General features: G+C 52.4%; 1 protein-coding gene and 1 pseudogene across 1 annotated transcript; both read right to left on the bottom strand.

The window, feature by feature from the left end:
* Positions 1 to 25,085: 25,085 nt before the first annotated feature.
* On the bottom strand, positions 25,086 to 99,034 carry SHISAL1 (shisa like 1). The gene is made up of 5 exons (XM_063076396.1): positions 98,963 to 99,034; positions 72,046 to 72,144; positions 68,719 to 68,932; positions 58,483 to 58,800; positions 25,086 to 25,140 (listed from the first exon to the last, which is right to left on the bottom strand). Coding segments are annotated over exons 2-5 (600 nt in total). The 5' UTR covers positions 72,113 to 72,144; positions 98,963 to 99,034; the 3' UTR covers positions 25,086 to 25,139.
* LOC134360910 (serine/threonine/tyrosine-interacting protein-like) lies at positions 33,801 to 35,865 on the bottom strand (annotated as a pseudogene).
* Positions 99,035 to 142,713: the final 43,679 nt, after the last annotated feature.

The following is a 142,713-nucleotide window of genomic DNA, read 5'->3' as shown; positions in this document are numbered from 1 at the left end:
TGTTGACAACGCTGAAGTTGGGTGAAAACTCTAAAAATAAAATAGTTAACTCAGATTGAGAGCAGAACTGTTCAGCAGTTTGTGGTGCCTTTCTCTCCCGGGACAGAGCTGTTCTGCTCCTGTCTATCAAGTGTGGCATAGAAAAGGCATCCCTTTAAGGCTGCAGCGTAATGTCACCTACAGACAGCTCAGTCAGCCTGGGGAAAGGCCATCATCTGACCCTCCTGGGGGTTGTAGTCAGGGTCTGGCTTGTTCCCCACCCCAGGGAAGTGAGGGCTGTGGGGAAGGGGCTGGTGGGAATTATACGTCAGTCATGAGATGATGGGAAACCAGTAGTCTAGTAGCCTCTGATGTCTAGCACAGTGCCTAGAATGTGGATGGAGGGCTGGACAAATGGGTGGGTGGGTGGATGGATGGTTGGAGGGGTGGATGCATAGGTGAATGAATGGGTAGGTGAATGGATGTAGGGTAGATGGATGGAGGGATGGTTGGAGGGATGGAGGGGTGGGTGGGTGGATGGGTGGATAAATGGTTGGAAAATGAATGGGTGGAAGCAGGTGGAGTCTAGGCTAGGAAAGGCAGACTGGTTTGACCAAACAATCAAGAGTAAGTTACTGGAGAAATTGACAGGGCTGACTTTTTATCCGAAGACCTGGTGGGTGTTTGGGCTCTGTTTCTGATCAACTGTATGATGTTGGATGTCGCCCTCCCCTCTGGTCCTCAGTTTCCCCATTACTGAAATGAAATGTTTGGACTAGATGCTCACTAATGTCCCTTCCAGCTCTGACTGTCAATGAGCCAATGATTTCATGTGGGTTGGGTCCACATGAGCAAGAGCCTGGATCACTGTGGTCCACTGTGTTTCTAAAGACGATCATCACAGCATCTCCCATTTCACATGCACTGTTGCAATGTGTCTTGCCACTTCCCCATCAAAAGGCAAATTCTGTTTCCCTTCCCCTTTAATCCAAGCTGGACCTGTGATCATTTTGGCCAGTAAAATATGGCAGAAATGACTCAGCTCCAGGCTTTGCCTCTTGGAATGCTCCTTCTTAGAACCCAGTCACCATGGTGTAAGGAAGCCCAAGCAGCCATGTGGAGAGGTGCCTGTGGAGGAGGGCTGAGGTCCCCACCTGATAGCCCCAGCTGAGCTCCCAGCTTGTAGCCAGCATCCAGCAGCAGCCATGTCAGGGAGGTTGTGTTGAGCCCTGCAGACTTCCCAATGCCTCAGCCAACACCAAGTGAAGCAGAGAACCCACAGAATTGTCATAATAAATGGTTGTTGGGAATTTAAGCTACTAAACTTTGGGGTGGTTTATTAAACAGCAATAAATAACCTAAACGATTGTCCATCTGAGGACTTGGTTTAAAAATGTATGTTGGGGCTGGCCAGTTAGCTTAGTGGGTTAGAGTGCAGTGCCAAGAACACCAAGGTCCAGGGTTTGATCCCTGTACTGGCCAGCCACCAAAAAAAAAGAAAGCTGTACTTTAGTGGCATGAACAAACACCTACATGCAGTATACGTAAATGCCAAAACCCAGTACCGTCTGTGCAGTTAGTTTTCTTGGCAGTCTTTTTGTTCTGTTTTCCTATTTTGCTTGGCTCCCTTTTCTCCTTCCCACACATCACACTTTATGCCCCCAAATCAAGTTGATTTTTTCTTCGGAATACTCATGCAATCATTTATTAATGTACACAGACACATATAGTGAGAGAATTGATGGGAGGGGTCATTGTGTTACAAAAATATGATCGATATTATACTCTCTTGTTTATATTTTACTTTTCTTATTCGATAATTATTTGTGAAAATCCCTCCCAATCCCCTATAGAGCTCCAATTCATTTTAAAAATAGTTGTATAAAATTCCACAGTGTGGCTATTCCATAATAATCAGCCATTCCTGGGGGTGTACTGGAGCCAGCACAGACTGGCTGCTGAGAGTCTATTATTAATTTTTCAGGATTTTTGTGAGTCAGGTGTTCCATGCAGCCAGCAAAAAATATTAAATTATATAAAATTCCAATTAAATACATCATATTAAAAACAAATGTAATATATACTCAGAATAATCACCTCCTAACTATTTTACATCATTTTACTATTATTGGTGCTCTTGAGGTTATTTACATTTATTGTAAAATACTATAAAATAGTGAGTTTCTGTGCATCTCTTCCCAAGACTGTGTTCAGGGACGTCGTGTAGGTAGTTTAAAGCTGGCCATGGTGGAAGTGTACACATCACAGAAATTGGGAAACGTTACAAATCAAGGCTTGATTTACTGTTTTGTTGATCGTCTAGACTTTAGAAAATGATGGAGAAGATGTTAATCATGCAACTTAAAAGTGCATCATGTCTGTGGCTATTGCATTGTGAATAGTGCCAAAAAATTGAGGACAAATTTTTCCAGGGTTGGAGAATTGCTATTCCATCCAGCAAAGAGGTCACTCACGCCATGGACGAATGAGTGACATTCCAACATCGTCTTTGTTTCACTTTCATATTACCCATTAACAACAGGGAAAATGTCATTGAACTTTCCTGTTGGACCTACCTTCATTCACTGATTGCAACTCTGGGTTGGCTGTGGATACATGACTTTGGCAATAACCAACAAAAGCATTCTGGGAGAATCGGTTGACTATATTAATTTTATAATAATGTGTGCTATATATTTTATTATTATTTGTAAACTTTGTTTCATAAATCCTTTTTTTTTTTTTTTTTTTTTTGCTGGCTGACTGGTACAGGGACGTGAATCTTTGACCTTGGTGTTGTTAGCACTGTGATCTAACCAAGTGAGCTAACTGGCTGGGCCAGCCCTGCAAATCTTTTTCATTAATAAATTTTTCAGTAGAAGTGTGTTTGTGTGTGTGTGTATTTTTTTTTTTTTCTGTAGCACACACTGAGTCTGTCCCCTGTTGATAAGCATCACTTTCCTTTCCAACATGGGATTCCGTTCCATCCATGCTGGGTCATAGTGTATATGCATTTTTAATTCTAGTAGATATTATCAGATGCTTTCACCAAAGTTTATAATTCTCATTTCTAGCAGCAGCACACTGAAGACCCTTTTCTCACACAGCTGCTAACAATAATTTGTAGATTTATTTTTTGCCAGCCGGATAGGCGTAAAGTGGTATCTCATTATTTAAATTTGTTCCCCTCCTGCAACGCAGTGAATCCGAGGTCTTTTCCTGTGTTTGCTGCTTTTGGATCTCTTCTGCAAATTATTTCTTGGTGTCCCTTTTCTGTTTCTATTGGGCTGTTTATCCCCTTTCTTTTAATTTGTGCATGCTTTCTGTGTATTAAATGTAAACCTTTATGTGGCTTCTGTGTTCCAAATCCCTTGTTTACATATAGACTTTGTGTCATCTTTTGTCATACAAAAATTAATTTTTGTATTACCACATATTTATCATTTCTTTTATTGCTTCTGGGTGTCTGGTCTTGGTTGGGAATATTTATCTATGTTGAGAGTGTTCATATAACCCTTTAGAATTTCTGGCTGAATTTTTATTGTTTTATTTAAGTCTTTAATGTGAAGTTTATTTTTACATATGGCTCAAGTAGGGGTCTAATTTTATTTTTTCCTGGATGGGTAGCCAGTTATGCCAGTATCATTTGTTGAGTATTTGTGGTTTAGTGACAAAATAATAATAATTACACTTGTTAATAATACCCCACTGTATTGAAATACTACTTTTGTTATATTAAATTATCATATGTACTCACATAAATTTCTGTATTCTAATCAGTCTGTTTCTATGCCAATGGCATGTTTATTTGATTGTAGTGTTTTTGTAGTACGTTTTACTTTTGGGGGGTTCTAGGAAGAAAATACATAACAGTGTTTCTGAGATGAGGTAATTAAGAGTGCCTCCTTTATCTCTGTTTCCTTTTCAATGGCAATCACCCCAGAGAGGCCCTGTGCTTATACTCTGGAGACACAAGTTGGATCCCTGAGTCACTTTATGGAGGATAGCTTCCCTGGGGCATGGCCTGACTACATCATCTTTGCAAGAGCAATAAACAACTCATTGTTTTTACCTCTGCACAACGTATCCTCTATCCTCTCCTGACTAATTATTGGTGCTGCTGTATAAAAAAGCTAAAATTTATGGCATTAGTGAAGCGGCTGGTGGTGTGTGCCAAGGAAACTGATACTGGACGCTGGGGGATGGCAATCAGTATTATGAATGATAACCCATTTGGTTAAATGGGGTACTCACAATAATTTATAGCCTATTGCATTTGCAACACTAAATAAGAGGTAAGAAAGCAGGACATTATAAGTGAATCTTGGCTGTTGACTGTATTTAACAAGGTATTGCAAGAAAAACACAAACTCAGGAAAAAAGTGGCTTGCTGGTGATCAGAGATAAAGGGAATAGAGAAATTCCAGAAATTTGGGTCTTAGCAAAATTGGAAAGTCGAATGTTTCCAGATGCTGAATGACTTGATACGAGGTTGAGAAAGCCTTTGAGCAACAAAGGCCCAAACTACCACAGAGCAAAATGCAGATTAAAAAGATGCAGATAGACTCAAGGTACCTGCTGTTATATTGAGCTTAGGTGTGACTTGGGGGGCTAAAAGGCAAATAAGTTGAAATCTCTATCCCAGAAAGAACTTTTGGGTGGAGTTATGGCACAAGAAACTCCCTGGAAACAAATAAGTGAAAAGCTTACTAAGTTTTAAAGGAAACTGTATTGCAAAAGAAATCCAGGACTTGGACTGAAAAAAGTCTTTGACTGTTACGACTTACAACAAGACTTGGGGCTCCAGTTCTCCATGGGCCAACAGCAGCTGAGTTTCACAGTGTAAGGACAGCGTATTTCCCCACATCCATCTGAGCTGTGGCCAAGGAGGGTGATGGAAGACATAGGGACCAGGGAGAGCCATGAACAAGGGACTTCCATCCAGAGGAGCCTAATCAAGAGCCCTCCCCCACCCCAGGGTAGGGGCTGTCACCACGTCTGCCCAGCAGGATTTCAGAACTGCTTCCCCTAACTGTCTTTGTTTTTCTCATTTCCAAATGAACGTGTGTTGCAGTTGTCCCGACCCTACTCCATCACTGAAAACTGGGTCTGGATGCGGGAGGCAGGTAGCATGTCTCTTTTAGTTTAGAAATCTTCAGACCAAGAGGAAGCAGGTATAGACCTGATGGAGAGCACTGAGCAGATGGCTTGACGACCCTAGATTTCAAGCTGGATTCAGTGACTCATGGGCGTGGGATTGTCTCTCTTGAGGTGAGGGTGTGTTCTACCTACGGGACAAAGAGTGACCAGAGATGCACACAGGAAGACCACACTTCTTACTTCCTGACAGTTAGGTGGGGCCATGTGACTAATCCTAAATCCTAACCAATGAAATGTGAGTGGAGAAGACACGGATCACTTCCAGGCTGAAGTGTGTAAGGGCTGATGTGTTTTCCTTACACTCTGTCTTTTCCTGTTGTGGTGACCTTCGTGGTCACCAGTGAGATGACAGTGGACAGGAGGGCAGGTGCCTAGATTCCTGAGTGGTGTGTGGAAGAGGGTTCTCACCAACCCACTTTCATTTGCATGAATGAGATACATTTTTTGTGTGTGCTTAGCCACTGAGCCTAATTTATATTAGATGATATAATCCTATCATCTGTGTAGGTGATATTTGAATTTCTTCCTTTTCAATCCTTACACGTTTTGTTTCTTGTCCTGGACTTACTGTGCTGCCTGGGATTTCATATTCAGTATTGGACAGCAAGGGCGATAGCTGGTAGCATGGGCTTCTGATACTAAAGGAAAGCTTTCGATATTTCAAGCATTGGGACATGTAAGATGCTTTCTGCTATTTTTTGTGTGGGGGAGTATCTGTTTTAAGAAAATTAACTTGTACTCCTAGTTCACCTAGCATTTTTTTTAACTTGAATGAGTGTTGAACATTACAATTTTTCTTCTGTATCTATTGAAATGATCATATATTTTCTATTAAAGAGAAAATGCTACTGCTATGACTTATACTTATTGTTTTCTGACATTAAACCCACCTGACATTTCTGAGATACACGTGTTGGGGTTTTTGCATCCGTGCTGATGACGGAGGCTTTTGTCAGGTTTTTGTATCAGGATTATTCTAGCCTCACAATATGTCTCTTCATTTATTTAGATCTTCTTTGATTTCTTTACTAATGCTTCTTTACCAATATATGCTCTTGAGCTTGAATTTCTCCTTTAGCACCAGTTTACCTGCAACACACATTTTATTTATTTATTTGTTTGTTTGTTTATTTATTTATTTATTTATTTATTTCGCTAAGATAGCCTTCCCACCTTTAGATTTTCCCAAATCAAGCCATCTATTCTTCTTTGTAGCACTTAACCACATTTATATTTAATTTAATGTACACAATGTGTCTCCCTCCTTAGATTATAATTTTTTTTATTGAATCCTAATTGATTATACATATTTCTGGGGTTCAATGTTTACATATGTTGATCAAATTAATACTATTAGCATATACATTATTACCAATTGTACTTATCCAATCTCTCCCCATCCCCCTCTCCACCTTTGATAACCCTAGATTTCTTCTCTCCTCTGAAAGACAAATGGTTACTCTGTTGATTTGTTGCCTAGATGATCTGACCAGTGCTGAGAAAGGTGTGTTCAGGTCTCCCAATATTATTGTAGAGCAGATGCTTCTTCTTTCACTCTGGGCTTTGTGGAGAGAGACAGCCTCTTCTTTTCTTTGGTCTCTGCTGGTGACTCTCCTTGTGTCAATGCACTGAAGTGGTTGGCGGGTCATCCGCACAATAGTTGTGGCATCTAGTTGCTTTTGCAGCAGCCATGGCTATTGCGGTGGCTGTGATGGGCCACCCACATGGAAGTGGTGCAACACATTTTAGTATGTGGCATTTCTCTTATGCTCAAATGTTTTTAAATTTTTATTATGATTTCCTTGACCTTAGGCTATTTATATTTCTAATTTTTCAAACAAGTGGGAATTTTCTAGTTACATGTATATTTTCTCCATAGGCTTTATGTTAAAGGCATTGTGGTGAAATAATGTCCTCTGAAGTTTGTTGAGTCTTGTTTAGTTATCCAATACAGGGTAACTTTTTGTAAAGGTTCTGTATCTGCATGGAAAAACATGGGTATTTTGTATTTGTTGGGTGCATTGTTCTAAATACGTCCATTAAGTAGTTTCCTTAATCATGTTCAGTTCTTCCATGTTCTTTCTGATTTTTCATCTGATGGTTCTACCGGTTGTAGAGAGAGGTATGTTAAAATCTCCCACTATGGTTGTGGTTTTGTTGACTTCTTATAGTTCTATCAGTTTTTGCTTTATATATTTTAAGGTTATGTGTCATTAGGTACATACAGATTTAAGATTGTTATGTTTTCTGGTTGAATTGGCTCTTATCATTATGAAATGTTATTATGTCTTTGCTAATACTTCTTGTCTCTAAGTCTACTTTATATGATATTACTCTAGAGACACCAGTTTTGTTTTGTTTTGTTGGTTAGCGCTTGCAGAGTATGTCTTATCCTATCCTTTTACTCTCATTTTTTCTGTGTCCTAATGTGTAAATGTCTTTTATAAATAACACAGAGTTGGTGTTTTTATTTTTTTGTTTTTTAAAAAAATTTGATATGCCAATCTTTATCTTTTAATTACAAAATTTGATTCACCTGTACCTAACGTGATTACTAAAATGTTTGGTTTTAAATATTTTAATTGTGTGCTTTTTTGTGCTATCTGTTCTCTATTCTTTTTCTCTCTCTTTTCTTCTCATTTTTTTGTTTTCTCCTTCATTCCTTCCTTTGGACAGCTACAGTTTGTCATTCCATCTTTCCCTTTATATTAGCTTGAAACTTTTACCTTTTTTTTTTTTTTTTTACTACTGTTTCAATGGTTACCCTAGAGATTATGAAATGCATCCTTAACATAATCTAATATTATTTGTACTTTATTTCTTCCTGGACAATCCAACAACCTAACAACACTTTAACATCATTTATACCCTTCCATGTTCTCTGCAATTGTTGACATTTATTTTAATTTGATATATTTAAAAACCCATAAGGCATTATTACAACCATCAAATTCAGTTGCCCTCCATCTAGATTTACCCACATACTTACCCTTCCTTTATTCCTTTCTGTATTAACAGCCTTTTGCCTGGGATCATTTTCTCTCTGCCCAAAGAGGACATTTTTTGTTTGTTTGTTTGTTTACTGTTTAAATTGGTAGTCTATGAGTGATGAATTCTTTTAATTTCATTTTTCTAAAATTATTTTATGTTACATTAATTCTTGAAAGATATTTTTGCTGGGTTTAGAATTCCAGGTTGGCAGGTACTTTCTTTTAGCACATCAGTAATACTATTAAATTGTCTCTGGTTTCCACCACTTCTAGTGTCATCTGTAGTCTGGCTAATCATGCTCCTTGGAAGGTAATCCCTACTCCTGTCCCCATCCCCTTTTCTGGCTGCTTTTAAGTTTTTGTCTTCTGTTCCAGTTCAGCCGAGCTTCTTAAATATGTGGCTTGATGTCTTTCATTAGTTGTGAAGGATTCTTAGCCTTTCATCTCTTCAGGTTTTGCTTCTTTCCGCTCTCTTTCACCTCTACTTCTGGAGCAACAATTGCAATTCAGCTACATGTCTCCTATGACTAAGTGCTTTTCTGTGTTTCCTGTCATTTTATCTCTCTTCCCTTTGTTAGGTTGGTGAGACAAACAGAATAAAAGACTTGGAGCCAAACATTATCAAGCAAGGGAGTTTACTCCAGCAAACCTGGAGGGGAAACTGAAAGATCAGTATTCCACCCCCATACAGACTAGCAGAGGCTTTATAGGGTTTGTCTGGGAGGGGGTTGGGCAACTATTCTGAGCACTCAGCATTCTGTAAGGGTTTTGTATTTTGTTTGTTTGTTTGTTTTGTACAAAATGTTTTTATTGGAACACACTAGCCTGAGAGAAAGAGAGGGGGTGGGGGGACAGGTGAGGGAGTGGCAGATGTTCTTATGTTAAGCTGACTGAGGCCTAATATTCTTCATTCTGGGTGTTTTCTTCTGACATATCTTCAGGTTTTTGAATTCTCTTTTCAGTTGTGTCTAATGTGCTTTTTAAAATTAAACCTTTTCATTTTGAGGTGATTGTATATTTGCAAGCAGTTGTAAGAAGTAGTGCAGAGACATCCCTTTACTCAGTTTACCCAGTGGTAACATCTTGCAAAACTACATTATAATATCACAACTGAGATATCAATATCGATACACTCAAAATACAGAACATTTCTATCACACAAGAATCCCTCCTGTTGCCCTTTTATGGCCACCCTCTCCTCCTGCCCCATCCCCTCCTTAATCCCCAACAATCATTAATATGTTATTGATTTCTATAATTGTATCATTTCAAGAGTGTTATATAAATAGAATCATACAGTATATAACCTTTGGGGGTTGGCTTTTCTCACTCAGCATAATTCTCTGGCACTTCATCCAGATTGTGGCATGTACCAACAGTTCATTCCTCTTTCTTGCTGCATAGTATTCCACAGTGTGGCTATACCACAGTTTGTTTAACCATTCACCAGTCGAAGAACATCTGGGTTGTTTCCATTTGGGGCTCTTATGAATAAAGCTGCTGTAAACAGGCACGTACAGGTTTTTGTATGAATATTAGTCAGTTTATCTGGAACAAGTGTCTAGGAGTGGTGTTGCTGGCTTATATGGCAGTTGCATGTTCAGTTTTTAAGAAACTGCAAAGCTTCTTTCCAGAGTGGCTGTACCATTTTACACCAGCAATGCGTGTGTCATCCACTTTCTCCATGTCCTCACTGGCATTTGTCACTATGTTTGTTTTTTGCTCTTCTGATAGGTATGTGGTGATATCACATTGTGACTTTAATTTGCATTTCCCTAAGGGTCAGTGGTGTTAAATATTGTGGCATGTACTTATTTGCTGTCTGTATTTAAAAATAGAAGTGTAAGACTTATACTCTTAAAAACTGCAAAACATTGTTGAAAGAAATTAAAGAAGAGAGAGTTTAAGTGGTAGGAACAGCAAATAATCCAACACATAAATGGAAGAAAAAGCAAAATACCTATAGACCAGAGAAAAAATTTGATATTAACTAGTAAAGGTCTCACATCATCAAAGAACACCTATAAAACCTAGAAAGACTGGAATTCCCCTGGGATACCAAGCCAGGGAGGAGGCGGGGCTGGGGCCTCAGCCATGACCCCCAACACCCACAGCCAGCCCAGCAACGACCACTAAGCTGCTGCAGGAAGCACCCCAGGCTCTCCTGAGCCAGGGCAGTGGGGGGCTGAGGGCCTTGGCTACTCCCCTCGACACCATCAAACAGCCCAGTGACAACCACCGAGCTGCTGCAGGAAGAGACCTGGGCTCCCAAGCTGGGGCTGTGGGTGGTGGGTGAGAGCTTCAGTCTCACTCCCCTGACATCTGCACCCAGCCCAGCAATGACCAAGACACCGCTCAAAGCCCCCTGGTCTCCCCTGCAGAAATGAGGGGGGTGACACAGGCTTCAACTCTGTCCCTCCTCTTTCCTCCTCCTCCCACCCTATTTCCTTTCCCCTTCCCCTACCCCCTCCCCCCAACTGCTCTGCAACAACATCATAGAATGTGAAAGAATAATAATTTTAAAAAGAAATTAAAGAAGATCTAAATAAATGGAAAGGCATCCCATGTTCATGGATTGGAACACAATATTCATATGACAATATTCTCCAAATTGATCTGAGATTCAACAAAATCTCTATCAAAATTCTAGCTGGCTTCTTTTCGGAAATTGACAAGCTGAGCCTAAAATTCATATGGAAATGCAAAGGAACCAGAATAGCCAAAACAATCTTTAAAAAGAAAAGTAGAAGGACTCATACTTCCTGATTTCAAAACTTACTAGAAACCTATGTTAATCAAGATAGCATGGTACTGGCATAAGGACAGAGGTATGATGAATGGAACGGAATTTAGAGTACAGAAGTAAACCCTCACATTTATGGTCAGTTGGTTTTTGACAAGGGTGCCAACACAATTACAGATGGTACTGCGACAACAAGATATCTACATACAAAAGAATGAAGTTGGACCTCTATCTCACCATATACAAAATTAATTCAGAATGGTTCAAAGACCCACATGAAAGAGCCAAAACTATAAAGCTCTTAGAGTAAAACATGTGGGAAATCTTCATGGTCTCAGATTAGGCAATGGCCTCTAAGATATGAAGCCAAAAAGACAAGCAATAAAATATAAAATAGATAAATAGGATTTCATCACATGATTTGCCCTCTGTATGCCTTCTTTAGTAAAATGTCTATTCACATCACATTTGATTGGGTTTTTTACTGTTTAGTTTTGAGTGTTTTTTTGTGTTCTAGCTACCAGTCCTTTGTCGTGGTTTGCAAATACAGTCATTGCTCTGTGTCTGTGGGAAATTGGTCCCAGGATCCCCCTGGATACCAAAATCCGTGGATGCTCAAGCCTCTCATAAAAAATGGTGTAGTATTTGCATATAACCTATGCACATTTTCCTGTGTACTTTAACTCATCTGTAGATTACTCAAAATTCCTAATACAAATCCCTATACATCATTTGCATAGATTCAATGCAGTATTCAGTGCCTAGCAAATTCAAGGTTTGCTTTTCGGAACTTTATGAACATTTTTTTCCCAAATATTTTTGATTGGCACTTGGTTGAATCCATGGATGCAGAACCAATGGATACAGAGGGCCAATTGTATTTTCTTCCAGTCTGCAACTTGTCTTTTCCTGCTAATAATAGGGGTCTTTCACAGAGCAAACTTTTTAACTGTGATAAGGCTCAATTAATAGATTTTCCTTTTAAGGACTTTTCCCCAGAGTTTTATAGTTTTGCGTCTAACATTTAAATCCATGATCCACTTAGAGATGATTTTCCCTTAAGTTCTGAGACTTAGGTACTTAGGTTACGGCTCCATTTTTTTTTCTTCTTGTGAATGTCCAGTTGCTCCAGTACCATTTGTTGAAAAAGCTATCTTTCCCTCATCAAATTGCTTTTGCCCCTTTGTCAAAACCAGTTGGGCATATTTGTGTGGGTCTATTTCTTGGTTCTCTGTTTTGTTCCATTGATCTGTGTGTCTGTCCATCCACCAATACTGCATAGTCTTGATTACTAGAGCTTGACAATAAGTCTTGAAATTGGGTAGCGTGGTTACTCCCACTTTATTCTCCTTTTCCAAAATTATTGTAGCTATTCTAATCCTTTACCTTTCTGTATAAACCTTAGAATAATCTTGCCTATGTCTTCAAAAAAAATCTTCCTGGGATTTTTATAGGAATTGTGTTAAATACATATCAATTGGGGGAAAATTGTCATGTTTACTATGTTGAATCTTTCAATCCATGGGCAAGGTATGTCCCTTCATTTATCTAGATTTTCTTTGACTTCTTTCACCTGTGTTTTGCAGTTTTCAGCACACAAAGCCTGTACGTGTTTTTTTGGATTTTCATCTAAGTATCTCATTGTGGGGGAGCGTTTGTAAGTGGTATTATATTTTTAATTTTGGTGTTCACATGTTCATTGCTAGTATATAGAAATATGATTGATTTTTGTGTGTTCATCTAGTGTCCTGTTACCTTGTGAACTCACTTATTGGTTCTAGGAGGGTTTTTTTTTTTCAAATAAATTCCTTGGGATTTTCTATGTAGATAATCATGTTATATGCAAATAGGGACAGTTTCATTTCTTCCTTTCCCTCCTGTACACCTTCTATTTCCTTCCCTTGCTTATCTGCACTGGCTAGGACTTCCAGCACTAACTCGAATAAGGGCGGCGAGAGCAGACATCCTTGCCTTGTTTCTGATATAATCTGCTTTTTTAAAAAAGACTTTATTTCTTAGAGTAGTTTTGAGTTCACAGCAAAATTGAGAGGAAGGTGCAGAGATTTCTCATGTACTTCCTCCCCTCCAATAAGCACATGCTCCCCCACCATCAAATGCCCCAGAGTGGTACATTTGTTTCAAATTGATGGACCTACATTGACACATCTTTGTTACTGAGAATCCATAGCTAATATCAGGTTCACTCTCAGTGTTGTACATTCTGTGGGTTTGGACAAATGTATAATGACAAGCGTCCACCATTACAGTATCACAGAGTAGTTTTCCCGCCCTAAAAATCCTCTGTGCTCTGCCTGTTCATCCTCTCTCCTCCCAGCTCCTGGGAACCATGATTTTTTTACCATCTCCAGAGTTCTGCCTTTTCCAGAATGTCATATAATTGGAATTATACAGTATGTAGCCTTTTCAGTCAGGTACTTTCACTTAGTAATATGCATTTAAGATTCCTCCATGTCTTTTCATGGCTTGATAGCTCATTTCTTTTTAGCACAGAATAATCTTGCATTGTCTCGATGTACCAGTTTATTCATTCACCTACTACAGGCCGTCTTGGTTGCTTCCAAGTTTTGGCAATTATGAGGAATGCTGCTATAAACATCCATGTGCAGATGTTTGGGTGGACATAAGTTTTCCACTCCTTTGGGTTAATACCAAGGACCACAACTGCTGGGCATGATGATGAAAATGTTTGGTTCTGTAAGAGGCCTTCAAACCATCTTCCAAAGGAGCCATACCACGTTGCATCCCCACCAGCACTGAACGGGAGTTCCTGTTGCTTTGCATCCTCGCCAGCATTTGGTGTCAGTGTTCTGGGTTTTGGCCGTGCTCACAGGAGTGCGGTAGGATTTCCTGTCAGTTTGCATTTCCCTGTTGACATGTGTTATGGAGCATCCTTCTATGTGCTTATTTGCCATCTGCATATCTTCTCTGATGAGGAGTCTGTTATGGGCTTTGACTCATTTTTCAGTTGGTTGTTTTCTTATTGTCGAGTTTTTCTCTGTGTATTTTGGATAAGAGTCCTTCATCACATGTGTCTTATGCAAATATTTTCTCCCAGTCCGTGGTTTGTCTTTTCATTCTCTTGACGATGTCTTTTGAAGAGTGGAAAATTTTGATTTTAATGAAGCCCAGCTTATTCATCAGTTCCTTCCTTCATGGATCGTCACTCTGATGTTGTATCTAAAAAGTCATTGCCAAACTGAGGTCATCTAGATCTTCTCCCATGTTATCTTCTAGTTTTATACTTTTGGGTTCTGTGTTTAGGTCTATGATCTATTCTGAGTTAATTTTTTTTGTGAAGGGTGTAAGGTCTGTGTCTAGATTTTTTTTTTTTTTTGGCACGTGGATGTCCAGTTGTTCCAGCACCGTTTGTTGAAAAGACTATTTTTTCCTCCATTGTATTGCCTTTGCTCCTCTGTCAAGGAACAGTTGTTGGCTGCGTTTATGTGGGTCTATTTCTGAACTCTCTATTCTGTCCCATTGATCTGCCTGTTCTTTTACCAATACCACACTGTCTTATGTAATCTGCTTTTAAACCCATTTACCGAGACCTTGATTTTGGTTATTTTATGTATATATATAAAATAAACATGTTTCTTGGTTGCCGGCTGGGAAGGGGATCCAAACCCTTGACCTCGGTGTTATCAGCCCTGTGCTCTAACCAACTGGAGCCAACCGGCCAGCTGTTTATTGTATTTTTTATTTCTACAGTTTCTAATTGATTCTTTAAAAATTTACTGTATCTTTTTTTAATGGTTTTCAGTTTTCAGACATAATTTTATTTTTATTTTTCTTATTTTTGGGGTGGCTGGCTTGTACAGGGATCAAACCCGGGACCTTGGGGTTATCAGCATCACGCTCTAACCAATTGAGCTAACCGGCCAGACTATAATTTTATGTATTTTGAGCATATTAAGTATAGTTGTTTTAAGAGATGTGTCTGATTGTCCCTGTACTGGGGCTCTGTGGCTCTCTTCTGTCACCTGTGTTTCTTCGGTTCCTTATTGTAACGGCTGCTTCGTGTCCCTGGTCGTCTCTGATCACGTGCCAGACGGAATGCATTTGACAAATTGTTTGTAGACATATTTTGAAACCTAGGATGATGAGAGCTCTCTGGAGGAAGAGAGCCTTTGCTGCTCTCAGCTGCCTGGGGAGGCCAGCAGTTTGGATCCCCTTAATCCGATTTTAGGAGTGAGGGACCTCTGGGCCCCCAGATGAAGTGGAACTGGGCTGCGAGGGCTGGTGCACCTTGACTTCGATGGTTCAGTCTTTGGGGTCCCGATCTCTCCAGCAGTCCTGACTCCTCCCGGCCAAGGCTGCTGAGCAGGAAAACCACGACTCTTCCTCCCACCCTCCTCTTTCAGAATCAACACGTCCCCCAGGGAAAAAGCTGCCCCAAGTGCCACCTTGTCTTTCTTGCTGTCTTCTTCCATATCTTGAACCCATGTTTCTTCACTACCTTGTTAGCTCTTTAATGCCTTCAGGTACATCTTTAAAAATACTTAGTCCTGTGTATCTGGCTGTTCTGATGGAGGGACAAGTCCGAGCTGTCTGGGCCACCATCACCAGGGCGACCGACGGGCGCGCCTCTCCGATGGGTGTATGCGGCCCGTGTGGGTGCTGATGCTAGTGGTGGCAAGCAGAGCGGAAATCAGGTGTGGGGGAGAGGGCCAGAAGGTCGTCGGTGAGAGGACAGAGTCCCAGGTGCTGGGAGCCCGGATGCTTCATTGTAGGGTGGCTCCATGGCTGGCAGAGTGAGGACAATAACCCCAGCACATGGGAGCCCCTGCTTCCTGCAGAAACAGAGCAGGACATTCCCGTTTGAGGGGAGCTGGTGTGGTCCAGGCTTCCTCATCGGGGCAGCACCATGGGCGGGCGCAATGGCTCGGGGGCTTGAGCAGGACGGAACGGTACGAGCGAGGACTGGCCTCAGGCCCTCGGGCAATGAGGGAGGCCAGTGCGTCTTGGTGCAGCCACCACTGCCACAAGGCCGCTGGCAACTACATCCCGGCCACCCTTGCATGCCCAGAGCCCAGCGTTCCCGAGGACAGATCCGCTGCTGGATCTGCCTCGCCCCACGACTCCCCCTGGCTCCCCACTGCCCATGCGGTCAAGTTCCCACAGCTGGAGGCACCTGAGCCTGTGCCTTCTCCTCTGTCCTCACTCCTCCTGCCAGCAGGCGGGGCCAGAATCGACCCTGTCCCCAACGTGAGGGACGGTGGCTTTTCAGGGCACGGTACTCACTAAGGAAAGCCACCCCATGCCCTTGCCAGAGCCATGGGGGAGGAGTGTGTGTGTGTGATGTGAGTGTGATATGTGTGTGTGTGAGAGCATGTGGGGTGTGTGTACATGTGGTGAGTGTGAGCATGTGGTGTGTGTGAGCATGTGGTGAGTGTGTGTGGTGAGTATGAGTGTGTGATGTGTGTGTGTGTGTGAACGTGTGGGGTGTGTGTACATGTGGTGTGTGTGAGCATGTGGGGTGTGTGTACATGTGATGTGTGTGAGCATGTGGTGTGTGTGTACATGTGGTGTGTGTGAGCATGTGGGGTGTGTGTACATGTGGTGTGTGTGAGCATGTGGTGTGTGTACAAGTGGTGTGTGTGCGAGCATGTGGTGTGTGTGTACATGTGGTGTGTGTGTACATGTGGTGTGTGAGCATGTGGTGTGTGTGTACATGTGGTGTGTGTGAGCATGTGGGGTGTGTGTACATGTGGTGTGTGTGAGCATGTGGTGTGTGTGTACATGTGGTGTGTGTGAGCATGTGGTGTGTGTGTACATGTGGCGTGTGTGAGCATGTGGTGTGTGTGTACATGTGGTGTGTGTGAGCATGTGGTGTGTGTGTACATGTGGTGTGTGTGAGCATGTGGGGTGTGTGTACATGTGGCGTGTGTGAGCATGTGGTGTGTGTGTACATGTGGTGTGTGTGTACATGTGGTGTGTGTGAGCATGTGGTGTGTGTACATGTGGTGTGTGTGAGCATGTGGGGTGTGTGTACATGTGGTGTGTGTGAGCATGTGGGGTGTGTGTACATGTGGTGTGTGTGAGCATGTGGTGTGTGTGTACATGTGGCGTGTGTGAGCATGTGGTGTGTGTGTACATGTGGCGTGTGTGAGCATGTGGTGTGTGTGTACATGTGGTGTGTGTGAGCATGTGGGGTGTGTGTACATGTGGCGTGTGTGAGCATGTGGTGTGTGTGTACATGTGGTGTGTGTGTACATGTGGTGTGTGTGAGCATGTGGTGTGTGTGTACATGTGGTGTGTGTGAGCATGTGGGGTGTGTGTACATGTGGTGTGTGTGAGCATGTGGGGTGTGTGTACATGTGATGTGTGTGAGCGTGTGGGGTGTGTGTACATGTGGTGCGTGTGAGCATGTGGGGTGTGTGTACATATGATGTGTGTGAGCATGTGGTGTGTGTGAGCATGTGGTGAGTGTGAGCATGTGGTGTGTGTGAGCATGTGGTGAGTGTGTGTGGTATGAGTGTGTGATGTGTGTGTGTGTGTGAGTGTGTGGGGTGTGTGTACATGTGGTGAGTGTGAGTGTGTGGTGTGTGTGAGCCTGTGGTGAGTGTGAGTGTGAGCGTGTGATGTGTGTGTGTGTGTGAGCGTGTGGGGTGTGTGTACATGTGGTGAGTGTGAGCATGTGGTGTGTGTGAGCATGTGAGTGTGTGTGGTATGAGTGTGTGATGTGTGTGTGTGTGTGAGTGTCTAGGGTGTGTGTACATGTGGTGTGTGTGAGCATGTGGGGTGTGTGTACATGTGGCATGTGTGAACGTGTGGTGTGTGTGTGTGTGTGTGTGTGGCACGAGTGTGAAAGTGTGGTGTGTGAGCATGTGGTGTGTGTGATCGTGTGTGTGTGGTGTATAGTGTGTGGATTTTGTGACAACCACTCACGAAGACCCGAGGTGTGCTCAGGCCCAGAGCTGGGGCCTTTCCTTCCTGCCCGTGGGGTCTGCTCAGCATCTGAATCGCAGCCCTGCCCCTGCCCCTCAGCAGGGGACATGAGGAGGGAGGACAGGGTCAGGGCTGAGGGCGGGGAGGTGGGAGACAGTCTGGCCCTGCCCCTCTGGGTGGAGGGGGACAAGGGGGATGTCTGGCTGCAGAAGTGACCAGGCCTGCTGGTGGCAACTCAAGAGAGCTGTCCGGGAGTGAGTTGCCTCAGCAGAAGGGGTGCGGTGTGGCCTGTGTTGGTGAGACCACTGCCCGGTGCACGTGAGTGTGCATGCATGTGTGCACACATGCGTCTCTGTGTAATCAGCTGCGTGCTGGCCCGTCCTCCTTGCCTGGGAATCGGGACACGAAAAGACCCCCCAGGGCTCTCCAAACACGCTGAAAGTGCCCGCGGCAGCAAAGCAGCGACTCCAATCCTGCTGCCCTTTTCCTGGTCCTTTTCCTCTGCCCTGGCCTGACCCTGGCTGGGTCGGGGAGGAGGAGGGCTGCTGGGAGCCAGACCCCCACTAGGCCCCCAGAGGTGGGGGAAGAGCTTTGCATGGAACTTGAGATTGAAAGTTGGAGCTGAACAGGACCTGGGCCCTGAGCTTCTGGAGAGGCCCTGCTCCGGCCAGTCTGTTCATGGGGCTGAGACCTGGGCGGAGAGGGGTTCCAGTGTGGCATCCTTGGGCTCAGTCATTGGGGGCACACGACCCCTTCCGTGTGCACGCACCTGAGGTGGGACTGCCACTCAGGCATCTGGACCTCCTCCACGTGCCCGCTGGCTGGAGTCAGTGTTCGGTCATTTAGCAACTGTCTTCAAGTGAAGCATGAAAGGTATTCACCCAAGAAGAGCTACTCCCACGCCGCACCAGCCAGCGTCATGCGGACTAAAGGACACCACAATCAAGAGGTGCCCGGCAGGTGTCAGGGCCACTGACCGCGTGGCCATCTGTAGCCACCGTCCCTGACCTTCTTGCATGCTGCTGGCTCGGTCCTGTCTGATCCATCTCTCCTTCCTGACCTCACCGCTGTCCCTTGGAGGTGGTGCCCCATCTAGCCTCTCTATCTGCCCTTGGCTTTGGGCCTCTAGGAAGGAGCCGTGTGACCAGCTCCCCCCATGACACCCTCCACTTCTTGGTTGAGACCCCAGACCCTGAGAGAGTTGGGGCGCAGGTTCCCACAAGCACATTTTGAAACATTAAAACCAATTCCAATACAGGGAACAGTTGACATAACACTCCTTTATTAAAACCTAAGGACATCTTTATAAAAACTACTGTATATAAAGACAGAAGCAGAACAACAGCGGTCAGTGTAAAACACATTATTATTATCACATTATAGTAGGAGTAGTATCAGTATTAGGAATATTATTGGTTTTTGGTTTTCCCGGCTCCCAGCTCTCAGAGAGACGCCACGCCTGCTCGCGTGAAGTCGGAGTTGACAGGGGAGAAAACGTTTCCATCCCACCGCAGCTGCGCACCCCTGTCCTGGCCCCGGGGGGCCACATGGACTCTTGGGGGAGGTCCCTGCCTGGTAAAGATGACCACGCCCTCCTCTCGCAGTCCCCATTCAGTTATTGCACGTCACCCAGATGCGGACTGGGTTGCTCATCTGACCATGACGTAGCCCAAGAGTTTTAAAAACACAAAATGGGGAGAAATGGGAAGAAACTGGGCACGAAAAACTGTGGGACAGTTCCAAGAAGAGGTTCTCTCAGGCCGCCAGCTTGGTTCCATTGTGGCCACACTGGACGCCCACGGTGGCCACGTAATCTGTAGCTTTTGATCCCGTGCTTGGGGCTGGCACAGACTCCAAAGGCATCTCCCATGTTTTGAAGGGCGGTTTAGGGCAATTCAACAGGATACCTCATTGCACAAACCCAGGGGCCACCGTCCTCAGTGTAGTCTATGTAAACAGTGTCCCCGGAAGCCAATTACCATTTATGTGACAGCATTATGAGTGGTGCCTCCTGGAGGTGGGCACTGCGGCAACCCTGAATTTCAGTCTGTTAAGGGCAAATGAGTCAGGGCTTTGACGTGAAGATAGGAGTTTTAGGTACAGAGTGACTAATGGTCATATCTGCTCACTCACCAAGCATCTATCTAGCACCAACTGTTTGGCGGGGTCTTGAACTGGAAACTTGGGTGGGGGTGGCAATCCCACCTCCAAGGTCACTTTCGTGGGTGGGATAGGGAAATTTTTTTTACTCGTTTTGTGAATCTGAGCATTTCTGTTAGGCACAACCAGTCATTTCACAGGTGATCCCAGCCTCTCACACAGACACAGCATGGTCCCTGATATGTCTGTCTACAGCAGCGACGCCTCCCAGATGGACACTGGTTATGTAGCCGGCACACAGCAGGTGCTGGGCCAATATGTGTTGAATGGACGAATGAATGCACGCGTGAGTGAAGGGATTTTCTAGGATGCTTGTGACCTCTTCTATCTCACCTGACTGCCTAAGGTCAACATTTGAGCTTTTCAGGCCACGGACCCCAAAGTTGTACAGATTCACTAAGTTACCATCATGTGATGAGTTTGTTCTACTAGGAGGAGCTGGGATCCTTGTGGGGCGTCTGACATGCAGTAGGTGTGCAGGTTTATTTTCTGGAGGGCACAGGCGATGTATTCCTGGAGTGCAGAAGGCAATGACCAGGATGTCGCCCACCCCCAGCCCCTCCCACCTTTCAGGTGGTCTGTCTGACACTCTCCAGGTAAGCGGTATGATGAAGAACCCCTGAAGTTTGTCTCTGCTATTCCAACCCCAGATCTTTGTAGAAGACAAGAGGGGCCCACATGGATGTCTCCCTGTGGTGACGTGGCTGTCCTTCAACATGTACAAGAAATGCCCCAAATAACTCTGATCACGGCTGCTATGTCCATGTGGATTGTTGGGGAATCTGTAAATTCGCTTCTGAAGGCTCTTCCTGTTGGTGGGGACCAGTCAGCCAGGTTGAAAATTAAAATAAGCCAATAAAAATTTTTTAAAAGTCTGCGACCCTGGGAACCTTGTCATCTTGTACCGCACAACCTCTAGGAGTACATGAGGGTGGAGTCAGCTGGGGCGGGGGGTGGAGCCTAGGCAGGACAGTGGGCTGGAGGGTCATGGAGGACCGGGCCCCATGGTGCATGGATGGGGCTGTGCAGGGGTCTGCACCGGGTGCAGCCACACCCACAACCTTGTTTTCTTTGAAACAACCTGATCTTATAGTGAGCTGGACACTGCCTCTTGGCTGAAGAAGCCTGTTAGCCCTGTTCCTGGCCATGTTTTCCCTAATACTCCAAAGTCCTTCTTTTTGGCCCTGGGCCAAACTTGCCTGGAGGGGTTTCTGGTGATCATGAGGAACTAGCTGCCTACCTGCTGTTTTCTAAAGCATCCAAGACAGCAAGGGGGACCAGATCCACCTGCGCAGTCGTGTGTGTGCATGTATGTATATGGGTGAGAGCATGCACATGCATGCACATCTGTATGTCCATGCATGTGTGCACACATATGAATGTATCTATGCATGTGTGCATGCACATGTGGGTGTGTGCACCTGTGCATGTGCATATATGTGCGTATGTGCATGTGTGTGGGTGGGTGTGCATGTGTGTGCACGTGTTGTCAATTAAGGCCTGTAGCACACTGTTATGGTCATTGTCAGGTGCTGGCCTGGCAGCTGGGCGAGCAGGCTGCTTCTTTAGGAGCAGGGCATTTCAGAGGCTAACGGGCGGCCAGTAAGCCAGCAGGCACTCCCAGCTGTTGGTTCTGAATAGTGATCCCGAAACACAACAATCACACCACACACAGAGGAGAAGGAAAGCATAAAACTGCTCCTTAATAACACACAGTTCCCAGTGGGAAAAAGTCCTGATAAATATGGTAGTGACACAAACCAGCATTGAGTACAAACTCCTCCCTGGACTTTTGGGTTTTTTTTTTAGTAGCTGACTGGTACAGGGACCTGAACCCTTGACCTTGGTGTTGTAACACCTCGCTCTAGCCAGCTGAGCCACCCGGCCCACCCTCAGTGGACATGATGTTGTTGTCATCTTCCTCCTCTTTTTTCACTTTTCTTTTTGTGTTATTACTTTTGTTACAAATTAAGCAGGGATAGCCAGAAGCTCACCGTAAAAAGTAAAAGTAGGCAGCTTAGAAAATCAGGTTTGGGAGTCACTGAAAAATGATAACTCTGTAAATCTATTCTGGAACGTCACTATCCTGCATCTTACTCTCAGGGACACTCCACTAGTTGGCACACCCACCAGCCACAGGTTTTCGCCTCCATGACCTGGGGTCCCACAGGGTTTTGAGGAGCCCTTGACACTGCAGAGGGATCGGCCCACCCACGCCCGCTTTCCACACAGGGTGTCCCCAGCCCATGCACACTGTTCTTGCCCTCGACAGCTCCGTGAGACAGCGAGCGTTGTGGCCCCTGCCCTGCCGTGTACCACAGGACATTCCAGTCCCCAGCCTGGCTACCCAAGAGGGATTTGGCAAAGCAGTGGGATGATAACCCCATGGGGATGTTCAGTAAGTCCTGAAAAGACCTCTGGTGGGGCCAGGAGGAACGTCCTCCTACAGGTTGTAAATCTCAGCAGATGCAAACCAGGCGAGTCCTAACTGTTGTCTATGTGACAGTGGGCGTTCAGGGTGGGGGCGAGTTACCAGCCCCTTCTTGGTAGAGAAAGTGCCTCTGTGAGAGCAGCTCCATGAGCCGGAGCCGCAGGAAGCCAGAGACGCAAACCCCCTAAGTACCTGGTCTGCCTCCTTGTCCTCACCCACGGGGAAACTGAGGGCAGCGAGGGCACAGGCCTTGCCTGAGGTCACGCTGCCTTAGTGGCAAAGCCGATGTCAGAATCTGGGTCTTGTCCCCGCCCCCTGACTTTCAAGGGGCCAACAGAGGGTGTGGGTGTGTGCTGACCCTGCTGGGATGACCGGTCTGCCGAGCACCCGCCAGGGCAGTTGCACTCCGTGTGGACAAGGCCCCAGAGCATAGCCTGGGATGACTCGGCACCCGGGGAAAGGAAGCCAAATCCCTAATCAAGACCCCAAGCAAGGTTCTCCCACTTCACCTCTGCAAAGCTATAAGCCTGGACACTGGTGGCACTATCTGGAGGAGATGGCTGGGCCCAAAGACTGAGGTCATGTGCCTGGGTCTACCACAGCCTGCCTGTGTGACCGTGGGAAAGCACTTGGCCCAGCTAAGTCTCAGTCTCTTGGCCCATAAAATGGGGAGAGCCCCTTCTCTATGGGGCTGTTGAGAGGTTGAAGAGCCAGGCCGCATGGAAAATGCTTTATGCTCTAGAAAGTTCTTGCTGTGTTGTCAAAGGTGGGCACTGTGCTTGTGCAGCGTTATGGTGACACACAGTGAACCCCAGAGCCTGAGCACACTCACCCTCACCTTCCATCTGCTCTCTGGGTCCCAGCCACCCTGGCTTTCTTTTGGTTCCTTGAGACCACCAAGCCCATTGCTGCCGCAGGGCCTTTGCACTGGCCATTCCTTCTGCCTGCAATTCTCTTCTGTATGTCTGTGGCCGGCTCCTACTTGTTCAGATCTGGGCTTAGATATCACCAGTTCAGAAAAGCCTTCCCAGACCACCCCGGATCTACAAGGCCTTCACTAACGCGTGCCTCGGACTGAGTTCTCAGCAGGGCACACACCTCTGCTGCCATCTTCCTTCCTTACTGTTCTCTCCGGCCGGCTAGGAGGCCAGCAGCACCGTGAGCAGGGACCTGCCTTGCTCACTGCTGTGTCTGGTGAACAGATAGATCGTCTGCAAGAATGCCGGGTCTCGTTAGCAAGGATACAGGGGTAGAGGGGACATGCTTATTGAGTGGGGCCCACTGAGCAAAGAGCTGGGGGAGATTTTGGCATAACTAACACCAGTGGAATGAGTGTGTCTGCACTGGCAGTGTGGCCTTTGAGGCTTTATGTGATCATTTCCTGGGCAACGTCCTTCCATGTCCCACGTCCTGGGGCAGTGGGGCTGTGGTGGTGGCGGTGAGCTCCGTGGGCGGATGCTATGAACATACAGTTGTATGTGGAGGCCCCATCTTAAAGTGGATGAACTTCTAGAATTTTCCCCTCTGGATTTCCATAGGCCTCATCACCCTTTCTGGCAAAGATCCATGTGTCTGTCTCTCCCACCAGATGGGGAGCTCCCCAGGGGCAGAGATGAGGCCTGACTCCCCTCTGTCCCCTTCACTGCCCTGCATGGGCCTGGCACACCGAGTAGGTACTTGACCAGAATGTGCTGAATGGATAAGGGGTCTGGGCAGTGATGGAGAAGAATCCGGGGTGGCCTGCCTGCTGAGAAGGCATTGGGAGATGCAGGAAGGATCGTGCTGGGGGTACCCTGGATTGGGAAGCACATCCTGTCCAGGGAATTGGAGCCTGGACTCTGCATTCCTGCACCCCTGAGGTCAAACCAAGGGACTGGTCTCCTAGCCATGTGGCCCTGGGCACTCCTTTCCCACTCTGAGCTGTTTCTGCAGGGGGTCCTCCACAGCCACCTCCCAGGTGGTGAGAGAGCATGTGCATGAAAACACCTAACCTGCTGGCTGCCCTGAAACATGTCCCTTGTGACTACTGTTGTTACAGGAACAAATTCCCTAAGAACCAACCCTGACTGGCATCTTCAAATCCCCAGGGCCCCCGAGACACATGGGTCTGTCCCTGTGCCCAGCCAACTCCATCTGGTTCGCAGTTGCTGGCTGCAGCAAGCAGCTTTAGCCCCAGACCCCGACATGGGCAAGAACCTCCAGCTACGTGGTGACCCATGCCAGTCAGAGAACTTGAGAGAAGGAACCACAATGAAAACCAACCAACCAAACAAAAAGAACACCCTGAATCACACACGCACGCACACACACGCACACACATCACATTCAATATTCTGACACAGAGAGGCCCGGGGACCACAGCCGGAGGGAGCAGAGGCGAGGGAAGCCTCAGTTCTGGAACCACCGGTATGACTCACAGGCCTGCATCCTTCTGGCTCAAGGTGGCCAGAGCAGCTTCGTGTTGGTCATCCTGAGTCCACAATGAGTCACCTCGCAGAAGCCACCCGCCCAAAATAGAACTATTGCTTGTGGACAGGTGGCTCAGAATTCCCTCCCCTGCACCCCCGGCCCCCACCCCTGAGTTTGCTCCTAATCTCTGAAGTCCATGGAAGGGGGTTTTGGGCATAGGCAGCATTTCCTCCTCCATCACCACCGCCGCCAGTGCCTCGGCTCTTGCAGGCGTCTCTGTAGAAGTTGTTCTTCTCGGAGGCTGCGCCGGGTGCTTTGGATCTTACCTCCCCCATCCTGAGGCACGGCAAAAGGGTTTTCTGGGGGAAGCAGAAGGAAACAAAATATCACATGATGTCTCCTCCATGGGGACTTCCTGGGGGCATTTGTCTAGGGCTTCAGTGCCTGGAGAAGCTGGATCTTCTCTGAGCACATAGACTTTGTTTTCTGGGCAGGGTGAACCATGGGACTGTAAGACTGGAAGCAGTACAGGAAAATTTGCTATCATGATGGTTCCATATAGCACTAGAGCCCCTGGCCCATGCAATAAGACAAGAAAACAGCATCGAGTGTCAGGACTAGACTCGAACCAAAATTGCAATTAATTGCAGATAATTTATATAGACAATCTAACAGAATCAACAGACTAATTATTCAGAGTACAGGTACAAAGATATAATTTTCAATCGGTAAGATATCAAATTAACTTACTCAACAGTGTTCCTCCCTCAGCAGTTACCAGTGGATGGTATGTCTTGGTTTGGTACAGTCCCAGTTAATAACTGTTGTTCTGACATAATTTTTAACATTATTCCCCTTCTACCCTCAAAGGTATCCTGATTTGGGTAATAAATCATATGGTCACTCTTGCTATAAGAAACTAAACAATTAAAAACAGATACAGCTACTGTAATTATAACAACAAAAACCATGATGTATCTTGGAATCACTTCACTAGATGTGACCATATCCTACAAAGCAATGGAGAAGAAATGAAGGCATTCCTGGAAACGGGATAGGCCAGCACACCAGAGGGGCAGGATCAGGGGTGTAGAAACAGGTTTGTGTGTCACTTATAGCTTTATTGGCAAAGTCAAGTTTCACATACGACAATGAGAAACAGAAATACACACTTCATGTGTGGCAGGCACCATGAGTCCCCAGTCCTATATTCATTATAGGAGCAATTGCTCATTCAAAAATACTCACCTTCCCAGGCTCCCTTTCAGACAGAAGTGGCCACATGACCCACTCTGGCCAATGCCATGTAAGTGGGAGTCTCTTGGGAAGAGGATATGAATCTGGGGGAAGATGAGCCCTTGTGCAAGCCAAAGAATGAAGGACCCTTCCTGACACAAGTGTAATGGAAAGCAGGGAGAAGCTTGGTTCCGGTGGCAGTCCTGGACTTCCCAATTGTACACAACTGCAGCTGGGTTTCTGCTATTTGCACTACATGACAGTTCTTCACTGATAAATCATCTTCAACCAAACTTCAGTGCATGATAGCAGGGCAAGTGGAGCAGCCGAGGGAGGGGCTCTGACAGAGCCAGTAAAGCCCATCCCTCCAAAGTAAGCAAGACACCAAAGGGCAGAGCCAGCCCTCCACCATTTGCATCAATGGGAATGTGGGCATGGGCTCAGGATGAGAGACTTAATGGGGCCATCTCCTCTGCTTCACAGAGCAAAGCCAGGTCCAGGGAATCTCCTATCACCTGCATTATTTTTCTCCATAGCACATATCCCTATCCAGTGTACCACATACATACAGTATATATATATATATATATATATATATTATTTGTATAGTTACTATCTGTTTCCCCTGACTAGAAAGTGAACTGCAAGAGGGCCAAGGTGACTGTGTGTTTGCTCACTGCAGTATTGCCAGGGTCTAGAACAGTAACTGCACACAGTAGGGGACTAATAAATATTTGTTGAATGAATGAACCAAGAACTTAAACACCAGATGAACCATCTTTCAAGCATAAAATCAACAGAAAAACTTGTTGAAAATATTTCTGAAGCATAAGTTCCCATGAACCCTTCTTAAATAAATTACTGGAGGACATACTTAGGAGAACTAAGGGTAAATGTAGAAACTGTGGCAAAAGGACTGGCAATGAGTATAGAATCTGTTTAAACTGTAGGACTACATCTGAAACAAATCTAAGGATTATGACTATTACAGAAAAGAATGAAACAGAAAACAGAAAAATAATAAGTAGGAGAGGTGGAGATAAGAAGGAGGGAGGTAACAGAAGAAAAGTATGTCTTGTTCATTTACAGTTTGGGGGTATAAAGAATTGTTTAGAAGTTTAAGTAAAACTAGAGGTACACAAGTAAATATAAAAAATAATATAATCAACTAAAATAATTAGGTGGAAGGGAGAGAAGGGGAGGAAATGTAGAAAGATTCTAATTTTGACATTGTTCATAGTAGGAAGAAAATAAACATTGTCTAAAGAAATAAATGATTAAGGGTACATTATAATCATGGGATCAAAATCACAGGTTTTCAAATTATCAGAAGACATATGCAAAAAACAAAACAAAGAAAACAAATGGTAAAAATTGACAACCTCTACAAAAGCTATAAAAGCAGAAAGTATATCTTAAACTATGAAGACAGAACTAAGACCAAATGTATCTGCCATATCAGTAAATGTTAATGAGCCATACATACTTGCTAAATGGAAAAAAAACCCTCTCAGACTGGATCACAAACAAAATGCACTGAAAGTAGAGTGATTCAGAAAGGTTTATTATAAAAGGAGAGGCAAATGATGAAAAAGTTCTGGAGATGGATGGTAGTGAAGGTTGCACAACAATGTGAATGTACTTAATGCCACTGAACTGTACACTTAAAAATGGTTAGAATGGCAAATTTTATGTTATATGCATTTTACCACAATTAAAAAAATAGGCAGAAGCATAACAAATAAATGCAAATCGAGGGAAACCACGGGAACATAATCTGAATATCAGACAAAGTTGATGTCATGGCAAAAAATATTGAATGGGAAAAAGAAGGGCACCTGTGTGAGGGTCAAGGATGAAAGTCATCATGAAGATCTTACAATAATGAAGACTTATGCACCAAATAACATTGCCTCAATATTCATAGAGAAACAATTGCTGGAAATTTATGAAGAAAAAGTCAGAATATGCTTGCATTAGTGCACTTTAGTTCATATCTCTCAGTCTGTTATGGATAAAGTTGGCAAAAACATAGAGAGGATGTAGGGAGCCAACTAATCTAATTAATGACTGTGTGTGTGTGTGTGTGTGTATGCGTGTGTGTGTGTTACACAGAATCTACTTTCTATACAAATGCTCTTGAAAATGCACACACACCAAAAATGACTATCAGGCCTCAAAAAAGTACATTCCAAAAAGTAGAAATAACTCAACATTCTCTAATAACAATATCCTAGATTTTGAAAGTATTAACAACAAAACCACAAAACAAAACAAATTCTACCACCAAGAAGTTTATTAACTCTTTAAAATAACTCATGAGTCAAAGAGAGAGCAAAAAATAAAAATTGCAGTACACTAGATAATAACAAAAATAAAAATGTTATTACATTTCAGAGCCTGTAGGATGCAGCCAAGAAATTGCTCAGAGGAAAATTCATAGCCTTAAATACTGATCTTATTAGTAAACAAGAAAACATGAATTAATCATCCAACTCAAAAAGTTAGAAAAGAAAACCAAGGAAGGCATAGGATATCAATAGATAAAGTAGAACTGAAATTGAGTTAAAAGAAGCAAAAGGAAGAAAATAATAAATTAATCCAATAACTGGTTCTTTGAAAAATAATGAGACATGTTTAACTGTTGTTGAATATAATTAAGTGTAATAAACAAGACATAGAAAGGGAGGTGACTGCTTGGAAGGATTATCTGTACTTTTGCTCTTCAACTCTACTTCTCCACTATGCCTTAACCTCTCCCAACAAAGTTAGAGCTTTTGCTCTAACTGTGGAACTTTCTCTTGCCAAGGTTACCAAAGACTTCCATGCAGCTAAATCCAGTGGTCAAATCTCAGTTCTGCTTTCACTTGTCCTCTCAGCAGCATTGACTCAAGTGATGACACTTCCTGTTTCCAGGACACTCCAGCCCCCTCTCCTGCTTCTTTGACTGTGCATGCCCTGCTTGTTCCTCCTCATCCTCCCACCCTCCTCTCCCCTCTCCATCTCTAATCAGTCCTGAGGAGCTCATCTCCTCCAAGGACTTAATCACCACCTATGTGTTGATGCCTCTTCTGCCTCAAACTCTCACCTAAACTCCACGCTTATAGTTAATTTGTGCACTTGCCATCACCAACAGCATATTTAATAGACATCTGAACTTAATATGCCCCAGAGTAAAATCCCAATCTTCCTCCCCAAACCAGCTTTTCCCATAATTTTCCTGACGTCAACAAATACAGCTCTTCTGCCAGTTGCTCATGTGGGATCCTGTAGCCTTCTTTGGCTTGTCTCTTTCTCTCACACTTCACATCCAATCCATTAGAAAATCCTGTTGGCTGTTCTTCAAAATATGTCCATGAACCTTGCCCTTCCTGCTGCCTCCACTGCTCCTACGGTGGTCCAAGACAGAGGGATTCCTGCAGTGGCCTCTTCACCAATCAACCCTTTCCATCTATTCTCAACACAGCAGCCAGAGGGTTCCTGTGAAAACCTAAGTCAGATAAGGTCACCCTTCTGCTCAAGACCCTCAGTGGCTCCCATTTCACTCAGAGTAGAAGCTAAAGACCACCCCCCTCCACCAACACTCTGCTCCATCCCTTACTCGTCTCCCTTTAGCGTACTCGCTCCAACTGTGATGGTTCACTTGTGTCAACGTGACTGGGCCATGGGGTGCCCAGATGTTTGGTCAAACATTATTCTGGGTGTGACCATGAGGGTTTTTTCTGTACGAGATTAACATTTGAATCAGCAGGCTGAGTAAAGAAGGCTGCCCTCCCAGTGTGGATGCGCCTGGTCCAATCCACTGGAGGCCTGAATAGAACAAATAAGCTGAGTAGGAAGAGAATCCATCATCTCTCTGCCTGACTGTCTTTGAGCCAGGACATCGGTCCTCTCCTGCCTTCTGTCTCAGATTTGGACTGGAACTTACACCACTGGCTCTCCTGGGTCTCAGGTCCTTGGTTCTAACTGGATCTGTACCATTGGCTCTCCCAGGTCTCCAGCTTGCTGACTGCAGATCTTGGTGCTTCTCAGCCTCCATAATTGCATGAGCAATTCCTTATAGTATATCTGTTTATATATGTATATATCCTATTGGTTCTGTTTCTCTGGAGAACATTTTTCTAAAAAAAAAACAATTTTATTTTTTTCTTTGTACACGTTAATGGGCTACAGTTTGTTGTTTCAATACGTGCGTTTATTGTATAATGATTCATTCAGAACAGTCAGCCTATCCATCACCTAATCTCTGGAGAGCTTTGACTAACCCACCATCGTAGCAAATGATCCTGTCTCTTCTCCCAGAAAAACCATGGCTCATTCCCTCTCTTCTTCAAGTCACCTTTCCAGTGAGACCCTCCCTGATCACTCTGTTTAAACTTGTGCTCGATCTCAAACTCCTTCCCTGCTTGCCTATTGTGTATCTCCATAGCACTTATCACCACCCAACAGTCCACATATTTCACATATGTATTTTAAAAACTGCCTGCAGTCTCCATAAGGGGAGGGCTTTTCACTGGTCTTGGCCCACTACTGCACCCCCACGGCCGATAACGATGCCTGGCACGGAACAGACACTCATTAAGATGAGTCGATCCAACAATGAGAGCAGAGCAGAGGAGACGACCTGCTCAGCTCCATCCAACTCCATCAGGAAGCACCAAGGAAATGGACAAATTTCCAGGGAAATAGAAATCACCCAAAGGATCCAGGAAGGGAGACTCTAAACAGACCACCTGCCAAGAGGAAAAACAGAAACTGTCAAACAGCTAATCCAAAGTCTACAATAAGAGAGATGTAAATTAAAGCCATAATGAGAAACTATTCCAGAGCACGGACCAAGGAAGCCTCCACGTCCCTTCACTCATCGCACTGACAAAGATCAAAAAGGCCGGCGCACCACGTGCGAGGGTCGGAGGGACTCTGGGTGACCTCTGTGGAAGGCAATTGCGGCTCACCAGCGTCAGGACGCACACGCTGCTGGCCCTGCCGTCGCTCTTACTTACCCTGCAGATCTGCTCGCAAGGGCGACACAGACACGGCAATGAGGGTCAGAGCAGGGGAGTGGGATCGATGAGATGCGCATCGGGAGGACACGAGTTCAAAAGCAGTGGCTCCCATACGGTGCAGAGCGATGCGGGCACCAGAGAGGCCCAGGCAGCTGCGTGAACCCAGTGCTCGGACACCTCCCGTTCACTGCGCTCCTTCCCAGGTGCCGCCATCGAGACTTGTGGCATTAGTGCCATTTACATGCTGAGGTCTCTCCCCTGAACTTTAGCCTTGACTTTCCAGCCACCTCCTGGGTGTCCATCCCCTTGGACGCCTTACAGGCATCTGGGGCTTAGCATGTCCAGCACCAAAGTCCTGCGCTGCCCTCTCAACTCTTCTGGCTGCCAGCAGCTCCCTCCTTCCAGCAGCTCGGGTCTGGAAGGCTTGCAGCCATCCCTGACTCCTTCCTTCTTTCACACCCTGGCCCATGTCTCAGCCAGTCTGTGTGGTCTGAATAGGGAACAAATCTCTGAAGAAATGCTTCTGCACGGTAATCAGGGAGATAAAATTCATGACACAAAACCCTGCGGTAAACTGTGGACTCTGATTAATAACATTGCATTAGTTCATCAGTTGTAACAAATGGGCCAGTGATACAAGATGCTAGTTAATAACGGGAAATGGGGGGGAGGGGGGGCAGGGGACCTGAGGGGGGACACGGTAACTTTCCGTTTTTCAATTTTTCTGTAAACCTAAAACTGCTCTAAAAAATAAAGTTTACTTATTACATAAAAAAGCAAGAAATGTATAAGACAGCAATATGTTACTTTATACCCATCAGATCAGCCAAAATTAGAACATCAGATAATTCAAAGGTGGGGAAACATGTGGCAAAGGGGACCCGCTGCCCTGCTCTGCTGGTGACCCAGCGACCCCCCACTGCATGCGCTCCCCACAGAAGCCCTGGAGCTGGTGGACGGGGTAACCGGCCACCCTTCTCGGCAGGTACCGTGTAAGTGCGGGCTTCTATACGGTTCTCAGAGGGGAGGAAGCAGGCGCTCAAAAGGCAGGATGGATAGATCTTTGGCAGCCCAGTACCGTTATGAAAGGAGGAAACACCCGCACGCTCCCAGGATTGCTATACAATTTGCAAGAGCTGGACACAGAGCCATGGGTTAGAGTGGGGTGGGCAGGGGTGGGTGTGGACAGTCGTGGGCATTGGGGGTGCGGGGGCGGGATACAGTAAGGGACCCATCCCGGCCACTGCTGCAGGAGCCATGGACCACGAAGTGTGACCGGCTCAACATTCTGGACCTGAGGTTTGAAAAACAGAACCAAGCCTGGCTGACTTGACCACGGGGCTGAGACACTAACGGGACACAAGGCAAGTGGGTCCTGCAAGACGGAGGAAGAGGAAGGGAAGAGCTCCAGCCCTGTGTTCTCACCCCGCACACTGTGTTCACAGTGGGAAACTTGAAGTTGGGTGGGCATAAGGTAGAAACATCCAGAGAGGCCTGGGGAAGCCTGAAACCAGTAGGAGGGGGGAGACCACTAGCCCCTGGCTGGATGCACATGGGGAGGCGCAGACATTCTCATATCAAGGGAGGTGAGTGGGGAACAGAAGACGGGAAAGGACGTGGTTTGCATTAATACAAGTATGTGTGCCAAAATAGAGAAGACGACTCAAGGTTCTGCTGTCTTTGGGGTGGCTGGATCACAATGTCAGAACTTCAGCTTAAGGTGGCCTGACCTGAGAACCCATCTCCAACTCCTGTGCCACACAGCCACATTAGTGGGGAAAGAGAAAGGGGAGAAAGTGACATGGATTAATTCTCTGCTCAGGACCAGCTAATGATTCAGACTCTGGCCTTGGAGACCCTGTCTGGAGGGGCAGACAGTGACGTCATGCTGGCAAGTGCTGGGACAGCAGGAGCACAAGGGTCTGAGGGAAAAGGGACAGAGAACCAGATGAGGCTTGTGGAGGAAGTCTGGTGTGTTGTCCAGTCTTTGCTTAGTATTGCCCAGGAACATTGAGATCACTACGTCATGACCCGTCCCCCCTGCCTTTTTTGTTTGTTTAAAGTAATAACTTTATATCATGCAAATAAATTTCAGGTATGAAAAGTACATTACTGCGATAATTCCCCTTAGCAAGTCCAAAATTCTTGACTTATAATAAAACTGTGAAGTGTTAAAAATAATAATAAAAGGAATAAAACCATCAGATGCAGAGTTCCAGTATCTTCTCAAAACGATGCTGAACGAGTTGCACAGAAACACATCTGGAAGCGACACAAAATGAAAAGAAACCACTTGTGTTTTTACCATTTGACATTATTATTGTCACTAGGACTTCCTCCTTCTCAAATAGAAATTCACACCCTCTATAATGTTTGCATTGGGTTAAATGTCCCCCCAAAACTTACTTCCCACTGTGACTGTTTTAAGAGGGTGGGAGATCCTATTGTGGTAGTTGAAAGGTGGAGCCTTGAAGAGGTGATTGGATGGTAGGACCGTGCAGCAGTGAATGGATTAATAGTGGTGGTCAGGGGCGTGGTTCTGAGGGCTTTAAAAGAAGAGCTGGAAGAATCTTTCCCTCTCTCTGCTCCACTATTTTCTGCCGTGTGACACCCTGCATTGCTGGAAAGCCACCACCAAGGAAGACTCACCAGATGTGTGCACTGGACTTTGAACTTTCCAGCCTCTGAAACTCTAAGCAAAAAATTTGTTTTCTTAAAAATTACCCAGTTCCGGGTATTTTGGTATAAGCAATGGACACGGAAATGTCGCTGTTTGGTCAGTCATCCTGTGCAGTCACCACTCGCACGTTTCCAAGTCATCTTCATCTTCGTTTGTTCTCTTCCAACTGTCTGTGACACCAGAATGCACAGATAACGACCTTTCTATCCAGAGTGGCGACATCATCTGTACTGTGAATTTTGCTAGAGGGCTTCACATCTTGACGCTGTGCACAAATCCAGCATGAGGATGAACACAAACCTTCTTTCCTGAGCACGAGCAAATGTGCCTGTACTTCATTGCACGTGTTTCCACCACGTGTGAGAGATAACAAAGCAGCACTTCTGGAGATGCCTGTGTTTCCACGGACATGAACGTTTCCTGCAGATTGTAAGCTCCATCAATAAATTCTTTAGTCATAGGGAAAAACATATTATATTTTCAACTGGATTATCTGCAATATCCAAGACTAGACATGTAGGTCATTGTGGAAAGTTTGCTTTCATAAGGTTTGCTTCAAGATTTTGTTATGTGCCTATTACATGGGTCATTCCACGTTTCTGTAGCATAGGTAGCAGAGAAGAGTTGCTTAATAAAGCCTCTTGGTGAACCTAACCTACAGTTCATATCTTGCTTTTCAGAGCAGAAGAAGATGGGCCTAAGAACAATCCAGGCAAAATTCCCTGCATCTCCTGTGTCACGGTCCACTCCTCGGTGTCTTCTCTGCGCCGTGGGAGGGAGGGCAGCCCCAGCTACACACCCTCCACGGTTCTGGCCTGTGGGCTGGTGCGTGGGGGAGATGAATTAGCCGCCGGCCCCGACCCTAGTGGTGGCGGGTGGCAGCGAAAGGACAGAGGGCCGGTGGAGCAGAGGGCCGGGCTGCAGGCTTACAACTAACAGCTGCTGGGGCTCCTTGGCCCTCCCCCCGTCTCCGCGCCCCTCCTGTTCCCTATCAAGCTGCTTGGTTAGCGGGAAAATTTTTATAATGGGGCCAAATCCCCTCGTGGTTCACAGCCCAGCTCTCCCCTCCTCGGCCCGGGTGGCCCTTCCGAGCTGAGGGTGACAGCAGCAGTCTCCCTCTGGCTCACCTCTGCTGCTGTGGGTGGGGAGGGCTCCGCATTCTGGGTGGAGGCGGCATCACCCTGACCTTGGCCGGAGCCTCCACATGGCTGGCCCTGCTTCTGGTCCAGGCCAGACTTTGCATTTCCCAGAGCAGTTTCCCTGGAGGACAAAAGCTGCCCTAGTCACTCCCTAGAGACACACTTTTGTTTGGGGATGACAAGCACAAAATCCAGGAGGGTGGACCCTCGAGGTATTGATGGGGCTCTTTTTCTCATGCTGGGCAGTGGGACACGGTGTTTGCTTCATTATTTCTTATACTATATAGATAATGTATATTGTTTTGCACAGTATGAAATATTTCAAAATCAATAACAGCAAAGAAATCCCATTCTACTCTGGTTTCATAGAGGGCAAAGTGTGGATGCCTGAGCTGGGACGTCAGGGCCCCTCACTGCCGGAATGCTGCTGCTGTTTCTGGTTTCAAGGCCTCCGCTCCGCAGGACTCTGCAGGAAGCCTCCGTGTGCTCTCCGCACTGCTGTGAACACCCTCCCCTTTCTCCACCTGCCGACCTCCTGTGCATCCTCCAAACCCTCACTCCCTGGGCACCCTTCTGCGCAGCTGGTCTGACCCCCACGGGCCTTGGTAACATTCTGTTCCACACAGCACTGCAGAGCAGCCGGGCAGTGATGACCACTAGCCTCCGAGTCAGGAAGGTCTAGGCTCAGATCCCGCCTCTGCTCCTCAAAGGCTGTGTGACCCTGGGCAAGTCACTTAACCTCTCAGGGCCTCGGGCATCCACCTGCTGTCACTCCAGGCCTGCAGGAACATCCTCACTGCTGACCAGCAGGACTTTCACCGCTGTGGACACCTCCTGGCCAGGAAACAGCTCTGGCTTGGCGCCTCTGGACATAGCCCAGCCCATTAGCCCCACTGCAGGCCCGCTGATGGCCTTCTGGAAGGAATCTTTGGCAGATGTCAACTTTTGTTCTGCTTGCATGGCAACCACACCTGGGCCATGCAGGGAGCTGTAGCCCCCAAGTGTAGGAAGCTGTCCCTGCATGGCCACCTCCTGTCACTGAGCCAGCCTGCCCCTGACGCCAGGGACACCTTCTCCTGGGCACTGTGCTGGTCACCCAGCCCCTCACTGCCACCCATCCTGTGGAAGCGAGGCCCAGGGCCACCAATGCTCCCTTCTCTCAGTGTCTACTCAGTGACCTCTCCCACTAGGCCTTCCAGAAGCTATCCAGGTGGCATCTTCTCCAGCCAGATTCTGAGCTGGTGGGGCAGCTGCACCAGGACCCAAAAGCAAGAGCAGCAGGTCTGTGCTGTGTCAGTGGCAGTGTCTGGGGGTCCTGAGGTTCTGGCCTGAGCATAGTTAGTGAGCACGATGCGGAGAGCACAGGGGAGGAACCACCTAGGCCAGAGCCATCCAGAGGATCACAGCGGGTGTGGCCACCGCTGCACAAGATGCTCCTGGCAGGGTCGAGTCTGGAGAGGCAGCAGCCACCCAGGCCTTCAACTGCCAGGCAGAGGCATTTGGATGTGATCCCAGGGCTCTGGGGAGCTGACATGGAAGATCATTCCTAATTCTAATAAAGGCAAGAATTAGGGCCGATATGTGCCAGGCATTGTTCCAAGCATGTTCCCTGCATGCATAGTCTCAGTTCTCTCCACGACTCTATGAAGTGGGGGCCATTATTCTCTGCAATTTACCACTGAGGAAACTAAGGCTTGGAGAGGTCATATAACTTGCCTGGGGTCACGTACCTAGTTAGAGGAGAGCCTGGATCCCAGCCTGTGCTGCTAACCCCTGGGCAACACAGCCATCCCTCTTGTACAGGGCAGTAGCCTGGGCAGGCTGGGGACCAGGAGGCAAGCTGGGTGGAGGCCATGGCCCACCAGGATGAGGAGGGTCTGCAGCTGGCAGGACCGGTGGGTGGGCTGGCGGCTGCAACCTAATTGAGAAGACAGGACAGAGCACCTGGCAATTTGAATAACAATGAAAGCTTCCAGAACGCTGAGAGAGTCTGTAACAATAACCATTCCTGCCGACAAAAGCAGAGGAGTCACGAGGCACAACATGACTAATCTCCAGGTGAACCGTAGACAAACTGTTCTTCAGCAGTGAGAAGAGCTCACATTTATCTAGTGCTGAATATAGGCTGGGTGTGGGGCTAGGAGCTTTCAGCACGTTTTTCTACTGAATTCTCACAGCAACCTGAGAAGTGGAGACTCTATTAGCCATATTTCACAAAGGTGTCCCTGCAGATGATGCTGGGGGTAAGATGCAATCCCATGGAGGCCAGTTCGAAATCCCTGAGGACAGAGCTCTTTGCAGCTACTGCATAAGCTGTGGTCATGGAGGGCTGCCTGGAGGAGGTGCTGTTTGCGTGACGAAGCACACAGTGGAGAATGAAACGCAAGCACTGGGAAAATGCCACATAGAACTACAATGAGCCGCCCTACACACCCACCCAGATGGCCCAGATGATACAGACTGATGACACCATGCACTGGTGAGGAGGCAGAGCTACAGGGACTCTCATGCATTGCTAGTGGGAGTGCAGAATAGCTCAGCCACTTAGGACCACTGGCTGGCAGGGTATCCTAAAGCTGAGCATGTGTCTGTCCTGTCACCCTATGTATACACCTGTGCAGCTACACTAACGGCCCCCAAAGATGTCCCTGTCCTAATCCCCAGAAGCTGTGACTGTTCCCTTACACCACGAAAGGGGCTCTGCTGATGTGATTAGGTTAAGGATCTTTGGGGGGTGGGAATTATCCTGGATTATAATAAGGGTCCTTAAAAGAGGAAGGTGAGAGGGTCAGAGTCAGAGAGGGAGATGTGAGGATGGAAGCAGAGGTCAGAGAGATGCCGCTTCTGGAGGGGGCCGTGAACCAAGTGATGGGGGCGGCTTCTAGAAGCTGGACTCACCCCTACAGCCTCCAGAAGGAACAGTTCTGCCGACACCTCGATATTAGGTGTTCGTAAGCCTCATCTCAGACTGCTGCCCTGCAGAACTGTAGGGGATAACTTCACGATGTTTTAAGCCACTGAGTTTGGTAATTTGTTACAGCAGCTACAGGACACTAATACAACCACCAAGAGAGCTGTGTACATAAGTTCACCAGAAGACTTGGACATGAATGTTCACAGCAGCTTTATCTATAATGGCCAAAAAGTGGAACCCCTCTAATGTCCTCAGCAGGTGACTGGATAAACACACATGGTACCCCCATGCAATGGGATTCTACACAGCAATTAGAAGGAACACATACCAGGAAGGGTGAACTTTTTAGCTAAAATGTTGTGTAAAAGAAGCTTATACCAACCAAGTCCACTCTACAAAGCTCAAAAACAGGCAATGCCAATTAGGGGCTAGAGGTCAGAAGCGCAGTGTTACGGGGGCATGAGGAAGCCTTCTGGGGTGCTGGGAAGGTGGTGACCTTTGCCTGAGACTCAGCAAGCTTTACAAGTACGATGAATGTTCTTATGTACTTCAGTGCAGAAAGCATAACATGAGCCACCTGCCCTCCCCGCACAGGCCACCCAGTGCCGTGTCTGGTGTGCACCGCTGCTCCGTAGATATTTTCTGAAGGAACCAATAGAAGCCACTGCCATGTGACATCCCACCCCTTATGAAGTACACGGCATCACAGGTGCATTGCACCCATCTGGGTAAAAATGCCCCCCCTTTGTTTGCACAGCTTTGCCAGTTTACAAATATCTGCATGTACACCCTCTCCTTTGATTTCCACTCTGAGGCTGGGATTGGGTGTGACACCCCATTTCACAGATGAAGAACCTGAGGTTCGAGGGTGGGAGGAGACAAACATTGGTGAACAGACCTCCGCACCACAACCAGCCCCCTCTCCCCACTGAGCTCCCTCTCTGCTCTCTGACTCCAACCCTAGCGTCCTGGGTGGGCCCGATCGCATAAGTCCCTGATACAGCAGCTGGCCAGGGATGGTCCGTGATCCACACAGAACCAGGCAGGAAAAGCAAGGCGTGGTTCTGGCGCCTGCGTTTGAGCCAATGGGATGCTGATTTCACCTTTTCTGTGGAATTTGGATCTGGAAGCCTGTTCCTCCACCAGCTATTGGCATCTGATTTGTGATCCAGAGGGAGAGCAGGGCCCCAATCTCAGGAAAGTGGAGGTGAGAAATGCCAGGTCCTCTTCAGATGGACAGAGCTGCTGGATCAAACCTTTCTGGAAGTCTGATTCCTACTGGAGTGTTCAGTTACATGAATCAAATGTTCTCTTTATTCAGTAAGTCAGTCTGACTTAGGTTTGCTGTTGCCTGCAAAGCAGTGTCCTAACTGATAATTGTTTCTCAGCACACATCCAGTCTGGGGCCGGGATGGGGACCTGCTTCCTGGCCAGGGTGCCCTGTGTCAGCACCTGCCTTGTCAAAGCCCTGGCAGGCCTGTGGGGTCACCCGGTTCTTGTAACTTTGCTGGGAGGAAGGTAGGGATGATAACTCCATTTTATAGATGGGTAAATCGAGGCTTGGGGCAAGGCAGCCTGGGAAGAAGTTCTTCCTCTCTGGACCTGGCCTCAGCTTGCTGCATCCTTCTCCCGTGGTATCAGCTCGGCTCTGCAGGTCCCTTGGCCTCCCCCAAGTCCTGCAGAGACGCACAAGTTCCACGTCCCCAGAGCAAGCTTGTCCCTGGCCTGGGCTTCTCCGCATCACACACAGCTTCATTACATTCTTAGCTGCTGCAGGTGAGGGTGCTGGGACATGAGCAGGGTTCAGGTCCCTGCCTTGCCACTCCCAGTGTGATCCAGCACGTGGCCGATCCTCAGTATGAGTCACTCTTATCCTCAGCTGTAAGTCACCTTTCTCCACAAGCCTCAGTTTACTCATCTGCTAAGTGGAGATTTTTGCGAGGGTTACATGAGACGGTGCATATGAAGTGCCTCGCACGCAGGAAGCACCGACAGATGTACGTCTCATTAAGTGGGGGAAACAGCATTTCAAAAGGGGGTGGTAAGAGCCCCTGGGAATTTTTCTTTCATTTTTAGCAAGATGTTTGATGGGTCACCTAGATGAATGGAGATGGGCTGTGGCCGAGGTGCAGGGGAGGGAAGGAGAGGGAAGGGATGCACACGTGTGTGCGTGTGTGCATGTGCATGCATGCGTGTGAATGTGCATGTGTGCATGTGCCTGCACGCGCACTGCAGATGAGGATGCTTCTTGGGACCTGGGCATGATGTAGGTTCTCCCAGTGAAAGCCTCTCACTGGCTGTTTGTCTTGGACATGTCACATGGCCTCTCAGAACCTTAGTTTCCACATCCACAAAATGGCAAGATGCCACCTGCCCTGAGGGGCCATGGTGCGGGTGAAATGTCCGGTGCTCTCCAAACTGCCCCTTGTCCCCCAGTTATTGTTCACCGGGTCTCCAGGAAATATGACAAGCCATCAAAGCAAAGATCCCATGTGTGGACAAATTAGGGTTATTTGTGTTTTATAGGGCACCACATCATTCTGAAGAATTTAACATGAAACCTCACTTTCTATCATTAGGAAGGAAGCTGGCTGACATCCCGGCACATGCAGAAGACCAGGCAGTGGGGTGGGACGGGGGGAGGGGGTGGTGATGTCATTTGGTGCCAGCTACCCCCAGCGGCTTCTGACAGGCAGGAAGGTGCCTTGGTGTTTTCTTGGAGCCCACAGATTGCACTGTGGGACGGGGACACAGGGACGGCCTGCAGGGGCACTGTGGGAACAGCAGCAGAGGACGGGGCACCCTGCCTCTTGGCTGAGCCTGCTTCTCCTGTAGACACTCTCTTCTGGGGCTTCCAGACCCCACATCTTCCTGTGCTTCCTCCTGCCTCGGTGGGGGCTGCTCCTCCCCAGACTGCTTTGCCGATAGCCTCAGGTGCCTCAGACTCAAGACAAACCAAAGCCACACCTGCCCCAGGGTCCCCTCTTCCCAGCCGCTTGGTCTAGGGTCCCGGACATCCTCCTTGCCCCCCCCCACTTCCTTCCCATATTTCAACAAGTCCACCAGCCAGGCCTGTGACTCTGCCCCTGCGACTCGCCACCTCTGCTACCACCCCTCGCCCAAGCTGCAGGCAGCCCTGCCTGCGAGACAGTGGCAGCCTCCTTGGTGGACTAGCTTCCCCACTGACTGCCAGAGAAATTTGCTAAAATGGCAACGTGGGTCATGTTCCTCTCCTCAGGGGCTCCCCTGTCCCCAGAATAAGAAGCCCACTCCTCACCATGGCCCTGCACAATCAGACCCCGCCTGTGTCTCCCACCCTCCCCTCTGTCCCCACTTGTACCACCCTGACTTTCCTCCTGATGCCCCAGTGCCTTTGCACATGCTGCTCCCAGCGCCTGGACTGCTCCCCACTCCCACCGTGGTCTCCTCCTCCAAGCTGGGCAACTTCGCTCCTTCCCATCCTACAGACCTCAGCTGCCCAGAGAGGCAGGGGCTGGGTCATGGAGGGCTGTGAATGTCAACTGAGGGTCTGTCCCTGTCCTGCAGGCTGCTGGGAGCCTCAGAAGGGCTTACGGTGAGTATGGGGACTGGGGGCAGCTCTGGCTGTGGCAGCAGGTCCTCAGGGAACTGTGCCCGGCTCTGGGGGCTTCTGTTGCTCATGCCCTGCTCGTAGCTTCCTTCTCGACGCTCCACTCTCCTGACTTTCGGTAAGACTTGGGGCTTTTAAACATCCACATCCTAAAGGTTAATTTTTAATGCCACTTTGGTAAATATTTGATGCCGGTGCTTTAATGGGAGCCTGTGTTCTACATTAAATGCCACAAAGTGTTCCTTTTCATCTGCAGCCTCTGTCCGTAATCCCCCCGCCTCTGCTCTACAAAAATAAAGGCTCGCTCCTCTGCCTCCTGCTATGAATTTTTCAAAGCCTTTTTCACTTCCATTCTTGTCCCTGATGGGCACCTCCATTAGGCAGATAGCAGGTCAGAGAGGTTCTAAGTTGAAGGACACTGTAGACACCTTCAGTCCCTTCCCCCATCTTACACGAGGGGAAGGTGAGGCCGAGGAGGGACGTAGCCTGTGAGTCTGAGGTGCAGGGAGCCTAACAAGGTACCGGGGCTCCCAGCTCAGGCTCTGCTCCAGCCCTGGGACCCCGGGCAGGACTCACACTGGTCCCTGCCCTCACCCAGTCCCGTGGAAACAGACTATGCAGCTGTGGCTGTGACGGAGGCAGGCAGGAGGGAGAGGCGTCCTCCAGAGGAGGGAGGGAGGGCTCAGGAGGGACAGTGACTTCAGCAAGGTTGTGAGGGATGCGTAGGAGCTCCCCGAGGGGCAGGGCTGGGAACCCGGTAGGATGACTGGGCTTGGGTGAGCACCTCCCCGGCAGGGACGGGGTCTGATCCATTTTGTGTCCCCATCCCTGGCCGGGGGCCCAGTCTTCAGTCCATGTTTTATAAATCTTTGTGAAATGGATGTGCCTTCTGTCTATGGGGGAGTCTGCTCCTTGTCCTTGACCACCCATGGCTCCTGGTCCCACTGGCCCAGCACTGGCATGTCTCTGTGCTCCTCCGTCTGGGTGCTGACCTGGCCCCATTTCCGTTTGAGGCCCATCCCCCGCACCTACCTCCTGCCCTTGCGCCATGGCCGGGGGTGGGGTGGGCCGAGGCTTGATCCAGCGTCACCCCCAAGCATGCGAGCATGCGCACGCGTGCACACACACTTCATGCCGCACAGACCCTGTGCAATGCATAGACACACTCACCACACACCCCTAGTCTGTGCCTGTCCCACCCAGCACCCATGGGCAGAGGGCCTTTGTCTGCCATCCTTCTTGGGGCCTCCCTCTGCCCACAACAGGGCACACACTGGTCCCTCCTGGCGCCTCTTCATCTTCTGCTCACCCGTGACCTATCCTAGCTACTCAGGAGCCACGTCTGCCCTCGAGCCCCTCCCCTCGTGCCCACAGTCCTACTGCAGTCAGTGACAACACACCCACCACGTCCCCTCCAGCACTGTCCTCCCCGGCCAATGGCAACACCACGCGTCAGTCAGGCCAGACCCTCCAGTCGTCCTGGGCGCCCTCTCCCCTGTCCCCCATATCCAATAGGTCTATCTACTCTACATCCAAGATACTTCCTTGTGGCCACCTCTACCCTTGCCTGGGCACACGATGGCCTCCCTGGGGCCTCCCCGCCTCCACTCCTGCTTCCCTGCATCACTCTGCTGCAGTGGCCCCCGGGCTGTCACCAAAACTCCCACCGGACCAGTCACTGGCTGCTGAAAGCACTTGGATGGCTTCACGTTTTCCATAAACTAACGGACACGCTCTCCCCCACGTCGAGAGCTCTGTGTAACGGGGTCCCGTACTTCCTCCCTTCGCAAAGGCCCTTGGCTGTGAGATGCCCCATGGATAGCATAATGGCTTTGGGGAAGGAGGGAAGCAGCACTCTATTCAATGTGCACATCAGTTGGGGACACATCTGGATTGGAGACCCTGCAAGGTGACAAAGATGGGTGCCTTAGAGACACGTTGGTCCTGGCTGGGGTTCAGGCAGGGACATGGCAATTATGGGATGAAAGAAGGCATTGGTTCTAGGAACTCGAGTTTCCACGCTTGTGGGAGGAGCTGGGCAGTGAAGGTCCAGGAAGGAGAGTCAAAGGATCAGAGAAGCGTCACTCAGCAGCGCCAGGCAGGCGGGGGCGGCCTGCAGGAGAGGCTCCTGCCTCTGTGAGACACAGGAAAGTGTCCGCCAGGGTCTGCAGGCCTGAGTGAGCAGTCAGAAAGGACAGCTGGATGCAGATGAAAAACCTAAAGACACTCTCCAAGGCCCGAGGGCACCTGTGCCCCACCCCCGGTTCTGCCCTAGGAGACCACCAGCACCCAGAAACAGCTGCTCCCAGCCTCCTGAACCTCAGATAACTCCAGCCAGCCTCATAGGGAAGTGGATCCTGGAACACAGAGACCCTGGAGTAACCAAACTGACAAATGGAACAATCCAGCACAATATCCCCCTTTCAAATTCTGGTTGGATGACCTATGACATAAATCCTCAGCATCCTCAAACTGGGGGGCCACTCATGGAGCGGACAGAAAAAGGGAAAGAGGAGACATCAGGGGTCCTGCCAATGAGCGGAGCACCGGGCCAGGTGCTCCCCACAGCCCCAAGATCCCCTTGCTGTGTGGGGATTATTCACTCCACAGCTCAGAGAGGTGAAGCAGTTTGCCCAAGGACACACAGCTGGGCAGCGTGGAGCCTGGTGTGAGCTCAGCTCAGGGGAGGCCCTTGTTTTTGCCTGCCACCAGCAGCAGCACCCAGTGGTTCCTGAAGCCACCAGTCCCAGTACGTGGGGCATGCCAGAATCATTCCCAGAGTCACAGCCAAATCCATGTGGCAACAAGCTACCCCCAGCACCCTCAGGGGCGCCTTGGAAATAACAGGACAACTGTGCTGGAGCCAATTTACGAGGGGCAGGTGCCCTCCTGGCCCCCGGGCAGGCCTTGGTTTCCATCATTCTGACAGGAGCCGAAATGCGCATGTTGGGAGACGTTTCCTGCGCCAACAAGCATCTATTCTTGGAAGCAAATATTTTAGCAGTTAAGGCCAGAGTTTTAATGGTGGGGAGAATACAGAGGGAAAGATTCCACGGTGCACGCCGATGGAGATAAACTCCCTCCCTTGCCCTGCGCTGCCTGATCGGGGAGCTGGGCCTATTAAGAAGCCCTGAACTAAATTGCTTTTTGGAACATAGAAGCCCTCAGCCCAACTGCGCTTCTCTCTTTATGGTGATTGTGCTTTCTCCACATTACCCTTGCTGCAGCCCAGAGGGCAGTTATATGGAATTCCTGTCAAATCGACATAAAGGGATATCCTCCTTTCCTGGGCAGAGTTAATGATCCCCCAGATTCGCCTGGACCTTTGCAGAAATGCTTGTTAATTACTCACACGAGCTGGCATCTTTGTTTACACAGTATTACTGTGTTAGGGCATTTTAGTTAAGATTCCAAATCGCGGCCCGGTGGGGCAGTGTGGGTCTCCTCTGGGTGCAGGATTACAGGACCAGGATTGTCTGATGCTGGGCACCTAGCAGCTCGTCCCCGGGAACTAGGGCGCCAGGTTGCCGAGCTCCTTATGGGCACTGTCTCCTAACTCATGTTCACAGACAGGCTAACGGGCTTGTCCAAGCTGACAGGGCCTGTGGATCTGGCTAGCCAAACCCAAAGCCCTCACGCATCCTCTCACTGAGCTGCATCCTTGACTCAAGACATAAAACCTCACCCGAAACTCGGGCTGGAAGAGTGGCTGCAGACAGCCAGGCTCGGTTTGGCTCACTCTGGAAGTACGTTTTCAAGGTGATTTTCCCAAAACCTTCTCTAAGGTATATTCACCGTTTGGCTGAATACACTGATTTTTTTCCAAAGTTAGGTGGAGGGTCAGGATCTATTTTCTACACATCATGGACAGAGTTCCTCCAGGGCAGGGACATGCCTTTTTCATCTTTCTATTCTCAGCTCTTAACACAGGGCATGGCCCATGGCCAGCCCTCAATAAATGCCCATTGAATAAATGAGTGACTTAATGATGCACCCACACGACAAATACAGACTTTCAGAGGAGCAGCAGCAGGATGGAGATGGAGAGTTTGCAAAGGGGATGCCTGAGACATTTCCTCCGGGGACTGAAGACCCAGATGTGTGCTGAGAAGGTCCAGCCCATCTTTCTGCCTTCTTGTTGCCCTGCTTTGCCCTGGGAAGGACAAGGAGCTGGAAAGGCCGATGAGCTGACCTTCCAGAACCAACTTGCATCTTGTCCTGGCTCCCACTGCCCCGGATGCCTGTCTATGGGTGTCCCTGGAAACACTAGGATTCTGTTTTCATATGTGCGTAACAAACTCACAGCTGCTGGGTGGGGCAGGTGAGATAATCTGAGGTGGGACATACGCTAAGCGCTAAGCATTTGAACTACTACGTACACTGGCGTGCTGGTAACATTTAACGACCAACCAGTTCTCCAGTGTAAAAAGACCCTGATTTGTAGCATTTGCTGCCAATTTCCGTGGTATAAATACTGCCAACCCGCTATCCCTCAATGCAGAGGTGGGAAGAGGTTCACAGTAGCCACCATTACGTAGAGTTCCACTATACAGATACAGCAGATGCAGATAACCTCAAGAGCGCACACAACAGGAGATGTAGCAAAATAATTACGAAGGGGTGAGTTTTGAATATATATTACCTTTGTGGGAAATTTATTTAATTGTAAGTTGATACAATTTAATTTTTGATAGTGGCTGTGTTTAAAAACAGGCCCCCCAAATTCCTGAAATTTAAGATTTTGTGAGCCAGTGGGAGGAGGCCCCACCACTTACTGGATATGCTTATGGATTTGTTGTAATGTGTGTTAGGAAAAATACACCTCGTAAACCAAAGAGGATATTGCTTAGATCAAGTCTGAGCTTTCTGAAAAAGTGACTTGACTTAGTCAATTAAAAATGTATTAAGGAAACATTATGAGGGAGGTACTCAGACACAACGAACACCAAGGAAATGAAATTTCGAGAATAAACATTGCTTTATGGAAATGGTTTCAATTATCAACCGTCTTGGGGACACAGTAAAATAAATGGGCAACTCACAAGAGAAGAAATACAATTAATTAACAAATGAAAGGAAAGGTGTTCAACCTCACTAACGAAGACATAAAAATAAGGGCACCCCTTGCTGGAGAGGGTACCGAGCAGTGAATCAGGCATTCTCAGAAGCCACCGCCTGCGCGAATGAGGCCGGTGCTGGGGTGAGGAGCCATAAAACCGTCACACCCCTTGACTCAGGAATCTGCCTGCCTGGAATCTACCCAGAGGAAATAATTCAAAAGAAGGAAAGGCCATAAACACACAAAGGTGTTTGTGGCAGGCCCTTAATTTCTGGAGTGAGTTTCCCTCCCTTCCCCAACCCCCCAATGTTATTTGTTGTAATAAAAAAAAATTGTGCCCTGTATAAATGCCCTGCTGTAGGGAAATGGCTGAATTCACGCTGGCACATGGGATCTGTGCTATTGGGTAGGCGCTGAAATGATATTTAGAAAGATTAAGTAAAATCACAGGATAATGGCTAATGCAACGCTAAGCAAATAAATCAGAATGCAAACTTGTGCACATGTCACTGTCAGGAAAGTGTTAGAGCACATGCATCAGGAGGCAGAAAATACACAAAACAGGCATAGTGCATGTAGGAGTCTGTGTGGCTTTTCTTTTCCTTTCTATTTTTTACTCTTAAAACAATAGCCACAACAGTTATAACAATTAGCATTTATTGAGGCACGTGCCACATACCAGGCCCTGTTCTAATCCTCACAATTATCCTGGAAGGAGAGTCTACTTGTGTGCACTTTACTGATGGGGACATTGAGACTCAGGGAAATTAAATGCATTGCCCATGTTCCCCCACTGGCCCATGGAGTTCAGTTCTAAACCCAGCTCTGATCCTGCTCTGCAGCTCACCACTCTGCCAGCTTGCTAGAGTATGGCTGTGAGATTTCTGAAGTAAAACTGTAATAAAAATAAGCATGGGTGTTGTATTTTACCTGTTGTGCTGCCAGGTCCTCTGGGGGGGAGCGGTTTGCAGAGGAAGGAAACAGATGGTGAGCTGCCAGGTGGATGGGGGGGCACACCTGGCTGCCCCTCCTTGGGGCTCCAGGAGGATTGTGAAGGCTGGGAAAGACCTTCACAGCTGGTGCAAGAGAAAGGATGGAGACGCCGAGACCAAACAAAACTCAGCCTGCAACCCAACCAGGCACACACCAAAACAGTACTGTCATCTTGCTTAAACACCTGCGCAGTGGCCCACGAAGGAGCTGGCCAGGTCGGAACCCACGCTTGCCCAGTTGCTACTGGACCCAGGCCAGAGAGGGCTTGTTGTACTGATACCTGGAGCCCCAGACCTCACGTGCTTTGGGGCACACTTGGGATCCTGCCCCAGGGATGGGTGACTTGAACAGGGAACCCATGGTCATTGGGCAGCTATGCATCCAGCATGGGGCAGCGTGCTCTGCAGGCATCAACCCAGGGTTTAGCTCTCACAACGGGAGACATAAAGGCAGAGACGCTCCTCTTCCCAGTCCAAGAATGTGGGCTTTAGCGTTGGCCAGACCTGAGCATGAATTCCAGCTCAGCTGCTGCACAGCTCCAGGAGAGTCACTAAATCTCTCTCTGGGCCTCAGTTTCTCCACCGTAAAATGAGGCTCAGGAGGCCCAAGCTGCAGTGTTCTTGGGGAGATTAAATAGCACGATTTATTGCAGCTGGTGAGCTAAGTCCTCAATAAATAGGAGCTGCTATTATCAACAATAATGATGCAATTCATCCACCTGAGACTTACTGGGTGCCTTCTATGCAACAGGTGCAGGGCAGGAGCACTCATTCACACAACACATATTTATTGAGCACCTACTGTGCGCCAGGCACTGTTCAAAGTGTCAGGACATACCAATCCCAACTCTTTTGGGATTTCCTTCCAGCAGAAGACACAGACACCACACAAGAAAACAAACACGATTTCAGGTGGCGGCAAACACGATGAAGAAACTAAAGGAGGATAAGGGAAATAGAGAGAGTCGGGGAGGGGGGCGGCTGCTGCTGTTTTATAAACCTTGGCCAGGGAAGGCCTCTCTGATCAGGTGGCTCTGAGCAGAGTCCTGGGGGGAGGCAGAGACTGAGCTGTGCAAGTATGTGGGAGGGGAGTGGTCCAGGTAGGGGGAGCGGCAGGTGCAAAGGCCCTGGGGCAGAACAGCAGGGCAGCGGATGTGGCTGGAACAAGGCGGGGAGAGGACAGAGGGCCGGGTGGGCAGGTCATGTCAACCAGTGAAAGGGTTTCGTTCCTCTGTAAGTGAGAAGGGAGCCACCTGTGAGTTTGATTTATGTTCTACAAGACTCACTCTGCTGCTGTGGGGACAAAGGATAGCGGCAGGAGGACAAGTAGGAGGCTGTCGCCTCGGTCTGGGTGAGAGAAGATGCCTAAGGATGGCTGGTCTCGGTGGAGGGGCCAGTGCTGGCTTCTGGATTCATTTTCAAGGTGTTGCTGATAGGACTTGTGAAGTGGGAAGACAAGGAGGAGCCCTGGGTGGCTCCAAGATTCTGTCCTGAGGAGAGGGGAGGAGGAGGGGACGTGCAGAGGAGGGCACTGCCTGTGAGGACTCAGGCTTTGCACAGATGAGTGAGCCGGGAGTCAGGGGAGCGATACCAGCAGAGAAAGACTGGGAGGTAGATGAGACTGGACGAGATATGGGGCTGGCCGGGGTCCCCAGGGCAGGGTGGAAATGGAGAGAGAAGTTCAAAGAGGAAGTCCTGGGCTCACCAGTGTCCAAGGTCAGGGAGAGGCAGATGGAGAAGCAAGGGGGAGGGGGAGGGCGGCCAAGGAGGGGCTGGGAGCCACGACAGGGCAGTGCCCAGGACCGAGGGCTCCCAGGGACACCCCCCCATCTTCCTCAGTCCTTTCCCTCCTCTGGGACTTCACCCAAGCTGCTCTCTCTGCCTGGATGCCCACTTCTAGCAAACTCCTACTCATCCACTGAAACCCTTTCTGGGTGTCAGCTGCTCCTCCACTGGTACTTAGTGCAGAGGGTCATGGACCCTGGGGACAGCTGGCCACTGTCTTCAACACAGCCACGGATGGCAGGGGAGGCTGTGCATGCGATGCCAGGAAGAGACGAGACATGTGCAGGGTGGTTTCTGTGCACCAGGACCTCCCCACGCCTCCTCTCGTTAACCACATCATGCCTCGTGGAGCCAATCCCATCACACCTCTGTCCAGGTGAGAAGAGTTTGGTTAGGCCACCTGCTGGAGGCTCTCCAGCTATCACAAAACAGGGGAGGCAGGATCTGAACTCTGGTCCACCTGCCTCCATGAGCCTTTGCACCCAAGCACTGCTCTTCTGCCTGTAAAGAAACCAGAGCTTCACAGCAGGTGGAGTTGCTCAGACACACGAGCCAGCTTCCCGAGGGGTGGGTGCCCAACCTGTGGGCGGCACCTGGCCTGGGCAGGGGTGGGGGGGATTCAAATGGCAGGTGCTGTGTATCTGAAAAGCCTCTCATCCTGGAAGCCAGGGGACCCCGGGGCATGAGACAGAGGGACCCTCGGAGAGGTGGACAGAGAACCACTGTGGTGGAAAATTGGGAATCCCCAGTGGCCTGAGGCAGAAGGGGGTCAGGGAGTTTCAGACCGTCATCTGCTGGATGGACAATGAACGTGGCCCTTAAGAAAACTTCCCAGTGATGTGGGCAGTTGAACGTGACACAATGTTGAACTAAAAACCCAAGCCACATGATTTCACGTGCAGGGTGACATTGAAAACACGAAGCAACACAGTGACTAAAAGGAAAAGCTGGAGCAGAGAAGGCCTGCATCCGGGGCTAGGCCACTGGGTTTTCAGAATTCTCCAGCAAGTGGGGACTTCTGTGATGGAAAATTAAGCAGAAAAAGAAAGGAAACTGGGGCTATTCCTTGGGGGAATGCCGAAGAGAAGTGGGTACTACAACGGGGAGATAACACACAACAGCAGGAGGCACTGCGGCGCCACGGGCAGCCGGGGGCTGGCTCTGGGCAGCCAGCCTCTCCACGCACCTCCCACCCCCTCCCGGAGACCCCTGACTCTTTGGAGTTGGGGGAGGAGTCGAGATGTTGAGGGACCTGCCCAGGTCCCTGACTCCTGACAGGCAGACAGGGGGTTTGAGCTCTGGACTGCCCAGGGCTTTCCCTTGACTGCTGTGACCCGCCTCCTTCCACCTCGGTCCAACACCACAGCTGACCCCTCAGCACGAGTGGACGTCCCACCCACACAGACCCAGGTCACTTAGACATTCCTGCTCCTTCCTTCTGGATCCTGGAGGCTGGTGTGTCCTAATCACCCAGCCTGTTGCCTTGTGCTGGCCGAGGCATGAGGTCTCGGTTGTGGTCTCTCTCTGGGTTTTTGGTGGCCCTTGGGGCAGAGAAAAGGCAGAGAGAGAAAGAAAAGCCCCTGAGACCTTGGAGATGCTTCTGGCCTCTGTGGAATCTTGCCAGTAAAGGAGTTTCACTAGAAAAAAAAGTCCAACTGGCAGAACCCTGGGGTGCGCCCCGTTCTTGGATAGCTGCCCCTGCAGAGCCCCCAGGCCTGACCCCTCACCCAGGCCTTTGTGCGCGTGCTTCCTCATTCCAGGAATGCCCCCAGTTATTATTATCTTCTGCCTAATGCCTTCTCATCCTTGAAGATCATCCCAGCCGTCACCACCTCCAGGAAGCTCTCCCTGATGCCGACTGGCAGGAGTCCCCTCGGGGTTCCCTCCCATACAGCTGATCACTCACTGCCATTGTCTGCACCTGAGCTGACCCAACTCTGTGTCTGGGCGTCAGGCCCAGGGCAGGAGTGGGGGAAGATCAGCTCCTGTCCCTGTTCCGTTCCCGCATCCTCCTCCCTTCCCTGAGCCCTGCCCTCGGCCTTCCACTGCCCCCTTCTCTACCCATCAGCTGCCTCCCTTCCATTACCCTGGGGCTTGTCTTCTGACTCCCACCCTGCCCGCCCCCCTCTGGCACCCTGGCTGAGGGCACCGACAGCTGAGCAGCTCTCCACGCTGGTGGGAGCTGGAGCCAGACTGCCTCATTTCAAATGCTGACCACTGACCAGCTGGGTGACCCTGGACCAGTTACCTAACCGCCCTGTGCCTCAGTTTCCTCGTCCGTAAAATGGGGACTCATCAATTAAGTGTTTGAGTGCTGGGGACACAGTAGTGATCCAGGCAGACAAAAGGCTCCCTCTGACATTCTAGCAGGGTGGGGGCGGGGAATACAGGCACCCAGCCAGAGCGGTCGTGGGGACCTCTGGTTGTGCTTGTGTGCAAGGGTTGGCTGTTAAGAATTTATTTTAAATTTGCTCCCCACCACCAAAACCAAGCTTTTCCTCTTAACAAGTCCTCCTGCCCTTCTGCACTGAGAAGCCTGGCTCCCTGAGCCTCTGCACCTGCCCTCACTCAGGTACAAAGGGGCAGACCTGCTGGTTGGGGGCCAAGCGGGGGGGGGGTTCACAGTGGGGGGAGGGCAGGGAGAACCTCTGGAGCTGCTGCAAGTGTTCTGCTCGGGTCCTAGCGCACAGTAGGGCCTCAGTGTGTTGTGGTGATGTGAATCCCCATGGGGCAACAGTCAGCCACATCCAACATGCTGCAGAGGAAGCAGCACCGACTTCAGTCTGAGGAATGTCCCAGGGGTTGGGGCTGCATGCCAGCACCCTGGGGAGTCTGCATGGGTTGTGAACCACGGGTGGGCAGGGACAAGAGAAGAATCAGTATTCCCTGCAGCCCTACTGGGTGCCCCTCTTGACCTCTCATCACCACCACTGTCCAGAGATGGCACTGAGGCTCAGAGATGGGCCAGCAACTCATCCGAGGATACACAGCGGGTGGAGCCACTAGTTCTGGCCCCTTCTGTCCGCCCCCCACCCCACATGTGTGGGACTTCCTGGAGCGGCACTACTGAACGGACATCCTCCAGGATTTTCACCCAAACTGTGTGGACAAGATGAAAACAAGAAGAAATTGCAAAGGACAGGGTGTGTGCCTTCTCGGGTCCCAGCTGGGAAAGACAGGAATGGGAGGGGACAGTCCAGAGTTTCCCCGAGGATTTGAAACTCTATCCCTAATCAGGACACTATCTGCCTTCTCGCTTCTAATCATGGAAGTCTCTCTTGTATTTGATGTCACGCCAAGGAAATAAGATCTTTTGTCTTCTCCCTTTTTGGTCTTCTAATTTTCTGGAATTTCTTGCTGCTGGCCGACATCCTCCCTGCAGAAACCACACATCAAGGACTCTGGCTGCAGAGCTGGGAAGAAAGTGACCCGAGCTTCAGCAGGAGAAGGTTCTGGGACTGGGTGATCTCAAGGAGCAGACACGAATGAGTTCTGCAAAGAGCTTGAGGGTGTTCTAGGAGGAGGCAGGAGCCAGACTGGGGGGGACTGAGAGGGGTTCCTGCAGCCAGCCCCCCACTCACCTGTGCCCCAGTCCATCACCTGTGCTTCAGTCCCCTGAAGTCCCTCAGGGCCCAGTGAAACAGCCAAATGCTGCAGAGGAGCCCCCAGCTCTAACGGCCACTCTGTGGTCCTTGCAGTCCCTGGACGGGCAGCATCAGCACGTCCCAGGAGCTTTCTCCTGAGCTTGGAAAGCTTGCGAGGGCTCAGGGGCTGGGCAGCCTCCCCTCCTCCAGTCACTGTCCCACCCCCACCCCCACCCAGGCCTCTAGGCCTGGCCGGGGCCTCAGACCTCAGTGCAGGTTTTGAAGGATGAATAGGAGTCCCCAGGGTGATACTGAAGGAGAGCATTCTGGAAATGCTGGGAAACTCCTATGCAACCTTCAAAGCAAAGGCAGGGAGATGTGACTTGGTAAGAGATTCGAGGGGGACAAGGCTGGAGTGGAAGGTGTGAGGCTGCAGTGGGGTGGGTGGGAAGGGGCCCCAAGGCAGCAGGGGCCAGGTGGCAGTTGGCTCGGGGATATGAGCCTGGGAGACCCTGGCTCAAGCCCACAGATTTACTGTGTGGCCTTGGGCAAATCACTTACCCTCTCTGGGCCTGTGTTTGCTCATCTGTGAAAGGGGGTGATAAGCCCTGCTGAGCTTAGTTCCCAGGGTGGGAGTTTCAAGAGTCTGTGGAAATACTAATGGGGGGTGTCTAAAAGTTGAGCACTACCCATGGTTCCTGGCACACACTACTTGTCCCTGCCAGTGGGGTGGGGAGGGCAGAGCAAGCCACCGAGGGCCTCAGGGCCAGGCTACAAGTGAGGCCCTCACTGGGGGATGCAGAGTTTGGATGAACCAGAGGGAGGCAGGGACAATAAGGGGTGGAGCTGGGGGTCCCAGGAGGCGTCCAGCACCTCATCCAGTCTTCACAGCTTCATTGTGAGGTCAGGCCTGCAATTGTCCCCATATTACAGACGAAGAAACTGAGGCTCAGACATGGTAGGCTCAGGGTCGAGCAGGTTGTGCAGAGCAGAGCTGGGGCTCAAAGCCAGTTAGGTGCGTGATGTGAGCCACTGCTCGTTCCCCTGGATACACAACAGCACAGCGGCCAGAGCGCCAGCCCTCCAGCCGCTCTGACATCGGAGGGCACAGGCAGCTCCCCACACCGCCCCCTCGTCTTCTCCTTTCTCCCAACAATGGCCAGTGGGGTGGACACTGGCAGTGAAGTCATGAGACCTGAGAAGTCAGTGTGAGGTGGCCCAGGACTGCTCTGCTGAGGTGACAGAGGTGAGCTCAGCCCAGACCCTGCCCTGAGACCACCTGTGCTAACACTCCTGCCCTGTCAGTCAAACAGGATATGCTGAGCACCTACTATGTGCTGGGCCTTGAACATGACAGACACTGGAGATCTGCCCAAGGCTTGTGTCCTGGCCGTGGGGACCAGCACGTCATGGCATCGGAAACAATTAAGTGATGGGTTTCTCAGCAGGTGGAAGGTGCTGGGGCAAAACGAAGACCAGGGAGCACGGCGGGGGCCGGGCCTGGCCCTGGCTGGGTGACCGCGGGCCTGGCTGGGTGATGGAGGGCGGGGGAGGACAGGCACATAGCCGGGGACTGCCTGAGTCCTGCCACACTGGGAACTGAGCGTGGAAGTGAGCAAGTAGGGCCCCAGTGGCTGCAGAAGTTCCCCACGCTTGGGAGAAAACCCAGAAACTGCAGCGTGCAAAGGGGGCACTGTTCAGTGCAGAAGGGCACTGTGTTGCCAGGGTGTCATGTCGCCAGGTGCCTGCAGGCCACACGGGGCTCCCAGCCCTCAGTTGTGGTCCTGGCTACTTTCAGAAGGAAACGAGCCAGGGGAGTCTGGGGCGGACACCAGAGGACACTGGGTCTGGAGAATTTGAGCAGGAAACTTCGTAGTCTGAGTTCATTATCTGCTAAATGAAGGAAAAAGCCCCACTTCCCTGTGAAATTAAATAAAGGCAGCCACGCTTCGTCCTCATCGGATCCACTGACCCTCCAGTCAGCTCCATTTCGGTGAAATACGACGGGGCGGGGGACAGGGGAGTGGCGTGCACAGCCCCATCTGCATGTGATGTGATTTGGCGCCTGGCTGCCTCGCGGCCGGCGGGGAAATCACATTTCCCGTGATGGAGATTGATGGAGTGTGTGTCTGCCGAGACCAAGAGGCGGGGAACTGCGCGAGGATGCACCACTGCCCCCAGGGTCCTTCATAGTGCTGTTTAAGCAGCTGCTTAGGGGCTTCCTCGCCCCCTCACCCACCCAGCCCCAGGGGTTTCTGATGAGAGGCTGAGCTGGCCCCAGCTGGGGGAGCCAAGGACCACGAGGCCGACCCCAGAGGTCTGCCACGTCCCCCTCTCTGCCTCCCCAGCTCCAGCATCTGCTCCCTGCCAGGCCCTCCCAGGGTGGGTGGCCTGGAGAGGGGCATCTGCAGCAGGGCATCTGCAGCAGTCCTTAGGCCTCTGCCTCCAGGTGCCTATACTAACCCCTGCTGCAGCGTCCTGGGGACAGGGGTAGGAGCGTCCTGGGGAGTTGGGGTAGCCCTGCCCTCTGGCACAGCTGACTCTCCTGCTGTTGCACCACCTCCCCGCCCTGTCCAGCTGGTGAACTGGCCTCCTGCCTCAGTTTCTCCTGGAGAGGTCTTTGACCCACTGCTTGGCTCTCACTCAGCCTCCCCAGGGGCAGCCGAACCTAACACAGAGAGTCCAGGAACACGGCGGGGAGTGTGCGTCTGCAGCCCTCTCCCTTCCCTGTTCCCCCAGCTGGGGCAGGAGAAACTGGGTGGTGGGCCTCCAGGAGCTGGAGCAGGTGGGCTCATCTACAAAATAAAGAGCTGGGACGGGGGAGAGGAGCAAGAGAGAGAAGCCACAGAGCTGGGCTCAGAAGAGAGCTCTAGAGACGGTAGCAGACAGGGGGAGACATTTGGGGAGCACTTTGGTCAGCAGGAGGCTCCTGACACGGGCATGCGGGGAACAGAAGCCTTTCAAGTCGTTCGATGAGAATTAAAGGCCATCCCTGGCCACAGGTGCCTTGCTGGGACACTTCCCGACACAACCGAGTAGGCTGTGAAGCACTGGTGATGACCATTTGCTGAGTGGTTCCATCAACCGTGACACCACACTGAGGCCGGGCCACGTGGGGTCACAGTCAGAAGCCCTCCCTGGCCGTGGTTATGGGAATGTCCTGTGTCCCACAGCTCCTCAAGGCCCCCCCCGAGGAGGACCCCGGAATGGCAGAGAAGCGGGGTCCACCTGGCTCTCCAAGCCCACCTTCCTCTCCCCTTGCTTCCTCAGTTGGCAAAACTGAAGCCCGAAAAGGAAGCCCCTTGCCCAAAGTCGACTGGAAGGTACCTTGTGAATCCAGCCAGTGAACTTCTTCTGCATCACATCCTTGTAGGTAGTTTTTTTTTTTTTTTTTAAAGATGACCGGTAAGGGGATCTTAATCCTTGACTTGATGTTGTCAGCACCACGCTCTCCCAAGTGAGCCACGGGCCAGCCCCCTCATAGGTTTTTGATGGTCGCTTTTGGAACAAATGCTCACTTGGTTATGAGAACACCTCCCAAGCCCTCACATTTGAGAATCAGGAAGGACACAAAGAGCTACTGAGTTCCACCATTAAATGTCTCCCATGTAACTTGGGGCTCCACACGTCATTCAGATATTATGAATTCAGGCACAAGCCCAGCAAGCTTGGCAAACTCTTTCCCTCTCTACAGCAGTTCAAGATGTCCTTGAACTCTGTATCCCGATGGCATAGCACAGTGCCTCGCACACAGCAGGCCTACAATATGTGCTTGTTGGTGGAAAGCAATGCGGACAGCAGGGAGGCTGCAGAGACAGGCAAAGGTTCACAGCAAGGGTGAGACCGGAGCGCTGTCGGAACAGACAGTGACTCGGGAGGTAGAGCGTGCCCGGCCTGCTCAGGGCAGGCCAGCTGCCCCCAGGTTCTACATGCAAGGTGCTGGCAACCTCCAGTATCCTCTCGGCCAGGGCACGGGAGGCAGGCGCACGCGAAAGAGAGAAGTGTGCAGGGAACGGGGGGAATCGTTGTTTAAGTGGTAGATTTTCAGCTCTCAAAAAAGCCTGACTACTCAGAAAGACATTTTCAAGTGGTTCCCAAACTGTGGTACCTACAGGCATCACCTGCAGAGATTCTTGGTCAGGAAACTGGCTCTTCAGACTGACAAACACCCCAGGACTGTCTGCCGCAAGAAATCCACATTTCAGGAGCACCCCCTCCTCCAATCGGGTCTGGCCAACAGATGTTTCACTGTCTGTAGCTTTGCTGTGGGTCTGTGTCTCACCTCCCCACCCTTGGAGGGGTGGGGACTGACCCTCTCCTCCACCCATTGCCTCTGCATCCCCAGGAGCCTGGCACTGGCCTTGCCCAGAGGACCTGCTCAGTCATCACTTGTCAGGTCAAGACAAGCAGGGCCATGTCTTTGCCTTTTGCATAATGGATGGGGCAATTATTTAATCAATAAGCCCAGGCTGATATAAGTAGATCTTATTAATTATTGACGTCATTCATTACTGAAAAGTTTACTAACTGTTAACTATTTAAGTGATCATGAACTAGCTCGGTTGCACCTCTAGAGAGGAGGTGGCAAAAGTTAACTGAGCACGTGCTATGTGCCAGATGCTTTATTTAATCCTCAGGACAATCCCAGGAGAGGGGGCACACGTAACAGGCCCAAAGTCAAGAAGCTGGTAAATGGCAGAGCTGGGACCTGAACCCAGGTCACACTACCTACAAAGCTCATGGACTTGACCCCAGTGGTCACTGTGCTTGTGCACCCCACCAGCAGGGTCTCTGGGATGGAGCTTGCAGCCCGGGCTGGGCATTGTGATGTCATGGGATGATCTGCCCTGAGCCCTGTGTGCCCTTGACTGCAGCTCAGTGCCACAGAGTGTCTAAACCTTACACTCAACCCAGTGACTTGGGAATCTACTCAGTCTGGCTCCTGTTCTCAGTGCTGACCAGCCTCACAATGGGTTCCTGTTCCAAAATGCACAGACCCTCCCCTCTCCATCCAACTCTGGTGCTGCGCTGCCAGGGCCACCTGAGGTTAGGTCGTGCCCCCCACCCCCCACCCCAGACATGGGAGCTGCAGTAGATGAGGCCAGATCTGAATGCACCCCTTGCGCAGGGTAACTGGGCTTTTCTGGAGCAGCCACCCAACAAGGCCAAGCCTCTGAGATCCCACCTCCCTTTCCAGCCTCCTTCCTTTCCCCTGAGCCATCACTGAACAGCCATCCAGCTCACCTCAGATGCCCTTATGGGACTCAAGGTATGTACAGGTAAGGAACCAAGTAATCTGTTTATTTTCTAACCTCATGCTGAAAAATCTTCTCCTCCAGTCCTGGACAGACTGATTTGCTTCCTTTGACCGACTCTAAAAACGTGGAAAGCCCTCTAATTTCCCCTTTTGCCTTGATAGCTAGGAAACACAAAAGTCTATTTAATGATCAGTGGTAATAACTCGCGCTATGTTCTAAGTGCAAAGAGCTTGCAAGCTTTGCTTCTAAGCTGTGTCTCCACTTCTCATTTTGACGTTCCTGCCCAGGCACGTATATGCAACCATGGGCAGCTTCAAATCCTTCTTGGCAAACAGTAAGATAGGCAAATCATCAGGAAACTGGCGAGCCAAATACAGCAGCAATAATGATCAAATATTTTCCAAGCTCACCAAAGACAAGGGACCCAAATTGGCCTGGGCCTCGATCGCCCCCACTCACCAGGCAGACGAACTCTGGAAGGTCATCAGTGGTGGGCTGTGCGTGTCTCCCTGCAGCGTGTGCACAGCCTGGGGGGCTGGCGGCAGGGGGCCTGGGGGAGGCTGGGGCTGCGGGGCCAGCTGCCCCGGTCGAGGGGCCCGAGCAGGGTTCCCCCACCGCCGGGGGTCCTGTTTCATCCACCGTCCGTGGATGCCCCACCGTGCCAGGTAAACCTTGCAAACGTCGTAGTTCATGGCCGAGTAGTACAGAAGATCCAGAAACAGCAGCATCAGCACGAAGAAGCCGTAGATCCACACACCCAGCAAGGCGGTGTAGTTGCTGGGGAAAGACAGAGGCACTGAGCAAGCCGAGGACAGCGACCCCATCGGTGGGGCTGATTAGACAACACAGTTCAGGGGCTACTGTGGGGTCCCAGAGAGGAGGGGTGACGAGCTTCTCTGGGGGGTGGGAGACTGGCCCCCTGTCCTGCGCCTGCCCTGCTGGCCTCCTTCCCTGGAATCCACTGCCCTGTGCCCTGTCCTGCCTGAGCATCTCCCCAGGACCCCACCCAAGTCCTCAGGCTGGGATCCCCGAGGGTCTCACACTGTTAGGTGCTTTGGAAGGAATTCTGAGCCAGGCATCCAGGCTCCCATGATGTGGCAGCCCCTCTTTCATCCCATGCCTCCCCCCTGCACCTTGACCTGCCAGCCATCTCCCATGGTCGCCCCCCACTTGCCCGATGCTTTCGCTCCATCCCTGATCACCTGACCCCCTGCGAGCTCCTCCTCAGGGCAAATGAAGGGGGCCTGTTGTCCTAGAACAAACCAACCCAAGGACCAGAGCCATAAGCCCCTGCCCCCCAGCGTCTGCACTGGGCACCCCACACGCTGCCTGGAACCCAGATGGTGCTCCCCCTCCGGGGCCAGCTCCCTTCCAGACTTTCCAGACTGCCCTGCTTCTCTGTCTGTCTGTCTGTCTCTCAGAATTTTCTTCTCAGAAGCCCAGGAAACAGGGCATCAGCTCAGCTGCCCTCCCACACCTCAGCTGTCACTGGTCTCCTCTGTTGCACCAGCCGTCTGTTTTCCAGATCCTCTTCTCTCCTCTGCTCCCCTCCCCCAGGGGTCCCCTTCACTCAGACTGTGCACAGCTGGGGTTCTCAGAGACCCCAACATCATTTCTCTTATTCATTCACCCAGCATCTCCCCACTGAGGGCTGCTCTTTCCTCCCTAAACAGAAGTGTCAAAAGCCCCTGGAGGGTTTTGAGCTGCAAATGTTCCGGTTCTGGCCTCTGGCTCTTCACAGAAGAGCACGCCGGCCGCCCCCACACTGGGCTGTGCCTCCAGCCTGGGCAGCCCTCTCCATTGCCCCGCCTCCTTCCCCGGAAGCCTTCCAGACACCTGCCCTTCCTGCATGGCTGGGGCGAGCTCCTCCTCTGGCCCAAGCTCTCAGTGTCCCTTGAACCCAGCCCCCAGCACCCGGGTGTGCCTGTTCCTCTCCCCAGCTAGGCTGGGGTCTGAGTCCCCTCAACCGTGTGCCCAGGGTGGGCTGTGTCCCGAGCTTGCCACTGCAGCTGGGGCTGCGAGCTCCAAACAGTCCTCGCCAGGGACTGCGGCCATGAAAAGGTACCAGTTTATTAATCACTCAATGCCGCCTCCATGTGCTCCCTGCCTCAGGCATCTGTTCCGGTGGGTGTGCACCGGTGGGTGTCGGGGAGGAGCACTGTCAGGCCTGAGGAGCAGGCCAGTGTCCAGCCTGCATACGCCTTCTCCAGGGAGGAATCTGCCCTGGCTGTCACCCAGACAGGGCTCCTCGGGTACGGTAGGTCCCTCAGACCCTGTCTGAAGCTGGGGGCAGGTGCCAGTCTGGAGCCTGGAGACCCGGTTGTGGTTCCTCCTTATCCCAGCTTTGCTGTGTGGCCTGTGAGGACTCCTGCCTGTCTCTGGGCCTGGAGGAGATGACCATGTCTCAGCTCTCAGCCTCTGTCTGTCCCAGCTCTGCCTGTCTCTGGGCCTGGAGGAGATGACCTCTCCCAGTCTCTGCTCCCGGGCTCTGGCTCTTCCCAGTCTTGGTTCAGCCCTGGCTCCAGCCATGGCCTCTGTAGCAAGATGGGGGCTGCTCCCCGTGGACTCCTCCAGCCCCTACCGGCGCCAGGCCCAGGGCCAAGGCAGCTCACTTCGCTCTCTGCCCGGAATGCCTTCCCTCCCCTCACTTGGCCCAGTTCTTGGCCTGAAGACTCAGCCTGGGAGCCTGGGGGCCCCTAGTGAGGGGGGGCTCTACATGTCCTGAGAACTTAATATGGAGCAGCCATAGGGCAGGTGGTCAGGGCTTAGTATCTGCTTGAGGATTGAGTAAGTGGACAATTGCACATCACTGCAGCCCTTGCTCCCTCCTGTGGCCCCACCTCCCAGCCACCACCTCCATGAAGCCTGCAGCGTTGCTTATGCTAAGGTGTGAAAGACTGACAGCCAGGCTCTGAGCTGCCTTACTTTAAGGGGACACTAGCTTTGCCTGGAGGCATCTGGACGTAGAGTTCCTGCCAGGGAAAAGAGGCCAGCCAGCAGCCCAATGCAGCATGCTGGGGAAAGAGTCCTGGGGAAGATGTCCACATGGACAGAGGAGGCGGGCCTGGCCCCAGCCCCGGGCCCTCCTGCTTTCCCAGCATCCTCTCTCCTGTAGCCCCCACAGACTTGCTCTGAGCGCCAGGCCTTTCCTCGGTGGTTCCCATGGAAGCAGCCTCGGGGGCGAGGGAGGTGGAGCGGGCAGGGGGAGATGGGGCAGCTGTTTGCAGGTGCTGTCCATCAGAAGGGAATCCGTGACACCAGCTGGGGGGTGGTGGCCGGGCCACAGGCTGGCCTTGAACCACGGGGACTAAGACACAATAAAAGTAACAGCTGATGCTAATTCTCCTGCTTTACACACGAGCCCATGTAATGCTCTCAGCAACCATGGAAAGAAATATTACCATCATCATCCCTGTTCTACAGATGGAAAATTGAGGCTCAGAGGAATTAAGAGACTTGTCTAAGATCTCACAGCCATTAAGTGGCAGAACCAGAATTAGAACTCAGCAGTTGAGCTTGAAAGTGTGCATTCCCAACCACTGCACTACACTGCCATGGATCAGTGCCACCCGCATTCTCAGAGTAGACAAGCTGCCTCCAGCTTGATGGCGCTCCTGCCTCCAGGCCTTTGTGCACGCTGCTCCCTATCTTCTGTGCACCCCGCTGGCCCTGCTCCCATGTCCCAGCTCAGTTAGCGCCTCCTCCAGGAAGCCTTCCTTGATGCCTGGTGTCAGGTCCAACCCCTCCCCTGGCCTCCCAAAGCCCCTGGGTTTTCCAGAACACAGTTGTTTTTTTTTCTGTTTTGTAAGGTTGTCTGCCTCTTGGGATTGGGAAGTCCTTGAGCACGTGATTGGGGTCCAACTTGTCTTTGTGTGCCCAGCACGGGGCTCCTAATCTAATAATGTTCCTGAAGCCCTGAGTGAGAAGCTAGTATCCTCATTCTACAGATGAAGATGTGAAGCCCAGAGAGGCAAAGTCACTTGCCCAAATCTACACAGTTGATAAGTAGCAACGCTGGGATTTGAACCCAGGTCCATCTGACCTCAGAGTGTGCTGAATCTTGGGAAAATTCCAAGGTCAAGTCTAAGACAGCTGCCAGAGAGGGATTTTCCTGCATCTGCTAGGCATGCCCAGCTGTCCTGGCTCATCCCCTACCAGGAATGGAGGACGATCCAGCTCTCCCTCCTTCGAGCACCTGCATCTCAGTGTGTCATGTCATTGTGTGCACATGTACTCCCGGGCCTGCAGCACACACGGGACCTGCTGCCCTCCAGTCACCCTTGCTGCTGGAGAAAGGGGGAACCTGTCTGCAGGAGGTGCTGCCTTCACCGACTCTCACTTCACTGCTGAGGAGCCACCCTGGAGGTGGCCATGGACACTGTCCCCAGGCAGCTCTCCTGCCTCCATGCCTGCCCTTCCCATGGCCAGCCAGCTGGAGGACTCGGTTTAAAAAGTTTTTTTAAAATCTAATTTAAAGTATGTGATCTGAAAATTGATTCCATCCAGATGCAGGGGTCTTTGTTGTGTGTGCGTGTGCGTGTGTGTGTGTGCGTGCGTGCGTGCGTGCGTGCGTGCGTGTGTGTGTGTGTGTGTGTGTGTGTTGTAAATGGAAGAAGATAAAAAATTGAAGCTGTTTTACAGGGCAAGATGTGAAGCCAGCCAAAGCCACAGATACAAATTTTTCAGTGTATTTTGGGATATGTTATGGATTCAATTCTTTTGGTGTTCCCCAAGCAATAAGCAAAACCTTCTCTGATGGAGAATCTCACTAAGTATCTTCCTGGGGCCAGGAGCAGACCCATCAGCAGGCAGAGTAGCTGCAGCCAGGGCTGGGAGATGGAAATCCCCGTCTCCATCTCAGCAGGACGTCACAGCCAAGGACAGAGGAGGCGAGTTCCCAATGCCATCATCAGAAAGAGACATCCACTACAGGGCTCCTGGCCGCCGGGCCTGGCCAGGAGACGGCTGATGGCCCCTCCACCAACCTCTCCGAAAACTGGGAGTATTGAGCCCACTTGCAGGAGTGGCCTCAGGTCAGTGGGACAAGGTGGATGACCCTGGTGACCAAGGGGTGGGCTCACGAAGTCAGGGCTGCGTTATCTGGGGAAACTGAGCTTTGGTTTCCTCGTCTGTGAAGTGGGGCAAACTCTGCTCTCTACTTCGTGGTGATGGAAAGAGAAGAGACCCAGTGAGTGCTGGCTCGTGTGACTGAGACCTAAAGGGAATGCTCAGTAGGTCTAGGCCCAGAGAGGCAAAGTGCCTTGCCCAAGGTCACACAGCAGGGTTGAGGTTGTCCAGTGCAGTGGCGGAGCGTGGGCTTTGGGCCCAGAGAAACCTCGTGAAGCAGATCTAGTGCCGTCCGGATACTCACCGCCCCTGCCCGGAGGCCTTCCCAGCGGGGCCAGTCCCTGCTCTTCCCACCCCACTGGTAACAGGCATGGCCGAGCAATGGGTTTTTGCCAGCGAAACACGAACAAAAGGGCTGCAGCAGCCACTTCTGAGCTGGAGCTTAGGAGCCACCATGCACATGGTTTCACCGTCCCTCTTCTCCCTCCTCCCTGGGGACATCCTGCGAGGATGGGGACTCCTTCACTGCCCAGGGTCACAGAATGCTCTACACCCACTGCCACAAGTGTCTGAGAAGGACCGGGAGGGTGAGCCAGACGTAAGCCTGTGTGTCAAGCCCCAGGGACTGTGGGGGTGCTCGATACCTGAGCCCCAGGTGAGCGATACAGCTGCCCCAAACCCTGCTGTGTCCCCGTGTGCTGTGTGGCCACAAGCAAGTTTTCACCCTCTCTGAGCCTCAGCCCTGGTGCATGGGGTTAGTGGGACCCTCTTTGTAGATGACAGTTCTACGTGGACGGGGAGCCAGTGCGGGTCAGCATGGGAGCCTGTGAGTATGGAGTGTGTCCCCACGCATGTCCGCGTGTGTCCCTTCCCCTGGCCTGGGGGAGTGTGTTCGGTTAGGAAACACGAGGATCCCAGCACCTCTGAAGTCTTCATGAGGAGGACGGGGTCATTAAGTTTTATGCCTAACAGGGCTTGGTGGGGGGTGAGCCACCGACAAGACAGATGGGAAACTTCTGCCCTGACACCAGGGTTGGATTCAGAGCCTGAAGCAAGCAATGGAGTGACGAGAGGCCTGGCTACAGGACAGGCCCCATGTAGAGGAAGCTGAGGGCACTGAGGCCACATGTTGGCCACAGGGGAGAAAGGATGACTTTGGGGACAGAGGTGTCATGTATGGCTAAGGCAAGAACAGTGGTTCCTCCGCTTCATGCACTGAGACCTTGAATGCACTGTCCTGTCTTCCTGGGGCCCCTCCCCACCCCACCCTGCAGCCCGTCTGCCCGGGGAGGGAATGCCCACGCCCTGCTGAGGACTCCCCTGTGGGCTGAGCAGGGCCGGCCTGGCACGGGAGGGATGCAGGACCCTTCTGCTCACCGCTGCGGCCTCTCTGCCCTGCCCTGCCCCCAGCTCTACCTGCTGCCTGCATGGCTGGAAGTGGGCATCTCGCTGTGGTGGTGGGCTTGGCGAGGCTGTTTCCTCTCGCTCTGCCTGCCCGCCTTTCTGCCAGGCAGCCAGAACCAAAACAAAACATTCTGTTCCTCCAGAAAAACACAAATAAATAAGTCATCAGAAGCGCTCTCATTTTCCCTGGCTGATGCACCAGTGGGGGTGTGGGGGTGGAGCCTGTGCTGCCAGCTGACCTGAGTATCTTCATAAGCCCCTTCTGGGGGTCACGACTGGCCTGGTCCATCTAGAGGGGCCACCAGCAGGCACTGACCTGTCTGGGATATGGGCACATCTTGCCTCCTTGCTGAGACCTGGCACAGTCCCTAGCATCAGAGGAGCCCTGGCTTTCTAGATCCACCTGGGGGGGAGGGGTATTGGTGGTGGCAGAACAAGGGCCCCAGTGTCCCTTGGTCTTGACCTTAGTTGTCACCATGTGCCCTGGAACAGATGACTTCTCTAGCCTGTGTCCCGTTCCTTCCTTCCTCCTCTCAGAGTTGCTCTGAGAATTAATGAGACCCCATAGGTGTACTGCCCAGGGGGGCCTATGATTACTGTGCAGTCAGAGCCCCAAAGGGCAGGGCAGTCACACAAACGGACTCTACCCAGGATCCCTGGCATATACAGGTCCCATCCTAGCCTGCTAAGTGACCGATCCTATGCTGGGCTCTGGGACGGCAGCCCTGCCTCCTGCTTCCTGAGGCTCATCTTGAGCATCCCCGCCCTACCGCTGGCCCCACCTGGACGCTGGGCCCTGCTCCAGCTCCCGGGGCTTAGAAGAGCATCCATGGCCCTTGATTTGAGCTCTAGGTCTCCCCTCAGAGGGGCCCAGGTCCTGCCTGAGTGGCCATCACTGCTTCTGTGGCTGCCCTGGGTCCTTTGGGGCCTCATCTCCTGCACAATCCCTGCAGCACAAAGGAGCTGAAAGCCTGCAGGGCCCCTGCTGCCTGCAGGAGAAAGCCCGTGCACCTCCATCCCCACCAGCCTGAGGTGCCCCCTTCCCTACTGGTGTCTCTCTCCCAGTTCCTTTAGCACTGCCTACTCCATGAACTCTGCCCAGAAGGGCCCTTTCCTCTGGACCACGGGGCCCCACCTTCTTAAACACTTTGGGTGCACTGTGCCCCTCTCCCACGAGATAACAGGGAAGGCCTGGGAGAGCAGCAGGAGCTGAGTCCTCCCTGTGTGACCAGCAGCCTCTGTAACCACATCTAGGAGAAGGGGAGGGGGTGCAAAGACCACTGGAGGATTACAGGGAAGGACAATCTCTAGGGCAGCAGTTCTCAACTGGGGGTGATTCTGTGCCCCCACATTTGGCAATGTCAGGAGACATTGTTGGTTGACACCGGAGTGGTGGGGAGGAGGTGTTACTGGCATCTAGTGGGCAGAGGCTGGGGATGCTGCTAAATGTGCTGCAATGCACAGGGTGGCCCCTACCCCAAAGTGTGACTGGCCCAAATGTCAGTGGTGCTGTGCAGGGAATCCCTGTTCCGGGGCCTCTCCCCACTTGAATTTTCCTCCAGTGGTGGAAGGTCCAGAATTCCTAGAGCGACTTCCAGACCACCAGGCTGGCTCTTTGCTGCACCACTGACAGGCTGCCCTTATCAGGTGAGTTACTCTGCCCCGTGTGTCACCTCCTCACATGTAAGATGGCTAAGGATGGGCTGCTAGGTGATCTCAGTGTCAGCAGGAAGACAGAGCTGAGCACATAGCCTCACCTATATTGCACGCTCCATAAATACTTTCTGAGGTTAAGGAATAAGAACTTAAGTGAAACTTCTGATCTTCAATATTCCCTTCCTCCTCAGGGGAAGGCATTTATTTTGGTGCCCAACTATCCATCAGCAGCAACCAGGACCCCTTGTGCTGAGATGGTGGATTATTCCATGTGAAATCCTGTGTAAATGTGCAAATTATAGAAACCTGTGGGCTTCAAAATGAGGATACCAGACCTTGTAGAAGTCTGAGTGTTTGCCAAGCCTCTGTCTGGCTTTCAGCTGCACCTGCAGCACTTTGGGGTCTTAACCCCAGTCCTGGCACCAGCCTCCTCCCCTGGGGAATCAGCCCTCGGTCTTATAAAAGGCTTGGGTCAAATTCCAGGCCTGATTCCAGCCCTGATGTGATGGACAGGGCTTGCCGAACAACTTCACACACAGAATTATTCTAAGGCCTGAGCAGATGGCAAGATATTCAGGGGAAGCACCATGCATTGAGGAAGGAAGGCTGGGGAGTTGGCCTGGGGGAGGAGGGGAGATTTGGATGAGAGTCAAGGAGTTTGCAGCTCCTGCCCGACCAAAGGGGAGAGGCGACTTCCCCTGCGGGAGTACAGCATGGTGGCAAAGCCTTCAAGCCTCAACATCAGACAGAGATATCCAGGCTCAGACCCCACCCTGCCACCTCCCAGCAGAGATGCCAGTCCCTTCAGCAGTCACTCAACAAACACCCTTTGCAGACAGATTTTTCCTTACCATGAAAAAAAAAAAATCCACAAGAGTCAGCCTCATGATTATTGGGAAACTATCTGAAGCATCCCATTAAAGGCAGGAAGACTGCCTGACAATTTTAAAGACTGTTTTAGAGGCATTAGCCAACACAATTGAACAAGAAAAAGAAGTGAGGCACGAAAACTGGAAAAAAGATAAAATTATCATTGTTTTCAAATAGCATAATTGGAAACCTAATAGAATCAACTGAAAGAGCTGGGAAGACATCCATATCCTTCAATAGGAACACCCAACATAATGAAAATTAATCCTTGGATTAATAGATGAATTCAATATTAACTTAGTAAAAAACACTAACTGAATTTTTTTTTTTTTTTTTTTTTTTTGCAGGGGAACTACACACGCTAATTCTAAAAGTTCATAAAACAAAAGAGCCAGGGAAAACAGAGCAAGGAGATGTTAAGACACATGAAAAGTCAGAGTAGTCAGCACAGCGAGGCACTAGCACGTGGATGCACAGATCAGTGAAACCCACGTAAGTCCACCATCTGCCCCAATATTCAAATTTAGCAGGTTACAGTATAAGTTTTCATTTCACATCAGTCAAAAGAAAGATGGATAATTCAATAAATGGTGTTGGGACAACTGGCTACCCATTTGCCAAAAACAATAATAAAGTTGGATTCCTATTTCAAAGCCTATATCAAAATAAACGTATAGATCAAAGCCTTAAAGGCAAAAACTTAAAACAAAAAAGAAATAGAGGAAAACGTGAGGAGATTTTTAATGACCTCAGAGCAGGAAAAGCCTTTCTCAATATGAAGCAAAGCCCAGAAGCCATAAAAGAAAAAAAAAAAAAATGGGATAAAATGTGATTACATAACAATTAAAAGTTGGTGATCATGTTCAACGCTGTACTCCACAAATAAGTGCAATCAACTATGTTACAATGAAAAATAAAAAGGAAGCTCCTTGAGGACAAGGAAACAATTAATTGACTATTAAGCATGAGGAGAAATCATCACAGAATCAAAGACGCACTGAGAAAATATTTGCAACTCATCATATTTCCCACATATATAAAGAGTTCCTGTAAATAAATAAGAAAAAGAAGAGAAGTCAGTAGAAAAATGGCAAAAGAAACAAACAGCTAGCAGACAGCAGGAGAAACACCAGCGGCTCTCAGACATGCGAAAAGATGGCCAGCTTTGCTCATAACAAAGGAAATGGCGCTGTCTTTATCCTTCATCCTTTACTTAGCATATTCCCACTGCTTTTCTGCTGGCAAATTCCTTCTCCACACCTGTGGTCCCCTCCGTCGGGACCCTGATATCAATATGTTTTAATCACCTTAAGGAAAAGGGCTGCATGGAATCAATCTCTGATCAATAGTATCGATCAATATTTGCTGAATGACTCATGGACGAATGAAGGAACTTGGGCCCAGTGGGTTCCAGGCCCGCGTACCTTCTATGCCTGAAAGCCTTCCACGTGCCTGACCTCATTTAACTTCTGCAGTGGCCCTGTGAGGTGGGTATTATGTGCCCATTTCTCAGATGAGAAGACTAAAGTTCAGGGGGCGGATCAGGCCAGAAACCCTGGAGACTTTCCCAGACGCCTTCCAGGCCCACCCATCCTCGAAGTGGTTACCCAAGGCCTCCCCCAGGAGATGGGTCTTTTGGAGGCATCTGGCCTCCATGGAGGCCGAGGTGGCGGGTTATGGCCCCCTCGTGGAACTTACTTGTGCATGTAGCCCTCCGAGCCGGCCGTGAGGTTTGCCTGCATCACCGCCTGGAACTCGGTCTCGTTGCAGCAGTATTTGAAGACGGTGTTGTTATGGTGACAACAGAGGATGAAGGTTTTGTTGTCCGAGAGCCGGGGGCAGTGGAAGCCAAAGTGATAGCGGCCTTTGTGGTCCGTGTACGGCTCACAGACCCGGAAATGTGCGGACAAGACTGGAAAACAGAGTCCCCAGGCTCAGTGGGCCCTCCCCCGTCCACGGGGGCCAAGGGGTGGGGACCAGCCAGCCTATTCAGGGTCCTGCTGGCCCCCTCCCTCCCTGGGAAGGTCCCGTTCGAGACTTGTCTCTACCAGGAAGCCTCCTCTGGGCTCCTGTCACCCCCCAGGTCTCCCTCAATGACATTCCTGGTTCCACTCTTGGTGTTGCTCACACTCAGGGAGGGCAGGGCTGCAGCTCAGCCCTATACAGACCCTCTGCAGCAGCTCGGCACACAGCAGGCACTCAACTAGGAAACCAACATTAAATGAGCACCTACTATGTGCTCCACAGGTCCACTTCATTGAATCCACACAGCCACCTTAGCAGGCAGGTTTGGGATTCCACTTTATAAATGGGGAAACTGAGGCTCAGAGGCCTAAAGTGACTTGCCTGAGTGGTAGGTGGTGGTGGAACCAGAATCAAGCCCAGGCCTGCCTGGATTCAGAGTCCATGCCCTCTCTACTCCTCCACTGCTAGCTCTAATAACTTTGCTCCCATGTGGGCTGGTCGTGGTGTCACAGACAAGCCCAGGCTGGCCTGGGCCGTGAGCGGCAGGACTGCAAGAACCATGTCCCCCTTGTGTCAAAAGCGGCAGCCCCTCCATGCCTTGGTTTCTACTAAACTGGTGCTCTAGACCCCAAAGTCCTCAAAGGCCTGCCTCCGTTACCCCCACCTTACGGTGATAGAGCTGCCCTGGCCCTGGACCTCCCCCCCTCAGCTGATGGAGGGAGCCCCCTCTTCAGCCGCTGCTGCTGCTGCAGACCCAGGACAGTATTTATGAGTCGTGCCGATGGTGATAAACAGGAGCGAAAGCCTGAGCAAATATAACAATGGAAAAAAACCTGGAGCCTGCTGTCTCAGGCTTAATTAGTGTCTTCATAAAAGGGATCGCTGTATCTAATTTGTATCACTGAAAAGGGGCTTCGTTGGCTGAATACATTTCTCCAACCACAAAGGCACCAGTTTTGCAAAAGCTCCTCCAGCTAGTTGAAAGCTCTGTGTCTGCTGAGAGGTTATTAGACTGCAGCCCACACAGATCCCGCCTGGGGCTGCCGGGGGGAGTCCCAGCTGGGCTGAGCTGGCAGGTGGGCGGGTGGCCCTCACGCGCCAGGGTGCTGAGGCTGCCCGGGGCAGCCCCCTGGAATTTTGTGTCCCTTCTCAAAGGACAGCACCCTCTTCCATGGGGATGGGCATGACCATTGCAGAGAAAGGTCACAGCTTTCGGGGAGCCAGAGGAGCGCTCCAGGCCCCCCTCTTATCCTAAACCTTGGGAAACGGGAAGACCCCCTAGGGGGATGCTTTGGTTACTGAGTATACCCCAGATAGATGCACCTTCTCACTTAACCCCATTTATTCCCGTTGTACAGAGAAGAAAACTGAGACTCGAGCAGTGGTTCTCAAAGTGTGGTCTGTGACCTGCTACACTGACATCTCCTGGGGGTGGGGGAGAGTCTTGTCATAATTGCAGATTCTTAGGCTCCTCAGCAGCCCTTTTGAATCAGAAGCTCGGAGGCAAGACCCCCAATCTGTCTTATCAGGCCTTCCAGGGAATGCCAATGTGCTCAGATTTGGGACCCCCTGGCCTGGAAGAACAATGTGCTGGAGGCTGGAGGTGGGGGCAGAGGCCAGCAGTCAGTTCTGGCCGCTGCCCAGGTCACTGCCTGGGTCTGCTTACACTCAGCTTGTGGGCAGCTGCGGAGTGACCAGGCACACCTGTCTTGCTTGTCAGACTAGCTCAGGCCCTGGGACCAGCCCAAGAGGCTACTACAGGACCAAAGGAAGGAAGGGACAGTGTGAACAGGCAGATGAAGGAGGTGGCCTGACCTGGGCCTTGGTTTCCCCATTTGCAGGATGGGTGAATAGTTCCTCCCTCCCAGGGGCAGTGAGGACCAAATGAGCCAAGACATGGGAGGCTCCTGGCTTGGGGAGGGAGCATGGGAGGCCCGAGACCCCTGGCCTCGGCTTGGCTTTGGCTTGCTATCATGGGAGCCCTGCCCAGCACCCCCAGGCCCCTTCATGGCCTGACTCTGAGCTTTGCCCCCAGCAAAAGGGTGAGGGCCAGAAACCACTAGGCCTGTGTCAACTGCTCTGCCAGAGCATGAGGGCATGAGGAGGTACAGAGAGACAGAGAGACAGAGACAGAGAGGGACAGAGCCAGAGAGAGAGAGAGACAGACAGAGACAGAGAGATAGAGACAGAGAGGCAAAGAGACAGAGACAGAGAGACAGAGACAGAGAGTGTCACAGAGAGACAGAGAGATAGAGACAGAGAGGGACAGAGCCAGAGAGAGAGAGAGACAGACAGAGACAGAGAGATAGAGACAGAGAGACAAAGAGAGACAAAGAGAGAGAGACTGACAGAGAGAGACAGAGACAGAGAGTGACACAGAGAGACAGAGAGACAGAGAGAGACAGAGAGAGGCAGAGATAAAGGGAGAGAAAGATGGAGAGAGACAGAGAGTAGGCACTTTGCTCAGGCCAGGTAAGAGCCAGCCGAGGGCCATGCTGGACCCTTGCCAGTACAGGGGGACTTCTCCACTTGGCCAGCTCTGGTTTGGAGAAGCCAGAGGACTTGGTTTGTACCCATCTTTGTAACCGGGAGAATACGAGCCCGTCTGTGACCCCAGCTGGGATCACAGGATGGCCTAGGAGGCAGGTCTGGTGCCGGGAGGGCGGCCCTGGTGTGCTGCTGCCTGGGCTGCAATCTCCGGGCCTGGCTCACCGCGTGTCTCAGGCTTGTCAGTTCCCTCTCTGAGTCTCACTTCCTCATCTGTAGAATGGACTCACTGTGACATGGCTGACTTTGCCTTGCAGGGTGAGGGAGAGAAAGCAGGTTAGGGCTTCTCCCAGGGCTCCTGCAGCAAGCGTGCAGGGCTGTGGCACACAGTGGGTCCTCGCTGCAAAGCAGCCGACATTAGCTCGTCACAAGGGGGACGCCAGTGGGCCAGGGGATCAAAGACAGGCCCCTGTCAGCTCCCAGAACCCCAGAAGGGCCAGCACTGACCCCAGGAAGGGAACACCTGCCCCCGGCTGCTGTCCCCTCCCCACTGGGCATACACAGAGGTTTTACCTGCAGAAAACAGCAACGAGAAGAGGACAGTGAGCACGTTCAAGGACTGCTGGCCACAACTGGTCATCGTTTGGCTTGCATTGATCCGTCCGGAGCTGCCTGTTTAACGAGAGCCGGGAGAGGCCTGGTGTGGGCCGCCTGGCCTGACACCCGCGCATTGCGGGCAGCGGCGGGCAGGGCAGTGATGGCGGGGAGCAGGCTGGGCGGTGTGGGATGGCAACGCCGCCATCCAATTTCCTTCTGGAATGAATGACCTTCCCCCACCAGTCAACTGTCACCTCCACTTCTTTTCACAGTGAAATGAGACTTAATCAAAGGAGGATGAACGGCTCAGGTGGCGGAAACAAGTGGCGGGCTGCAGTTCGCAGGTGGGGACTCAGACGAGGCTCGTCCACCCGTGGGGGCTCGCGGGACGCAGGTCTCGTGCCACAGCGTTGATGGTGACTCCATTAACCCCCCACACGTATGCACCGAGCTGGGCACCTTTCCAGGCATTAGGGACACAGGAGCGAACTAACTAGAAACGCAACGGAGCTGAATCGAAGCTGCCCCTGCCCCCACTTGTGCTCTCAGGAGGAAGACTGAACACACGAAGGGTGAAAGTGCTGGGAGGCTTCTGGGTGCACGCCCTGCGCCCCGAAGAACTGCCAGCAAGGCTCCAGCGGGTCCGTGCGCCACGTGCGCCGCAGCCTGTCCCAACAGCCAACAGGCGGGTGCACCCGAGTGCCCGTGGCCGCGTGAGTGGACAAACACGGTGTGGCCTGTGCACACGATGGGATATTGTCCTTTCTTGAAAAGGAAGGAAATTCTGACACCTGCTACGGCATGAATGAACCAAGAGGACATTATGCTAAGTAAAAGAAGCCAGTCACAAAAAGACAAATACTACACAATTCCACTTACATGAGGTCCCTAGAGAAGTCAAGTTCATAGGGACAGAAAGTAGAGTATGGGTGCCAGAGGCTGGCAGGAGGGGGATGGGGGGGAGCTGTTTAATGGGTGCAGAGTTTCAGTTTGGGAAGATGGAAAAGTTCTGCAGGTGGACGGTGGTGACGGCCACATGACAATGTGAGTGGACTTAACGCCACTGAGCTGTACACTTAGAAATGATTGAAGTGGTGAGTTCCATGTTAGGTGTGTTTTACCACAATAGAACATTTTTTTAAAATGCTATGAGGGAAAATAAAGCAGGAGGGGGGGCAGGGGACAGTGATATGGGGAGCTGCTGTAGACAGGATGGCTGGGGAGGGCCTTGCTGCGAAGGTGACATCTGAGCAGAGTCCTCAAGGGAGGCAGGAGAGAGCCATGCGGCAAGTGCAAAGTCCCTGGGGTGGGACGGTGAGGAGGCCAGTGGAGGGGGAGGGCCACCAGCAGGCCACCCAGTGTAGACAGTGTGGCCCACCCAGAACCCCAGCACCTGCATGCATCTGGGGAGGGGCAGAGAGGAGAGATGGGAATCAATTTGCTGAGCACCTGCTCTGTGCCAGGCTCTGGGCCAGGTGGGGCACCACACACCACGCTCTTCCCCTGTGCACCCTATTGTTGTACATGAACTGTGCCCCCCATTCCTATGTTAGAGCCCTAACCCCCAGTACTTCAGAGTGTGACCTTGTTTGGAAATAGGGTCACTGCGGACGTGATTAGTTATGATGAGGTCATGCTGGAGTAGGACGGCTCCCTAATCCAATACAACTGGTGTCCTCATGAAAAGGAAAACTTGGACACAGAAACGCGTGTTCAGGGAGAATGCCGTGTGAAGATGGAGACAGAGATGGGACTGATACGTCTACAAGCCAAGGAATGCTGAGGGTCGCCCACAAGCCACCAGGAGCTGGAGAGAGCCTGCAACAGATTCTAGCTCACAGCCTCAGGAGGACCCAACCTGCCCACACCTTGACCTGGACTTCCAGCCTCCAGAACTGGGAGACAACACATTGCTATTGTTTAAGCCACTGGTTTGTGGTACTTTGCTATGGCAACCCTAGAAAACAGATACAACCCCTAACACGGGGACTGCTTGAGGGAAGGGTGGGCCTGGGTCCCACCCTGAGGTGTGAAGGATGCTACCCTGAGAGCCAGATCTGAATGAAGGTGGTGAGGAACCGAAGAGCCTGCATCCTGCTGGGTGCAAGACCCTGGAGGCCCTCCTGGCCTGGCTGAACCCCTCCACCCCCGCCCTCTTCCATCCTGGTTCCAGGGTTCCCACCTGTCCCTGGGGGTGGTGCAAGAAATGAATACACAGCACAGAGACTTGTGCCAGATGACATGGTTCTGGAAGAGCAGACTGGAAGGACAACCCATAGCCCAAGGAAGCTACAGTCTGATTGCCTGGGCTGTCCAGGGCACCTGCTCTGGGCCCCTGGAGCCAGCCTGGGCTACCTTGTCCTCAAGAGCTTGCAACCTGGTCAGGGAGAGCATGGGGGACACCACCCTGGGTCCCAAGGCAGCTCTGAATCCTGCTTTAATGGTGGTCAGAGTTACGGCTGCTGAGCAGGCAGGAAGGGAAGCCACTCGGCCAACCCAGAGACGGAGCAAGACTCAAGGCCAAGCGCACGGAGCTCACGCCTGCCCCTCCCTGCTCTCAGGGCCTCCATCTGCTCACCTGCAGCACGAGCCTCGTGGTGGGACCTACGGCGCCAGGTGCTGTCCATGGGAAGTCTGGTTTGCCAGAACAAGGAGAGGGGGTGGCATGCCTGTGAAATGCCACAGGAACGCGGGCTGTAATATCATGACCACCGCTGGTGACGGGCCTCAGCATGGCCCTGAGGAGGCCCTCCCATCCCACGCGCAGGCTTCTCTGCTCCAGCCACCTGCCCTGCTCTTCCCCCACCAGTGGTATAAGCTGCTTAACTGCTCTGAACCTCGCCTCCTCCTGGTCTCCCCAGGGCCCTCCTGGGAGGATGAACCAAGATTAAAGCATTTGAAAGTGCTTAGGAAAGGATTTCGTTCTGGGGAAACCTAAAGATCAGCCCTGGGAAGTGCACTGTGGGGAACAGAGTGATGGGTCCCCTGAGATGATTCCCTTCCCCCAGCCTCCGTCATGGCCCCATACTACATAGGGGGAAGCTGAGGCCCAGGCAGGCTCTCAGGGCTCTAGGACCTTCTGGCCCCTGTAGCGTGGGTCTGCCCACTTTTACAGCCAGGGCTCAAGTCCAGAGTTGGTGGTTTGTTGAGTGCATGAGGGAGGGTCCACCTCTGCCACAGGCCTGGCCCTCCCCGCTGCTGCTCCTACTCCCTACAGAGCCCTGAGTATATTGGCTGATTTGAGGGGCTGTTGCTCGCCCCTGGAGTGCCCTCCCCTTGTTCCTGGGAGTCCAAATCCTGCACCACCTTAGAAACTGCTCCAATGACACCTCCTCCAGGAAGCCTGCCCTGATTCTATCAGCTGGGATAAGTTTGCCTTTCCTCTGGGGCCTACTGTCTTCTATCTCTTCTTTCATTCATGTGTTAATTCATTTATTCATTCACTTATTCTCTCAATACCCACTTGCTGACCCCCGCTCTGGGCTGGGCCCTGAGCTGGGTTCTAGGGACACAGAGATGAGTCCCTGTCTTCAGGATACCCTGGGTGAGGGTGCCCACCAGCTCCACTTTATATGTCATCCCCATGACCTCCTCTATAAGGCCACGAAGGTCCTGGGCCATCCAGGGACCAGAGCCATGGAGAGCAGGCTTCGGAGTCCCACAGCCTGAATGGGAATCCCAGCCCCGCAGGACACCAGCCTTGGACCCTCGAGCCTCTCTGGGGGGTTGACATAGCCTCACTAAGCGACCTCAGGGTCTCGTTTGTGGCTGGGCAGGTCCCGCACACTGCAGGTGTACCCTGTCATGACACACTGTGGCTGCCTCTGTCCCCTGACCTCATGGTTTGCTCAGTGTCCATGACGTGGCTGTGCCCCCACCCCTACCCAGGTCTGGCCTGTGATGAGTCATCAGGTGATCAAAGCCACAGCCCTGTCTGCCAGGCAGAGGTCTGGGGTGGGGGTGTCTGGTGAAGGCTGAGGGGTGCTCTTACTCCCCAGGCCCCAGAGGCAGCTCGGGCGCCAGAACTGAAGGCTGGATCCTCGGTGGAAAGAAAAACCCACTGTGTGTCATAGGGGAGTTATGTGTGTACAAATTCCATTTCTCATGAGCCGAGACAGCAAAGCTCAGATACCAACCCCCCCTTTCCAGGCTGGGTCAAAAAGCTGCTTTGGAAACCTGCACGGCCGGCCAGCTGCTGTGAGATCCTTGTGAGGCTTCCATGAGACGGCCAGCTGCGGAGTCATGAGTACAAGACCAAAGCCATCCCCTCACTCCCCTCCATGGGGTCTGCAGAGGGGAACTTGGGCTCTGGGAAGGAGGGCGTGTCATGCCGCCAGCTATCAACACCTGGGACCTGCCGCAGATGAGGTCTGTGGGCAGCAGGGGCTGAAAGGGCAGCCCTGCCCGGCCCCACGTCCAGGCGCTGTGCAGGCCGCTGAAGTCTTCAGGAGCGGCTCATCTCAGGTATTGCACCCCACCGGCCCCATGAGGTAGGTCATCAGACTCCCACCTCAGAAAGGAAGAAACAGACTCAGAGAGGTGCAGTGACTTGCCCAAGGTCACACAGCCACACAGCAGCTAAGACAGGAGGAGGCAAGCCTGGGATCCAAGCTTGCTCTACCTCCTGGCACCAAAAATGTTTCCAGGGCCTCCTGAGGCCCCCAAAAGCACAGTTACCACAGACAGACTAGATTTATCCACCCTGGTTCCATTTCTTTGAAATGGTAGCTCTTGGCCAATGGTGAGCCTCAGATAACTGTGGGAACGTTCTGGATGAGTGGGACTTCCCCGAACACGGTTTGACCGGGTCCAGGATCACGAGTCAGGCCTGCATCTCTGCAGTCCACCCCTCGGGTCAGCCGGGGACTGCTGTTCCGAGATTTGAGGATTATTTTTAAACACCGAATTTGGCGAGGCTGGGGAAGTAGAGAAAGGAGGGCATGTGAAGAGAAACAGAGCCGAGAAGATGAATTAAACCCCACCAGGAACAGGAACGGATCTGTTTTCACATCAGCCAGGCCCGGCAGTAGGGGAGAGGGGGGACAGGGGGTGGGGCCTGGCAGACGCCTGGGGTCTCAGCAGCAGCGGGGGACTTCTCACTGCCCCTCCTCAGCCCACCACACCCTTGTCCCAGGCATGGCCAAGTGTAGCACCTCCTGCCCCACCATGTCAAGGGCAGCCGGGTCTGGAGGCTGGGCCCTCACGGTGGGGCCACTCTGCCTCAAGCCAAGTCCTGGCTCCACCTCTTGCAGCCACACCCTGTGCAACCCAGGGGAGTCACTCAGTCTGCTAAGCTCTAGAATGGGGATAAACACAGTACTGAATGCACAGCATTGTAATGACCGACGGATGAAGGCATGCTTTAAAGCACGTGAACGGGGCTGCAGGCACTGGGCCTCAACAGGTGTCCGTGGCAAGTGCCCCTTGCTGCTGGCTGGCCCTGACTCAGCCTCGCCCACCAACCCAGGTCCTCAGCAGTCCCCAGAGCCAGCTTTCCAAAGCACCCATCTGACCATCTACCTGCCTCCTTAGGAGTTCAAGTCCACGCTCCCCGGTGACCTGGCCCCTGCCGCTCCTCCCACTTCAGCCTCCAGGGTCTGCTCCCCGGGCCTTTGCACATCCTGTTCCCCCATGCTGGGGCCACCCTTCCCCCTCTCTGCAGCCTCGAGGCTCAGCTGGGGTGCCCACCTCTTTGGAAAGCTTTCCACCCTCTGATTCTCTCACCCCCTGGGGGTGGGAAACTCCTGATACTCTAGCCCTTCCCCCACCCTAGGGTTATCTGGGCTGCTCCTCCTCCAGGGCAGGGACTGGGGTGCATTCACGCCAGGGCCAGCGTGCTGTGCTGTCTGCTTGGTTTGTGTCCTGTCTTGAGCATGAACTGAGAGAAAAGGAAATGGGTGGGGCAGGGGGATGGCACCTGGGGGTGTGAGAGCCCAGATCACTGTCCCAGGTGCCTGGTGCTATTTAGACATGGGCCATGAAGGACACGTGACTAGTCACATGCACGTCCCCCCAACACAATCCACCTACTCCACTGCTGTGGTGAGAGGGAGGCAGAATTGGGGTGAGGACGGGTCCTGCCCCAGTATCCTGGGCATTGGGTGGCAGGTTATGGAGCTCAGGAAGCCGGGCTTTTGCCCAGTCTGGTCCTTCTTCTGGGCATCCCTTTCCCCACCTGGTATGTCCAAATCAGACCTACCCTTAAGCCTGGCTCCCAGCCCACTGTTCAGGGAGTGGTTCCTCTCTGTGTGCCATTCAACCCATACCTAGTGAGCCTCCACTGCCGGCCACACACAGCGCTAGGCACGGGGTTCAGCCGCGAACAATGGACAAAGTCCCACTGTCATGAGACTTACGGCCTGGGAGGAGTCAGTCATCACAAGCCTATGTAAGGAATTAGTACATAAACTTGGGCATGATTATTAGTAGCATTAGTATGAATATGTAACTAAATAAGGGCAGGTCCTCTGGGGCTTTACCCACAGTCCTGCCAGCAGGTGCCCAGTAGAGGGGCAGGAACGGCAAACCGGGAGACCACGGCTCCCAGTGTGGGGTACCCTCCCGGGCCAGGGACCATGCCAGGAGATGCCCTCTTCATTCCTGCACTTCTCAGCATGCCCCAGGTGTGCCACGTGTCCCCATGGTGCAGGTGGAGAATAAAGGCATGGAGAGAGGATCAAGACCTGGAGGTCTGCTCCTAAGCCTAGTCTATGCAGACTGATGACCGCGTTCACATTCCCAGGCAGCCCACACGCGCACACGCATGTGCACACATGGGATCACCAGTGGTGTTTAACATCCACACATTGCCAGGGCCTCTCCTCGGCAGTGCAGACTAATCCTGAGTTTGGGAACTTCTGTTTTCAGGACAACATCCGCTTAGAGGTTGTGAAATCTCCCTGTGAAACATGAAGTCCAGGAAGAAACGCTTCTTGAGGCTTGATGCCTGCATAAAGTAAGATCAGAGTTTGTCCTTGTGACCCCTCATGCTTGCAGGAGGAGCAGCGGGAGGGAACTAGGACGTCATCCCTTGCTGCGCTGGCTGGGGCCGAAGTGGCTAGAGCACATGCATGCAGAAGGACAGACACAGGCCAGAAGGGCGACCCATTCCCCCGTAGCCAGGGCACCAGCTGCACAGCCCCAGTAACAGCCACATGAACTGAGCCCTGCTGGTGCCCAGCCCTGTGTCACCACACCCATGAAGCCAGCCCTGCCAAGACCACTTCATTTTTGTTCGTCACTGCATGTTGCGTAGAGCCGGCACACAGTAGGCTCTTTATAAATACCAGAATTGGTCGAATGAATCCAGGTATTAGCATCTCCATGCTTCAGAAAAATAAACCGCAGAGGCTAAGTGATTTGTCCAGAACGGCAGGTGACAGGGCTGCAACTGGAAGCCAGGTCTGCCTGACTCCATACAGGCGCTCCCGGTGGGCGCCAGAGGTGATGACACAGGGTTAGCAGTGCCCTGGCCTTGAGTCAGAGATCCTCCACTTACCAGCGGGGTGACCCAGGCCAAGTTACTTCCCTGGCTCGTCTCCTCATCTGCAGAATGGGAACCATGTCCCCCACTGTGCTGGGGTACTGAAGACAGACAGAAAGGACCAGAAGCCAGCAGGGCTCCCAGCACATCCAGTAACTGCTCCAGAAATGGCTCTGATCTGGTGTTGTCACTCTGCCATTCCCCAAGCCAATGATTCCGGTACCTGAGAGGGTCCCGTGTGCCCCTCGGCGAGTGACAGTGTGTTTCTGTCTGCGTTTCTCCAGTCCCTCCTCCCATGCTGTGCTCCTGCCCTAGCACTGATGCCCTCCTGCCTCACCTGCTGCTGAACTGCTTCCCTGCCTGCTGCCAGCTCCTCCAGGGTTGGGGCCTTTGCCCTTCTGTATCCTTCCCACCATGCTTTGCACACAGTAGGTGCTGAATAAATGTCTGCTGCCCACAGATAGGAACTCTGGCAACACATGGCCTGAATGCCACATTTGTTTTCCTGCAAAGAGCAAACTTCCAGGTGAAAAGAGCAAAATCCAGACAGAAGCCCTGGCACAATGGGCTTGCTGCTTCACCTGAGACAGGGTCTTAGCTTTTACTGCCACCAACAGGAGTGACTTTCGGCCATCAGCCTTGTGGTGGAAGCTGCTCACCTTAGCCTAGAAACCCCAGCTTCAGGGCTCTGGTGGGACAGGACCCACTGAGTCCAGCAGGGCTGAGGCAGGATGGCTCGGTATCTTGGATCTAGGCCTCTGAGACCCCAATGTCCCTGTATCAGACGGGCACAATGACACCTGCTCTGTGGGTCTACTGTCAGGGTCAAAGGGGGAGGGTGTTGGCATGAATGTCATAACTGGGAAGGCATGCAGGTTACCACCAACTCAGAAGCCACCCTTGTCTTTCCAAATCCCTCCCGTAAGAGAACATCCCAGCGTATCTCCAATAAGGCTCTCTTCCCTCAGGGACACCTCCCCGCCCTCTCCCCTGGGAACTGGGTTCTGGGTCGAGTTCTAAACTCGTTGTTTCACTTTTCCCTTTTTGAGCCTCGCCCTGGGCTAGTTCTGTACCCACCGAGTGCTCTGTGTAGGCTACTTTCTGGAACGTTTGAGGTAGGCACCACTGTTACCCCATTTTACAGGTGAGGAAACTGAGGCCCAGGGAAGGGAGAGATTTGCCTGAGGGGACACAGTGGGAAATCCCAGGCCTGCTGAAGGACCAAGATGCTCTGCCCTCCTCCTGGGGCCACACTGGGTCCTGGGGCAAGCAGCTCCCTCTATCCAGCCTCAGTTTCCTCCCCAATTAAAGGGAGAGTTCCGCTAAGACAATTGCAGGCCCTTTGCAACTTGACAGCCCTCTGCCTCTATCTGTCCTCCCGAATTATTTGGCTGCACCATGGAGATAAAACAACCCCTGGAAATCCCAGAGGCATTTTTTTCCCAATGGAGAAACACAAAAATATCACATGAAGGATGAATCACTTAAAGTGTCAGGCAGGAAGAGGAAAGCCAGGCACGCAGAACGCCTGTTGAAGGGGTGGCCCTGGATCTCTCTCCCCACTCCCTTGGCCTCTATTCGGCCTCCCTCGCAGTGAGGGGGCCCTGGCCCCTGGAACCCCTTCTCCACTGGGAAGGAAAGAAGCTAAAGCCCTGAGCCTCAGTTTCCCCTCTGTAAATGGGGATAACACACACCTTGAAGGGGAATTAGAAGGGGCTAAGGAGGGGATGGAAGGCATTCATTCATGTACTTATCCTTTCTGGGGACTGCAGACACCACAGTGGGCTGAACAACCCATCCCACCCCCACGAAGCCAGCTGAACACCCTCACAGCATGACTAGAGGCATCCCAAGAGCATAGCAGAGGACCTGACCTGGTCTGCACTGAGGCACCCCGAGGACGCTGAGATGTGACAGGTGAGCAGGCCTGACCAGCCCAAGGGAGGGTGTGCCTGGGGGAGGGGCGTGCAGGCAGGGAGCCCAGCAGGTGCAATGGGAGTTGGGGAGTGGGGGAGGACCGGAGCTGAGCGGGAGGATGGGAGGCGAGGCTGCAGCAGCAGCAGGCCGGGTGAGAGCTCCCGGCACACAGGAGGTGCCGGGGTGCCTCTGCGGGGCCCCCCACAACTCACAGAGACCGCCCATAAGCAAGGGCTATGGGTTGTGCCCCTCTTGGGTGAGGACAGGGTGGGGAAACAGAGGGAGTGCGTGGAAAGTGTAGTGGGTGGCATGCTGCTTGTGCCCTACTGTGCGCCAGGTGCTGGGCGGAGGCGGCTCGGGAGGCTGGGGAGGGAGGCACTGGCAAGTACCCCGAGTGGGCCCTGGGTCTGTCCCCCCAGCTCTGCCTGGCCGTGCTGGGCTGGCCAGCTGGTGTGCACGCAGGAAGAGAAGGCCAAGCCTGGGGAGCTGTGTGGGAGGGGAGATGGGAAAGTGCACGGTGGCCAAAGCCAGAGGTCACTAGGGCCAGGGCTCCGGGGTGGCTGACCGGAAAGAGCTTGAGGGAGAACGCAGGGGTGGGGATGTAGTCCTGGTTGGACCCTCATGCTCCTTCCCCACTCCCTCTGCCCCCCTGCCCCCCATCTGGCCTCCTTGCTGGTCCATGAAGCATCCAGCCTCCCCCCGCCCTCTCAGGCCTTCTGCAGCTCTCATGACACGCCAGGCCCTCTATTTCCAACCGCCCTCTATGCTGGGCTCTTGACAGGAGGACACTGAGTCACAGAGATGGTCAGCAACCTGCCCAAGGTCACATAGCAGGTGGGTGGTAGAGCTGGGACCTGACCAGGCGGTCAGGCGCAAGTGTCTCTGCATCCCCCACAGGGCTCCTGCCCCTCTTTGTGCAGAGCCTGCTCTCCCTCACCCTGTCCCCAAGCATGGTCTTTACTGTGGCCCCCTCCCATTCTTTTGTGACCGAGGGTCACTTTGCGTTGCAGCCTGACTTCTCCCAAGCTTGTGCAGGGCAGGGACCCCAAAACCCAGTCTGGTCTGGTGTGCAGCTGGCTCAGCCGGAGTTGGAGGAACGTGGATCTATGAAGGAATTTGTGCCTGTGTGCAGCATGGATCTGGACCCTTCCACAGGACATTCCTTGTCTGTCCTGTTCTGTGACTAAAGGGCCAGAGACCCCCCTACAGCCACTATTCACTGTCCCTCTGTGGTTACTGCCTCTTCCCTTGCTCTTGATGGCCATCAACCCTACAACCCAAGAAAGGGAGAGCAGCTTGGTCAGGCCTTGTATAGGCAAAGGAGCGGTTCCCAGCACGGGCTGGCCCATGCGTGCTGAGAAGAATTCAGCTTGTTCTTCTGGGGCGGGGAGGGGTTGGTCCTGTGAACCCAGCTCCAGCCTGGACCCTAGGGCCACCACCTGCCAGGCCAATGATAACCGTGACTGTCCTGCAGTCCTCTCCACACACCAGGCTCCCCAGCAAGAGTCCCATTTTACAGGTGAGCAAGACGGGGGATATTCCCTAAGAGATGTCATGGCTAGGACGCGGCCGAGTTGGGCTTCAGACCCAGGCCACTGGGCTGCAGGGCCGCAGCTTGATCAGTGTGCAGCATAATCTGTGTGTATTCCCTCCCATGCCCTCAGACCTGCGGGTCAAATGGGGGGAGGGACACCACACGTGAGCCCGTCCTCCATGCCAGGCACCTCCCTGGTGAGACGCAGCGGTGAAATAAACGGCATCGTGTTGGCCCTTGAGGAAGGAAACCGAGAACCTGGAGGGATCTGCCCAAAGCCCACAGTGAGACAGCAGCTCAGACTCCACCTGACTCCACGCTAGGCTGACGCTTCTGGCTGTCACTCCCTTCGCATGCCTCCTCTGGCCCACCCCCACCCAGCAGCAGAGGGTCCCCTCCGCTGGGGAGGGCCGCCCAGACCTACCACTGTTTGGGACACACCAGTAGCTTCCATGACCATCTGAACATGGCCCAGGGGTGCCAGTTGGCCTCTGTGGCCATATCTCCCCCGTCCTGGGCACTCTCACTCCCGGGCCTTTGCGCATCTCGGAACCCCTGCCATCTCCATCCTGGCCAGCACTGCAGCTTCTGGGTGGCATGTAAAGCCGGGCCACAAAAGAGGCCAGCTCTCCCCTCTCTCCCTCCCTTCCCTGGAATCCTGCCTATCCTGAACCAGGCCAGAGATAAACTTCCTTTTTTGTCCCTTTTGGCCGACAAAGTGCCAAATTCAGACTGGCCTGGGTGCCCCTTCTGTAGCCACAATGCAGACAGATAGTGGCAGCCCAGAGGGACGGGTGCTGTGATGGGGCCATGGGGGCCCAGAAGTGCCTGATGCAGTGTGCTGGGATAGGGGCAAGGGAGGGTATTTATTTAATACTCATGAGTAGTGTGATTATCCCCAATTTACAGATGAGAAGACTGAGGCACAGAGAGTTTAAGTAACTTGTCCTAGTTTGTGGAAGAGCTGGGACTCAAAAGCCAGGGTGTCTGGCAGTGCACTCCTGAAGGAAGAGTAGGAAAGTGGGGAGGGTGTCCCCAGCCGAAGGACCAAGACATGCAAAATGCCTCCCTGCCTCTTGTCTGAGACTTGGCACAGCGTTAGAGAATGGAAGGGCTCTGAGCTCGGGGTCTGAACATGGATTCGAGCCCCAGTTCTGCCACTTCTCAGCTGTGTGGCCCTGAGCAAGTCCCTTGGCCCCTCTGAGCCTGGCCTATTACTGTTCAAAGCAAACCTCCTGCGCGCCAGATCGTGAGCACCGATGACATGTGAAAGCGTGGAGGTGTCAATTACATTTACTCCTCTCAACTACACTACAAAGTAAGAATCCTTTTTATTCACGTTTGACAAAGGTTGGAACCACAGTAAAGACCATCCTGCCAGGGCAAGGGGCACCTGGAGGAAAGATGACCCCACACCAAGCTCCGGTGGGCCCGGGGGAGGCTAATTTTACTCCATCCTCTTGCACACAATGGGTCCTCACCCCAGAGACTGCTGTGTGTGTGTGTGTGTGTGTGTGTGTGTGTGTGTGTGTGTAAGAATGGCACCAATACCCCTTCAGCTGGGCACAGGCCCTGGCGCACCAGGCACTGGGATGTCCCCAGTGGCTCTGGTTCTGAGGGGAAATCCCTGTGGACAGCGCAAATGGGTAAACGGGAAAGTGTATCGTGCTATGGGAAGATGCCGGGACACACCACAGCTATCAAAATGAACCACAGCCACACCAAATGTCCCGTGACATCTCAGCAATCCAAGGCTGGGAGAGGAGTCCCCAAAGGTCAAATTCAGCATGACACACTTTTTATAAGGCCAAAAAGAACCGTGAAAATAATTGCTTTTTAAGAACGCCTATAACCGTGACGAGGCACACCGAGAGAAGTGGGGGTACACAGGGCGGTGGGCCCTGGGGGTGCACACAGGGGCTCATGTTCCAGCCCACATGCTGTGGGGGAGGGCTCGAGGATGTCTATTATCTTATTAACAAACAAACAAGTTAACAAAGAGGGTTTGGCACGAAGTGCAATGGAGACCAGGAAACAGGGAGAGGGGCTTTCCAGAAAATAAAATATGATATCAATGTTTACAAAATATATATATAAATAAAAATAATTATTACAGCCTCCTTCCCCCATCAATTGCAAGCAGACTCATCCTGCAGACAGCTGAGGCCAACACCCAGGCCTGGGTGGGGTCTGCAGGGGCTCCCTTGGCATTGCTGGTGGTCCCTGGGAAGGCTGCATTTCCTCTGGTTTCCAGTCCCAGGCTCCTGGACCTGGTCCTGGGATTTTCTGATTCCAGTAAGAATTGTCTCCGTGTGTATTTCCAGCCTCCTCCTAGAGAGCTCCAGACAAGCTGTCCCTTTGAGGACTTCCTGATCATAAACTCTCTGCCTTGGTTTCCTCATCTGTAAATTGGGGATGCTGGGTCATAAAACATCCTCTTGTATTTCAGTGTTTTGACCTGACCTGGTGGAGCCACCTGTCGTAACCCAAGCCACATAATCGCAACGCCACCTCTCACTCACCTGACCTCTGGGAGGCCTGGCTTCTTCCTCTGAACCCAGGTGCCTTGCCCCTCCCCAACCACCTCCCAGGTCACGGGGAAGATACGGAGAGGAAGAGTGTGTGAGGGTTCTGCATGAGTTACTGCCTTGTTCATGGTCTCATGGCTGGTCGTTACCTGGCCTCAGGTGGGCAGGGAGTGGAGTAGGTGACACCTAAACAGGTGCTGATAACTAAAGGCGTCACCAACTGCAAGCCACTCTACACATGTTGCGGGGAGGAGGCAGTCCCCCGGTAGGTGTAAGTGCCTTCCACAGTGCCCTTGACAGACCTGGTCTCCCACTGATTACACTCCCACAACCCAAGGTGCATGATGTCATTCTGTGACTGGCCCAAGGTGTTGCTGTTACTAACAGCACATCCCAGTGTGGAATCCAGGTTTGGAACCGATCAAACCAGGTAATCCAGCTGGGGTGTGGCGGATGGGCTACCTGGCCAAGGATGCAGTATGTGGTAGGAAAGAGCCAAAGCTTACTAGCTTGGGCCCTTGGACAAGCGAGTGACCCCTCTCAGCCTCAGTTTCCACATCTGTCTAATGGGAATGGTACCCACGGTAGGCCAAGATGAATGGAGAGATTCCTGGAGGTGGCTGGACGCTGGTGGTTGGAATGTGGTCGTGTGCCTCACTTGGGTGCTGGTTACAAATGTAGCATCTTGGTCCCCACAGACCTACTGGATCAAAGCCAGCAAGGGGGCAAGGATCTGCAACTTTCAAGTTCATGCCCTCTCAAGTTCAAGAACCACTGGGCTAGATCAGAGATCAGGAAACTCTTTCTGTAAAGGACCAGATAGCAAATACCACCAGCTTTGCAGGCCAGCTCTGCTGTTGTAGGCAGAAAGCAGCTATGGACACTACCACATGAATGGGCGATACTGTGTTCCAATAAAACTTTATTAACACAAACAGGCAGCCCCGCTTTGCAATCCCCTGGGCTAGAGTGTTGCTAACCTAAATCAGTCCACAGACCAGCAGCCTGTGTCTCTGGGAGCCCGGTGGAAATGCAGGCTCTCGGCTACCCTGCCCACCGAATCAGAGGCTGTACCCTAACCCGTTCCCCATCCCCAGCCCCTGCAACTTTGAGAAGCCCTGGGCTGGAGTTCACACTGGGAGCATGCAGCAGGTTCTCCAGGCAGCTACCTGGCCCTACTGGTTCCTTCTGAAGCAGCTAAGGGGGCTGGCAGGAGGAGCATGCTGGGGAGGGTACTGCTGAAGGAGTTATAACTAACCAAGGCACCCATGCGGCTAATTGGCAGCAGCTGCTGTTCCAACCAGAGACTTGTCAGCTGTGATTAAGCGAAGTTGCCTTTAGGCCAATCAACTTCAAAATTATGCAAATGGAGCCTCAGCTGAGACCACAGGGATGGTGCAGAGCCAGCTCCCGCAGCCTGACCTGGCGCTCTTAACACCCCACCGCCGGCCTGGAGGTCCCACGTCCACCTGTGTCACCCCCTGGACCCAGCTCCACTTCTGGGGGTTAACAAGCCTCCTGCCCACACTCTCATAATTGGCACCAAAGCTGCTGGGTGGGTGGTGAACCAGCAGCCGCTGGGAGCAAGGCGGGACTGGATGCCTCTCCAGGAGTGCCAGCTGCCCCACGGATGGCTGGGGCCCGGTCAGCCACACAGGCACACGGTGAGCCAGGCCGGCCTTACTCAGGGCAATCCACACCCAGCAGGACTTTCTGGGGGCAGCAATTGGACAGTGAGGAAAACAGGCACTTCTAAAGGTGACGGGAGGTTGCTGTCAGCCAGCTTCCCGCACTTGCAAACCCTTGCTGGCCCCACCAGCTGTCCCAGGCCCGGACCTGAGCAGACGATGGCCTCCTTCCAGTGGTCTCTACTTCTGAGGGCCCTGGCACCCCAAACTTGCCATGCCTGAAACGGAACTCCTCAGCAGCTCCCAGCCCTGTGTCCCCCCTCTTGGCTTTGCTGCTTTCCTCTGCTGGCCCTTCCCACAGCTGATTGCTCAGGAAAGATGAGCCTCTGGATTGGTGTGAGGGGCAGGGGGTGTGGAAGGGCAAGGAGAGAGGGAAGACCCCCCTCTCATCTATGCCCCCAAACCAGACACCAGACTTAGAGTTGTGACCCACTCTGACATAGACTCCCTGAGTCCTTGCCAGGTACACATGACGGCAGCATTGCACTGTCTTAGGACATCCGGGGGAAGCCCAGATCTCAGCCCGAGGTCATCCTAGCCGGGATCATTAGGTGCATTAGGAGCCTGGCCCTGGAATCAGACCAAACTGGTCTGAGCCACTTCACTGGTAAGCGGAAACGATCCGGATCCAGAGTCCTAGGGGCGCGTTTCTGTTCTGCCCGTTACCCCTCCTCCCCAGGGCCGGGGCTCACCCGCGTCCTGCCCAGGTCAGAGGCTCCTGGGCAGCAGAATAAGCACCAGCCACCACTTTCTCTGTTTAATCTCTCTTCTGTTCAGTCACCCCCAAATTAGAGATCCATTCTAATCCTGAGTTTGCCCTTTAGAAACAAAAGAACAGCTAATGAATGTGTCTCCCAAGAGCCCTCGGACCACTCCCCAGGTGGACTTTGCTGCAGCCTCCTGATACCAAAGGTGCTTCAGAGGAATCAGGGATCGAGGGGCAAAGCACAGGCCCCTGTCCAGGGGAGGACCCTGCACTCAGACCCACCACCCACCCACCCACCTCCTGATACCAAAGGTGCTTCAGAGGAATCAGGGATCGAGGGGCAAAGCACAGGCCCCTGTCCAGGGGAGGACCCCGCACTCAGACCCACCACCCACCCACCCAGTCCACCTTGGGGGGGTGGGATTCCAGGAACAGAGCGTCCTGCTAGGAAGAGGTGCCTTTATCATTTGAGTCGTCTGCAGGCCAGAGGCGATGCCCCGGTGGGCTTCCTGCTTCTCAAAAATGAATCCCTTATAAAGGGGACAAAATGGCTATATTTTATAGCATGGGTTGACATCTGGGTAAACAGTATTATGCAGGGGTAGTTAGTGTGCTACTTTTGGAGAAGAGACCCTTTTGGGAATCAGCCGGTCCCATTTCCCATGGGTGCTGGATGTCCGCACACCCACAACATCCTGGCAGATCCAGCCCCTGGTTGAACTCCCACAGCCGAGGGAGCCCACTCCCCCTGGGGAGCACCTGGACCGGGTGGAAAGCTCTGGCTTCCTGCACCCCTGCCCCTCCCCCACTCTGGTCTGGCCCCACACCAAACATGCTTATTTTAAAACAATCAGCATTTGGCTCAAGTCGTGAAAGATTAAGTGTAGGAGTCGTGTTGGGAGGAGTGCGATGGACTGCACCCAGGAAAGAAAGGGGTCATTGGCGTGGGAGGCCCCCAAATGTGTCAGACCTAGCACTGGGCCCCAGGGACAGGTGGGGGTGGGGGAAATCCAGGTCTTGGTGGTGACAGATCTGGTTCCAGTCCCATCTCCACCACTAACAGACCATGTGACCATGGGCAGTTCGCTTCATTCAAAGCCTCAGTTTCCTTTCTTCCTTCCTCCCTGCCCCCTTCCTTCTATCTTATCATTTAGGCAGGAAACTTTTACTGAGCACCTACTACGTGCCAGTCCCGATTCCAGGCCCTGCGCCCCAGGGGTACAGGAGTGAACTGGACAGATGCACCCCATCCTTGGCGTAGAGATGCCCTGGTCTGGTGGAGAGGGAGGGAGGGGGCCATTCTCTGCACAGAAGGGTGCAGAAGGGTACAGAAGGGTGTCTGCACCCTCAGGGAGACTTTCAGAACACAGAGGTCCGACTTCAGCCATGTCCACGTCTGAGGCCCCTGTAGGCTGTTGGCTCTCGAGCCTGGAGCCAGGGCTGATGCCCCTTCGAGACCCCCAGTTGCCCAGCCCAGCACTGGGCGTGGAGAGAGAGCAGCAGGCGTGGGAGGGGGCGGTGAGGTGAGAGGCCCCGTCCGCGGCCTTGGACAGTCCACAAATAAACTCCAGCTCATCCCTCTTCCCAACTGAGCTGAGAGGGACAGAAAATAGCTTTCACACTGTATTTTCTGATTTTTTTTTTTCACTCCACTGCTTCTAAATCGATCCAGAACAGATTGTCCAATTGTTTGAATTCCAGGAGAGAAGTCTCCTAATCTTTCCCTAGTCCTGCCCAGAATTCTTCTAGGCCACGGCCCTCCCCCTGTGACCCACCCCTTGGCCAGGCTCCAGCTGGACGTCCAAGGCTATTCCTGGGCTCCCCCGCGGCCTGGGGACTTGCAGGTGACGGACAAGCAGCGGGCCCTAGGTGGGAGGGGTCTGAGCTCCCAGGCAGTCCTCATCCCAGGGGCCCCCTGGAAACATCCCGCCCCTGGAAGGTAAGGCTGGTGGCAACCTGCCTTCCTTTGCCATCAGAAGGGCATTTTGGGAGCTGGGCTGAGTCACACCACCAGCAACTGTGAAGGCGCATCCTCATCCCTGTTCACAGCAGCGAGGGCAGACAGGTGTCATCTCAGGCACCCACACGACGGGGCTGCCTGGGGTCCTGCTACGATGGACTGATTAGCAATGTCTTCCCTGGGCACAGAAGTGGGAGGTGGTGGCGCTCAAGCCACACATCTGCCATCCCGGGTCTACAAGGTAAAGTCCAAACTCTGTAACTCGCCAGAGTCCTCAGAGATCAGACTTTGCAGCCTCAGCATCTGCCCAGCTTTCCACATACGCCACGGGGCAGCCATGCTGAAGTACTGGAAATTTCCCAAACTCATTCCCAGGGGCTCTATAATACATCGTTTCCTCTGCCCCGAATGTCCCCCCCACCCCCTTGCTCGTCAACCTTGTCAACTCATACTCCACCTCCTCGGGTGCCACCTCCTCTGGGAAGGCCTCCTTGATGCTAGGCCCCTTCTCCGTAGGCAGGATTGCTTCCCACCCTCTGTGGTCACCCACACCCGTGCGTTCCCTCACAAAAGGATTCAGGCCTTGGGCAGAACAGGAGACCATGCCTCCGTGCCCCCACAGACCGTGAGCCCAACAGGGCAAGCCCTGGGTGCCATCTCAGGCATGCAAAAACACATGACAAGGCCTGGACAGTGGCGTGTCCCCCCTGCCTGACACTCACCAAGCCACAGGCAGCAGGGGAAGCCAGACTCTGGATATTAAAGACCCTGCCTGCCTCACCCTCCCGGCCCAGATGGAGCACCAGTAACCCCAGTTCCTCCCAGCTCCTACACACCCCAGGCCCTCCCCAAAGGGCTGAATACCCCATGTCTCTCTGCCCTAAAGAGAAGGAGTTCTAATCGCAATGACATATGAGTGGAAAAGCCTTGCCCATCTGGAGCGCTTTGCATGGTCCCTCAGTCATCCTGGCCCAGACTCGATGCAGGAGGGTCTGCTGTGGATCCATTTCACAGAGGAAGAAACTGAGGCAGACAGGAGACAGGTGGCTGGGCAAGGCCACACAGTGGCGAGAGGTGGGCACAGGAGTGCAGGGACCCCGGGCTCCCATGCCAGTTCCCCTCCTAACCACTAAGTGTATTCGGCCTCACCCAGTAGAAAGAGCAGAAGCCTCCAGGTCCCAATCCTGGCTTTGCTACTTAGCAGCTGTGTGCCCTTGGGGAAGTCACTGTGCTTCTCTGAACCTCAGGCAGAAATGGTTAGCCTGTCCCTGCTCACGGAGTATTGTGAGGATTAAACAAGGTGGTGTTTGCAAGGTGCCCAGGACAGGGCTACAGTGAGGGGCGAGAGTCTCCTTAGCAGGTTGGGCTCCATGGGCCTGGGCAGAACGTCTCCATCCTGGGGCAATCTGTGGCTCTCACAGGCCTCATTCTGCCCACAGGTTGGAGGTGCTGCCTCACTGTCCCAGGTGCCCTCCTCTGTCCCTTCCCTGCCCCTTGCCTCAAGCCCCCTTGGGAGAGGATCAGACAGCGCCCAGGTTGGTGTTTCGTGAACTCTGCCCGCACTGCACCACTGCCCTGCTCCAAATCCGCCCGAGCTCCGCCCTGGCACCCACGTGTGGAGCCCAAACCCCTGACTTGCAGTTTGCTGTTACGTGCTATCTCCGCAATCACCCAAAGGGGGGCAGTGTTCTCCTCCTGTTATGGGGGAGCAGAGGGGGTGCAGACCAGCACAGGAACTTCCCTGAGCTACAGGTGAGGAACCCCCATCTGAACTCAGCTCTGTCCAGCCCCAGAACCAAATTGCTGGGGACACCAAGCGGCCTGGGCACCCCGACTCAGGCCACCATCCCCGGTCAACAAATATTCATTCAGGGAAGAGAGATCACATCCAGCCACACAGCTCGTCCCACCTCGTTGCTCACATCCTCAAAACGACGCCTCTACCCAAGTCCCTCGGCCCCTTCCTGAGCTGCCCTGACCTTAGGCTTGTGATGTTTCCTAAGGGTCACGATTCATTCATTCATTCATTCACTCCCTCGCTCATTTGTTCCTCCATTCATCCACCCCTTCTTTGGGGGCAGACCTGTCCAAAGCATGCCAGGCCTGGGCCAGGCTGGCTACAGAGCTAACCTAGGAACAAGGTGGCCTCCACCCTTTGAGGATAGAGAGACACTCTCTGACCCTTCACCGCTTCCGTGCCTCCTTGGTGTTTTTGTTATTAAACGTAGTGGTGGTGACAATAATACCAGTCACACGTACTGAGAACTTACTGTGTGCCAGTCTGCACTAAGCACATTACCTGAATTCATTTAGTTCTTGCAAGAACCCTGTGAGGCGGACACCATCCCCATTTTTAGGTGAGCACACTGAGGCTCAGAGACGTGCACAGCCCAACACTGGCTGCTAGTAGGAGATGGAGCCAGATTGGAACCCAGGCTCCAGAGCTGGCTCCATTGCCTCCCTGTTCTGTGGCTGCTGTGGCACTGAGTAGGACCTACTGCTACTGGTCTAGTTGCTTACTTGATTCATTTCCTCATTCATTCAGCAACCGCTCTTCAGGGATGATCAGATTTGGTTCCTGCCTGGCTGCTTCAGGGAAGGGTTGCAGCAGTATTAACAGAGTAACAGTGAAGTGTGTTACAGTAACAGAGTGAGAATACAGAGAGCTGACAGTACCGCATGCACGCTATGTGCACCCAAGCACTTCGTGCAAACTTATCTTATCCGCTTCTCACAATAACCCATTCTGCAGATGAAGTAACTGAGGCTCCAGAGGTTACATAACTTGCCCAAGGTTGCAGACTGAGGAGCAAGCAGAGGGGAGCCTTGCCCTGGGTGGGGCCCCAGCACATCCTCGGTGATCCCAGGCTGTTCTTGCGGAAGGATCGATCGGCGCCGCCGGGAGGCTCCCTCTGGCTCATTGCCCTGACAATGGGCCTCAGAGCAGCGCCCCGGCTCATTCCAGAAGGCCTCATGGTCCCAGGGATCAGATTCTGGGCAACTACACCCTGCCCATGCTACTGCACATTCCTGACAAATGATCTAAAACAACAAAGACCCTGAGAGGCAAACCCCTGGAAGGGCATGCTGGCCTCCTGCTGGTCCGGGGCCTGCTGGGGCTCAGTGATGGTGCCAGGCTTCCTGCAAACAGGCAGAGAGAGGCTCCATCGCCCCACTTTCTGGATTCAGAGACTGAGGCTCCAGCAAGGGCATCACCAGGACACATGTCCTTAGGACCAGCCCCTGCTGTAGCCATGAAGGAGCAGGTGGAGGGAGCAAGGGGGCTTTCGAGACTTTGGTGTGAGTGTCTGTGGTTCTTTGATTTAATGTTGAGATTTTCACACAATGGCTTACTCCACTTGCTCTGCTACCCCCCTAGAGCCCATCTGACCCAGAGCTTGGGGTTTCAGCAGCCCCCTGGCTGTGACTCTGGCCACCTCTCCTCCTTGCTCTGGGCTCAGCTCTCCTTAGGGAAATGGAGGATTGCCTCGGGCTGCCTGAGGGTGATGGATGATAATGGATTTGAAAGGGCTTTGTAAAAAGCCACAGGTCAAGCCAAATAATAACAAAGGAACCTTCATACATTAAAATTTGAAGATGCCTCTGGGAGGCCACACCCATGAGACCCACTGCGAGACCTTCCTCAGGCCAATCCTCTCCCTGAGACCCCCTGTGCCTCCTCCTGCTTGGCACGCACCCACACACCCTTCAGGATCCAAGCCAAAAGTTACCTCTTCCAGGAAGCCCTCCTGATCCGTCTCAGATGCCTGTTTTTCTTCTGTTCTCCTGCTTTTAACCCTATTCTCAACAAACACACTGCAAATCTCACAGACAGGGCCCTGTTTCAAATCATCCCTCCTCACCCCCTGGGCCTGGCACCCCGTCTGGCACTTGGTAGGCGTTCCAGAAATGCCGAATGAATGAAAGCTAAATGCATTTTCTGTTGGTCTATAAATCCAGCTGCACACGTACGATTCTCCCGACAAAGGAAAGGAACCAAAGTGAAAGCAAATCACCACCGTTTCCGAAACACGCTCAGGGAGCCTCAGAGGAAATTCTCACACTGGATTATGGAAGGAATTTGCCTTTATTTTTAATTTGTGCCAATATCTGAGAAAACAGCACTTTATTTTGAGCCCATCATGCGACGAGGAGCTTCGGAAGCTGGCGCAGGCGACAAACTTTCCCAGCCCAATTTCCCAATGCAAATCTCTCCGCAGCAGCAGAGCTGGCCGTCCCCTCCCTCCGCTGGGCATTTCTCCGAGGCTTGCCAAGGAGGAATAATCAGATTATGTAGCTGGGTTTTAAAAGATCACGGTTTGTCTCATTTTCCAGGGAAGTGTGAACAAAAAAATAATTTCTTTTTCCTCCCAGGGCTCTGTTAAGAGCTTCCAGAACTTAATTCAGTGTTAAACGGGTGTAATTTGGGAAACTCATGCATTATTTCTTAATTTCAGGAAGGCGCATTTGTGCGCATCTGCTGAGGTAGGTGTGCATGCGACAGACGGGTGGTGATGGCAGTGTGTGCCCCAGTGGGGGTGGGGGGGGGACACTCGACATGAGCACCCCACTTATGGTTAGTGTCCAAAAACATGGGATGGGAGGCATTTGAATTTCATGTCAGCTTCTGCTCTTATGCTTGGATGGCCAGGGAGGGTGAGATTCTGAAGCTTTTTTCTGAAGCGGCGCCTCAGGGTTTCAATGCAAATTTCATCTGGGGGAATGCTTGTACTCCCTCCAGGCAGTGGCCTCAGAGGCCTCTGGACAAAGCCCACCATACCTGCAACATCGGGTTGAACATCCTTGGCTCTCCAGGATGCCCAGTTCACTGTGCGACCTTGAGCACATCCCCAGCCTGATCTGGACCTCAGTATCCCCATCTGGGACATATGGGGAAGTGGGTGAGCTCTGAGCTCCTCCCAGCAACAGCACCTGGGTCCTCCCTCCATCACAGCACAGAGGCTTCAGAGATGCTGCTGTCCCTGTCTTTGCTCGTCACCCCCACCATAGGTTAGGGAGAGTGGGGCTCCCACGCCGAAGACCCTTCCAGTGCCTTTCTGGCACTTTCAGAGGTACCGTGTCCCCAAGTTGCTGAGGAGAAAACCCAGGCTCGGAGGAGGGTGTTGCCAGGGAATGGGGACATCAGGATGCCCTGGGAAGGCCCTCCTGAATGTTTCCATCTGGTCACAGCTAAGAGGAAAATGAGGGAAGGGCGAGCCAAGCCCAGAGGTGGGAGGGGGCCATCAGCAGGGCTGGCAGGGTCCCAGCTAGAGAATGATTTATTCCCATAGTCAATCATCAAACAGGTACTGAGCACTCATCATGTCTAGGCCAGGAGCTGCCCTAGGGCAGGTCTGAGTGACATTGAAGGGGGTCCTCCCATCTCTACTTCCCCGTGGTCATGTATAGAGAATGGGTCATGTGACAGGGTCAAGGAATGTGTGTGCTGGAGGAAGGCGGGAAAGAAAACAAAAAAGGGAGAGAGGAAGAGATGGAATCCCTCACACCAGGCCCTGTGCAGAGCGAGACCAAGACCTACAGAGCAGGTGGCACCTGGATGTCCTCAGGAGGGCATGACCCAGGGTGGGCAGGGCTCTGGGTACCCTACTCCCTCACACTGGCTCCAGCTGTTCAGGACCCCATCTTACAGAAGAGTGTTTAGGAAACAAGGCCCCACTGTTCTCAGGGGTTGAATATCATTTCAGTAACTTCTCAAAAGAGCTGATGGACTAGAAAAGCCCTCTGGGGGAGCTGGGGAAGGGGCTCGGTTCACTCTAAGATCAGCGTGAGTCTGCTGTGTGACTCCACTGGAGAGAGGCTACAGCAGTGGGGGCCGAGTTAACAGAGGGAGACCATCCCCCAGAAGCGAGGTGATACCTTTCTTCTAAGAATAAGATGGGCCACACTCTGGGTCAGTCCAGAGGGAAGTAAACAGGAAAATGACTAGGAAGTGAGACTTAAAGAGACCCTGACCCGCAGTGGCTCATTGTACTGTCTGAAGAGCCACCGTATATCACACTGGGCACCAGGCCCGGCTCCAGGTGATACAGTGCAGTGGTTCGGAGTATGATCCTACTTGGGTCCTACTTGGGAGTATGATCCTACTATTACTAACCTCTCGGAGCCTGTTTTCTCATCCGTACAACAGAATTGATCATCGCCAGCTCAAAGGGTTGGTGCAACGGCTAAGTGAGATGATGAGGCTCCAAATCTGCTCGGCACAGTCCCTGGCTCAGAGCAGGCCAGACCTGGCGTCCACTTACCCGATGCCCCCAGAAGCCGAGGGCCTGGGTACTAAGCAGTCTATCCTGCAGCAAGCAGGGAGGAGGGGCTCTCAAGGGTTCAGCTGTTTGTCCTAGAATCTGGAACCCAGGTTCATCTTCTTGTCCCCAACTCCTCTTCCCTCTGCCTAACTCAACCATGGGCTCCCCACCCAAAGGCCATCCAAGCTCCAAACCTGGCCACCCTCTCCACCTCCCTATCCCACATCACTATCCAAACCCTCACCCAGGCCCTGTCATGGCTCTGCCATCTCCCCTGCCTTCCAGTCCTGTGGCCCCCTCCCAGCTCCAAAGGCCCAGAAGGTACCAGCCTCTTTCCCTCACATACATCTGCAGCTTTGCCCACAGAGGGTCTCTGGCCAGAGCACCTTCTCCACTCCTTCTGGCTGATTCACGCCTTTCCTCCTGGACAGGTTCTTCTGGCCCCAGCCCCTAGCCCCTCCCAGCTCATGGCTCACCCCAGGCATGCCTCCAACCCTGCTGGCTCGTCAGGGGACACTTCCTCGTCTGCTTCCCCAAGAGCTACAAAGGGCAGACCGATGCCCTTCAGCAGCAGGCATGGGGCCTCGCCAGGGTGGCTAAAGAAGGGGAGTGAAGGAATGAATGGATGGGTGGGTAACAGGTAACAAGGGGGTGGCTCTTAGCCGGTCTCCCTCTGGGCAGGTCCCACTCACTTTCTGTCTCACCCACAAAGGTCTGGGCAGCACTGGCCCTGCCCCCACCCCTCTTGTCCAGACCAGCTGCTCCGATAAGCTCCAGGCTGGGTGGCTCAGGAGAGTGGGGGTGAGACACACACATACACAGTCTCAGTTCCAAACCAAACTGCTTCCCTTACCTCTCCTTGCTGAGACAGAGCTGGGGAAGTCAGCGTGACAGAGACATCGAAGAAACCAGCAGATTAGTTCAGTTGGTTAGAGGGTGATGCTGACAACACCAAGGTCCAGGGTTTGATCCCTGTCCCGGCCAGCTGCCAAAAAACCCCAAAAACAAAACCAAAAAAAAACCCCAGCAGAAATCCCTGCCTGGGGCTTTCCAACTTCCTGGCCATCTCTTGCTCCACACTCAGCCTCCAGCCGGAATGGGCACAGTAAACAGCCTCTCTGGAGAGGCGGGCTGCTTGCAGGGAGGTGTCCTGAGCAGTCACAGATCCAGGGATGGGGAAAGGACCCCCGAATTCTGGGCCACCACAACCAGTATGGAGATTGTCATGGGCTGATACCAGGGACCGAGGGTTATTTGGATTCTGGTTCTGAATGACATTTCTAACCAAACCCCATGGCCTACTGTAGGTGAAAAGTCCCTGTGGTTCCCAATGGACCACCTGCTTCCCGGCCACATTTAGACAGTCAGAACCAGGTGAGGGACCAGAGGGTGTGGGGTGAGGAACTTCTCACCAGTCTAGGTCTGAACAGAGCCGAACTTGCTACTAACAGTATCTCAACCACAGCCGGCAGTGAGATCCACAGGAAGTCGGTGACTGAAGACACCTTACACAATGCCCAGGTCCAGACCCTCATTTGGCAGACTAGGAAACTGAGGTCCCGAGAAGAGTGGGCAGCTGCCTATAGTCACACAGCCATCAGCGCTCAGTGAGATTTTTCCAAGATTTTCTCAGTGTGACCTCACAGCAACCTTTGCTGGTGGAAATGGCTCCCAGGCTATCCTACAGATGAGGAAACAGAGGCTCAGAGGAGTCAAGAGCCTTGCTCAAGGTCACACAGCCAGGGGAGAGAGGGCTGGAGCCCCCCCTAATCCCTGGTGCAGGGCACATTCTACTCTTGCCATCCTGGTCTGGGGTTCCACGGGCAGGAGCAGTCACTAAGCCGAGAGGATCAGGAGGCCGATCGAGGTAGGCAGACACAAAGAGGCACGACCAGACATACTGTCCCTGCAGATTATATAACTCCCCTTCTCGGCCGATTGCCCCAGAGGCGCGGCAGGGGCAGCTCGCACGGCGCGCGCGTGAGCCCCTCCGCATAGACGGACCCCGCGTGGTCCGCCGGCCAGTCCGCGGGGACAGCGCTTTCCATAGAGAACAGTTGGAGGCGCCAGGACGCGCTGGATTTTTCTCCTCCTCTCCTTTTTCCTCTGGCTGAGTAACAAATACTAACACTAATAGTGATAATAATAATTAGAATAAATTTAACCCGAAGACGCTTGGGGTCTCGTTGCCGCGGCAACCGCCGGTGCTAATGCGCTTCCGAGGCCGCCTCTGGGCCACCGAGCCCTGGGCGCGGGATCGATATTGATTTGGCCCTGGGAGGCGGCGCCGGTGCCTCCGCAGGGGCCACACGGCGGGCTGGGACTCGGGGGCACGCACTTGGGGGGCCCAGCCGTGTCCCACGCGCCGGCCAGCTGGGATCCCCGGACCCCACCGAGCCCGCCGCGAGGCTCCAGAGCCCTGTCCAGCGCGCACGGGGCTCCCGGCTCGCTGCGCGCCCGGACTTGGTCCTCGGACGCCGGTCCCCACCTCGGACGCGGATGCCGGTCCCGGCTGCGTCCCGGCACGATGGGCCCCGCACCGCTCCCCGGACCCGGGCCCCTCACGCGCCAGCGTCCAGCGCCCCCGACCTCGGCGAGCCCGGGCGCGGACCCCAGTGCCGGGGCAGCGGCTGTCCCGCACGGCTCCTGCCCCCAGGCTCTGCCCAGGTCGTCCCCGGCCTCTTTCTAGAGCGCCCCGGAGCCCCCCATGCACCTCACCCGCGTCTCCCGGGGCGCCGCAGACCCCGCCCGCCACTCGGCCGGACCCTCCTCCGCCGCGCGGCCCCTGCCCGGCCCGCCCGGGGCGCCGCTCACCTCGTGCCCGCCGCCCGCTCGCTCCTTGCTCCGCAGCCGGGAGCCGGCGCCCGCGGGAGCCGCCCGCGGGGGCTGCCGACGCCGCCGCCGCAACAGTTGTCCGGGCTCGGGGGCTCCGGGCGCGGCGCGGCGCTCGGCTCGGGCGGGGGCTCCGGCTCGCGGTCCGGGGCCCGGTCGCATGCCCCGCCGCCGCCGCCCCCTCGCCCGAGCTCGCGGCGCTCCCGCCGCCTGCCCTCTCCCGCACGCTCCTCCTCTCCTGTCCTCTCGCCGCCGCTCTCCCGCCGCTCTCCCGCCGCTCTCCGCGCTGCGCCGCTCCTGGTTCCCTCCGCGGCGCCGCCTCTCTCCCTCCTGCTGCTCCTTGTCTCTCTCACTTTCTCTCTCGTCCTTTCACCCCTTCCTTGTTCGGTTCCTTCTTTTCTACTTTCGTCCCCTCTCTCCTTTGTTCCCTCCTCTTTCCTTCCTTCCCTCCTACCTTCCCTTCTTCCTTTCTTCTCTCCTTTTCTGTCCCCACCCCAGTCTCTGACTCAGTCTCCCCATCCCCACCTTACACACTCGCCTGCCTCCTTCCTGGCTGCACCCCAGCCCTCGGCCAGGACAGGCTCCGGGGGTCCCCCAGCCCCCCAGGCGCTCCCTGCAGGAACACCAGACCCCCTCTGCCAGATGCCCCTGGCAGCCCCTCTTGCATCTGCTGTCGGAGGGCCCCACCCCTGCACTGCGCCTCCCCGGCCGGTCCTGTCAGGCCACTCCTGCCAGCCAGACCCTGAGCAGGTGGTCAATGTGTGGGCCAGACTTGGACATGATCCTCTGTCCAGGTTCCCAATGGAAAAAACCCTGCTCCCTGACCGTCCGGGCCACTGCGTGGGCTTCCCTCCCCTGCTCCTGCTCTCTCTCCAGCCTAGTTCCCGCCTGCCCCCCGTTTCACCTCTCACCTGCAGGACAATGCTGCGCCGGACTCTATACGTGGCCTCAAGCCAATGCCTCAGTTTCCCCACTTTCCTCTGTCCCCAACCTGGAAACCTCCGGTTGGTTATAAAGAATGTCTTGTGGGGAGGACACAGCAGCCTCCTCAAGTGCCCCACAGAGAGAATGGTGGCCAGGCCGGTTATTGGTTTGCTGCTGTGGGAGAGAAAATGGGCTTGCGCACCCTAGAGGGCAGGCCCCAAGATCGGTCCACGAGCCACCTGCACCATCAGGTCTGATTTCCTTTTTATGGACATTGATTGAACCTCCCCAGAAACTGGGCTGAGCCTTTTACACACGTGCTTGTGCTTATTCCTCACCATAGCACTGGGCCGTGTCCTCCACATTTCACAGATGACCAAGCTGGGGCTCAGAGAGGTTAGGACACCTACTCTGAGCCACACAGCCAGCAAGGAGCAGAATCGAGACTGAAGCCCAGATGACTCTGACACCCGCACGCGGGCTCCCCACCTTACTGGCACTTTTATGAACATTGAGAGAGACCTTAAAGGCAGACACTTCACTCTCATTTTACCGAGGAGGAGCCAGAGTGAGGCAGCATTTCAGCAGGCGCTGATGGGGCTGGGGGTCCAGAGGGCATCTGTGATGCCACCTCCGGTGCTCCTTTCGAGTTTAAGAGAGAGGCTCAGAGAGGCTAGGCCATGTGCCCCAGGCACCCAGCTGGAGTGTGGGAATGGTGCCAGGGTGCACCCCCCCACAGGAAGCTGGCAACATTGGGGTGCCTCAGTTTCCTTACATTTTGCACAGGCATCTGTGCCCTCCTCTCCTTCAGTGGGCAAGCTTTGAGCCCAGGGTTGGACACTGAATCTATCCCATGGACCCGATGTGGGCCCTGCCCATGGGAACCATCTTCAACCGAGGGCAGAGGGCCGCCCGTGAACACCCCAGCAGGTGGAGGAGGTCAGGGCCACAGCTGAGGGTTCAGGGCGGGCAGCGGCTGCTCAGCTGGAGGGAAAGAGGGCGGCAGAGGCTGGGGAGGTGGTGTTGCCCCGTGGTTGGGCTGCTGGGATTTGGAGCAAGGTGGCACTTTGTCCCTCACTGTCCTTGTGGCCTTTGGCACAGCATAGGACTTCCCTGAATGTCAGTTTTCTTCCCTAAAGAGAAGGTCATAGCAGTGCCTCCCTCACAGGATGTCTCGAGAATTAAATGAGACAGGACACGTGAATCACTTTGCCTGGCACCTGCCAAACCATCGCAAGAAGGGGGACCAAGATCATCCCAGGTCATGGTGAGGAAACCAAGGACCAGAGAGGTTAAGAAACATGTCGGAGGTCTCAGTGCTGGCGGGGCGCTGGGCAGGCTGCCAGCTGATTTCGATTCTCACACTGTTTTGAGAGGTGCCAGTCCTCTAAGCTCCCTGTAGACAGACAGAGGCTGTGTCCTGGGGTCGTCACAGCTCCCAGCGATGGGAACACTTAGGGTCTTAATGGACACCTGCTGAGTGCAGGACAGGGGAAGAGCAGGAGGATGTGTCACAGCAGGGTGGGTCTGTGTCGTCGAGTTTGCATGATGTGAGTGTGTGCTGTCTGTGTTGTATTTTGTGTGTGTCTGTATTCTGTGTGGTGAGTGTGTGGTATGTTGTGTGATGTCTGCGTGATGTGTGGAGTGTGTGTGTGCTGTCTGTGCTGTGTTTTGTGTGTGGTGTGTTGGGTGAGGGTGTGTGGTGTGTGCGTGTGATGTCTGTGTGGTGTGTGGAGTGTGTGTGTGTTTGTGGTGGTCGTGTCTGTGTCTCCACGTGTGAGGTGTGTCTGTGTGGTGTGTGTATGTGTGTGTGTATGGTGTTTGTGTGTGTCTCCATGTGTGAGGTATGTGTGTGAGGAGTGTGTGTGTGTGTGTGTGTGTGTGTGTGGTGCATTCAGGGCATGTTGAAAAGCTTCATATTCACTGGAGGGCCCCCACCCATCACTGAACAGGGCTCTGTAACCATCCAGGGTTGGTGCCAGACACCCAGAGATAAGAGGTCACTGCCCCAAGGCTCTAGGGCCGTGCACCTTCACCTTCTCTACAGCATAGGCTCCCCCACCTTGGACAAAACTACTTTGCTCCCCAAGCCTCAGTTTCCTCATCAGCAAAATGGGAATGACCTCAAAGGGTCAATGTGAGGCTTTGGATCTGGGTGGACTTGGGTTTGAATCTCAGCTTGGCCACTCCCCTGTTGCATGACCTCAGACAAGTTCATTCGCTTCTCTCGCCCTCCGTGCACTGGTGTCCTGTGGCTGCTGTAACCAAGGACCACAAACTAAGTAACTTAAAACAACACATATTTATTCACTTACAGTTCTGAAGGCCAGAAACGCAAAATTCAGTTTTGCTGGGACAAAATCAAGGTGTCACAGGGCCATGCCCTCTCGGAGGCTCTAGGGGAGGGTCCTTCCTTGCTCCTTCCAGATTCTGGTGGCTACAGTGTCCTTGGCCAGTGGCCGTGTCACACTGCAGTCTTCGAGGCCAGTGTCCACAAATCTCCCTCTGCTCCTGTTCATGTGGCCTTCTCCACGTGTCAAGGGACCCTCCTGTGCCCCCTTATAACGATACAGGTGATTGCATTGGGGGCTACCGGGTAATCCTGGACACTCTACTCATCTCAAAGTCCTTAACTCAGTCCCATCAGTAAAGCCCCCCCTTTTTTTCTTGCCATGTAAGGTAACATTCACAGATTCCAGGGATTAGGATGTGGAGATCTTTGGGGGAGGGGAGCACCTTTCAGCTGTCCACACTGTGCATCTGCAGAAGCAGCTGAGGGCACAGGCTCCGGGGCCACTGTGAGGACTGGGTGAGACGGAGCATGTAAACTGTCATGCGTGGACCACGCCACAGTGGGATTTGTGTGTCCCCACCCTGGGCCAGGCTGGGCTGAGGGAGACCTAGGGAGGTGACTACACAGACCGCCGTAGGAACCGCCCCCTCCCAGTTTCTGAGCACCTACTGCGTGTCAGGCCGTGCCTGACGCCCCACATTCCGCGGCTTTAATCCTGCGTCCCTGTTTACTACTGCTCTGCCTTCGGGAGGCCTGCTCCCCCGCACAGGCGGCTGCTTGCGGGGCGGCCTGGCGATGACTCACGCTTGCTTGGTGGAGAGCAGCCTTTTCAAAGGGCTGGCTGCGGAGGGAGCTAAATTTAAAGCCAGGCTTCCCGAGAAGATCACCTGCCACGTCAAAATTGCTGCCATTTAATTAGAAGGTGGGAGCATGAGGCACTTCACCCCAATCCCCGCTGCAGCCCTCCTTCCAGAGGCAGGTGCTTGGAGGCTGAGACCCCGGTGTGGGTGCGGGGGATGGGCTCCAGTGTGAGTGAGACCAGCTGGCCCCCAGTCCTGACATCATCTTCCCCCACCTCCCTCGGGGAGCTGCCTTCCACCTCCCAAGGACCCCCACGTGTCCCTACCGTATCCCTCTTCAAGATCTTGGGCTTCCAAACCCCAGCCCCCATTTCCCAAATTCAAGACAATAGGAGCGGGGGCTCAGAGAGATTTAGACAACCCCCCCCGAAAGTCACCCAGCGAGGTTGTGGCCAAGCTGGGATTTAAACCGCTGGTCTGGTGGCCCTGTGTCCAGGCCACGGGACCATTCTGCTCCTTGTATGGGGCGGACAAGGGCAACCAAGTCCTCACCTCTTTGAGCTTCTGTTTCCTCATCGACCCAAAGGGACTGAAATACCCACGTGGAGGGAGCACTTTTAAGGGCCCTGGGGGGTCATCACGTTCACCCCACTTGTTTATGCGGCAGGGAGATGGAGGCCCTGAGGTGGGGAGACTTGGCCCAGGGCCCTGGAAGGTAGGAGGAGGTGACCAACAGCCAGGCCCTACCCCCAGCCCCCACCCCCTCGAGGCATGAGGCTCACCTGCTCACTGCCTTCCTGTGCCTCGGTCAGTGGGGGGGCTGGCTGCCCATGGCTGCTCCCCCTCTCCCAACTGGCCGCAGGAGCCACATGATACAGCAAAACCATGGCCTGCCTTTGGCTGTAGGGGCAGGTCATCAGGGAGGCAGGGCTTCCCAGTGGTTAGGAACACTGCCTGTGGAGTCAGAGCACTGAGTTTGAATCTGGAGCCCTGGGCCGTGTCCTCAGCCTCAGTGTTCTTGTCTGTAAGATGCTGGGAGGCTTGACCCCTTGGGGCCAGGCACAGAGTATGTGCTCAGTGTGCAGATGTCACTGCTCTGGCCATCTGTTGTCCTGGAGATTTGGGAGTCCAGACGTAGTGAGCTTGGCTCCAGGGACCAGGATGCCTCCCCAAGCCAGGTGCACTGCAGAGATAGCACAAGTGTGGTTTGCCAGAGCCACGACCATAATCTCATCACTGGGGATTCCACGGAGCCTCCCAGCTCCCCCGCCCTCTCCTGCCTGCCTCCCTACCTCCTGGCCACATGTGTGAACACAAGTTTCTCTCTGGCCCTGGCAGGAGGCCTGGCAGGGACCACTCATACACACAGAGTGCACGTGGCAGGCCCAGTTCTAAAAGGCCTGGGACCTCCCTGCCGGTGTCACCCTGTGATTCCACTACATGGTGAAAGGGACTTTGCAGATATAGTTAAGGTTATTGATTAGCTGACTTTAAGATAAGGAGATTATCTCATGTGCCTGACCCATCATATGAGCCCTTTAAAAGCAGAGTGTTTTCTCCAGCTGGTAGCAGATGATGTCCAAGCAACCCCAGTGTGAGAGGATTTGACATGAGGTGGGCTGGTGCCAAGTTGGAGGGTCTCAGGCAAGCTGAGAGCAGCCCCCAAGCAACACCCAGCCAGGAAGCAGGACCTCAGTCCTACAACCACAGGAACTGGAGTCTGCCCACACCCTGAATGAGTGCCAAAGCGGATTCTTACCCAGAGCCTCCAGGCAAGGGCCCAACCCAGCCCACATGTTGAAGTCAGCCCGTGAGACCCTAACAGAGAGCCTGGCCCGCCGGCCCAGACTTCTGGCCTACAGAACTGCGAGAGAACAGACGGGTGGTGTCTGAAGCTGCTCCGTTCCTGGCAGTTTGTTCTGCAGCAATAGAAGACGAATCTACTCAGCAACCACTCATGCTAATTCCTTTTTTGTGGGGTGAAGCTCCTCGGAGCCCATCGTTCCACACAGCCAGGACGATCTTCAGTACGGCACAACCCTGACGTTGCCACCCTTCTGCTTACAGACCTTCTGGGTGAAGTCTGAACCCCGGTGTGGCATTCAACATGGGAGAGAAAAGACAGTCCCGCCAGTGTGGAGAAAGCTGGCAGTGCGGGCCCTGCTCCATGCTTGCGGACAGCTGATTCTAACAGGCAAAGCTCCTGGGGTGGTGCTGAGGCTCCAGAGGCTGCCCTTGCAGACCTGCCTGCCCCAGGAGCCCCAAGGTGCTGGGCCACTGAGATGCTCCCATGCAGGAACCGCCATGTGGCCCAGGCTCACGGGGAGGGGTCTGCCACGGCGGGGCACGGGGGTCCAGGAGGGTTTGGGGAACGGAGAACCCACTTCACTTCCAAAAGATGAAAAATGAGAGCCCCAGGGACTCAGTGCTGTTCTTGGCCACCTCGGGCCTCAGTTTCCTCATCTGTAGGCTGTCACTGGTTAGAACGTCCACTCAGGTAGCACCAGGCTCCGTTGTCAGTGCATTCTGTGCACTAAGTTGAAACGAGCCTGTGGGGTGGGCGCTGTTATCATAACCTGTCATTGTAACATTTTCACAGGTGAGGAGCTGAGAACAGAGGTGTGGAGCTGTGATCCTGCTGGTGAATGACGGAGCCCTGGTTTTGCACTTCCAAGGCCCGGGCTTGAATCCCGGCTTCCCCTACACCAGCTGCTGACCTGGAGAAATTGGCTCACCTGCAGCAGCCCCGTGTTCTCATCTGTAAATTGGAGATAAGGACAGCTGGCTTCAGCCCAGAGCTCTTTACAGGAGGTAGAGGGGTTTGTCCGGGGGAAGTGAGAGAGACCCACCCACACCTCGGACCCTCAGCCCCACCCTGAACCTCCATGGCATCAGGCTTATATGGGCGGATGACAAAATCCGTTCCCCGTTTTGCCGGTGCTCTGTGTCTAAACCTGGGTTTGGATTCTCTGCAGCTGGAGGCTCTCACAGCTCACTCTGTCTTGCCATGAGGCGTCTCAAACCCAGTGCACAGACGACGAGAATTAACGCAATGCAAATTGGTAGGTTGAGCCAGGCACCCTCAGCAACAGGCCTAATTTCCACACAGCCTAGCCCTCCCCAGAGCAGGTCCCTGGAATAATAATATTAACAAGAGCCATAGTCAGGATCACTGACCCGTGCGGAAGCCCCTTCGTTCCCTGACTGCCCTCCACACCCATCTTTGCCTTGCAAAATTGCAGCGAGGAAGGGCAGGGTGCTTCCCTCACCCCAGAGCTGCAGGAAAGGGGCCCAGAGAGGTCGTGTAATGGGCTGAAGGTCACACAGCTCCTGAGAGGCAGGGCTGGGCAGAAATCTGAGGATCTCAGTGCAGGTACTCTTTCTACTGCCCTGGGCACCCCTTCTCAGAAGCCTCTGTCTAGAGGGACTAGCGTGGGGCTTAGCTCTATTGACTGGTCCTTTTAAGTCCCTGAAGGTAGAGCAAGGCAGCCTAGGACAGAGCAGGAGTCTCAGCTTTGTAGCTGTATGGCCCTGGACAAGTCACCTAAACTTCCCCAGATGAAGATCTACCCTTTCTCTCTCATTAGGTGGACAGCCACCTGGGCAGGGGCAGGAAGTGTGCCTTTTCTTCTCTCTCCTCCCCTCCTTGGCTGGGCAAAGGCTACTGGCTCAGTAAGTATCTGTTTAGCTGAAACCGAGTTGGGACTTCCACTTCTTGGGTGCTATGTGCCCCGCAGTGCCACTTGGACATGTGTTCCTATTTACAGATAACAAAACAGGCCCAGAAAGGTTATGAGACTCGCTCAGGATCACACAGCTGGGAAGTGGTGGAGCCAGGATTTGAACCTGGGTCTGTCCCTCCCTGGCCCCCACCCTAGGCCCCTAGTCTTGACCTTGATGCAACAAGGAACAGAGTAGAGGCTTCTGGAATGGAGGCGTGTGCTGGCTTTGCTTCCCGAAGCTTCAGTGTCCCCATCTGTTCCATGCCCACTGTTGGTCGGCTCCTCTGGCCCAGACAGTGGGAGACTCGGGTAGGCTCAGCTCAGCACTGGCTTCTGGCTGGTTTAGACCAGGCACTGGGAGACAGGTTATCTGGGGTTCAACAGCTCAGGGCCCTGTGGCCCAGGCCAGCATTCCAGGCCTCTTTGATTTCGCAGAGTGGCTTCTTGTAGATTGTTTTGCTTGGCCTCACCGAGCAACCTTTGTTATTTCAAGTTCTCATTTTTCCACAAAACCCAGGGAAAGAAGAACCTTTGCCAGTAGGTCCCAGCATCTGTCTGGATTCTGTTTTGGTGAGGCTCCCAGCGGTGGGGAAGTGGCCATGGGCTGGTCAGCAGGGCGGAGCCCGTGGTCCTGGCCAGGTAGCCCCCGCCTGTGTGGCCACCGGCCAGCCCCAGCTGTAACCCTGCTCACGGGTCAGCATCCGTGATGAATCAGAACCTCCAGCAGGCTGCTCCAGGGCCCGACGGGGTGTGACCACAGGGAGGAAGCTAAGGCGGGCGTGCCCGTGGCCACAGGCCTGCTATACCCCACAGGTCCTGTCCGAGGGCTCCCCCAGCTCACCAGGGCCAGCTGAGCCCTGTTTCATTTGGAAGAGGAGAAAGGAAAGGAAACCTCCTGTCAGGCCTGGGGCTTTGCAAGCACTTCCTCATGAGCCCCACCAGCTGGCCATGGGAAAGCACTACTATTTTTGCATCATTTCAGCAGAGGATGGGGAGGATCAGAGAGGTTAAGTACTTTTCCCAGGGTCACACAGCTGGTAAGTGAAAGGTGCTACCTGTGCTGTGTTAGATTTCTAAGTTCAGAACAACTTACACCAACATCACTTTCTCGCTTAGAGCAAACAAGGTCTCACTTCAGTGTCCAGGAACGGGATTGTCTCCCCCTCCCCACCCTGGATCCGGACCATGTGAGGGGCTAGGCCCTCTGCAGGCAGTTTCACTCCCATCTTGCTCCAAAGTCTCCCCAGAACCAGTGCCTGGTACTGGAGCCCAGGCCAGTAGAGATAATCGGCTGCCTTCTGCCTCAGAGCGCTGTGGGAGTATTCTGGGCACATCCTGCAAAGACGGACCTGAGAATCACGGCCAGCCAGAGCAACGCATGAGCAAAGGCATGAGCCCCAGTTGCAGGAGAGGAAACTGAGGATCGAAAAGTCCAGTGACTTGCCCAAGGCCACCCCGCACATTAAGCCTCCTTATCTCCTTCATGTTTCATTTGAACATGACAATAACAAAATAATGCCCAGCTTTGCAGTCACACTCCCCGGTCTGCCTCTTACCAGCAGCATGCCACCCAAGGACAAGTCACTTTCCCTCTCTCAGCCTCAATTTCCTCATCTTTGAAATGGACCCACAATTCCTCCCTTTTAGGGGCCCTGCGATGGTGGGTCAGCTGAGGCTATATTATTAAGTGCCAGCACAAACCCTGGCACATAGTAGGGACTCTTTTTGGTACTTCTCCCACAAGTGGCTAGTGCCTATACTTTGGTATTTCACTCGTCAGAGTAACAACTGCTATACCTTAAGCATCTGCCCTGTGCAAGCCACTAGGCCCTTTGCATCATCATCCGTAAAAATAACTACTACTGTGTCGAGCTACTGTTCTGTGCACTTGACAGACATTATCTCAATCACTGTGATGCGGCTGTTCATCACCACGCCCATCTCTGGGAGACCAGACAAAGAAACTGAGGCTGCGGAGGGACTTGCCCGAGGCCCAAGGCTAGCACCTTTTGCCAGTATGGCTGAGGTCCTGCCATCTGTTGGGAGAGCAGGGAGGGAGCGTGAGGAAGGCGGGCGCGTGGGAGGACGTGGATGTAGCACCCATGCAGCTTGCAGGCTGTCCCAGCTCCCAGAGGTGGAGTCTGCAGGCTGAGGATCCACAAATGGGACCTGGGGTGTGGAGGACAGTGCCCAATGGGTCTGTGCCACAGACATAGGGACCAGTCTGTGTAGGAACCCCATCCTTGATGACACGGGCTCACACTCTTTCCCAGTGGGGCTCACAGTTGCCAGGCGTGTTGGCCTCACTGGGCAGAGAGCCTCCAGTCCAGCTTGAGCCTCTCAGCTTCTTCTCCTAGTACCCTCCTCTTAGTACCCACTGGTGCCACCTGGTTCAAGCCTCACTGTCTCCTGCTTGGACTTGTGCCGTAGGCAACAATCTCCCTGACTCCATTCTCCAGTCCCCTGGGCCATCCTTAAAATGGAGCCAAAGGATCTGTGTGGACCCCAAATCTGACAGCATCACTCTCCTGCTCGAAAACCTTCTACGGCTCCCTACTACCTTCAGCATAAAGTCTGGATTCCACCTGCCTTCTTGCCCAATCTCCTGCCACAAGGCCACCCTAGGCTTGCTCAGCCTCTCACCTTTTCTGAAGATGCTGTTCTTTCATGCCACCAGACCCCAGCACTTTCTGTTTTCTCTTCCTGGACTGCCTCTCTTGCTCCTTTTTCTCTTTGAGGACCCAGATCATTTGTTCTCTCTTTCTAGTGCCTTCTCTGAGCCCTTGTCTGGGTCTCTGCTTTTGCTGGGCCTCCTGCCCATCACAACCCTGGCCACAGTGGAGTGATGCTTCCTTTCTTTGCTTCTGTCATCTCCAGGAGCTCCCCAAGCGCCAGGCCTGAGTCTGACTTGGCTCAGTGTCCCCAGCATCACCCACCACAGGGCCCCCCCTGGAGTGGGCCTTGGTGCGTGGAGTTGCATGCATGGTTCTAACAGGCCTGGACTCCTCAAGCCAGCCTAGAGGCAAGAAGCAATGGCCCCTTGCGGCTCCCCCGGGAAGGCCAGTGCAGTCTGGCCACGTCTGCAGTGGGCACTGGTGTTTTATTAATAAGCACATGTGGCATTTGCCTTGCACCTCTCATCCTCAACACTCCCGGTGTGTCCCCACCTTTAATTAATTTTCCTACACCCCAAACGAAGCTGCTCTTCCCCCGGCAGATAATGAGGTGCAAAGTCCTGTCGGTAAAGGTGCTATAATTAACTCTGCTGCATGCTTAGGACCCTCTCTTCCCAGCTCCCAGCTCTCCCCACGTCTCCCCCTCCCTCCCCTGGACCAACAGGTGGACTCAAAGCCTTCAGCCTGGAATGTTAGTTTTCTGTTGGCATGAAACCACGGACGAGCTGCCTCCACAGCTTGGCTTTGTCATTGGAAAAGATAACAAGGTAATGTTTGCAGAGGTGACTGAGGCAACCCAGAGGAGCCGTGAATGGAGTGGAGCAGCCCTGGAACCTGGTTCCTGCAAGCTAGTGGGGTGAGCTGATGTTGGGAGGGCCCTGGGAAGTCACAACTTCAAAAAGCTCTCCCTCTTCCAGGAAGTCTCCCTTGATTAGTCTGCTCAGATTGGCCTCTCCCTTTTCTGTTTCCTCCTGGCCTTTAGAGCAAAGGCCCCTGTTTTAATAGGTGATTGCTTGGTGTTGGCCTGGCCTTCCCAAAGACACTGAGAGTCCTTGCATCAGATTCAAGTTTGCATGACTTTGCTTCCTGGGAGATGAGCAGAGGACTGAGCTACCCAGTAGATGGATACCTGTGGATGAGCAGCTGAATGTGGGGATGAGTGACCAGATGGTAGATGGATGGATGGGTAGACACTGGGTGGGTGGGTGAGTGGATGGTTGAATGGATGGGTGGGTAGATAATGGATGAATGGATGGGTTAGTGGATGGTTGAATGGACAGATGGAGGGAGAAGAGGATGGATGGATAGATTGATGGATAAATGGGTGGATGGGTAGATAATGGATGAATGGGCGGGTGGATGAATGGATGGATAAGTGGACAGATGGGTAGATGTGTGGGTAGGTGAATGGGTGGGTGAGTGGATGGATGGATAAGTGGATGGGCGGATTGATGGATAAATGGACAGATGGGTAGATAGTGGATGGATGGGAGGGTGGGTGGATGGGAGGGTGGGTGGATGATGGGAGAGCAAGTTCCTGGAGAATGAGTGTGCCAGTGGACAGCTGAGTAGTGAGAGCTACATGGAGAGATGAATGAAGGGCCGGGTTGATGGATAGATGGAAGCGTAAGTAACGAGAGACGGTTGGGTGATGGATGTGTGCCTAGATGGGTTAACGGGTGAATGATGGGTGGGTGGGTCTTCAGAGAGACAATGATAGCAATAGTAATACTCATTTACCTATAGCTAACACTTACTGAGGTACTAGGCACTGTTCCAAGCATTTTACATAATTAGCCTGTGTGACGCTTGTAACTCTTGGAGGGCGAATGCATGGGGGACAGAGAGACAGGGATGCTTGGCGGTCTGTGTGGTGGCTAGACAGGCAGCCAGGTAATGCTGAGTGTGTTTTGTGATGGAGGGACTGATGCGTGATCATACAGATGGTATGCTGGATGGGCTGGCAGGTGCAAGGTGGAGGGAGCAGTGTGGCAGAGGGTGGCATGAGGAGCTGGATGGGCTTCCATTGTCTCCACCTCAGCTAAGGGCAGTGGACACCCACATCAGGAAGCCAGCGACACCTGGCTGGTGTCTCTGCCCCCTAACTCATCCTTCTACTCCTCAGGGCTCCAATGGTCTGCAACCCACCAAAATACACTCTTGCTGGATTTTGTCCCCTAGCCCTCCACAGCTGTCCTGGCTCCTGCCCATGCCCCCTCCACAAGGCGGCCAGAGGGATCTTGCCCAAACACCATCCTCTCTGCCCATGCCCTCTCTGGTTCCCCACACCCACAGGCAGCCAGTCTTCCTGGTCTGCTCAGTGTCACCTAACCAGCGGCTGCAGACACAGCAGAGGCCCTGGCTTCCTCCCTGGGACAGGGCATTTCAGACTCACAGGTCATTACAACGTGGTACCTCTTCCTGGATCCCAACCCCCCACCTGTCCATCCCAGGACCCAGTGAAGCCACCTCTGTCAGGGCTCCCATTACAGCCACCCTCCTGAAGCTAGCACAGCGGTCAATGCTGGAGTCTGGAGTCCCTGCCTGGCATAAACCTCTTCTAATCTACACCCAGTTCTGGGGCCTGGCCTCCTGTGTATAAGATGTGGTGAAATGCGTTCATGTCATGCAGGTGTCATGAGGACTGAACAAGGTGGGAAAAGTACTCACTGTGGTAGCTGACACGTCGAGAATGCTTCATAGATGTTTGGCTGGTTATTATTATTAAAGTATCTTCCTTCCCCACCTGACAGCACATTTCTCAAAAAGAAGATGGGACTTATTCACAGATGAGTCATTTCATTCAACAAATATCTGTGGAGGCCCTTCCTGTGTGCCAGGCAGTGTCCTGGGTGCTGGGGACACATCCGTGAGTGGAGGCACCCCAGAGCTCAGTGCCGGCCCTGGCGCCTACGAAGCACGGTGATGGGATGGTGGAATCCCATGTCTGCCTACAGGACAGCCAACAAGACAAGCCACACATGGGGCTGGGGGCAGAGTTCTACCTGGCTGCTCACACTGGCCTATTCCCTGGGCCTTGAGCTGTCCCTGCGTTCCAGAGCAGGCAGACCGTATCCCATGTCCTCTGTCAGCGTGTCCAAGTCTGAGTCACTTCTCTCTTGGGGACAGGAAGGTGACCTTGCTCCTTTCGATGTAAGAATAGCCTGGGAGGCTGAACATTTTGTCGCCCCTCCCCCGCCATGTGCAGGGGAGCGAGAGGACCCTGCCCCCCATAGTTCACCCAGCTGCTGCTGGCATCTTTGGGGACACAGCTGAGCCCTGCCAGCTGTTTGGGAGAGTTTCAGTCTTCAAATGTGCTGAGCCAGCGCTGGGATGCTGTCCTTGAGGTCCCACCCAGAGTGTGGGAAGGTGTGTGCATCCTGGCTCTGCCTATCACTAGTGCATGACCTTGAGCAAGCTGCCCACCCTTGAGTGTCTGTGTCCCAGATGAGGAAACTGTCCTGGCCCTTGCTTCAGGGTATGGAGCTGGCTCTCAGCCCCAGTCTGATCCTGCCCCCCTGCTGTCTCTGGCTTTAGGCCCCTGCCTCCACCTCCAGCTTTGCCAGGTGCACACTCTCACCTTGGCCTCTTGTGTCCCTGTGTGGAGGCAGGAGTGGGGAACAGCTCAGAGCGCTACTCTGGAGTCTGCCAGCCTGGGGCCAATCCCAGATCGGCCACTCTCAGGCCCTATGGCCTCCTCTGGCCCATTTCTCCCTGTTTAAAATGGGTACGATGGCCCATCTCGGGGGCGTGGTGCTGCAGCACTAGTAGGAGCTTCTGAAGCACATAGTAGGTGCTTGGTGCTGCTAACATGCTTCCTCGTGGGAGAGGCTGCTACAGTGTCTGGTGCAACAGACAACCTCTGCAGGGCCAAGCCATGCTGTTTGTGTCTCCAAGGGGCAGGGCTGGGGCCAGGAGGGAGATGTTTTGGGAAGGATTCAGAGGAAGGGCCCCAACTGTAGGAGCTGGAGAGACAGTCTGAATGGGCTGTCACTTCAGGTAGAGAGTTCCCCATTCCTAGGAGCAGTCAAGTAGTCTGATCCTCTGCTTTCCAGGGGTATCACATCAGTGATTCCCGTGTACATGGGTCAGTGTCTACCTTGGCATTTCATGACACTGTGGTTTATCTAGATTCATGACCATAGGAACACTACACAGACTGTGGGTAAAACCTGTTCTGACCCTGCCAGGCCCCTGCCACAACCCTTCTGTGTTCCCATTCCCCGGGTGGGTAAGCGAGGAGCGGAGGAAAAACCCAACGATGATTCCCCCACACACCGCAAGTCCCCGGCCACCAGAGCTGGGGTGGGAGGAGGGACAAGAGGCCAGCACTTTAGCTGGATGGGGGCATGGATGGGGTGGACTTGATCCCTGAATGTGCTGGAAGCCTGTGGGCTCACCTCAAAGGGGCTGGAGAGGACGAGGTTAAAGGCAGCTATCAGAACAAATAAAATTGATTCATGTTGTGCTGCCCAGAGCTCCGGTCATGCCATAAACTCACCATGGCCCTGGGGTGTTCTTTGAAGACTGTTTCATAGAGGAGGAGTCTGAGGCTTAATGAGGTTAAGTGACCGCCCCCCCAAGGCTACCCCACAGCTGCTGAGGGGACCCTGAGCCCGGCTCCAACCACTCCTGCCTGCTGCTACCTGGATGGTGTCAGTGTGGGGTCACTGTCTCTCTCTACCTGGCCAGCACAGCCCGATGATGCAGTTAATTCCGCCACAGATGGCCTCTGGCAGGGAGGTGGCCCCCTGCTGGGCCAGGGCCACAGCAAGCCTGGGTTCTGAGCTCTGGGGTCTGTCACTACTGGGAGTGGGCCCATCGATCTCCTGCACCGAGGCTGTGCAGAATCCTGAGCTGATGGCAAATTACAGTCAGATTGTTTTCCCCTCCTGTGGACCAGCTGGAAGTGAGCACACAGCTGTCTGCTGGCCAGACTGCAGGGCGGGTCCTGGGGGTCAGGGCACAGCCTTCCCCAGGCAGCCAACCTGTGGGCTCCTGCAGGCTCCTCTCATCAGACCATCCTCCTGCAATCTCCTCCTGACACCCAGCAGCCTCGGGGTCATTTTACTGTAATCGATGTAACGAGGGCCCATTTCTGCATTAAGGTCTGAGCTTAAAACCCTCCTGCCGTGACCAGGAGTAAGAATCCTTTCATTCAATATGGATAGAGTGGGCAAGTGCTAAATTCCAGGAATTGCTCCAGGCAGCTCACTGGAGAGAAGGTGGCAGGGAAGAAAAATTCTAGGTTGTATTTATAACCTCGGCCCGTCCTCTTCCTCTCTGCCCATCTGTGGGCTGCCCAGTCCCAAATCTCTCTCCTGAGCACCAAACCCATGTCACCACTGCCCAGTGCTGGCTCTGTGGCAGGTCTGAGCTGGGACCCTGCACTCGCCCTCAGGACCATCCACACAGTCCAATCCGATGCCTCTCCTTGGCTCTGTTGCTTCTAACCCATAAGTAGAGCGTCCACTTCCACCCCTGCCTGACACTGTCGCTGCCCAGGGGTCCTCCTGCTCCCTGCTCCTTGGACCTCCCACCTGGGTACACAGTATCTCTCCAGCAGCCCCAGCGAGCTTTTAACGGACATACAGCAGGGTCATCTGACCAAGTGGCCAATATGTCAGTGATGAGCAAGATACAGTGAGATAGGATCCTGACTTATCATCAGACAGGGAACAGAGAGAGAAGACTCCCGGTTCCTTCGGGAAGAGGGTAGCTACTGTCCCGCTGTGCGTCTCCCAGAGCGAGGGGCTGCTGCTGTCCTCGCCTCCAGCCTGGTGGAACCAGTGGGAGATTCTGCTCTGTGTTGCCTGGAGCCTGGGGCTGCAGGGCTGGGGGCTCTGATCCAGGAGAGGCCAGGAGAGAAGGTTGGGCTGGGCATGGCCAGCACCCCAAGGGTTGTCCAGGCGAAGGTACCTACGTGAGTTCATGGACCAGATATGGGGCCCAGCCCCGGGGGAGTCCTGCCCAAGGCCCAGCTGGGAGAACAAGGGACCCCAACAGTGAGTCTTTGAGGTGTGGTCGTCAGAGAATCAGGGGTTGAGCAGGAAGCCAGGGATCTGCATGTGAAGACCCCACCCACGAAGGCTGCACCTTGCTGGTCTATTGGAGGGTGAGAAAGGCAGGCAGCTGCAGGGGGCTTTGTGTTAGGGGCGCTGTGGTTCAGCTGCTTTGCCTGTTACCCCACTAGGTGTGCATGTGGCAGGCAGCTGCAGGGGGCTTTGTGTTAGGGGCGCTGCGGTTCAGCTGCTTTGCCTGTTACCCCACTAGGTGTGCATGTGGCAGGCAGCTGCAGGGGGCTTTGTGTTAGGGGCGCTGCGGTTCAGCTGCTTTGCCTGTTGCCCCACTAGGTGTGCATGTGGCAGGCAGCTGCAGGGGGCTTTGTGTTAGGGGCGCTGCGGTTCAGCTGCTTTGCCTGTTGCCCCACTAGGTGTGCATGTGGCAGGCAGCTGCAGGGGGCTTTGTGTTAGGGGCGCTGCGGTTCAGCTGCTTTGCCTGTTACCCCACTAGGTGTGCATGTGGCAGGCAGCTGCAGGGGGCTTTGTGTTAGGGGCGCTGCGGTTCAGCTGCTTTGCCTGTTACCCCACTAGGTGTGCATGTGGCAGGCAGCTGCAGGGGGCTTTGTGTTAGGGGCGCTGCGGTTCAGCTGCTTTGCCTGTTACCCCACTAGGTGTGCATGTGGCAGGCAGCTGCAGGGGGCTTTGTGTTAGGGGCGCTGCGGTTCAGCTGCTTTGCCTGTTACCCCACTAGGTGTGAGCCCCTTCCCTGTGCATGTGGCAGGCTGCCAGGCCCTGAGACGTGGCAAAGCCATGACCCCACGCCCTGCCAATTCTTCCAAGGAACAAAATGGCCTTTGTCCTGGAGTCACTGGGGGTGGGGACAAGCCAAATTCACAGACACATCCCCCCCAAAAAAAAACAAAAACAGAAGAAAGTGCAAATGGAGACAAAATTCAGCAGCCTGGTTTCACATGCATGGCACATGTGTCCCCACCTCCTGACCCCGCAGCCCCAGACGTCTCACCACGCAGGAGAGATCTCCCAACCTTCCATGACTGTCAACTTTTGAGATTTGTTTTCTTGCGTCTATCTTTGTCCAGGGGTTCCTGCTGTGCTAGGGGGTGGGGGTCAGGGTGGGGTGGGTAGCCCAGGGTAATGTGAGAAGGTGGTAAACTTTGGACCAGGGAGGCCCGGGTTTGAATGCCAGCTCTGCCTCTTACTTGCTGTGTGACCTGAGTCAACTTACTGGACCTCTCTGAGCATTGCCTTCCTACCAGAGTGGTTAGACAGATGCCTGGTGCCTGGAGTATGGTCAGAAAATTCTGCTTCCCCTGCCTTTTGCCCCTTCTAAATGTTCCCCTTCTCAGCTGACACTTAAAACAGTCTCCACAAACACAGGACCAGAACCTCCCCTTGAAATTGCAACTCAGTCTTGGGCAGAGGGTGCCATAATTTGTGAGATGAATCCAACCCTGTTTCAACCACACACGTAGCATGGCTGAGTGGGCAGCAGCAGCGAGGGGACGCGGCAACACCCGGTGCTGAAGCCAGGGGCAGGGCGTGGGGTCGTGGCTTTGCCTGCATCGCAGGGTGGCGGGGGACTTTGAAGAACTGATTGGGGCCACCAAGAACCCAAGGCTGAAGGGGACATGGAGAATCAAGGTAGGCTAGTTGCCTGCACAAAGGAACCCCCTCACTGGGCACTTAATGGGTGATTCTGGGGTTTTGGCTATAAGCCATTTCCACCCCTTCACCCCCACCTCCACCCCTGCTGTGGTCTTCAGCCTCCATGGAAACTGAGTCACAGCCGGAAGTGGCCTCGAGGTTGGCGAGGCTCACTTTGTAGGAGTGTGCACTTGCAGTCACAAGGTTCACATTTTTTGGTGGAGAGGATTCCAAACTTCTTTTAGTTTCTCAAAGAGACCTGTGGTCTCCAAAGACCAAGAACCACAGGTCTCATCCGTTGTATAGATGAGAAAAACCTGGAAAAGCCTGGCTTTCAGAGTGGCCAATCTGCTCTCATTTGAACTGTTCCCAGGGCTTCCTAAAAGGAAGCAGGTCTGTTCTGGCTGGGGTGGTGGGGAGGGGGGTGTTGCTGGCACCCCTCCTGGGGTCTTCAGGAGCAGGTGCAGAGCTGGCCCACGCTCACCATGGCCAGTGGAGACCACAGTGGAGTGGGGGGGGGGCTTTCTCCCGGTTTGCTTCTTCGTGGTCACTAAATGTGGCCTGGAGTGCCCTGAGTACCTGAGCCCAGAGAGACGACCTCTCCGACTGCCTCCTCTGCTGCTCTGACTCACCCCCTTCACTGATCCTCTCTGCTTCCTCAGTTTCCCCTCGACAGTCAGGTGGCCTACCCTCTCCTTTCTTGTTGATGGGGAAACATGACTGAACAGACTCTCTCCAGGTCCTCAGTTCCCTTTCCACCTCCACAAGTTGAGCTGCTCTGGCCCCTGGCCCAGACCACAGGGCTCTGTGTCCAGGCTGCTGGGCTTGCTGCCCTGCCCCTTGGGGTGGGGTGTGTGGGCCCAATGGCCTTACTACCTGGCCTGGGCTCTGGGGCACGGGCATCAGAGACGCCTGTGTTCCAGTAGTCTTGGGCTGTATGAGTTGACCACGGAAGTCTCCAGACTGGGCAGGGTCCCTTCCTAGCCCCAGGGGTCTAATGAGGGTATGGAGAAGAGCAGAGGAGGATTCAAGCCATGGCCCCAAGAAAGGGCGCTGCTTGCAAGACCTGTTGCTTGCAGCTAAAGTCCCGTTCACAGGGAGCCCAGGTTGCTCCCCACCCGGGTCCCCCTCCCTGCACTTCCATGCGTGTGGCAGGTGTGCTGACCCTTTTGAGAACTCGCTTGCAGCAATCAGTGTTAGCTCACCACAATGCTCCTTAGGCTGCAGAGAGCACCTGCATTCTGTACAGCAAGTTCTGCTGCACCCTACCTTAGACCCCACGATGGCCTGGCCAGGTGGAGGTTTTGACTCGCGTTTTATAGGTGGGAAGACTTCCCGGTGCTGTGACACCCCCACTGGTCAGCGGTGGAGCTGGCAAGAGAAGTCCCCCACTCATGTCCCTGTGCCCCAGGAAGCTTTTGGTTCGAGATCACAGAATCACGTGGCTGAGATGTTTATGGAGGCGCTGTGGCTGAGCTGCTCCTGCCCCCAGGCCATTCTCAGCAAGCAGCCTGAAGGACCCCTCTAAAGTCCTTCCGTGGCCCCCATTTCACCCAGAGCAAAGCCGGCTCGTGGCCTCCCTCTTTCTGGAATGCTCTTACCCTGATATGTGGCATGGCTAACTGGCTCGCCTCTGACAAATCTGATCTGAACTGTCAACTTCTCAATGAGGCCTTAGCCGATCTCACTCAGCACGCCGTCCCCTCTGCGTTTGAATCAAGGAAATCCCTTTCCCTGGTCTTTTTTTGTTACTGTTTTTCCTCCCATAGCCTGATCACAACCTGGCCATGTGTGCAATCTGCTTACAAATTATGTTGTAACGGAGGCCCCTCTGACCTGGAGTTGCAGTGACAGGAGGGCTGGGTCTGGGTCTACTTTGCCCTCTGCTGTGTCCTGGGGCCTGCCACACAGTAGGCCCTCAGTAAAAATCTGCTGAATGAACGAGTGGACTCTTGGGGCGCCCCCTTCGGCGACAGCATTGCCGGGATTCCACGCAGACGGCGGGCAGAACTCGGGCAGGAAGCCAGGGTGCTGCCCCCAACTGCACAAGTGTTTCTTCTATTTTTATTTCATTTATCAGAAATCAAGCCTGCGTCAAGCACTGTAATAAATCTAAATTGGCTGATTAAAGCCTAAGAAAGAAAGTGGTACTTTGTGGCAATTAAACCAAAGCCATGGGAAGATTTGGAAATATTGTGATCCCTTTTGTAGTTTTCACAAATAAGGTTTCTATTCATAGTGAGTCCATCATCTTTATTTCATTATTTCTGGGAGTTTTCTTCACAGCTCTTCCCGTGCGTTTCATGATTGTAATATAAAGTGATTTTGATGAAGAAAATCATGAGATTGTTCTTGCTGGCTTGGGAGCCAGGCTCGTGGTGGGGGGAGAACCTGCTGGGGACCTGGGATTGGATTTGGATGTTGAGGCTTCTCCTGGCACCAGGTGGAGAGATGGAAAGGAACAAATCCTGGCCAGAGACCAAGGCCGGGGCCAGGGGTGCACGTGTGACCCACCCAGCTCTGAGGTCTCCTTTCCTGAGTCCCCCCACCTCCCCCTTTCCTCTATCCAGCTCTGTCGGCCTCCTTGCTGCTCCCGGACCATGTCAGACACACTCCTGCCTCAGGGCCTTTGCACGGCCTGTTCTCACTTTCCAGATAGTTCTGCTGTCCCCAGATGTCCCAATGGCTGCCCTTCCTTCCTGTCTCTGCTGACAGGCCATTTCTCGGGGATGCTTCTCGGAGTACCCCTCACCTCCTGACATTTCTTGCCCCCTTTTTGCCCCCCCAAAGCATTCATTACCACCTGCTATATTGGACGTGTACTTATTTGTGAGGAGTGAGTGGATACAGAGTTCATTAGAAGATGGGGGGATGTTGAATGTGGTGGCCAAGGGAGACAGAGGGGAGAAGACGCCCCAGGTTTCTGGCCTGAGGAACGAGGTGGGGACTGGAGCCATTTGTCCTGATAGGGGACCATGGCAATACTTCCCTGACAAGCTTCTGTTTTCCCTGTGTGCCCCAGTGCTCACAGTGTCTCACAGGTCCCCTTCTCCAAATGGTCTGTGCCTAGTCCCCACCCAGCACCCGGCCCAATCTTGCCGATTCCGTGTTGGGCCTCGGCTCACATGCAGCCCCATCTCGAGTTCTGCCACAGGGCTGCTGTTGTGGATTAAATTGTGTCCCCCCCCCCAATTCATATGCTGAAGTCCTAACCCCCGGTACCTAAGAATGTGACTGTATTTGGAAATAGGATTGTTGCAGTTATAATGATTTGAGTTAATATGAGGTTCTGGAGTGATCCCTAATCCAATATGACTGGTGCCCTTATGAAAAGGGGACATTTGGACACAAAAACAAACCTACAGGGAAAATGCCATGCGAAGATGAAGGCAGAGACTGTGGTGATGTCTCTGTAAGCCAAGGAATGCCATAGACTGCTGGCAAAAGCCCAGAAACCCCGGAAACTAGGAGAGTGGCACAGAACAGATCCTTCCTTCAGGGAACTCAGAAGAAACCAACGCTTAGACCCTGACTTTAGACTTCCAGCCTCCGGAACTGTGAGACAATAAGTTTCTGTTGTTTAAGCCACCCAGTTCGTGGTACTTTTTAAAGGCAGCTCCAGGAAACAAATGCCCTTGCCAAGCTCAGACTGGCCCGTGCCCAGCTCTCACCCTGTGTCCCACCCCGTCCAGACCTTTCTCGTTGGCTAGTGAAGCCCTTGCTCCTCAAAGAAGGAGTCATTTCTCTGCTTCTCTGGTTGCTCATTTGAAAAATTAGGATAATAATACCCACCTCCCACAGCTGTCATGAGCCTCCTACAAAATACGATAGAAATGCACCTGTTCTGTGGCAATGCTCAGTCATTGGTGGTGGCAGTAATGTGGGGGCTATTTTTATTGTTGTTGTTATTAATAGTACTATTGCAATTAGCCGTCAGTTGCCAGGTCTGAGCTGGCTGTTGTGGTGATAAAAGAGCCTCGTGGTAGGGTGTCTGCCCACCACATATGCAGGAGAGGAGGCCATCCTGTAGGAGAGGGGGAAGATTTGCATGCATTCTTGACTTGTTGCTGACTCAGTGCCGGGCTCAGACACATCAGTCCCCAAGGATGGAGCTAGGACAAGAGGTGACTGCAATGCAGCATGATAGGGTTCTGACAACAGGACCTGGGGGCTTCGGGGGCCCAGAGGGCACCTGATCCAGACTGGGATAGGGCAGCATGTGCAGGAAGGCTTCACAGAGCAGGTGACTTTCAAAATAAGCACACAAGGAGGAGAATCCGGGCATCTGGGCTCCCAGCTCCTGCACCCATTTGCTGTGTGACCTTGGGCTGGCCCCTTGCCTTCTCTGAGCCTCCTTGAATGAAAAAAACAAGGAGCAGGAGTTTGCAGGCTGCCAAGGCCTGTGCCCCAGGAGAGGCTCAGAGTTGCCATGCTGGTCAAGCCCCAGTGTCCCCAGGCCCTCAAAGCCAGCCAAGGTAAGGACACAGATCTCTGTGAGGTGCTCCAAGGGGGTGGGCTCACTGCACTGACTTTCCAGACAGTTCTGAGAGCTGCACGTCTGAGGATGAGAGAAACACTCCGATAAACAACTGAAACATTTCACGACTCCCTGGCCCGCTGTTCCAGTTGGGGAGAAAACAAAACGCTGAGCCAACCTCGCTGAAGACCCACACCCCGCCGCGGTCAGGCCAGGCCGTCCAATCGCATCCGGGTTCTCGTCATTTCCCTTCAGCTCTGCGCTTGGCCACCTGCCTGTCCTTTTGAGCACTGAAACAGAGGGATAAATGGGTAGCCGGAGCCAGGCAGATGTCGCCATTTCTGAGGGTTACCGCTTGCTCGCCACCTGGGATTTTGTTTTCCCGGTTGGAAGACAGAATATCCCAGCAACAAGCAGCCTTTCTTTGCTGGCAGATTTAAGGCCTCTTGTAAACAGGAGCCAAAGAAGGAAGAAGACGTGCGTGTTTGCAGAGCGCCTGTGCTGGGACGGGCGGGGTAAACTCAGCCCAGTGTCCTCATCCTGAAAACAGGGGATCAGAGAACCTACTCCCTGGCAAGCGTCGTGAGGGTTACCTGGGCCTAAGCTTGACCTGCCTTGTTTGCAGTGATGATGATGATGATGGTAAAGAATTCGGTATCCCGCCTACACCACCATGGGCTTGTGCTGGCCTGGCCGTGGGGCTCCGCCAGGCTGGTGGGGGGGACAGACTCTCCTCGGTGGGCAGCAAGGGATTGTGTGCAAAGGGCCCGTGGCAAGCTGGTGATGACACCCTTAAAACTCTCCTGTTTTGAAAAGGCTTTCCCATCTCAACTCTTCCCATTCTACGGATGAAAAACTGAGAAAGTGAAGCCAGAGATGGGACGTGGCTGGCCCAGCTCTCCCAGCCAGGGAGGAGGACAGGGGGACTTGAATCTGGGCCTAGGGACCTCACGCCCAGCTTGCCCCTTTCCCCTTTCCTTGCCCCGTCCCTCAGCCAGGAGACAGTAGGTGTGCTGGGGGAGGCATTTCAGGGAGTGAGAACAGCTTGTGCAAAGGCTGGGAGGGGATGGGACCTGGGCACCAGGGGGAGGTGGGAGTGCTGGGGCACCGAGCAGCGCTGAGAGAAGCAGCCCAGGGGACAGCAGGGTCGTGCCCGAAGACCCACACAGGTCAGAGCCCCTCGGGCAAATCCCTGTGCTTCCCCCTCCTGGCTGCAGAGCTTCAGACCAAGATTTGACCCACTGACTCAGTTTCTCCTTCTGTTAAGTGGAGACTCTTGTTCTGATTAACTGAGCCACACAGGAGCAGCATGTGGCCATAAAAAGGGACCCATAGTTATCGATCCTCCTCCTGATCCACTGCCCCATAGCCTGGGATTTTGTAAACTGAGCTCTTACACAGTAGGGCCACCACATCCAATGTCATTTGGAGAGAAAATTCCAGGCTGGGCAAAGACAGATGTTCTCTGCTACCGCAGCTCCCTGTGCGCAGGCCCTCTGCGCAGGCGTTCACAGCTGGCGGCCTGCTGGGGCCCGGGAGCGGGGAGGAATCCGGAGCCAGGCCCTGTGCAGGGAGCGCGTCCACGCTGCACATTTCTGGGTGGTGTGGTGAGGGGGCCGGAGCTGCTGGCACAGATGAGGGCGGCAAGAACATGTGGGGGCCAGATTTGCCCCCCTAAGGAATCCCACCAACTTCCGTCATGACTCAGCTCCGGGACAGCCCAGGGCTTTGGAATGAGCTTTGGCCTGAGACGCAGATGTGGGAAAGGCCACTCCGTGCTGGCCGAGGTCCGGAGCTGGCAGGGCCGGAGCGGAAGGGCAGAGCCGCCTGGCTCTTGGCTCAGTTTCCTGAGGGTTCGGATGTGGGCTGGTGGCCTGCCTTCTTGGGGAGTGAGTGCTTTCCTCCAGGGCAGGGGCCACATGGTGTCACCAGCCACTCATTTCCACACAGCAGCTGTGTGCCGAGCCGGCCAGGTGCGGGAGGTACCAGGACAAACGGGTTTTGGGTGTTGGATACTCTGAGCTCATTCCAGGACTGGGTTCCTGGCTGGCTCCTACAACCCCATGTAGAGCCACTGACCGTGTCACAGTCCCCGAAGGTGGCTTCTGGGGCACTGAGAACTTTTCCCAACCATTTTGGGAAGCTCTGTCACCTGGTGTAAAGCCGACAGGCTCTGGAATAATCCAGGCCTGGACCCAACCCTGCCTCAGTCCCCAGATGACGATGTGACTGTGGGCAAGTCACCGTCCCTCTCAGACTTGGTTTCCCCATAGGATGGCAGAGCTAATGGTGGTGTTGCAGAGGTCACTGGGATAGTGATCCTGAGGCCCAGCATAATTGGTGCCCCATAAATTCTAGAATTATGATGAATCACCACTGTTATGGGCTGAATTGTGTCACCCTCAAAACTCATATGTTGAAGTCCTAACCCCCGCACCCCAGTGTGTGACTGTATTTGCGGACGGTCTTTAAAGAGGTAATTAAGTTAAAATGGAGGCCATATGGGCAGGTCCTAATCCAATAGGACTGGTGTCCTTATAAGAAGAGGAGTTTGAGACACAGACGCACACAGGGGGACACCACGTGAGGATGCAGGGAGAAGATGGCCATCGACAAGCTGAGGGGAGAGGCCTCAGGAGACACCAACTCTGCTGACACCTTGACCTTGGACTTCTGGCCTCTGAAATCATGAGAAGACAAATTTCTGTTGTTTAAACCACCCAGTCTGTGGTATTTTGGTGTGGCAGCCTGAGCAAATGACACAACCACTATTACCAGACCCTCTCGGTCTCAAATCCACCTGCCACGTGCCAGCCAGGGGCCCCTCACTGACGTGGCGGGAGCGTAAAGGAGGCAGGGCTCCCCCGAGCTCCTCAGGCACCTCCCAAGCTTATCAAAAATGGTTCTTCACCCGGAGGATCCCAGGCGATTTTCTCAAAGGAAATGCTTTCTACCATCCCTGACGAGTCCGCCTCGGGGACTCAGTGAGGGAGCTCTATGGGTGAAGATGTGTGCGGCGACGTTATCCTGCTCACAAAACCACTCAGAGAAAAATCGCTTGGGTGTGAGTGGCGGGTGCATTCGACAGAGTCTACAGTGGCTCAACCCAGTCTGTCTGAGATTTCCACCAGGGAATCGGACCGATGCACATTAAAGGCCGTGTGCACGGTGCTGGCGCCAGTACACGCTCTGTGTACATCATCTCGTTTATTTTCCTTATCATCTAAGAAAGGCAGGCATTTTTATCCACATTTTACACACAGAGGACTCACCCAGGATCCTATGGTTAGTTTGGAGCTGAGCTGAGGTTAATCTCCTGAAAATGGTAAACACATTTTATAAAGGAGCCCAGGAAGCGACTCGAGCGCCACAGAGGTGACCAGGAGAGAGGCATCCTAAGACGTCCTGGATGGGGTAGGGTGTGGGGTTATATGGAGGTTTTCCCTTTTCAAACACTCCTTCAGCGTTCCTTTTACATTCACAGTAGAGGGGAGAATGAAGTGTCTTGGCTATCTGATCAGGGGCCCTTCCTCTGGGCACACACTATCCTCAGGCATTTCTTTTGGCCTCCGGCTCAGGAGCAATCATGGTTTATGTCCCTAGGCCTGTTTCTGCTGTGTCCAGACATCCTGAAGGCAGGCGCTTGTGTCTCTCTTGCTTTCTTTCCCCAGCACCTCGCACGAGGCTCCGTATAGGTGAGCACGACAGCAAACACCGACACCCACTGGCCACATTCCAGCCCTGCCCTGAGCCCAGAACACGTGGCACACTCATGCCTAATACTGTGATCAGGCCCACATGAAGAGACCGAGACCCAGAGGGGCCCTCACAGTGAACACCTGGAACATGGTGGCCACCAAGATCCACTCTGGCACTCTGGCTCCAAGCTTGAGCATGTAACTATTGTACTATCCTGCCTCTCAGCACGATTGTTGAATGACTAAATGAGCAAGTGACTCTGCCACTCACTAGATGTGGGATCTGAAGCCTCGCTGAGCTCCAGTTTCCTCATCTGTAGAATGGGCTTTACTCCCTCCTCACCAAAGTGGCCTGAGCTTGCTGTAGGAGACATTTGGCCAGAACTGGTAAGTAGTATAGACTAGATGTGTGAACCGCAGGCTTTGTGGGGACAGGGAGCGGGAGGACTGTGCAGGGCCATCTGCAGCCCCTGATGCCAGAGTATCTGAGGCAGCATGGACAGGACTCAGGGCCCTCCAGGCAAGCAACTTGCTCGGCTCCTTCCTTCCCTCTCCAGCCCCGTGTAGCTGGCCTAGGGGGCCTCCAGCTCAGCTGTCTGCACGTTAGCAAGCCTCAAGCCCTCTGAGGACTGGCCCAGGCTCCTATCCAGGACTTGAGGTCATGATGACACTGGCATGTCCCTCTAGCCAACCCCGATGGCTCCCAGCCCTCCCAAAGGGCCAGGCCTGGCTGGATCAGGGACACCGGCCTGGAAGGTAACAAGGGTTCCCTCTGGAACGGGAGAGACTCCACATGGCTGGCGGTGTCGGCGCCTGGACGGCACCCAGCTTTTTTCCAGGGCATTCCGGGAATCCTGTACTGGCTCCCTGGCTGACGCTGCTTGAGTCAGCATTGAGCCCATCGCCTGCTCGGGGCTGGCCGAGAGACAGGCCATCATGTGTCCCAGGAGGGACAGAGTGTGTGTGGAAGTACAGAGCCCCTGCCTTGGAAACTCCTTAGAGGGGCCTGGTTCATGGCTCCTGCTTCACAGATGGGGACGCTGAGGTCCAGAGGCAGAGATGACCTGCCGGGGGCTCTCCCTGGATGCTGCCTGTCGGTCATCCGATAGCTGACTGTGGCCACCCCACAGCTGCCCATGCTTATGACCAGTGTGGCAGGACCACGTGTATCCCAACCCCTGCTGCAGGGCACTCACCCTGGCCTGAGGAAGGAGGAACTGGGCCTTGGGAGTGGGGAAGAAGCCATAGGTCAGCACGGGTGGATGGCAGCAGAGGGGTGGGCATGGGGACTTTCCACAGGGGAGGTGCACCAGCCACCTCCAGGCCCCCGAGCCACAGGATGCAGATGGCATCTGGCCCAGGATGGGCCCGGGTCCCATTTCACCCACTAACCCACATTTCCAGTTGTTTATGGAGCCCCCTCCATGTCAGACCCCACCCAGGAGAGTTTCTGCCTCTGAGACCTTGCACAGGAGTGGAGGCCTCCAGGCCAGGTGGTAAATACTGAAACGGGGGCAGAGGATAAAGAACAAGTCCAGGATAGAGGACCCAAGAGCTTGACGAGTGTCCCCCAGGGACCTCTTGGGGCCCATGCCTATAGGTCTGGGGACAAGAGGCCAGGCTGTGCTAGGAGCTGTGGGATAAAGGGCTCATTTTTATGGCCAAATTAGACCCAAAAGAAAGGGTGGATCCTGGATGCTGGGGCGGAGGGAACTTACTTGGTCATTGCCAACTACAGACTCATGAGGAGGGTCTTCCAAGTTGGCTCAGGAGGCCTGACCCTAGCTCACGGCCGTCTCAGCCTCCCTGGCCGGCACCCAGCCCTGGAGGGGCAGGAACAACACCCAGCAGTAGGGGGAGGAGGCGGAGGGAGGGGACAGAGGAGCAGCTGACCACACCCCTGGCCCCAAACCATGCCAAGCTGAGCAGGCGGAGGTGCGAGCTCCAAACTCTAGAGTTTGAAGTTTTAATATGAGATTGCCTGGACTTTGTATTACCCAAAAGTGCCTGGAAAAATGACAGGAAATGCCTACAGTTTCATGCAAAGGCTGGGGAGGGCAAGTCTGGAGGCTGAAGTGAGCCAGAGCAAGGAATAAGGTCTGGTCTCGCCCCCCACCCCCCAAGCCTGAGTCCACGGTCCTAGGAGAAGCTCACCGAGGGTGAAGGGCACTGGCCAGGCGAACAGACCAAATGTCTGTGTCCCCCAAATTCATACCCTCACGGGCTGGCAGCAGGTGAGGCTTTTGGGAGATGATTAGGGTTACATGAGGTCATGAGGTTGGGGCCCCACGATGGGATTAGTGTCCTTAGAGAAGAGACAGGAGAGAGCCGCCATCTCTCTGTGCCAGATGAAGACGCAGCAAGAAGACAGTTGTTGAAGACAGCAAGAAGACAGTTGAACAAGGAAGCCTCCCTGGACGCTGACCCATACCTGCCAGCTCCTCCGTCTAGACTCCCAGCCTCGCAGCCTGTGTGAAACATGAATGAATGTCTGCTGTGTGAGCCCGCAGTCCACGGTGCTTTGTTATGGCGGCCCCAGCAGAGTGAGACAGCAGACCATGGGGTGCGGGGACCCACAGGAAGGGGACGGAGTCCCCATGGGGCTGGCAAGGCTGAGAGTACTGGGGGACAGCTCGTGGTCACCAAAGAGCCAGCCCCTTCTCCCAGGTGATGCAGAACAGGCTTTGACAAGTGTACTTTTTAACAAGGAACAATCTCATGGTAGTAAGTAGAAGGACAAGACAGAGGGAGAGAGACAGAGAGGGAGAGAGAAAGGGGGCCGAACTCATCCTTTTATCAGGAACCCACTGCTGCATTAACAGCATTAATCCATTAATCACCTCTTAAAAGGTCCCATCTCTCAGCACTGTTGCATTAGGGATTAAGGGTCCAACTTTGGGGAACACACTGCAATCATAGTACCTGGGTCTGAGTAATGAAAACAGCAGCTGGGATGTGCTGGGTGCGCATGGTGAGCCAGGCATGGCTTTAAGTGTTCCATGCATTGCCTTCTTTAATCCTTCCCACAACTGCAGGATGGAAGGATGGCAAATGGACAACTCGTAGATGAGGACAGCCCTGAGGAGTCAAGGGTCCTGCCAAGATCACAGATGGAGGGCAGGGCTGCCCTGGTGGGGCCACAGCTGTTCCCAGCAAAGGCATCCATGACTCAGTTTCCCCATTTGAAGGGCCCAGAGGTCGCGTCAGTAATTTCCAAGTCTTCTCTGGTCTCTGGCATTCTGGGACCTGGTCTTCCTTCACCCCTTGCTCACCTGCACTGCCCACTGTCCGGACAACCTCCTCTCTGAGCACTAGACGCCCTCCCAGAGTGGAATTGGCTGGTTTTTAACTGCATCTTGGCTGGTGCTGGCATGTACCACCCCAACATCACCAAGCAATAGAGACACTGTGCCCTTGGCCATTTGTGATAAGTGCTCACCACCCCCCCTTCTCCTTCCCCCACAACTATATCTTCATTAGAGAAATAATCACTGCCATAGATTGTAAAAACAGCCCCATAATCTCCCCTCCCACCTTCCTTGCTTTGGTGTGATGCAGGCAGAGGCTGTGAAAGCCCTTGTGCTTTGGGTTTGCTCTCTGGATGCACTTGCAACATCGAGGCCACCAAGTGAATGAGCGAGCCCAAGCTACCCTGCTGGAGAGGCCACATAGAGGACACCAAGGGGCCCAGCCAGCCGCCTCCCAACCACCAGACATGTGAGTGAGGCCATTGTAGATCTTTCTATCACTGAGCAACCTGCAGCTGACCACTGATGCAGAGAAAGCCCTGCAGAAAGGAGCAGAGCCCATCCAGACCAGAAAGTTCTCAGGCAGCCCACAAAATCATGCTTTAAAGAAACCATTGTGATTTTAAACCACAAAGATTTGGGCTGATTTGTTACCCAGCAGAAGCTAACTGATACAGTCACTGACATTTGATGGGGGAGTGGGGGTTGGGTATGAGTGTTCAAGACTTCTGTGCAGGGGGGCAGTTGCTTTCGGTGTGGACTGGCCTGGAAAGTACTCTCTACACCAAAAGCTTAAGTTTCTAAAACCTGCTGGGTGCCCTAGTACAGGCCTCAAAGAGTAGCTGACAGAAGAGCAAAGCTGCCCAGATTCAGAGACACGGGGCCACTCCCACTGACTTAAGACTCCATTAGGGGAAGCAAGTCTCCTAATGTGAAGATCACATTAATGACGAAAGCTGACTGAGAGCCTGAACATTCTCTGGAAGGAAAAGAGAGGATCCCAAAAGGGGAAGTGACTATTCCAGCAGGGAGTAGTTTGAGACAAAGAACAGCGTGACCCCAATTTTGGCCTACAGGTAATTCTCTTAGCTAAGGCGTTCACCTGTCCCAAGGTGGAGAGGGGATACAGAACCCCATGACTTATTTTTATATCTTATGGTAGCTATGCATGACATACGATAGGGCATGACATATGTTTATGTACATATTTCAGTTACTGGTCTAATAAATCGTATATATGATTCTCATTCTAGAGCAAGGAGCTACAACACTTTTTCTTTTCTTCATAAAATCCTGAATTGAACTGTCCCCAGACGCTGCCACAGACAGATATGTGGCCTGGGACCTACCCTACCTCTTGAAGTTATGGCTTTCTGAGTGGGCGAGGCAGTGTGGAGCCCCTTCCCCAGATGAGGCCATTAGGTCTTGTCTGATTCTCAAGGCCACGCAGTGAAGCAGGTGGGAGCCCAATTTACAGATGAGAAAACTGAGGCTCAGACAGATGAGATGGGCAGTTCAAAGTCCTGCAGGACGGGGACTCCAACCAGGCCAGCACCTCTGACCTCCCACCCAGTGGGGCCTTTTTCAGCTTTCCCAGCACCTCACACACCAGAACCAAGGCCACCTCCCTCACACCCTGCTGGTGGAGGGACAGACCCTTGCTTTGCTGGCCCTTCCTGGGCCCCCAGCCAGCCCCCAGGTCTTTTCTGCAGCCCCTCCCAGGGTGCGAGCACCTCCCAAAACCTTGGTCAGCAGCAGGGAAGAGGGGGCAGGAAATTCCTTGGGGCAGGTCTGCTTCCGGCCTGGCTCCAGATGATCGTCATTAAGAAACTGACCTCGGATTGTTCCTTCTCAGCTGATTGCAGGGAGATATTGGGCTTTGGCTGGGGGCTCTCTGGGGAGTGGCCTGGCTTGGGAATGTCTCCATTTTCAAGGCTGCATCTGCCCAGGGCAGAGGATTGGATTTGTTTGCACCATGAGTGTCTTTTCAAGCCGTGGGTACACCTGGCAGCAGCTCCCAACCTGATGACAATTTCTCCGTGCCTTGGAGGGACCTGGAGCCAGGCAGCAGCCGGCCACCTCTTGCTTGGATCTGTCTGGGCGGGGGAGCTGGGCTGGAGGGGGAGGGGGCTGGAAGGGTGGAGGGGGTGTGTGCAGAGAATGCTGAGGGGGGTGCTGGCGAACCCGTCCTCCGCAAACAACTCGAGAGCAAAAGAAAACCACATAATCTGATTTTTAAATGGGCAAAAAAAAAAAACCTGAATAGACATTTTTTCAAAAGAAGACATACAAATGGCCAATAGGTTTATGAAAAACTGCTCAACATCACTGATCATTAGGGAAATACACATCAAAACCACAATGAGGTATCCTCTCACCCCCAGTAGATTGGCTCTTATCAAAAAGCCAAAAAATAAATAAATAAATAAATAAATAACAGATGCTGGCGAGGATGCAGAGAGAGGGGAACTCTCATACACTGTTGGTGGGAGTGTAAATTAGTACGGCCATTATGGAAAACAGTACGCAGTTTCCTCAGAGAACTAAAACTTGAACTACTTTATGATTTGGCAGTCCTGCTATTGGGTATATACCCAAAGGAAATGAAGTCAGTATGTCAAAGAGACACCTGCACTCCCGTGTTCATTGCATCTCTGTTCACAATAGCCGAGAGATGCAATCGACCTAAGTGTCCATCAATGGATGAATGGATTTAAAAAATGGTATATTTATACAATGGAATACTGTTCAGCTATAAAAAAAAAAAAAGGAAATCCTGCCATTTGTGGCAACATGGATGAACCTGGAGACGATTATGTTAAGTGAGGTAATCCAGGCACAGAAAGACAGATACTGCATGGTCTCACTGCTATGTGGAATCTAAAAAAGTGTTCACATAAAAGTAGACAGTAGAATAGTGGTTGCCAGAGGCTGGGAAGGGGAGGGGTGGGAAGCGAAGAGGGTGGTCAATGTGTACAAGGTGACAGTGAGTTAGGAAGAATAAGTTTGTGTTCTAGGGTGACTGTAGCCAATAATACTGTATTGTATATTTCAAGATAGTTAGAAAAAAGGATCTTGAATGTTATCACCACAAAGAAATGATAAATGTTTAGGTGATGGATGTGCCAACTATCTTGAGTGGATCGTGACACAATATGTGCATTTATTAAAATAACACGCTGTACCTCATAAATGTGCACAATTTTTTTTTAAAGTAAGAGGCAGAGTTAAGCTGGAACCCGGATCCAAGCTGGCCAACAACACCAGGGACCCCTCACACAGTCGTTCAACAAATGTTCTTGGAGCCCTGATCCCATGGCAGATGCTGTGCTCGTCAGAGGGATGAGGTGGCAAACCAGCTCTTTGTGGAGCTTGCCATCTCTGGTGAGGGTCATCACTAACAATCAGCAGTTGCAAACTGAAGAGTGGGAATCTGGAGAGCAGTGTGCAGGGGACCCAGCCCAGCTGGAGCACAGGACATTCGAGCTGAGACCCAAGTGGAGACGATGGGGAAGAGCATTCTCAGGCTGGGGAACAGCTTGTGCAAAGGCCCTGAGGCAGGAGCTCAGGAGGGATTTGAGGTGATGAAGGACTCTCAGGGTGGCCCGAGAGAGGGAGGGGTACTGGGCATTCCCCGGGCTGGGCCACAACTGCAGGGCCCCATGGACCATGCTGAGGTGTTTGGTCTTCACCTGGGGGTAAGGGGAGCCCTTGAAGGTTTTATGTGCGGTGATGCCACCAGGCTCTCAGGCCCTCGGGTTGGACATTGGGGACTCTCTCTGGCCATTGGCCCAGGGGTCCTGGCAGAATGGGCCCCATCAGGCATGGAAGTGCTTAGGGCGTTTCTCTTGCAATATCCAGACCAGATACTGTGGACTGTGTTAATGACCTGTCGATGCCTTGCATGCTGGGAACCCGTCTCCTGCAGCCCTGCAGCTGGGAACTGGCTGTGGATGTCCTGGGTGTGCCCTGGGTGGGCAGGCAGGGTGGGGAGGTGGGGTCAGGGGAAGGGATATATGGGAGTCGTGTGGACTGAGGGTAACTGAACTGGGTCTCTAACGTCGCATTCTGGTCCTCTCCTGATGCTCTGGCAGCTTCTGGCTCCATGGCCAAGCTCCTAACCAGTACCCATTGCCTCCCCTAGACCCTAGCCAGCTGACAGATTCCTATTCACCCCTCAAAACTTTGAGGCTGTCTTCTCTGGGAAGCTTCCTCAGCCTCCCCCACTCCTCCCAGAGAAGGAAGCATTCTTTCTCTAGAATGCCTCTCTGACTGTTTCACACTGGGTGGGCTCCCAGCATTCATCATGGGGTCGGGCTCAGAGCTGTTGTTCCCTGAAGGTGAGTGGAGGAATGTCCCCACCTTGAGTGAGCGGGGCCTGGGGGGGTGACCATCAGGGGGTTTTGGTTGCAAATAAGAAGCATATCTTTTATAAGAAGTGTATCTGGGGGGTTTCAGAACCTACAGAAACCTGGAGCCCAGCCAAGAAAAGGGACAGGCACCGAGGGCAGCCTGGTGGCCCAGGACACAGGCTGATCTGGCCATGGGAACAGCACCTGATGCTTGCGCTGGCACTGCCACCCCAGTGATACTCTCCAGTGAATCCAGCGTTAGAGACCCTGCCGAGTTACTCTCAGCACACAGGACTCCATGTATCCCCTCCCCTGACCCCACCTCCCAGCCCTCCCTGCCCACCCAAACACATCCACGTTGTCCTGAGAAAATCTCCATCTGATACTAACGAACAGTTCCTGGGAAAGGAGTTCCTCCCACACTGTATCTGGCCCTGGTGCCAGCTCTCCTGTGGGCTCGCTCTGTCCCTCAGCCCCCTGCCCTGCAGGGGATTTCAGTCACACTTTGTAGAGAAGACATAGATGGTCAGCGCAGTGTAGCGGCTTGCTCGCAGCTCCTGCATACATGGCCTGGTGAGAGGAGCAAGTGCAGCCAAGAGGGGGCTGGCATGGTAGGAGGGGCAGAGGGAGCCTGTGCTCCAGGTATGGGAGAGGTTGCCCTTGCTGGCCTCACTGTCAGTCTAAACTCTGTGCCCGAGGGTGGGGTGAAGGGAAGGGCCAAGTTCACCAAGTAGCGTTTATCTTTTAGCTTCCTCCAGGTTGCTGTAACACAGCTCTCCACTAGCCAGGGAGAGGTCTGCCTCTGGTGCTCACCCGCTCTGCCCTGAGAAAGCAGAGGAGTGGGGAGAATACGGCTGGGAGTGGGTGAGGGCTGGGACTGCCAGGAGCCCCGGGAATGCCTGGGAATAGCCTTGGGACTTGTCCAGTGACCCAGTTGGGGCTGGTCCAGGCATGCCAGCTGCCGAGGGAGACAGATGGGCTGGGTCCTGGGAGCAATTCAGCCTCATCACTGCACTCAAGCCCAGCTGGGTACAAAGCGGTAAGTCCCACTTGCACTTGGACCCAGGAGACACTGGTTTCACCGTAGGTCGTTGTTCAACAAATTCACATTTCTCTAATTCATTTCCTTAATGACCTGTGAACATCTCAGTGCTGGGCAACCCTGGGACAAGCAGAAAAAGCCTCCACCTTTGGGAGCTCCCAGCTGGTGGGAGACGGACAAGGACATAACAATGACCACACAGAGTACCAGGGCTATAACAGGGGGTGCACCAGGAAGAGGCTGGGGAGCCCAGGAGAGGGCCTGCCTGAGCCTGGGTGGGTTGATGAGCATCTCAGAGGGACAAGCCATCCACATCCATTATTGACACCTCTGCTCCCCACCCAATGAATTACGACTGTATCTCTCCCACCCATGTATTTCTGCTGTCTCCACAGCCATCAGCTAAGAGGAGGATGGCATTGCCTCTGCCTGCTCTCTTTCCTGATCTCCCAGCAAGGAGAAAAGTGAGATAAAATACAGAAACGTCTGTTTAAAGACATGGGAGAGCTGCAAAGGCAGCTGGGACCGAGTGGCCCAGATCCCAGAGAGAAGGAAAACTCATCGAGGTGAGGCCAGTATCCTATCCTGCTTTTCCCCTCGAAACATCTGCCAATTTGTAGTCAGCTGTTCCCAGAGGCTGAGAAAGCAGGCAAAAAGCTGAGCAGAAAGTGGCAGCTAATCAGAGCTCCTGGAAGTCTCGTGGGGCTGGGGAGACAAACCCTGGAGTAGAGGGCATCCTGGCATCCATGAATGGAGGATCTAAATTCTGGGAGAAGAGAAGCATGAAGAAGTGAGCCCCAATACTCTCTCCATCTCCCCTTTGAGAAAAGTGCTAATTCCTAAGCAGAACAAGCCTAGCAGAGAGTGGCTGCAAAGAGACTTAAAATCTGAGAACTTTCACCAGGTTTATGGTCATGGAGAAAAAGAGTTGGAGTTCAGGGATCACCAAGGAGAAGGGACCCAAGTAAACACACTGCAATCTCAGTTGGACCCTGAAGGAGGCTGTACTGTAGGAATGAGCATAAATCAGAGATAAAGCATGGCTGAGAAGACTAAATCTTGGCTAGGAATCACTCAGACCTGATTCAGATTGAATTAAGTTTATCTCTCCATAATATAAATGTCTTCAGAAGTTAAAGTAAATCCTCTCAAGAAAATTATAATATTATACAGAGACTTTATAAGTTTTCAGACAGTGTTCAACATCCATTAAAAAATTAGCAGGCATACCAGCAACAGGAACAAGAGAAAAAAAAAAAAAACAAAATAAATGACCCATTGGTGATCCAAATATTGACAGAAACATCAATATTACTGTGATGAGTATGTTCAAGAAAATAGATGAGAAGATGAAGACTCTTAGCAAAAAGCTGGAATATACAAAAAATAAGCAAATGGAAAATCTAGATCTAAAGAATACAGTAACTGAAAACAAAAACTCAATAGATGGAGTTAAGGGCAAAGTGAACAAAGCTGAATGGAAAATTAACTAACTGGAAAATAAGTGAGTAGAAAATTTCTATATTAAAGCAAAGAAAGACAAAAAAAGAAAAATACAGAAAAGATAATAAAAGACAGATGGGAATCAGTTAAAAGATCTGACATACATATAACTGGAGTCCTAGAACGAGAAGGAGCAGATGGATTAGGCAGAAACAATACTCAAAAAGATAATTTCCAATAATTTTCCAAATCTCATGAAAGACATCAAGATTCAAGAAGCATAATGAACTTCCAAGCCACGTCTAGACACATCATAGCAAAACTGCTAAAAACAAAGGACAAAGAGAAAGGCTGACAAGCAGCCAGAGAAAAAAGATGCATTACCTTTAATGGAGCAAAATGAGACTGGTAGGTGACTTCTCAACAAAAATAATTACAGCCAGAAGACGATGGAACGGCATCTTTTAAATATTAATTAGTTTGATCTAATCATTCTATATCATATAGATAAAATTAAAACATCACATTTTATCCCACAAATATATAAAATTATTATTCATCAATTGAAAATCTAAAAAAAAAATTTAAAAAGAAAAGAAAAGAATTCCCAACCTAGAATTATGTACCTTATGAAAAATTCTTCAAAATTAAAAATGTAATAAAAATATTTCCAGACAGATAAAAACACAGGAAATTTACTCCAAGTAGAGCTTCAGGAAAGGAAATAATATAAAACGAGTTCTTCAGGCAGAAGGAAATTTGTCCCAGACAGAAACATAATAATATAGGGAAGGAAATGAAGAGATGAGAAAGGGTAAATATGTAAATATGTGGGGACATCAGGACAATAAGAAAAATATATGGAGGGGATAAATACAGTTAAAATGCTCTGAGATCTTTGCATTTTTGCATTTCCTAGGAAGTGGTAGAAGAAGAAATTGAAATTAGACTATAACAAGTCAAAGATGTATGCTGTAATCTCTAGAGTAACCACTAAGAGAATAATAAAGAATGTATAACTAATAAGCTAGTGAAAGGAGGAAAATGGAATAATAAAAAATATTTGATTATTCTAAAATAAGTATAGTAAGGGAGTAAAAGAATATAGACTAGGTGGGACAAATTAGAAGGACTTTTATCAAAAGACAAGGATCATCTCACTTAATTTTAATTGGTTTAATTGGTTTTTTAAACTCCAATTATATGCTGCTTAAAGAGACATCTTAAATAAAAGGAATTGAGAGGCTGAAAGTAAAAGGACAGACAAAGGTCATGTATGCTGTAACCAAAAGAGAGTGGATTTAGCTTTGGTTATGCCAGGCAAAATAGACTTTAAGGTGAAAACCATAAATAGAAATAAAGAGGCACATTTTATAATAATGAATTGTCAATTACCAAGAAGATAAAACAATGCTAAATATGAATGCACCTAATAACATAATCTCAAAATAAGAAAAGCAAAATATGGACAGAGCTAAAGGGAGAAATAGACAAAATATAAATCATAGTGGGAGATGAATACATTTCTCTCAGTAACTGATAGAATGACAAACATTTAGTCAGGATACAGAATATTTAGACAACATGATTAAGAAACCTGACCTCACTGACACATACAGAACATTGTAAAATAACAACAGAGGGATCCATATTTTTATCACGTGTGCCAAATTTTACCACAATAGATTGTATGTTGGACCATAAAGGAGGCCTCAACAAATTCCAAATAATTAAAATCATACATTTTTTGACTACAGTACAATTAAACTAGAAATCAATAACAAAAAGGCAGCTAGCATACCCCCACTGTTTGTGAATTAATATATTCCTAAATAACCAATGAGTTGGACAAGAAATCACAATGAAAATTAGAAAATAGTTTGAACTGAACAATGATAAAAATAAATTCTCAAAACATATGTGAGGCAGCTAAAGCAGAGCTTAGAAGATAACTTATAGTCTCGAAAGTTATATTTTAGGGAGGAAAAGACTGAAAAGGAGTTATCTAAATATCTATCTCGAGGTAAACCCCCACCCCAAACACCAACAACAACAAAGTAGAAGGAAAGAAATAAAAGAGAGATCTGAAAATGAGATAGAAAGTAAGCATATAAAAGTGAAAAATCAACAGAATGTAAGGTTTGTTTTTCAAACTCATAATAAAATTGACAAATCCCTAGCATGACTGATCAAGAAAACAGAAAGCACTATCGAGAATAAATGGGATATCTCTCTAGACCTTACCATGGAGAAAGGATGTTATGAACACCTCTTCATGCCAATAAAATTAAAATTTAGTGGAAAGAGACAAACTCTTAGAAAAAAAAAATTGACCAAGAAGAAATAAAAAGATGGAGTAGTCTATATCTATTAAGACATTTGATTTGTAATTTAAAACCTTCCCCCAAAGAGATCTCTAGGCCCAGATGGCCTCACTGATGAATTCTTCTGGACATTTAAGGAAGAAATAACACCAATCATATACAAATTATGAACAGAATTAAAAAGTGGAAATATTTTCCTACTTGTTTTAGAGATAGAGCATAGCTTTCATACTTAAAGCTGATAAGAACATTACAAGAAAGGGGGGAAGACTGAGCTTTTCCAAAGGCAGACACACCAATGTGTTTGCCCCATCCCACATGCTCCTCTGATAATGGGATTGACACTTTTCTCTCTCCTTTGAGTCTGGGAGGACTCTTGTGACTTCTTTGGCCAATGGAGAGCTGTGGAAGTGATGTTATGTGATTTTCCAGGATAGATCTAAAAAGGATAAAAGAATATAGTTTATTTCTCTCTGCTTCTCTCTCCCTCCTTCTTGGGACACTTGCTCTTGGAATGCAGCCTCCATGTTGTGAGGAAGCCCAAGCTACATGGAGAGTTCACATGTGGGTGTTCATCCAAAAGCCCCAGCTAGGGCCCCAGTCAACAGACCACATCAACTGCTACACATGTGGGTGAGTGAGACTTCATGTGATGTTGCCCCCAAACTTCAGGTCTTCCAGCTGAGCCCCAGCAGTGTAGAGCAGAGACAAGCTGTCCCTGTCTGAATTCCTGACCCACAGAATCTATGAGAGATAAGATTATTGCTGTTTGAAGCCCATATATTTTGGTGCAATTTGTAATATGGCAATAAGTTACTAATACAAAAGAAAAATTAAAAGCCATAAGTTAAAGATGCAAAAATCCTAAATAAAATATTAGCAGATAGAATCTAGCTATATATACAAAGAACAATACGCTATAATCAGACTGGATTTGCTCTGGGAATACAGGACTGATGTGACATTTGACAGTCAATGTAATTCACTGCATTAGAAGAATATAATACATAATCGTAAGTTTACCTCAATGATATAAAAAAAGCATTTGATAAAATTTAATACACGTTCATGATTTTAAAAAAGGTTTTTCAATCCAGGAATGGAAGAGAGTGACTTAATCTTATAAAATATATTTACAATACCTGCAGCTAATGTGGTACTTAGTGGTGAAAGATTGAAAACTTTCCCCGAGATCAGGAGCAAGTCAGGGATACCCACTATCTCTATATCTGTTCACCGTTAAGGTTTTAGCCAATATAAAGAGGCAAGGAAAAGAAAGTGTAAGAATTGAGAAAAAATAAATAAAACATCAGATATAAACATTACTTTATTGGTTATAGTTGATAATACAAAGAATTTATAAATAATCTATCAGAACTAGCAAATTAGCAAAGTTACTGCATATAAGGTCAATATGCCCAAATCAATTGAATTTCTATATACCATCCACAAATAATTAAAAAATGAGATTTAAAAAAATTGTTTACAATAACATCAAAAACATAAAAGCACCCAAGAATAAACCTAATGAAAGATGTGCACGACCTCTATGCAGAAAAATCAGAACATTAGTTATTGAGAGAAAACGAGATCTTTTCAAAAATGGAGAGACAGTTCATGTTAGTGGACGAGAAGACTCAATATTGTAAAAATTTGACAAATTTTCTATCCAAATTGATCTGTACATTAATGTCATACCAATCTAAATCCCAGCAGGCTTTGTGTGTGCGTGTGTGTTTTTGTATAAATTGATAGGCCAATCCTAACCTTTATAAGGAAATTAAAAGGACCTATAACACTCAAAACAATCAAGAGAAGAACAAAAGTGGAACTCAAAGTACTGGATTCAAGACTTGCTACCAAGTGAAGCACAAAGTCAAGAGGTCAAGGTCTGGAGGTCTGTGAGGGCACAGAAGGTGGCAGCCACATGTGGGGGAGGTCCGTGTGACCACCTGGAGAAGACGGGCTCTGAGAGCAGCAAGCACAGGGCAGGGTGAACAGAGCACATGCTGTTTGTGGGCACCGTACCGAACATTTTGTGAGTGCTCTCTTGGAATCCTCAGGGCAGCTCTGCAAGGCCTGTGCTAATATCCCATTTTACAGATAAGTAAACTGAGCCTCAGGGAGGAGAAACCACTTGCCCAAAGTCACATAGGGCCACAACTCAAACATGCATCCAACCCTATGACCTGTGCAGCCATAACAGAGACTGGGCCAGAGAAGAGACTCAGGAGTGAGTGGGGGAGGGGGTCATGATGGGGGGTCTGTATCCTGGCAATGGAGAACACTCCAGTGTGGCCTGCATGGTGTCTCCAGGACAAGGCTGTTGTCTTCCTCCCCTGGCAGGCCTAGGCTTCTGCAGTCCCCACGGCTGGACCACGCCCAGCCAGATGTTTTTCGCTCACACACAACACTGATTCTGGGTGGCTGGGAGAGGCAGTAACGGCGCAGCAACCTTAAGTGCTGGTGAGTAGATCAACCCCTTACTCTTAAGCTAAAGCTCAGCCAGCGCTTGAAGATGCCAAATCAAAATCATTCTCAGCGAGTAGGGTACATTCTTTATTCGTCCAGCGAATTCCAATCATGCCAGAAGAAAGCTGACCCAAATGTTGGCTCTCAACTATTTCCTTTCCTTCTGCGGGCCCCAGCGTCACACAGGGGCCCAGGGAGGAATGCAACCAGACAGCCCGAATAAAGGGCGGTTGCTGATCTGGGAACGAGGGAGGTCCTGACCCCAGGGCGCCAGTGGGAGCTGGAGTTGGGAGAGCAAGAGCTGGGTCTGCCCCTGTCCGCAAATGGCCCTGATGTGCCCCTGGGAAAATCAGGCCTCCGTTTCCTTTCCTGTGAAACGAGAATATCACCCACCTCACTGGGCCTCTGGGAAGAGTCACTGGGATGCAGAATAGCAGAATACTGCTCCGGGGCCAGGCACACAGGAGCTGTGCAGGAAACGTTGGCTCATGGCCGTCCTGGGCTGTAGCACTGAACGGTGTGTGCCTAGGAAGCCCCTTGCCCAAGTCACACAGCAAGGGATTGGTGGCAGGGCCAAGTATGGACCCTGAGCCCTCCAGCTGCCCCCAGACCCATTTGCTGGGGGACTACAGGGAGCAGAACAAGACACATCTGGACTCTACAATGTCAGAAGGCCCCTCTCAGGGACAGAAAGGCCACATGGCTTCATGGTTATGAGTGAGTACGATTCCCTCTGATTCTCCCACCCAGGAAGCTGTGTGGCCTTGGGCAAGTGCCTCAACCTCTCTGGATCTCAGTGTCCTCAGCAGTAAAATGGCATCAATATGGCACATTGTGTGTAGAACGGTCGAGAGGATTCCACGAGTTAATATGCGTGAACTGCTTAAAACAGAGCCTGGCAGCTGCAAATACTATTAGCTGCTATTATTGCTGTTAATGTTGTGGCTTCCTGGCAAGAGGGAGTGTAGGGAGGAGGCTCAGGGGGACGGCAAGGTCTAGGAAGAGACGAGCTCTGGGCCGGAGAAGTCCAGTTGCTGGTGGCCCCTGGCATGTCCCTTCCTCTCATCCTCTTTGAACAGGGGAGCGGGGACCCAGGACAACCTGGTGGGGAGGAAGGATCCCAGAGGGATGGCTGGTTCTACAGGGAACACTGGCTCATACCCAGCCACTCGGACCCCTCCAGGCCCCCTGAGCCAGGTGGGGGGTGACGCTGGTGTGGGGGCAGAGACAAAGGTGGGAGAGGACTTTTTGGATGTAATGTCCTGCACCCACCTGGCGGGTGGTCGGAGCAACTTGATCACAAGAAGGACTGTAAAGAATGGCAGTGAGCACGCGGTGCACAAAGGGAGCGGTCCTCAGGCTGGTGTAGTGGAGGGGCTCCTGGACGCAGAGGTCTGTGCCTCAGTGTCAAGCTGTAAACAGATGGTGCTAGCAGCCTCCAAGCGGCAGGGTTGCTGTTAGGACTAGTATGTCCCCATTTGCAAAGCCTGGCCAGAGTGTTGGCACGTAGGGACACCAGCCAGGATTTACTGTCACATGTTTGGAGGGTCGGGACAGACAGGGACGCAGACCTCACACTGTGCCCAGCTCCCTTTGCATCACTCGAAGCACAGCCAGGAGGCTGGGGGTGGGGCGGGATACTCAGCGCATGAGTCTTGTTCCTGGACCTCAATTATCATTCCTAGACCATAGGGCAGCTTTATGGAGTGGAAAAAATCCATTAAGGTTTTTAAAGCAAAGCTCAAGACATAATCACCTCGTTGTCAGGGCCTTCCATGTCAGGCGGGAGTGGGCCAGCTCTCAGGGTGCCCCTCCTCCACCCCCACGGGCCTGGCCCCAGGGGAGCTGTGCCTCTCCGGGTCCCAGGTGAGCCAGGCCCCAGATGTCAACCTCAGACGACCCTGGCCACACTCAAACAGCTCAAATGACATTGGGGAGGCCCATTCTAGAGCTTTCAGATCCACCATTGGATCTGGCCTCTCCTGATCCATCCATCCCCCTCTGGGGTAGCCTTTAAAAGTACAGATCTGGCTTGACTTTGTCTTTCTTCTACCTGAAATCCCCGGGGTCTCCCAGCCACCCATTGGCTGGCTGCCCCCGACTCCCCGGCTGAGAGCATAGGACCTGGTCAGGTAGCCTCGGGCTGGAACCCCAGCTCTGCCACTTCCCAGCTGGTCACCTGACCTCCCTGAACCTCAGTGTCCTCATCTGTAAAATGGGGTTGCTAAGAAGACAAACGAGACAGCACAGGGAAAGCGTAGCATGGTGCCCGGCACAGGCTCGGTGCTGGTGCTTGTTACCAGTCTCCTCTCGCACACCCTGTCTCCAATGTTCTCACTGGTCATATTTGTGATTCCCTGGCCTGCCTCTGTGCCTTTGCAGATGCTGTTCCCCCCACGTCTCCTTGGCTTGGCTTACTTATGAGGCTCAGTTCAGGGCACCTTCTTCCAGGAAGCCCTCCCTGACTAGCCAGGGTAGCCTGGGCTTCCCCATCACGGTGCGGAGAGCATGGGGTTGGCGCACAATGTTGATTTTCCTGCCTCCCTGCAGACAAAGAGCCTTACCAGGGCAGGGCAAGTGTCTGGGTCCCCAGCAC

This window comes from Cynocephalus volans, chromosome 12, assembly GCF_027409185.1.
Source record: "Cynocephalus volans isolate mCynVol1 chromosome 12, mCynVol1.pri, whole genome shotgun sequence".
NCBI classification, from domain to species: Eukaryota; Metazoa; Chordata; class Mammalia; order Dermoptera; family Cynocephalidae; genus Cynocephalus; species Cynocephalus volans.
This window is presented reverse-complemented; position numbering and strand designations above follow the sequence as displayed.

What these genes read in the sequence shown, in the direction of transcription:
- SHISAL1 (XM_063076396.1), bottom strand. Translation starts at nt 72,112, where the DNA reads ATGACCAGTTGTGGCCAGCAGTCCTTGAACGTGCTCACTGTCCTCTTC. An exon ending in CTCGTTGCTGTTTTCTGCAG is followed by an intron (nt 68,933 to 72,045) that starts GTAAAACCTCTG and finishes TCTGTTTTCCAG; the next exon opens with TCTTGTCCGCACATTTCCGG. An exon ending in TCGGAGGGCTACATGCACAA is followed by an intron (nt 58,801 to 68,718) that starts GTAAGTTCCACG and finishes GTCTTTCCCCAG; the next exon opens with CAACTACACCGCCTTGCTGG.